At 40.1% G+C, this 144,179-nt stretch overlaps 2 protein-coding genes, 1 long non-coding RNA gene and 1 pseudogene across 5 annotated transcripts; 1 reads left to right on the forward strand and 3 right to left on the reverse strand.

Annotated features, from left to right (window-relative positions):
* Positions 1–14,092: 14,092 nt before the first annotated feature.
* Positions 14,093–120,516, reverse strand: vav3a (vav guanine nucleotide exchange factor 3a). Of its 3 annotated transcripts, XM_015002705.2 has the most exons (28): positions 119,545–120,516; positions 99,381–99,497; positions 65,138–65,196; positions 64,956–65,021; positions 61,616–61,724; positions 61,086–61,187; positions 59,152–59,220; positions 57,980–58,083; positions 57,266–57,365; positions 56,842–56,937; positions 53,895–53,963; positions 52,707–52,793; positions 52,525–52,610; positions 52,043–52,175; positions 47,590–47,699; positions 43,846–43,947; positions 39,891–39,982; positions 37,883–37,905; positions 37,135–37,153; positions 33,368–33,498; positions 30,282–30,347; positions 29,138–29,172; positions 28,135–28,251; positions 26,461–26,548; positions 26,086–26,215; positions 20,369–20,455; positions 18,794–18,945; positions 14,093–17,393 (listed from the first exon to the last, which is right to left on the reverse strand). In XM_015002705.2, the coding sequence occupies exons 1-28, from the start codon at positions 119,749–119,751 to the stop codon at positions 17,349–17,351; spliced, it is 2,601 nt and encodes an 866-aa protein (XP_014858191.2). In that variant the 5' UTR covers positions 119,752–120,516; the 3' UTR covers positions 14,093–17,348. The 3 variants fall into 3 exon arrangements, with proteins under 3 accessions (XP_014858191.2, XP_014858193.2, XP_087857378.1); XM_015002707.2 differs by lacking the exon at positions 20,369–20,455 and having other exon boundaries at positions 119,545–120,509; XM_088001252.1 differs by lacking the exons at positions 20,369–20,455; positions 99,381–99,497; positions 119,545–120,516 and adding an exon at positions 67,189–68,433.
* LOC148153327 (uncharacterized) lies at positions 76,030–77,173 on the forward strand. The gene is made up of 2 exons (XR_015761578.1): positions 76,030–76,402; positions 76,640–77,173. It is a non-coding gene; the product is annotated as an uncharacterized LOC148153327 (long non-coding RNA).
* Positions 120,517–121,728: 1,212 nt separating the features above from the next.
* On the reverse strand, positions 121,729–132,057 carry LOC148153328 (uncharacterized). The gene is made up of 2 exons (XM_088001625.1): positions 131,956–132,057; positions 121,729–123,938 (listed from the first exon to the last, which is right to left on the reverse strand). The coding sequence occupies exons 1-2, from the start codon at positions 132,055–132,057 to the stop codon at positions 122,832–122,834; spliced, it is 1,209 nt and encodes a 402-aa protein (XP_087857751.1). The 3' UTR covers positions 121,729–122,831.
* Positions 132,058–132,779: 722 nt separating this feature from the next.
* LOC148153329 (uncharacterized) lies at positions 132,780–135,754 on the reverse strand (annotated as a pseudogene).
* Between the last annotated feature and the right edge of the window lie 8,425 nt (positions 135,755–144,179).

The following is a 144,179-nucleotide window of genomic DNA, read 5'->3' on the forward strand; positions in this document are numbered from 1 at the left end:
AAAAAAAACAGGCTCTATCTACTGTTAATGTTAGGGATGCTCAAAAGGGGCATCCACCGTGTTGGTGTGTTACACTGCGTTTTACCCAGTGTCTCAAATAAACTTGTTTTCACTGCCTTACAATGAACACTAACTTTCTGTAAAATGCTTGTTCAGAAACTCAAACAATTAGCAAAGTGTTGGGCTTGTTACGAACTGTGTTGGGGTTTTGAACGGGCCCTCGGTGTACACACTGTCAGCTAATTACCTTCCTTTCCGGGCCTCTCTCCCACCCACTCTCCTTCCTCTCGGTTCCACCTTCTCGTCTCCGTCTTCTCTCCTCCCTCGCGTTTTCCATCTTTGGGTAATTTGGCCCGAGTTCGTCTCGACGCCTAACGGATTCGTGTGCAAAGTGAAAAATGACATTTTGGGTCGGGGACTTCAAGGATGGGCAAGTTAATGAATGGCCACCAGATGGCCCTTATTAGGCTAATGTGTTCCCCCTCTCTGCAGCCCCAGTTCTCGCCTGGGGACTTAACTTGCTGGCAGCATGTGCATAAAGTGTGTGTGTGTGTGTGTGTGTGTGTGCGTGCGTGTGTGTTTGTGTGTTTTCACTTGTGTGTTGTGCTAAATCAGGTTAACCTGAAAAGATGGAAAGATGCAGCTTCTGGTGTTAACCAAAACGCTTTGTTTTTAATGGACCCAACATCCTGGTCACTCCAGCGAGCCGCTGACCTTCAGCCCTCCCTCTTCAGCACTCCAACGCCAGCTGCAGCAGCTCTGAAGTTTCCTCGGCAAAAAAAAAGACAAAAAAAAAAACTGGATTCCGGAGAATGAGCGGCGAAGCCCTTTCCCCTCCAGCCTGACAGTGTGTTAATTGCCTAATTTATAATCCCTGCTCATCAAAGTGAATTATTGTTGCGAGGCATACATCCACCACAAAAGGCTCCCGCTAAACTCCAGAATGATGTTAAACATGGTAATTAATTGAGTCTAATTTATTAGATCAGCATCGACGTATCGTGCCGCTGGTCTTCTTGTGTTTCCGGAAGGTGAGTGGCGGCGGACGGAGGGCGGAGCTGTCAAGTGGGTTTCAGATGAGGGGCCGGCGGACTCCGCTCCACAACTTCGCAGAGCCCTAAACATCTTGTCTCGATCGCTACCGTAATTCATCAGGGAGAAAGAAAAAAACAGGCTTTTTTCCTGCTAATCGCTTCTTTTGTACCGAGAGCAGAATCTAATCTGGAAAACGTTTTAATGACGGCTGAAATACACCAATCAGGCGTTTTCTGACAAATTCCAACTTCCAATTTGATCTACCGATTTTAAGTTTTGGCAGCATGTGCATGCTTCTTTTGTCTTTGTTTTGGTTTTATAAAAAGTGAATGAGAATGAGAAATAATATAAATGAGTGAAATGAAGTAGTTAATTCAAAAATCAACATTTTATAATGTTATCCCCTCATCATAAACATACCTGGACTTGTTCATGCATGCTTGACATAGACTTCAATCTCCCTGGGTTGACCTAGGAACTGCTTTGAGGTGCAGCTTCTCCTCAGAGCTGCAGTTTCCAAGCTTCCACGTCCTCACTCAGCTCCTTCAGACTAGCCAGCAGCAATTAGCAAACACCTGGTGGAGCTGAGCATCAGATGAGCCATTTATAGGAGCTACTTCTCAGTGCATCACTGGTAAAAATGTTAAAGGGTTAATAGAGGAGCCATGTTGTGATGACTTCTTGAAGGAGGAGTTTCAGAAGTGCAGGAGTTTCTTAAAGAGACAGGGGCCCAATTTCAAGGAGTTAAACTAGGAAGTCAATTTTATTAGGTCATATTTTACATACGTAGCATTCCATAACAATTGAACATAGTTACTTGATTGTGCTATAAAATGGCACTGTGTGCCTGGTAAATATATAATACCGCCCCTTCAAATCCAAAATACAGTGGAGACATAAACAAATTTTGCTTCTATAAATTCACGTTTTCTTTTTCTTTTTTTGTTTTGTTTATTTTTTTTATGCATCTGTTCAGGTGTGTGGTATTTGAATTTGATCACAAAGAACAAAATACACACATATAAATTCAGATTCCATAAAATCAAAGCATATGGTGCCAACCTTTGTCCAAAAAGGTTGACTGAACGTGTTCATGCACTAGAATGGTCTGAGATCCTGCCTTTTTATTTCAACATTAGCTTTTTCCTTATTTGACCAATCAACAATCGCAGCCAGATCGATTAGTTCCGATCACTGGAACTGATTGGTGCATCTGTAGTTCCTCGTACCGTTTTCATTTTTCTGTTTTCTTTGCATCACGTTTAGTGCGACGTCTTTCTGTTCAGAGGCACATTTGATCATCTTAAGCACACACATATTATACAATGAAAAAATGTGCAAGCACTTGTATGAACGTTTAGATAAATATACTGTCTCCTCCTTATTTAAGCATCTTCACAGCGTTAAGTATTCCAGGCTGCAGATTCTCCCAGTTTAATATACTCTCCCTGTTTTGTTTGTGTTGTTTTCAGCAGCAGCAGAAGAAGAAGACATCTATTTTCAGAGACGAAAGCTTAAGCATTATCCAGTCGTTAAATTAATTTCTACTGAAATTACAATACTTTATCATTACTGCCTCTGGCCAAACCTAAAGCTTATTGGGAATGTGCATTCTGAGGCAGAGGTTGTACAAGTTTATTCTGAATTAAGCTAAATGCTTTATTTGGTAAAGAGTAACAACAAAAGGTGAAGCAAAGGTTTTCTTCCTTCTTGAACTCGCTCACGTTAATGTCTTCATATTTCAGTTGTAAAGCATGTTCAATGTTCCGCATTCAGTTCTAACAAAACTCACTGAAATGTGCAACTAAAACGTGAGAAAATGTGGGGAAAGTTCAAGGATTATGCCAGACATTGTGGAATAAATGTAAAATACTTGAAGGACTTTGTGATTCCTCATCCGCTAAACGGTTTGGACTTCCCTTTGTATTGACTGAAGCCAGCAGGTTGTGTCTCCTACCTCTTCATAACGGATGCGTCTTTTACAGTAGAAATGCACAGCGGCGGAAATGAACAGGTGTATTAATGATCGTTTCATTAAACATGCAGAGAAGTTCCTGCTGATTGCTCACGCTGGTTCATTTTCAAGGTTTGTAAAAGCACTGAAGGGAACTCGGCTTTTGTTAATATCAGTCATTACACTTCTGCTTTTCATGCCGTGACGAGTCAAAACGTCTGCAGCGGGGAAAAAAAGGCTGAAGAAGTAACGGAAATTATGCAGAGATCTCATTGAGTAATTAAACTCATTCTGTAATTGAGTTTGTTTCATTTGGGAAACGTAAAAATAACACTTTTTTTTTTTTTTTTACCTCATTTTACTTAATTAGTTGTCCACTGAAATAAGAGTTCCCATACTAACCACAAACCAGAACAGAGTAGTCCTGATGCTGTTGGAATTCACTCAGGCACATTCGCGGCCAAATCAAATTTACAGCCACAACACGACAACGAGATCAGAGTTTTAAAAGTTTTGCTGCATTTAAACAGGATGTGAAGCGATGCGCTGGCAGCTGCATTAAAGATGAACCTGCAAAACCCTCGGTAATTTTCTCTTCCAGCAGTTCAGGTACGGTATGCGCGTCGAATGTAGGTCAAAATGACCTCAACCCCCCTCAGCTCTGTTCCTCTGGGTTTTCTGTGACATTAATTACAGGTCATCTACCTACCACATGGTTGGGAGGTGAATCCCAGATCCTGCTGACGTCACTATTTTATAGTGACATGAGAAAAACGAGTGTTATAAACTAGACAAATACAAAAAACATGAATAGCTAAAACCTGCAAATACTTGAGATCCCCTCCTTAAGGTACTTTTTAAATGTCTATTTTAATATTTTGAACACCAAAAATACCTTAATATGCATTAATGCCATGTTAGCACCAGAAGCTAATGTCTACAATCTTACTCGTCTCTTTGCTTTTTGGGGACAGTCAGTCAGCACCAAGGAAAATTATTGGTGCTCCTCAATAAGCTGCTTTGGAAACAGCAACCAATAGCGTGTCAAGTAGAATTGCACCCAGGTATATTAGCTTCTCAAGTTGCATTTAATTTTTTTTTTTATTCATAAATACTCAAATATTCTGCAAATAATTTGGATTTATCGTCCACAGAGATACTGTTTAACTACAAACAGGCACGGATCATCTGTACATGGCCAAACAACTAAAATCCAAAGAAAAGGCCTTTTGGTACTACCCAACGCAAAAAAGAAAGAAAAAAAAAACTACTTTTATTGACAGATATATGAAGGCACCTCAACATTCTCTTACATTGGCTAAAATAATCTTTTAAAGGGAAATTTTAGCTCTAAGAAAAACATGGAAGTTCAGACTTTGAAAATTTGCCATAAACTTTACAAGTTTATGTCAAACATCGACAGACAGAATGCAGAAAAACACCAGGAGTTCTGGAGTAATGTTCTTTGGACCGATGAGCCTAAAAGAATTATTTTGACACCAAAGCAGAGAAAATGTCAAATACGTCCTTCCACCAAAATAAGCCACTGTGACACAAAATGGTGGAAGTGTCTTGGTGTGTCGATGCTTTTGGCCAACCATGTTAGGTTTTACCATGGATTCTGTTAATATGTGAGGAAAATGTGTGACTTTCTGCAAAAACAAAACTGAAAAAGGGCTGACGTCAGAAGTGGACCCTGTAACACGAAAAGGACTCCAAACAAACCAGTAAATTAAAAACTAGCTAAGAAACAGAAAGTCCTGGGCCGAGTCGAAGCTGGATCTTGATGAGATGCTGAACATGAACACAAAAAACCTCAAACATCACGGAGCTGAAAGTGAAGAGCGGGATAAACTTTCCTCAGATATTCAGATATCAGACTGATCGTGTCGAACTGAATGTATTTCAGCTGTTTATTGAGTAAAACAAGGTTAGGCATTATGTCCAATTAAACCACTTTCTTTAGATTAGTCATTGACATGTGAACATTTCTTAATAGGGAGCTAAATATTTAATGGGAGATCCTAATTTTTCCTCATTATTCTGTATAAAAAATGGACAGGAGTTATTTTTGCCCCTCTCTAATTCCTCATCAGTCTGTCTAAATGTTCTGCCTCCTGCGTTAAAAATTAAAGTTAGCTCCGTTAAAATCAGCTATCGATATCAAAAATAATATGACCTTGTTGTTTTAGGTTTTGGCTTAGTAATTTGAAGTAGCATTTTAAGATTTGACTTGGTTTTTCTGGAACTATAGTAATTTTCCTCATTAATATTTAATTATTTTTTCTCCAGACTCCCGTTAGGTTCAGTTCAAGTTTCTTTATTGCAAGAAACAGAAAAGAAACGCCCCTGAAATTCACTCTAAAACCTCAACTTACTGAATCACAGGTCCGTCTGACTTTTTTCTTCTTTTTTAAACCATTATATATCTGAACTGTAAGCATCTGAAAAAACCCTTCATTTCCACACACATATCCCTGAGTGATTATCAGAAATGCAGAATTAGTAGCAGGACAGAATCTCTGGTCATAAATCCAGCTCTTTAACGCGAACGGCGGTGAGTGGTACCGCAGCGAATAAGTAAAACCAACGGGCCCGGCCCGCTGCTGCCGAGTAAATAGGGCAACAACGTAATCATTATCCATCACGCTGCAGATATAAAACTGTAATAAGGGACTGGGGTGACCTCAGGCAGGGCTTGAAATTCCTCGCAGTGGCGGTGTGGCGCCCGTCGGTGGCGGTTTGAACATAACTGCTGACGCCACAACATTCCCAAGAATGACAAATGGGAGCTGAATACATCTGGAGGTGCTTCAGGGGACACTGGGGAATGGGCACATTGCGAATGGCACGATTGCCAGTTGAGGTTAGGAGGGAAACAGAGAGGCAAAGCAAAGAGTGAGTTAGACTCAAAAGAGCCTAAAATAGAAGCTCCGCTACCCACATCTCCATCATCCCTCTCCCACATGAGGCGGGGGAAGAGTCGGGGTCTGCATACCAAGTATCCTCCAGAACCTGGGAGCTGCTTGACGCCTGCTAACTCCACTCAGGGTTGAGCTACTGGATTAAATACGACGAATGCAGATTTAGACTCATCATAAATAAGTAATGTTCATAAACCGGAAAGGTGACCTGCTGTCTGGACCTTTAAGTGTGGCAAATGCACACCGATGGATCAATTGGGACAAAAAGAGATGAATCTATTCCCAGAAGTCCAGCCTGTTCTCCTCTAAAGGTGACAGATACTGTAGTTTCTTTTTTTTGTTGTTGGAATCCTGCGGCTTCCTCAGTGAAGAGCACGATCCCCCAAAGAACGCAGCATGCTGTTAACAAACCCGGCCTCAATTAGCAGCCAAGTGAGATGGAGTAAGTCATGGGAGTTTCACTCTGAAGACACGGTTTTAAATCAAATTTGAAACTGTTAATTTGTTGGTATTATTATCAACAGTCTCTCTTTAAGAGAGAGAAAGAAAAGTTAAATTTTCCCACAAAGTAAAAAGAAGAAAAAATCTAGACAGAAACAACAGAGGACTCAACAGAGTCCAAGAAATACATCACAAGGATTCAAGTGGTTAACCTTTCAAATCACCCTTGGTGGTCTGCTGCAATCATTTTATGTTACTGTAAAACCCGACCAGGGTCCAGAGTTTCCATCATCAAGAAGAACTGAAATGTAACTGAGACAGGAGTTCAGCTCGGTTCTGTTCAGCTTCGCTTCATTGAATCAGTGAGTTTCTACACACAAAGGCAAAGAGGGAATTTTCCCTCATGTAGAATTACCTCCGCTGTGATGAAATATGACTAAAACACCACTCACTATCTCCCTTTAACGTGTACGTCTGCAGAAGGTAAAAAGGTTTAAAATTTATTTCCTCCTTTGTTTGAAAATGATTCCCAGGTTGTGTGAGTGTTAGAGAGCGCCACAGAAACGTTGCGTATAGTTTGTGTCCTCGGGGCTCCCTGGGGCCAGATCAGATTTATAGTGAGGGGAACAATGTTTTCTAGCTCTCTGTGTGTTTCTTTGCTGCCTCTGGAACATAAGTGCAGGGATTCATTTGGAAACTTTAAAAATGCAAACAAATATAAAAGTTCTAGAGTTTTAGAGCAGCATGGACCCAAAAGTTAGCTTAATAGCGGATTAGCTTCCGCTCCATTTCTTGACTTTTTCCTCAAATGCTACACAGGTTTAGAAGGTTTCTGACGCATAAACTTTAAATAATGTCAAAGAGCCATTGATTTAGAAAAAATTATTTTGTTTCAACAGATATTTAACAGTTCTGTTAAATATCTGTTGACAAAAAAAAAACAAAAAAAACCCTACTGAATAAATAAATCAAGTTCCACATTTCTGCTATGAGGCAGTTCAAAGTGCTTTACATCATAAAAACACAAAAATAAAAAAATATTTAAAAAACACCAGTTGAGAGACCAGTAACAAACATTACATTTTATTGTGCATTAAAATCAATACACATCAAATATGTTGGTCAATGTTCCATTTATTATGGTTCAAAGGGGAAATCTAAACAATAAATAAGGTATATGACTCACATGTGGGTATAAGATCTGTTTCGCATCAATCCAAACTATTGTGATCTTCTCGTATATCCACCTTCTCTTCTCTTGAACATTGGGAGGATGACCTGAAGCCACGGGGGAAGGCCATACTTTTGTAAATTGCAGTATTATATTTTCAACCAAACTCCAGAATGAAGAATGGAGGCAAAAACAAAGTAATTTGGTACATAAAGTAATTTGGTACTAACTCGCTCTGCTGTCGCCCTCAGAACACTTACAAGTAAAACATAAGCTCTGTGACGATAACAGTGTGTAAACTGAAGTTGCATCGAGTCTCTTTAGAACAAATAAAGATGATAAATTCAGTTTTGTTTCTGTTCAGCTAAAGAAAGTTACGATACGTAATGATGTGCTCCAAGCATCTTTTCAAGGCGTGGGTGTGTTTGGAGTTACCTGGTAATGCAGAGTTGTATATCATCTGTGTCGCTATGGTAACTAATCTTACTTGTTGATGTTCTGAACAGGACGGTTCCTAAATTAAGTTCTGCTTATTTGGCCTTGGGTCAGGAGGGTTGCCTGTGTTACACTCAAAAAAAAAAAAAAAACTCGTTGGATTAACATTAAAAAAAAAAATCAAGGAAAGGATTTCCACCCAATTGCTTTGGTTTATTTCAGCATTTTGTAATTCTGTTACTCCAATTTAAAGCAAACTTAACTTTTAACTTTTAAGGTTGATTCAACTCATTTACTACTTTCACTCCGTTTTTAGTTGGATATTTCATGTTTGATGTACCCCCACCCAAACAAAATTACTCACAGGAGCATATCTGCTTTGAGCGTTTTTTCGTTTCTGTTTTTTTTCCCCTCCCGTTATTTTAAAATCCTGTTAATTTGATTGGTTGTACTGCAGCTACGCACATACAGAGTGTGGAAAAACAGAGGGACGGTCTGCGCCTGTTAATACGGAATGAGTGAAATTAATTAATGCGGCCACTTTATAAATAATGTGTTTTAAATTTTTGACTTGAGTGAAAAATCAAGTCTTTTCAAGTAAACAGCCTCAAGTCAAGTCCCAAGTAAATGGTGTGAAAGTCAAAGTGAAGTCCGAGTCTGAGCATTTTTTCAAGTCGAGTCTCAAGTCATGGGTGTGCTGTGGTGGCGCAGGGGTTAAGCACAACCCACATATGGCGGCATTAGTCCTCGGCGCAGCTGTCACAGGTTCGATCCCCGACCTTTGCAGCATATCTTCCTCATTACCCACTTTCCTGTCAATTAACTATCAAATAAAGGCCACTTGAGCTAAAAAAAGTCTCCAGTCTTGATTTTAATGACTTGGGTCCAAGTCATGTGACTCAAGTCCCCACCTCTGATGTCAGCAGTATCAGTCTGTTGAACATAACAATATATTTTGGGAGTTTTATTTATTTCTTTCAGACTCATTTGGATGGCCACACCTGGGTAATGTTTTGAATTTCCACCAGAAACAGCATATGCTGTAACATTTAAAAAAGGCTTTAAATTGTACTTTCTTATTATTTAATTGCTTGGTTATGTTTCTTGAACTTTTAAGTGTTGTTAGAATTGACATTAAGTATCCTTATACATAAATGTTCTAAATTTTCACATGTAAATGTTTATAAATTCAATAAAAACATAATAAGATTGCAGGTTTCGACCAAAAATATACATTCTTCCTTTTCCGACAGAATTTTTTTTAATAGCATTTCTGCTTTTTCCAATTGTAACATTTGGAGATGATTTGGATGTTCTCAAAACCTTATATTTTACACATCCAACATCGGGTCACTATTATTACCATATTGCCACAAATATTAACAGAGTTTCTGAATTACTGTCATATACATGCAGCTGATTTAAACAGCAGATTATATTTAGTTGATTTCGTTGAGGGAGTCAATGTATTATTACCTTATTATTACACATTTAATTATTTCCAGAAAAAAGTATCTTGCTTTAAAAAAAACAACAACAAAAAACAGCAAGATTAGGTCACAGGTGTAATACACGCACAAACTCCTACTTTTCCTGCATTTTTTTAAAATTATCTCTATTCTTGCACCGCATTATCCAAGGTGAGATCACACCTCGGGATTTATGTGCTGCATGTAAATCCTGTGAGCTTTAGCTTCATAGAGGCACAAAGAGGCTCGTGTTCAGCGCCGCGAGCTTCGCTGCGTTCGGACTCGCGCGCTTCCAGGACTTCAAACAACAACACCTTAACGTGCTTATTCTGTTGAACCCGACGTGTTAAGTACTGCAAATGTACTGTGGGATGTAAACGCCAGAGCCAGCCAATTTAAATAGTGCATTTTTTTAACTGCTTTCTAATGCTAATTATTATCATCGAAGGCGATGGCGGCGTGTCCATCTGCTGCCTGTGTGTGTGTGTGCGTGTGTGTGTATGTGTGTGTAGATGGAGGGCACGCGTTGTAGCCTCTGTTTTATTGCTTGTGTGTGTGAATGAAAAAGCAGGCTTTGGCAGAAAACTGCATTTAAAAAAAAAGATATAAGCAAGTCCATTTCTTGCCTTTTTGCCAGATGGGGTGATTCCGTCGACTTTTGTTTGCCGGCTTTTGCGGTGTCAGGGCCCGAACGGACGACTAGAATTAACGGACACAATGACTACAATGGCCTGGTGGCAAGATGTCTGCCTCAAAAACAGCAAAGTGAGAAAGAGTCTTTTCTTTTTTTTTCTCCTTTTCGATGAAAATTGTTAGCGGGCTCGGCAGGCACAACCCCGTTGTTTATGCGGTGCTGATTGTCTCCAGGAGAGGGCGCCGCTTGATATTTACACACAGCGGCTGTTCCGTCTGCCGACGACGACGCGGCTCCTTGGCGGCCAGCCGAAAAAGACAGGAATAAACCCGGCCGGCGAAAACACAAACGGGTGGAGGCGATGATGGATGGAGTGCAGAGCTGAAGGAGTAGAAACCTGACCGGTTTTTATGATGGATTCAGAAAAATAAACAGAAAGGAGAGATGAAAAAGAGGGCAACAACTGAAATAAGTTCAGGAAAAGCAAAGCAAAAGAGTTACACTGACGGTGAGTTTAAATATTTGAACGCATTGGCTTAATCTCACCCGAAAAATCTCGAAAACTCCAACCAAATGGGTTTAAGATTGATGCCCGTTTAGTAAGATTGTTAAGACTGGTGGGTCAGTTTCTATTCCAGTCAAGGACTCTTTGAAACAGCAGGACATATTTTAAACAGGAAGTTGGTGGGTTCTTCAGCAGCATACTGGTCCAGAACATGTGGGCAAATCAAGACAGAAATGAGCTAAATCCTTCTAAAAGTCTCAAGAGAGCTAAATATGACCTCTATAAATACAGTACCACCATACTGATTTTTAAACAGTAGTGACATCAATTATTATTATTTTTTCTTTGCTTTCAAAAGTGAATGAACATCATTTTGCTGAAAGGTTTAAGAAATCCCAGGATTCTCACTGATCTCCAGAAAATCCAACATGGCTGCCTTGCTTAAAACTTAATGAGAACTGCTACAAACACAGCCGAGCTGCACACACACACAGTACTGTACAACTGTCTTTAGTTGATGTTTGAGAAACAGAATGAGGAGACGTAAGCTGTTATTAGCTTCTTGTTAGCATGTGTTGCAGGTAGTAGTTAGAATGACCATTGTTCTGGTTTCCTGCCCACATCCATCACTATCTACAATAACTCTTTGAAGAGTTGAAATTTATATAAGTTACAAAAATATCTAATATCCCTTTGGGATCAATAAAGTATTTTTGATTAAAAAAAAAATTCAAATTGGAAACAATTGGAAAAGTAGGCAGCTGCTACTGTCTTTTAAAAAGTTCAGTCAGTTTACATGTCTAATAACAAACCTGATGACTACAGGTTTTTTTTAATACCACCATTTATGTACCAGGCATCTAAAAACGTCCGTTTTCAGCGTGGTAATCTAAGTTCCTGTTTTCTTGCCATTTCAATCGTGTGCCTTCATCCACCAAAAAAGACACAGGAGGACCCTCAATATGCCCATCCATCCTTTCAGGGTCGCAGGCCGAGAGGCGGCAACCCTGGACAGGTTGCTGGCACATTCATAGTCCAGTTGTCTTGTTAAAAAGACTAAGGCTCTTGCTTGCTTTGAGGGCAAGTCTGACATCTGCAGGACAAAATTGATCAAATTTAAGACAGTTGGTCTTTGAAACCATTAAGAACCTGCAACAGTACGTTGTAAAAGCATGACCGTCCAGTGCAATCCCCAATAAACTTCATTGGGATTTTCTGTCCTAGCAAGAATATGAGGGAAATTATGTATGGTTTATAACATGTTTTATAGAAAACATCTGAAATGTAATTCAGTGAATCTTAACTAATTAGGCAAGGAAGGCAGTAATCAGTAAAGCAGCAGGGAGGGGAAATTTTAACTCCAACTTCACCAAATGTCAGAAATTTTTGCATTTGGTGCAACCCAGAAATGTGGAAGAAACTGTGTTTTCACAATTATAGGCCACTTTGTGTTGGTTTATCACACAAAGTCTGAATAAAATACACAAAAATGTTTGACGCAACACAATAAACAGGTATGAAATATCCTGCAGCACCATGAAGGCAATTTGGTTTCGGACCTTCACTCAGGTTCTTGATGACTAAAATACCCGCTCGTGCATTTAAGGAATATGTTATTAGTTTATTTGACATCCTCACTAGGCTGAAATCACTCTCTGGATCTGAGTTTGAGCGTTTCTCATGAGCTGGCAAACTGTCATGGCTGCCAGTGGCGTTCATGAATCAGTTAAGTCCACACCACCAAATTTCCGTCGGCGGAAAAACGCGCACTCCGAGGAACCCGAAACACGAGCTTTGATTGTTGGAACCCGGGAGATCAGAGCCACAGCACCTTCCACACCTGCTTTCATATCATCAGAGCGTCTCCTTCTGTCGTCTGCAGCGAATCTCTGCTCGTCCGCAGAATCTCATATCAGAAGCGACTGAGTGGAGGCCAAGAAAAGTTGAGCCAAAAAAAAAAAAAAGTGAAGAAGGCTGATGTCATCCAGCCATCTGTCAGGCCGGCGGTCCGCGGCTCAGCTGGAGGCGCGCTGGTGTGATTCCCTCTGACCGCGCCGAGGCGAGGCACACCTGGTGGGCCCTTGGACCAGCACCCCACCTCGGCCTCGGTCGATCTCAGAGGCTCCGGCGGCAGGTAAGCTGGTTCAGCAGATGGCCGGGGGAGACGGCAACCCACACATGGGCACAAACGCAGCCGGACCTGACTCGGATCGGTTTTGCAGAGTAACACTGCAAGCAATATGTTCACCGCCTTGTGCCACCGACTGTGACTTCAACACGCGCTCTCCCTGCTTTTCCACCTTTACTTTAATTAACCCACTATTTTTAGAAGTCAGGTTTACTTGGCTCATTATCGACGAAGCCGCGGCAACAAGGCGCACAAGAGTACCCCCACATTCGTTCACACTTATTAGCCAATCAGCTGGTGAGAAACAGCCCCCCTGCTGGCTGGGGGTTATTTAAAGTCCTGTGGGGGGGGGAGGGAGCAGCCGCGCAACGCTGTCGCTTCAGTCCCAGTCCGGGTCCTAATGGGGTCGAGGCGCCCTGCAGCGATGGAGCGACCACAATGAAGCTGAGAGGCTTTTTGTTTCATTTCTTTATGACTTACCTGCATGTTTTGTGTGAAACTTAAGCTGCTTCCCATGAATGAACAGAAGCGTAATATGGATTAGCCTTGGAGTTTTCAGAGTCTCAAAGGTTTCTTTAAAAATGTTCGTTAATTAAAAATTATCCATGAACTTCTATTGCAGTTATGCCTAAAGAAATAATTTTTTCTTAAATCTATTTATTTAAGAAAAAAGATTTATTTAAAATATAACAAGAATTTCCTAATGACTGCAGACCTTACAGGGGATTTGCTTGTCCTGTAAAGGAAGATTTTGTTAATTAAATGCGGTTAATATTGTTGTACTCGGATTTTCTCATGTTTGCCACTGTGTCTCAGGAGAATTTGACATTTTGCTCTTTCAAAATAGATCTTAAGAAAGCTAATTTTCTAAACCTCCTATGGTGACTTTTCAGGCTCCCTTCACAGTTTTCGTCTCATCTTTTCTAAAAAAAAAAATTAAAGAATATTTAATATTTATTCAATATTTTTAATGATCTCATGGTGACAGAAAAATATTGGGATGACTTACAGCGGCGACTACAAGCCAGGCCTTCTCGTCCAACATGAGTGTCTGATCTCAGATATGCACTTTCGGAAGAATGGCTTAAAATTCCCACAAACCGACCACTAAACCCATTGGAACGTTTTCCAACTTTGTTACAGCTGAAAGTGGTGGATCAACATCACGTTAAAATACGGATTAAGAATGAAATGAAAGCTGGAGATTAAATGTAGAATATATTTCTGTCTGTTCTTGCAAGGTTTTTCTGAATGCACTTAAAAAAAAGAAGTTTTTCCCCATGAACTGTCTGTACACCTTCAACATACCACCAGGTCTAAAAGTCACTTCCGAACTAAATTAAACACACCGTTTCATCCAATTCACAACAAAGAAGAAAACCGATACATCAAGACATTAGAAGAAGCAGTGTATATCTTTATTCCGCTCTATGTACATCATTTACAGTATAATACAGCAACAATACAGGGTTCTGCTACAGTCAGGATTGCACCGTTTTAGAGTCAGGCCTCAGTGGTTGGGTACCGTGGTTACGAGAGACGGCAGATACAGCATACATCTTTGGCTTTACTGGCATAACAAAACACACACAACACACACACACGACACATCTGAATGCAAACGTCCATCACGACGGACCTGAAGGTGAAAAGAAATGACGGGAGTCTGCATGGTCACTCTGAAGTTCTTTCTGCACATGCAGAAATCATCTCCGATAAAATTGGCATAAAGTTCATCTGAGGTCAAATTAAAACCGGTCAACGCTTTGCGCAGGGAAGCATCTCCGCAAGAGATTGGACGAGAGGCGGGCGGGGAAACAAGGGAGGGGAAGACAGAGGGGTGACACGGAGAGACGGAGGCGGGAGCCGACGGAGAGATGAATGCGGCGGGGTCGCCGAGGTGAGGAGATGGTGTAATGATTAGATCACAGATACCCTTGAGCCTCCTACCAATCCCTCCTGCGCTCCAAAAAGAAAAAAAAGGAGAGGGGAGAGGAAGGCCTGCAGCTTTAAATGGCCCTGCTGTCAGAGGTCAAATAGGCCGAGGAAGAGGAGGAGGAAGAGCGGGAGTGGATTACTGGAGTCTGTGATTAGAGAACCGGCTCCATTTTTATTTATTTATTTTTTTCAAAAGGAAGGTGTGATCTATCTATATAAGGAAGGTCTCTGTTTTCCTGGCGATATTATTGGAGGAAGATTTTCAGGGTTAATATTCAACATAGCAGAAATTCATAAATTAAAATTTTAAGCCAAAACAGAAATATGATTTACTGAGAAATTCAAACCAGTTTCCTCCTCCTCCTAATCATATGACGTCATCTCCAGACTTTAAGAGCTGCGTTTAGGATGCTTCCATCTGGTGGTCAATTATTGACATTGTTGATTTGAAAGCCATTAAAAAAAGAAGAAGAAAAAAAAATAGGACTCATTAATGTGACTCGTTCTTGACGAACAAAAAAAAAAAAAGAAAAAAAAAAAGATAAAAGTGGCGAGTGTCAGATGTGGCAGGGTGTTATTCGTGACTTTCACACGTAATGGACCCATTAAGTCCACAAAACAGTCACAATGGAAACCATTAACCGACACCGTGGCACAATGCGAGTTGGCGTCGACACAATGAAGATGTGACAGTGGGGTGGGGGGATGGGTGGGAGATGAGGAGTGAAGGAATCGCCTCGGGGCTGATTTTCAAATGTGACAGCTGCCTTGATCTCGGTTAAATTTCAATCTCAGCTCCGCAACTTCATCTTCAAACGCACTTTCCTACGTCTACAAGTACAGCCTCTGGTGTGGTGGGCTGCTAGGGAGGCAGAACGCAAAGATCCAAATATGTCAGGAAAAGAAGTAGTAAAGCAGAGTAAAAACAATAACAAAAATTAAAAAATAAAAATTCAACATAGTGTTCTGGTTGCCTGAACAGAAATTAGACTGGCTCGTGATTGGTCGCCTAGCGCTTGACCTCCAGAGAGGATTATAAATGATATAAAAAAATGGAAGAAAAGTACAAGTTTTGCTTGGAAAAGGATTTCGTGTTGAAGATAAATCAGGACAACATAGGATAAATGTGCAAAGGTATTCACACCCATTCAACTATTCCACATGTGAAGTTGAACATAAAACTCTAAAACAGGATTTCCACGCATCCTTAAAAAGCCTCAGCGGTAAGACTTTTTGAAATTAAGGCCTTAAAATGTTTTAAACTCGTTGGAAAAAATGTAAGTTGGCTATACAATAAAACTATTTTTAAAAATGTGTATTGTATGCAGTTTATTTTTTGTCCAACTTTTCAGTTTGAGTCGCACTCAGACGTCTGCATTGTGTTCTGTGACTCCAAGCGGTTGAGGCTACAGCTACTAGCTGCTAATTTGGCTCAGCTAGCTAGCTAGATTTTTTATGTCTATCAGGTTCGAGTGTAAATTTATCGCCTACATCCATCTTTGCCACCGGCTCACTTCTGTTGGCCACACACACGTTGCTACATTCATTCTGTGCAAAAAAAAAAAAACCTCAGCAGTATTACTATATAAAATATGAATAATATAATGTGATTCACTGGTAATATAATGTAGAATTACTATTTTTTACATTTCTGTGAAGATACAGACCTTAAATTTGTATTTGGTCTTCAAAAGTCTTAAAATTGAGTTAGTGGAACCAACTCCAAGTTAGTGGACCTGCATTTTTATTGAGGAGTGTCAGAGAAACTGGGGCAAAACAAGTTTCTAACTTTGTCTGAGACGTCTCAAAAATGTGGAGCAGTTCAAGGGGTATGAAGACCTTTGGCAGCCAGCGAACAGCGAGTCAGCCATCGCCCCCGGCGAGGTCGAAGCTGAAGAAACCATTCGTAAGTGCGGGCTCGGCTGTCTCTTCCTGACAGGTAGCTAATGCCCACAATAAGATAAACCCCCGGCGGACGGGCTCCTGTTGACAGAAGCCGCCACCGATAGGAGCGGGAGGATCGTTCACGGCCGGGACGACGAACAACACGAGAGGCTCGGCTCGGAGATAAAGAGCGAGGAAAATGGGAACAATGGCGATCAATCGCTGGCAGCTGTGCGGCGACGCTATCCGACACCGTCGCCACCACCCCCGCCCGCTCCCCTCCATTCCTCCAGTAAGAGCTCGACGATGCTGCGATCGCAATCTGATGGAGGAAGGAGGGAGGTGCGAATGAATCCGAGTCGTCAATAACGGCCTGCGTTTGTAGTACAAACACACGAGCAAGGTCACAACCGGCTGGAATCCATCCAGAGTGAAATAAAATCCAAACAGAAAAAAGAAAAACTTCACATAGAGGGACTCCTTAGAGAGCCAGTAGTTGATGGCATCCGAGTCTTTGCTTGTGGGAGAAAGTGGGAGCTGAGATGGGCAGATGGCGGCAGGCCGGTGGGGAAGAAACGAAGCGACGGATGAAGGGTTGGAGAGAGGGAGCATCAGCCGAGCTCATTTCCCCTCGACGGTCAGGCTGCTCCGCTGCACCGAGTCGAGCAGAAATGATGGGGCTTGTTTGGGACCGCGGCCCACTGTAGCCCTTTCAGTCAGCCGAAGGCCGCTGGGGCAGTTTGAGGCAGCAGGGTGTCGTGTAGGAAAGTCGAGCGGCCGCGCTGCTTAGTCTTCTTTCTCTTTTTTTCCAATCCAGCTGGTCGGTCGGCTCACTCCTCGCCCTCCTCCACGTACGTAGACGGAAACCAACCGACCTGAGGGAGAAAGGAAGGAGAATAAGTGACGGATTGAGAACCCTCGTCCTTTCATTCGGCTTTTAACACGAACCAACAGGCTGATTACCGTCACCTCTCCGCCGGTGTTTTAATTTAAAACTCCAACTCGGCAGTAGTGAAGTGAAGCTGCTTAAGCTGCAGATGAATCACAACCGCAAAAATCCAAAGATCAAAAGTCGATTTTGGAGAGCAAGATTAGCAATGCCGCCACTGAAAGATACGGAATATCGTTCTGAAAATTGCTTTCCCAAGATGAGAAGCTACAATTTCATTCTGAGATCCTGTAATTTTTTCCCCGTCTCTCTTTTCTTGCTGTGAAATTCCTAGCGAGCTTCCTTAGTGCTGCGTGAGCTAAAAAAGGTAACACGGTTATTTAATGAAAACTTTTTTTTTTACATACAGTAGCTTCCAAAAGTAGTCATTTTTCTCACATTTAATGTCACATCTATAAACTCACACGCATTTTACAGAAATTTTCTTTGACGCAACACAACGTAGAGCTGCAATGACACCAAGTGTGAAAAGTATAGAGTATAAATAAGCATAAATTATTGCATTTACAGCAAGTTCTGCCTTAGTACTGTGAAATTAATTACAGGTCATATGCTGCACTATGAAAAAAATAAAGATTTCAGAAGGGCACTCTTTTGTCCAGAAGAAAAAGGGCAGGTGCTCTAGCACCACCTAGTGTCTATCTGTGCCTACAGGTGACATCAAGTAAAAACAACTAATTATCAACATATTGTTGTTTTTATCACATTCTAATCTTATAATTTACAGAAAAGCTTCTAAAATAGAGAGATGTTTGTCACAGCGAGTTACACCAGCTGGTTTCCACTGCCTTCCCTGGGACAAACAGCTCTCTTTAGCTTCCCTTCACTGTAAACACTCAACATCTGGCTGAGCAGAGGATCGAAACGCAAACACAGCAACACTTCCAGACTCTCCTTGCTGAAATGCAGAGAGTCGGCGCACACTGCGGGGGGTTTCCTGCATTCTGACCCCGACGTCTCTCGGTAATGTGTGTGGAGAGCTCTGCCGGGATTGGCTTTTACGGATTTAGGCGTAAACAACAACACACTGAAGAACGAGCCATGAAAAGTGGACAGGAATGTTTTCTGGGTCCTTGCGGAGTAAAATATTCACCAAAATATCTTCTCAAATCAATACAAGAGTAAAGAGTTCATTAACAGGGAACTCTACGGTGAATTTTAGAAACATTTAAACTTCTTTAAGGAATCCAATTCAAAGCTACAGTGTTAGCATTTGGGGGCTGGATCCAGAAAATTAAAAGAAAAATAAAAAGCATGAAGCTGCTCCCGCAGTCCAACTTTCTTCTCCTCTGATTTATCACTCAGCGTTGCCGGGGTGACACTCACCCGGCCGTTGACCTCGCCCCGCCACCAGCCGTTGGCTCCGGACTTGGTGTAGATCTTCACCACGTCGCCCTCCTGCAGCGACAGCTCCCGGGTGTCTCTGGAGCTGAAGTCGTACCGCGCTATGGCCACGCCGATCACTTTGGGCGTCAGCACTTGGGGCGAAAAACGGAAAAAAAAAAAAAAAAAAGAAAAACACATTTCAGAAGAAACGTTCAAACGTGGCGACATTTCCACAACAGGTATGAACAAACAAACACGTACAGACGGTCCGACTGATGTGGACGCAGGAGTGGAAACGAGCTTTAGATGAGTTCAAAGAACTGAAAAGGTTTAAGAAAAACTTTTCCCCCTTTAATGCCCACCCCTATAAAACGTGTTAATTGCTTTAAAATAAGTATTTTCATTAATGTTTCATTGCAGCAGCAGAACATCTCATGAAAATAGATGGAACAATCCAAGTACATTTGTGAAAAAAAGAGCTAATCAAATTATGTCACAACTTTTGACAATTGATGAAGATAACAGAAGCATTTCTATAATTTAGAATAAAAAAAAAAGAAAAGTGCCAAAAAGTGCCAAATGGTAGAACAAGCTTTAGGTGATCAGACACATTTATTTAGAATTTTAGTAAAATGTAGCATTTTGCCATTTTTATGTTTCTACTAATATTTTAGCTCCTTGCTTCATTTTTATCCCTGAATCAACAGAAAGCACTTTGCTGCAGGACTCACTGAAGAAAATTTGATTGACTAAATAAATACATTTGATCAGTATTTAGTTCTTTATACTAATCTGTTAGATATTATTCCTAGATACATACCAATACTTGATATCGGACTTGAAAACCTCTTTAAGAAAACACTATCTGAGTTCCAACTAGTTTTCACAGACGAAGACCAGCTCCGGTGTCTTGACGCATGTGTGTGTGTGTGTGTGTGTGTGTGTGAGAGATAGAGAATAAATGTGTCCTGTTGAGGAGAAAACAGTGCGAGACAGATGTGGAGCAGGTAGAGCCAGTTACCAAAGCTCCATCCCACCCTGCCGCCTCTCCTGTTGTCCAGACCGCCCGCTCTGCCCAGGCTAAGCTGACAGGTTGAAATGGGATGTCAGACCTCTACAACCTGGCCGTGGGGATAGAATATCTAATATAGAGAGGCTCTGCGAACTTGGACACTTCCACCTTTTCTTTGACGGACGGACCCACAGGCGCACACACACACACACATCAGACACAGCTACATAAAAGCTAAAAAAATAAATGAATAAAATGCCTCACATGCCAGGTCTTTTTCCTTTTTTTTTTCAAAAGCAGTATAACATGCAAAAACAAAACACATGAACCTCACATACTGTACATGCAGTAGTCAAACAAAACACGTAGGGCGACGGGTGTGCACGCGCGACGACGCGAGAGTCGAAGCGCTGCAACGGGAGGCCAGATGAAAGGGTGCAAAAGCCGAGGTTCGTGCGATGATGCGAAGGCGCCGGGCTGCGGGATAGCATGCTAAGCAGCCTTCGGCGGCGTTGAGAGGAGGAGAAGAGAGAGAGAGAGAGAGAAATGGAGTGAAGCTATACCTGTACCTGACCAGAAGGGAGCAGAGGAAGGAGGCACAAAGCTGTAGCCGGCAGGAGTTACGAGAGAGAGGCCGCAGAGCAATGGAGCTATGGCGGGGTGGGGCGGGGCCAGGCAGGAGGTGAGGAGGGGATGGGGGGGTCGCAGAGATGCGGGAAAGGGGGAAGTAAGAGGGTGGCAGAAGGAAAGAGAAGCAAAGGAGATAAATGAAACATGTTTTCAAAACACTCCAAACCTGGATTTTTCTATTTCAAATGCATGTTTGGTAGAAACTAGTGCATGCCCTTCGCCGTATTTACTCTCTTTTTATCCCATGCACAGACTTCAGCCAGTCATCGACTGTTCAACTCAAATAGGAACCCAAATGCTTAACGTTGTGCTGTTCTGTAAGTGTGCTGGTGATTCCTCGTCGTTTTGCCTGATTTCAGCCCTTAAGCCCATAAGCGGAGTGAAATCAAATTGTCCTCAACGCCCACCAGAAGACATCCAGAAGGTGTTATAATTGAAAACCTCAAGGAAAAGTAGTGCAGGTAGGTTTAGTTCCCGAATACACAGATCCAGAACATCGGGGGCTGAAGGGGTAAAATGAAGTTCAAAGGCTGATCCCCCCTGAGCCCTTGTTGCTGCAGTTCATCCGGCTTTTATACCCGATTTATTGTACAATGCCCGTCAATCTGTGGGCCCGCTTCTCTTTTAAAGGTCACGGGAACCATTGTTAGACTATAATCGTTCTTGAAATGCCACAGGATTACAAAATACCGGACTTGGAAGTCAGTTAGAAATGTTCAATCGGACCAATTTTGAGTCAAAGAAATACACCTGTATCTTGGTTAGGAACAACGTTTCTCATTTAAATCAAAGAATTTTAACGCATTTGTGATTGAAGTACTACACAATTGGTGAAAAAAAAATTGATAAAAACTTTGCTTTTCATCTATAGAAACTTCAAGTTGGTTAAAGACAAACTCATTAAATATAATTTCCATCGACAAAGGAGCTGATGGAGAGTAAAGTACATACAGGTAACCAATTTCAGGAGCATAATCTTCAACAACTTTATTGCCTTCCTGCATCATGTAGTCTTGTTACAGCAACTCAATTTTCTCTAGCAGAAAAACAAATTACAAACCACATGGACTTCCTGATAATTTGGGGTGGGATTTAACATGATAATTACAAATTATTATTATATTTTTATTTTTTATTTTTACATACAAAAGTTGTGAGCCAGAACTTTTGCATTGAGTCTCTGGTATGCCCTTGAATCTGACGCACAAGCGAGATCTGCTTCTCTTGACCCCCTCTGGGTTTATTTTTCCTTCAATAAAAGATCTGATGAGATGCTTGTTGTCAAAAACGAAGTTGGCCAATCACAGAAGTTATCCAAGACTACAATACAATCTCGAAACAAAAACTTTTGCCTCAGTACAGACGTGCCCCATGCTGATGTCAGCGTCTGCAGAAGTCACATAAACGATCAGGTGTTCATTTAACACTTGAAGGCTAACTGGGTACAAAACAACTTTGGCCTAATCTGATGGCTGTATAAAATTTAAAAAGCAAATTAAAAGCAGATATTATTTATTCAACAATTTAGCAGCAAAATAGAAACATCAGGCTACTGGTCACTAGTGATGAAACAACACAAATCCAAAGCAGTTCAGCACCACAGAGAGCGATCTGATCATTTTATCAAGAGTCTGGAGCAGCTAGCAAACTGCTGAAGGTAGATTTATTGTTGACGCGTTGAACCAGGTATGCAGCAAGTGGACAACACAGCGGCACGTTTGTAATTTGCTTGTAATTTTGTATGTCATAAAGTTAAATATAAGAGTGAAAATAAAGCCAATCATGTAGCACAACATTTTATACCTGTTACATCACTAAACTCAGTCGGTCTTGTAAAGTATTTAGCAACCATGAGGTCCATGGCCCTCCCACAAACCCCTGAAGCTCCGCCCATGTACCTAGCTAAAGTCTATACAGCCAAGCTTTGCCTACGTGAAACTGTAATTCCCAGTGCGGCAAGTAAATGCCCCAACTTTGTGAAAAATGTTCCACTTTGAACAATGCAATAGGAGAGTTAACCGGCCCAAGTTATTGATATGCTGTAAGGAGAGCAGGGCTCTAGTGGTTTTTAAAATGAATTCTAATCAAGGCGCTTAGAGACAGCTCAGCAAGCGCTGATGGTTTCGGGGTGCGAGCGATATGAAGAGGGATCGCACAGCCGCCGAGACGCCGGGTGAATTTCACATGCTTTATTTTTGAACAATCTGATTTGTGTGACTGCTGAGAATCAGTACACACACACACACACACACACACACGCAGCGCATCATTTCGTGGGAGAGAGAGAGGGAAAGTGAAGATGAGTGTAAGAATCCAATCATGAGCCAAGAGTGCCCACACAGACTGCGAGCTGAAGCCGCTCCATGGCGTCCTGTTTGTTTATGTTCTAAGTTAACACTGGCGGTGTCGCGTTATCAATCAGCTGTCACACGACGAAAGCCGTCCAAAGAGCGCGGGAGAAAGCACGAGCGTTAATTAGGAAGCACTCCAGCGGCGCTCTGGGAATGACGGCAATCATAAACAGAAGTCATTTAAATGTGAAAGCGAGGAAATGAATTCTGCGCTCCAGGAGTGGAGAAGGGAGGGGGAGGAAGGGCTCGCCTTGTAAAGACGGAGGACTTCGGCAGAACAAAACAAAACAAATTTGGACCGGAGCGGCCTCGACTTGAAGCTTTGAAGCCGAGATTGAACCGCGGGAACGGAGAAACCCAGCAGCCTCGCGCAATCTGTTCGCATTTCCGACGCGCCCCTGAACGCGACCGGCGGCGAGCGCGCAGCGGCACGTGGGCTTCAGATGGGATCTTATTTAATGCTCGTTGTGATGTCAGATTTTTCATTACCCACTGATGAGCGGCTCACACAACGGGTTTGATGGCGTTTCTCAGCTTGTGCGCCGTGAACATGGAAACAGCAGGCTTTGATAAGGCAAGCTGCTTCCTGTTCGTCGGTTAACTGGTAGCAATTCTTCCCTTTTTTTCCCAACCCAGAAACATTCAAACAAGCTAATGAGACAGAAAATAAAAGCGATTGAAACGGAAAAGTGTCCCGAAAACGTCGCTCCTCGTGTTTCCGCGTCACGAGAACCTCCTTTTTTATTTCGTCTCATAATCACTCCTGAGGTGAAAGTCTGAGGATGCATTCGCCTCTAAACATGATCTCATTAAAATGCTGCGTTCAAGCTCACACGCCAGCTACACCTGTAAACTTCCACATCAGCGACGGTGTCTCCTTTCATTCAGCTCGGATAAATAAAAGCCGGATGCTCAGAGAAAATCGGGGTTAGCCGCAGTAATGACACAGACGCAGAGTTGCGGCGGCTGAATGCATAAATAATCAACAGCATTTTTTTTGTGCGTCGGTACAGTTTGAAGCGTCTGAAGTGCTCGCTTTTGTTCGGAGGCGATGCTGGGTTCGTTCGCGAAAGGAACAAGCGTTTCTTTCTTGTGAAGGTGGAAAGGAAAAAGGAAATCCAGCTCCTGAAATCATCAGCTCAGCCGCTGACAGAACACAACAACCTTCAGTGATGCTGACAGTCTCTGTGCTGCTTGACGGAGTAAAACTGTGTTTGTAGAAACATCAGACGGTTCATGAACTTTACAAACACCCCTGTCAGTGCTTTATACAGAGTCTTGCAAAAAAAATAAAAAAATAAATAAATACCCAGGAGCTCAGAGCTTATTCACATTGTGTTACTTTGCGACGTTCAAACACTTCACTGTACTTTAACGGGATCAGCAGAAAGTAGTGGATGATTCAGCTATGCTAGTGGTGAAGTGGACAGTTAAAACTAAAAATATATTTTTTAAAAAAGAGGGGCGTCCACTGGTGCTCAGCTCGCTTTAGTTGGATGCCGTTAAATAAAATCCAGAGCACCCAGTGAGGGGTGAAAGTTTTACGGTGCATTCACACCAGCCATGTTTAGTCCAGTTTCAGCAAACTCCGGTTTGTCTGTTTAGAAAGTCCGGTTCGTTTGAAGAGGTGTGAATGCACAAACGAACTCTGAAGCCAACTCAGGTCTAAGTCTCGGTTCGGTTGAAGTGAACTCTGGCATGTTTCAAATGCATATATGAATGCCAAGTCACTCCAAAAGTCACTGTAGCGCAGGGCATTCTGGGTAAATAGAAGCACAATGTGTGTGCATGTCTAGCGCAAGCGGCAGAAATGGTTCGCAGTCTTTTGCTGAAGACAACAGAGAAATCTTGCAGTTGCTAATGTCTGATGCCCCTGCATTGTGTGAAGACGTTACGCTCAGTGTCTTCTTTTGTGGTTTTCTTGTCGTCTCCTTCAGTGGTTCTTGGTGTAGTGCCCCCACAGGCAACAAGGTGAACAGGTATTTCAATTAGTTTGGCTCATTTGAAACAACGTGTCATTGAACCGCAGCAGCTGAAAATGTAGCAGACGTTGCAATTGAACTGGAACTGATCAGATGTGAAAACATCGTTAGTTTATGGCTGACTAGAGCCGGGAGAGACTTGGCCCAACAGAGGAGCTATATACAAATATACACAACTCTACGCTGCATTGGTCTCTCACATCAACTTCTAATAAAATACACTGACGTCTGTGGCTGCAATGTGACAAAATGTGAAAAAGCTCAAGGGGTATAAATACCACTGCAAAGCACAGTCAAGATACACAAAGACTAAACAATATGATAGATTTAAGTAGTTGCACATATCAAATGATTATGGATTAGATATTAACACTTCGAGTCCGGTTATGAATGTTAATTTATTGAGATTATCCTGTTCCCATGGAACTCTAATTGATTTGATCTTCAGTAATCAGCCAGGGAGTGTTATCAAATCTAATACCATGCTCGGGGAATTCTCCCACCGCCGTCTGACAGCGAGTCAAAACCGATTAACATCACAGGAGGCTGAGCTGCCGGTAACGGCGAATCGCTGTGCAGCTCTTTAAAAGCCGCCAAGGCGTTCCCATCTGAATTAAGGCAGCACGTTTAGGAGGCAGCGCTTTCTGCAGACAACCTATCGCCTGGGTAAGTGTTTTAACTTCTTTTTTCCTCCCCTTCGTCACCTGGCTTTGGTGCCAGGCGATTAAAGGTATCCTTGGTGTTTATTCTTTCCCACAAGAAAATATATGAATATAAACATAACATGGTCCGTTCCAGTTTTAATGAGAATCACGATAAAGCGTCAAATGTCACAATGATCAGTGAAATAGTGTGTTTTTGTAATTTTCTAATCATAAGTTAAAGATGTGGAGATACGAAGACAAACCTATACATGAAACAAGTTTTTTAGGTATATCAGGTATATCTTGAGTAAAAATAAGCTGAAGATACACGAGTGCAATTTTCGGGTACTCTACCCACCTCTGCTGTTGGCACAACAAAACATCCTACCAAAAACCAGCAGGTTTTTGGTAGGATACCATTTCTGATAATGAGCTATTCTACTGTCTTAAAAAAGACGAATGAAAATAAAAAATAAAATAATATTCCCACACGTGAACCGTCAGTCAGCTGGGCGTTACGGCTGAACTGATGGTGAAACTAGTTTGTAGCAGCTGGATCTTGTTACACCCTTTTTTAAAATAACTTTCATGTTAACGTCATAACACTGTGAAACGGTGGTAGTAGGGTTAATGCAAAGAGTATCACACTGGGTCATTTGTGTGTTGTACTCACTGTTGCTGCCTGATCGGTTGAAGCGGTGCACAGCCGCGTTCTCCGGTTCGCGGTAGGGGAACTGCAGGGTGGTGTCCAGACTCTTGAAGCCTTCTCTAAGCGAGTGGTGTTTGTAGTACTCGATCAGCTCCTGTATGCAGAAGAAGCACACAGTCGCATTTACATCAGTGTAAACAGAAGTAATTTACCCTTTTACTTTAGAAAATCCAGAGTCTACCATTAAAAAAAGAAAAGGTCTGTTTCCACATCTCTAATTAGAGCTAACTTAGTGCACATTGTTAGACTAAAACCAGTCGTTGACACTTCATTACATGAACAGTATGGTAACATTAATAAGAAACAGAAAAACAAAGTGGACAGAAGGAAAAGACTCACTAATATGCTCCTGAACTTCTTGTTCTCTGCAATGTAGTAGCAGCCCTCCTTGGTCAGGATCTTTATGTGCTTCACGTCGTTGTTGTACCTGTGGGCCATTGAATAAGTTATGAGTGTAATTTCCCTCTCTGATCACTGCCATCGATCGGTGGCCGGCCTGTGGCCCCTGGTGGAGAGCCTGGGCCGTCCCTCTAATGCACCGGGGTCCCCGAAGTTTGTGACACTGTGAGAGTGATGGGTGTCGGGTAAATACTTCCCCGAGTCGCATGCTTGTGTTTGCATCAACAGTCCAGCGGAATAGAAAGCTTTGTGCGCAAATAAAGGACATTGGTCATTCGCTGTGCTGCTTCGTAAGCAACGATGTCGACGGTTTGACTTTGTCCAGCAATTTTGTTGAAAAATCCAGGTGATTTAATCGGTGGACTGTATTAGAGGTGTTCCACCACATACTGTACTCTGTTCTCTCTCATAAACAGGATTCAATCCAGCCTACTGAACTGGGCTGACGTCCAACGTCTTGCAAACTCGGATCGACTCGCACGCGGTCTCAAAGGAAACAAGATCGAATTCTCAGCAACGATGACCATCAACGATAATGTTGTGCGAAAACAGAACAAAAGCTCTGCCAGAAACAACCGGTTACAACCTCAGTTTCTTCACCGCTTCCTGTAAGCCAATGAAAAAACATGCATCCACATTCAGGCAACAAGAGCAGCTAAAGTCCGTCCAACTGACCAAATATATGGTTGGCATTTAAAGTGTGAGTGTGTGACACTTTCAAGCGTTTTTTGGTGGAGGCGTATAGTTTCTATGTTTCTCTAATATGGAAAAAAAATCTGTTGAAACACTGACTTCCTCTAAATCAAAGCTAAAAACACACCTGTTCAAATCTGCCTTTGATTAATAACAACTGGAACATTAGCCAATATATTTGATGTATTTGCTTGGTGATTTTGTAAAAGTAATGTTTATTGTTCGTTTCATAATTGCTTTTATGGTGTAAAAGGTGCCTTGCTGATAAAATGTGCTATGCAAATAAACCCGACTCTTTGCACACGCTGATATTACGATGGCAGTAAATCCAATTATAATGTGGCAGGACTTGAAGTTTTAGTTCAACATCAAATCAAATCTGAACTAATTTTGCAAATCTACACACCAAACAAGATTCATAGCTGGAATGGCACCAGAAGGTGGAAAGACGAAGCTCTAAAGATGGAGGTTCTACTATAAGATGACACGAGAACATCAGTACGCTTTTAATTAAAAACCACAGAGTCTGTTTCTGTGGCTGTTACGTCGAGCCATGATGATTACGTTGGAGCTGAGCGAGGTGTCGGCATGCTGCTCTAACCGCAGGCTTGGCCTGGAGAACGGCGATCGCCACATTGCCCGTCGGATAAGGTGCAAATTAGTCTGTCAAGTTCTGCGGCGTGGATGAAAGCTGCAGCTGGTCAATACTGTGGTTTGGCTAAGTAAAAATAACAGTGCAGCCACAGAGATGCGGTCAACTAGCAGCGGGTAAAAGAAAAAAAAAAGAAAAAGACAATAATCATCTTGGTCTTTGGAAAGACAGGTTGGCTCATCTGAACGTCGGCAGCGTTCCAGTTAACTCAGTGAAACGCAACAGAGATTAAACGGCGACAGACTCGTGTTATCTGACTGCAGACTTACTTTATGCTGATGGCGTACTCTGTGAACTCTTTGCTGCGGTGGCGGACCAGATAGGTGCTGTTGACCCTGTTGATGAGTTCTGCTTCTGCCTGAAATCTCTCTATTGGACCTGCAAACCTACAGCAGTAAAACAGAAAAAGACTTTAATCGTTTACCTTTAGCTCAGTGGAGCTTTTCGCTGTCATTATCCAACATTCAATGCCTTGTAAAACCATTCCTACTGTTTTTAGCTTTTTATAATTTGTCATGTGGCTAGTGTTGGTCATTCAGGATTTACGTACCAGCTTTGCACATTGTGTGTTTGGCAAAATAGCTCAAGCTTAGTCAGACTGAAAGCCGGGGCTAAAAAAAAGTCCAACTTGAAATTGTAATTGTGTTTTAAAGTCATAATTTCATATATTTAAGTCATCACTCTGAGTTTTCACGTCATAAGTAGGAGAATAAACATCATAATTATGATATTTAAAGTTATAAATGCAAGAAGAAAAGTCGTAGTTATAAGTTGAAGTCCATTACAAGTCTTTAAGTCATAAATAAGAAAAAATCGGAATTGCGGGTTTGAAAAGTTGTAATTTCAACTCTTTCTGACAAATGAACCGTTTTTTTTTACCTAAACCATTAAATTGTGTCACTGTGTGTCTTCTGTTGTAAATTCATTCTTCCATAAACAATAACTATTCTGTCAACAGATTCTCCAATCCACAATGCGAATGCATGCCACACTTTTCAGATTTTTACTTAAAAGGAAAAAAAAAAGGCTCTTCTTCATTACGATATGTCATGTAAAACCTTTTTAAAATGTGCTGAAGTTTTTGCCTATGTAACATAACCAAATGTGAACAAGTTCAATAGTTTTGAACGGCAAATTCACGAAAGCCAAAGGAATCCCTCGTACCTCTGCATTTAAAAACGATTTTGTTTTCGGTCGCATAACGTATGAAAAAAGACTTTACATTTGAGCCTTCTAACAAACCCAAAGGACGGCAGCCGTTTGTGAACTCACCATAGCTGCGAGGAGTAATCAACAGGCTTCGGCACCTGCAGCAAGAAGGGAACAGCAGAGACGTGAGCCTGTGGCAGGTCAACACACACACACGCATGCATGCATGCACACACACACACACCCCTTTGCTCCCATAAAACGACATAGCTTGACGTCAGTTCTGTTTTCAAGTTGACTTGGTGCTGCTCCACAAGTAAAACTGCTCAATGCTCTCCTTATCTTTACGGCACTGAGATACGGCGATAAGACTGTTATCTGCAGCGGACCTCATGTTTCTGATGCAGCCTGAACTTCAGCAAATGGAAAGTAACAGTCTGTCTGTCTGTGGCATGTATGCAAAACAAGCAACTGCGAAGAAAGGTATAAATCTGAGATAAGTAAATCTTTACATTCACCAAAACTGTGTCTGAAAACTTGGTTTTGGTTTTTACAGCAATGTGAAGAAAATGAAGATATATTCACAAATTGATGTCTACTCTTGTGTTTTTTGTCTCCTGGAAAGAAAGTGACTTATTTAATTAACCTTGTTTTACTCATTAAACAAAAAAACAGTCTCTAATGCACAAAAGCTAAACTTGTGCAGTCTCTTTCTTTTTCATGATTACAGTAGCAAAAGCCTATTGTGGGTCTCATATAAGCAAATCACAATAAGAAAATTTGCTGACCAATAAATTGTCTCAGAAATTATTGCGATAAACAATAGTATAGTTGTTATGAGACTATTTTCAAGTAATACTAATAATGGCATAATAATGCAAGTTTATTAGCCCTCTCATAGGCTAATAAGCTTAAAATGTGTACCTGAACTAAAAGACATTTTAAAATAACCAAAATAAAACAAACAAAACCAAAAATAAAATTGATCACGATGTCTCTCTAAACAAAGTCTCCCTTCAAAAAAGTGGAAGCTATCATTTTCATTTGTCATTAGTTTAACTACTTATTGTGGCATGACTAGCCGATACTTGCAGCGTTTCCCAATTGCTTCACATGACTGCATTTCATCACATAAAAGTAAAACATGCTAATCGTCCTCGAAACAGAAAAACCCAGTGGCCATCCCTCCCAGCAGCCCCTGGTATCTCCAGATTGTGGCCCGCTACGTGAATCGCTACTGGCAGGACTGGAAGTAAAAGCTGCTTACACACGGACACGGCCGCACGGCGTCGCTGGGAAAGAAGCCAGCCTCTTTCGTCGACAGGATCCTGCCCTGAAAGCACGCAGAGATAATTGTGTTACATACATCTGGCCGGGTTGTGTCTCCATAACTCAAGAACAATTAGGCGGCAGCACAAATGTACGGCAGCGGTTAGATGTTGCTGGAATAACTCCTGACAGGAAGAGAGGAAGAGGATGAGGTTTTTTTTTTTTTTTAATTCCTCCCTTGGTGATAAAACTCAGAGTTCATCAACATGAAATTGTAATTGTGTTTTGAAGTCATAATTTCTTATTTGTAAGTCAGAACTATGAGTTTTCAAGTCATAATTAGGAGAACAAACATCATAATGAGATTTAAAGTTATAAATACAAGAATAAAAGTCTTAGTTATAAGTTGAGGTTGATTACAAGTTTTTAAACCTTCAAAAAGCTACATTTCTGGAAGGTCCTGGAATATTTCTGACTGAATTTTTGGCCACTCTTCTTGGCAGAGTTCATTTAAATAAGCTCGTTTCATGTCATGGACTTTGTTTTAAGTAAAATCTGCTACTTTTTAATTAAATTTAAGCCATTGAAGAGTAACAATGAGACACTTTATCCCTTTCAAAACCAGCTTAAAGCCTTTTTGGGATCATTGTCCAGAAAGAACACCAAAGTTTTAAATAAAGATGTCAGACTCACATGAAAGGAAATTCATAAACAACCCAGAAATTTGCCAAGTGAGTGAAATAATAATAACTTGCTCCAAATTCTTCAACTATGCCACGTCTCAACATCTAGATGGTTTACATTTAGACACAAATGCTTTCAACAATGATGCCAAAGAATATCAAAAAGTGAAAAAGCTGCTCCTGCAGCTGCAAACACTGAAAAAAGAAAAACCAGCAGGGATTTTCTGTTTCACTGGATCACTGAAACTGCAGCCCAAGCAGGACCATTGGACCTGTGACCTGAAACTATTCATGCACGCTACTGAATAAAACCTACACATTTACTTTAGAGACCTTCCTCCCAGGAGTTCAGGAACGTTAAAGATTTTTCCTTTTCCTTTTAGACACACAAGCATGTGATCTTTGTCCTTTGCATATATTTTCCACACATCAGGTTTTCTTGAGTTATAAAGAGAGCCTTAGTGTGCTTTTCTGTAAAAGCTGCAAAGCAATAAGGATGTTGGCAGCTGGAGCAGCAGCACATTCGAGATCTCTTTTCCCAACTAGATTTAGACATTTTAGGGATTTCTAGGTTTAGATAAGGAGCCCGAGGCAGCTTATATTTTGCAATCCAGGAACAAGTGTGGTTTTTTTTTTTAAGGGACATTCCAGAAACATGCATGCTAAGCCCATTTGGTTGCCCTCCTTTTCCTATCTGTGCAACCTCAGGACATCTTATCAGCACAGCGGGAAGCTCTGCCGTCTTCTGCGCGCTTGCTCTGATAATGACTTCAGTCACAAGGCCTGTCAAAACAAACTCATAACTGCTGCTGAATAAAATCTAATTACACAAACCCTGGAAACAAAAACACCCAAAGTTTTTCCACATAATTAACTGATTTTTTTTTGTGCAAAATGTAGTGAGATTTGCCAAGACTTCACAATATGATGCAATCCAAACCCGTGACAAAAAAAAAAAAAAGCTACATTTTTAGCCATCAGGTAATGTAGTTATGACTCAGCCTGACTTCCATGTCCACGCGGGTTGGCGACTGCTGTGGTAGAAAATTCCCAGGAAGGAGCTTATCTTGCCAGTTCTAGAAAAGTTCAAACCTGATTCGCCTCCGCCTAACAGTAAGCGTGGGCAATAAACAAACATATCCAGCGTCTGGGAATCCGACTTCCTGCTGAGAAGTGTAGAGCAGTGTTTTTAATTGTCTGCTGGGGCAACAACTGTGCCTTGGAATGTCATTTGTATTTGCTGCTTGTTAGCAGAAAGTGTCAAAATGCTAGCGAGAAGAAGTGGAGCAATTCGTTCAGAGATGTCGTCACATTTATGAAAGGCTGAATTTATTTCAACCCAAGTGAACATATCTGTAACAGATTATATATGCAAGGTGCCCTGCGGGTTTCAAAAACTCAAATTTAAGGCTTTTTAAGATCTTTTTAATACCATTATGAATGGATTTTAAGGCCTGTAACATGACAGAAATCCACACGCACAAGAAAAACATTGCAAATAAATAAATTGTATGGGTTGGCAACAAAAGTGATCCAGTAACAAAGACGAATGTCTAACCAGCTAGCTAGCAAGAGTATAGGCGCTTTCGCACGGAACGGAACGGTTCCGAGCGTGTTCGCATTACAACTTGCGACCGGTTCCACCCGGCCCCATGGAACCACAAGAGCTGTGGTTCCAATCGTGCCGGCCAAGCGGTTCTGCTTAGAACCAGCAGCTGATTGGCCGCTGGTTGTTAGTCAGACGTTGTTTTCCGTTGACAGCTGGCTCTCACTACTATATAGTTTTAAAAATAATGACGTCCGGCACCGCTTCGATGGCGCCCTCAAAGTAATGTGAACACAACAGGGCTGGAACCGTTCCGTACCGTAACGTTCCGTGCCGTAACGTTCCGTACATTGCAAAAGCGCCTTATGTTAGCAGCTGGTTTTAGCTATGTAGACTGTAAATCAATCGGAACATTTTCTTTTCTACACTTGACAGTATTTCCTTTGTACTCATTATTATACCCTTGGTAGACAAATGTTGTGATTGTATAACTGATGGAAAAACAAATAATTTCTTTAAAAACAAAAAATTAGCAGCTAGCTATAGCTGCAACTACCGTATATCACAGAGTGCAGTGAAGATATCAGGACTCAAACCTTTGCGTACCAGTAAAGTCCAGAGAGGAAAAACAGTAAACTACATAGATTATGTAGCTCCTGTCAGAGCACAATTTGTAAGGCTTTCATTTTAAATATATGAGTTTAAGACTTTTTAAGGCTGTTTGGACTCCCTGGATGTAAAACACTGACAATTAAAGTCAAACTTTACAGAATGGTAAACACTATGTATTTTCAAATGAATTAGTATCTGGGGATGGTTAAAATGAGCAATCAGGAGATGAGAAACATGTCTAACCTGCCACCAGGCGCTGTGTAGGTCGGCACATATTAACTCGATGATGTCTCCGGTCTGGATGGAGAGCGCCGGACCAGAAGCAGGACTCGGCACGCCAAAGTAGTTCCTGATGACCAGCATCTTGGGCAGACCTGTGAGACGAAGACAATTAGCCACTGTGTGGGATCAGCAAGTAGCAAGAGAAACACAAACGCTTTGCTAAGTTTGACGCATGTAGATGGAAGAAATGTGCCTTGTTGGCTAATATTGCTTGTAAAACACTTTTGCTCATTTTTCTTTTAACAGAAAAAATGCTGGTGCTGACAGTTTAATGGTCTACACAAAGTTTATAGGTGAGCCCAAGCAGTCAAGTAATTATGAGCCAAGTTATTCATAAATCTGATCGGTTGGAGGAGCACTTCAAGCATTTGGCATGCTGAGGTGGGTAAAGATTTATCGACGCAAAGCATAAGATTAAGAAATGTAATTTTGTTTTTCCTACCTAAAGACAGGTGAACAAAACAAGTCAATTAATTTAATTGAACTGAAATGTTGGTAACTTAAGATGTAATATTTAGGGTTTGGCCAGTGAGTCACATGACCAACCTTAATGGCCAATTAGTGACTCCGCCAGTGAGATTGTTCTGAGTACAACTTATTAAGTCTGATGCTTCCAATCCATGTTCAAAACAGACACGTTTTAGAAAAGCAAAACACCTGTAAAAAAAAACAAGAGGAGTCCAGTTGCCTTCTGTTTAAGCACTAAACCACCATGCGATTTTTCAATGTTTTAATATTGTGTGGCAAAAAAGGGGATTTTGAAACGTGACACCGCATATTTTTGTACTCCATCGAAACTACGAGATAAACTACTTGTTTATGTTTATTGTTTGACGATTTCCCCAGATTTACTTTGCGTACATCTGACATATTTGCATACATATTATCTCCAGATAATTTTATTTGGGTTGAGGCTTTACATAAGCTCTTTAAGCTTTCTGTGCTACTTATTGCTAATTCTCTCCCCCCCCCCCTATTTCATTATGCCAACTAAAGCTAATCTAAAGTGGTGTGGCGGCGGTATCGGGGTATGTTTGCTTTGTTGAACTCTTCATGGCTTTTGAGGTAGATGTATACGACGGAAAGAAAGAACGAGTGTACCCGTGCACACACACACACAGATGGCAACGCTCTTGTTTTTCAGTCTGCTGGTCTTACAAGTCAGGTGGACCTATGATTCATTTGAATATTAAAGATAAGACACAGTGCACCGTGTTGTTCTGCTTTCAGACAAAAAGATAAGTGGGAGTGAGCTTTGCTTTCCCGCTAACATCATGTTCCTGACTCCTTGCTGTGCAGTCTGAAAGAAAGTCCAATAAAAGTAATAATACAGTTTGTTCTATTTGCGATAGTGATTTTTGTTCAATTAGAGTATTAGTGCCTCATGCATTGAGTTAAAAGATTTGAAATATTTAAAAAAGCTTTATTAAAATAGTTTTTCTTCACTTTGATTACATTAGTAAAGATTTTCAACCAAAAAGATCAAATTTGCCTTTGTGAAACATCCACTCATGCCAGCCTCACATCTTGCATACACAATGCAAAGACTTCTACATATCTTATTTTTGAATTCTGGAAAAAAAAATTGAGTTTGGCAATGCCAGAATATTGCAAAAAAAAAGAGAGAAAAAAAAAACGAGTGCTGGCATGACGAAAGCCAAATAAACGAGAAGTCAGCAGTGCTGCACTGTGAGCTAGCACAGCTATATCTGCCGTGCTTTTCTTTCAGCATCTGCTCTGTGGCTGGCAGCCTGACATGTGCCATCCTGCCTGAATGGGACTTCTAAAGACACGGGGGGCCATGGAGAATCGAGACTCGGGGCCACGAATTCCATTCCCCTCCACACAAAGACGAGCCACATGTTAGCGCACCGTTTGAAAATAGACAAAGAACAGAGGCGGCGAAGTATCATAAAACGCCGAGGTGTCGGGGCCAATCTAATGCCTATTGATTTTAATGCATCTTCAGCCAGAAATCATTTTCTGCAGCATAATGGATGGAGGGGTGGAAAAAATGAGTGCTGAGAGCCTGGTTTAGAAGCGATTAAAGGAACTGAGTGGAATGGAGGCATGCACACAAACACTGTGCACACACTGAGTGTTAGTCATGTCCTTTTGCAGAGAGACAGAAAGTGGGAACCAGACTTAAAAAAAACAAAACAAAAAAAAAAAAACTACACAATTTAGACATTCTGACAAAAGATTTACAGGTTTGGTTTCAACTAAAAACTGATTGATATCCAGTAGCAGAGGTGGTCTGGGGTTTTAGAAGAAAATGTGGTGATTGGTACATCGTTGCTACATTAGGTTTCTAAATCAGGGATTGTGCAGGTTTCACAAGCTCAAACTTATGACTTTTTAGACTTTTTAAAGACTATTATGATTGAAATTTAAGACCTGTCCCCTGACAGAAATTTACAGAAGAAAATCACATATTTTACCATACTCTCTAGGCTTTTAACCCCCATTGTGTCACGTATTGTTGCATCTAGTTTTGGCATCCAACTTGGAGATGCCAAGTCTTTTTGCCCATGCTAGCTACGTAGCATGGGCAAACCCCCCCCCCCAAAAACATGCTACCTACCTAGCAAGGATATATTAACAACTAGTTAGTAGTAGCCTTAGTCAGTCACAGAACGCAAAGAAGATGTTGATGAGCAACTCAAACTTTTGTTTGCAAGGAAAACAAACAAAAAAAAAAACACTACATAGAATATATGTCAGTAAAAAGTCCTGTAACGACAAAATTTAAGACCTGTGATTAATGTATTTAAGGTCAACTTACACATTTTTAAAATGAATTTAAGATACTTACAGGCCTTTATATTAGATACATCAATAAAGACTTTTTTTAGGATGCCAGTCACCCTGTCACATTTTGTATTTAGTTTCCAAGTTTAATTTTATTATTTATCAAAAAATGTCTGTATGTTAACGTAGCTAACTTTTTAACATTTTGAATCAGATTTATGCCTGCTGATTCCCATAAGAAATGCAACTGAGGAACACAGAAGAGCTGTGTTGACAGACTTAGTACAGTCGGTGGGGGAAGCCTTAATAAAACAGAAATAGCTCTAACGTAAATCCTTCCCATAACTCTTAGATATTTACCAGGCTGTCAAAAGGAGTTTGAGAGCTAAGTGGTGCCGATAACAGACCTTTGTTAAACTTTTGTTTGTTTGCCCCTTTTATAATCTGCTCAAAGTCTTGCTCTCTCTTGCGGCCTGAATGAACCACATAAATGTCTCAACATGTACAAAATACGTTGTTCTCTTAAACAATAACTGTAGCATGTTACATCTCTATGCTACAGTTGAGTTATTTCTTCATTTGAAATAACTCAAAACTGAAAATTGTTCCGTTTTAGTTGTTTTAAAGCCTGACAATGCATAGCTTGGTGCATCAATTTCTCTGTGCATGTGTAACTCTGTTTATTTGGTAGATATTTAATAACTAAATGGATTTATTTAATGGATCATAGCTACATTAGACGACACAGGCATTGAATCAGAGCCACAGCTACTGAGGATATGCTTTGAAGGCAAAGGGTTTGAATCCTTTTTCGTTGCGTGCTAATGAGTTCTTGTACAGTGCAAAGTTGCATGCTGACGTCTGATCATTTTTCTTATAGGGAACAGTCTGTGCTTATAAACATTCCCTCGTAAGGGAGGGAGCGTGCTAGAATGATGTGTGCAGAGTGGGAGGGTACCTCGCTTTAATTCGCTTACCTGGATCTCGATGTTTGCTCTGCGAAAACACAAGAACACAAACACAACTCAGAACAAAGCAGCCTCACATGTTGATTCTCATCTCAAGCACACAGCATAACGCACAACATCAGATCAATTTTTCATTTGCCCTAAAAACTGGGATCAAAATCTTTAGCTGGGGTGTACAAGTCGAACACAAGTTATTAATATTTAAAAAGCTGGCCTGCTCTTACCCACAGGCCAACGTAGCAATTCTGCAACATGAACTGCTGCAGAAAAAGAGTTGCAGAGAGCAAAGCATCTTTATTCATCCAGTAAAGCTCACACTTTTGCATACTTCTCGTGTGCACAGGTTTTTTTTTTTTTTTTTTTTTTTACTTTGTCTCCTTTCCAGTTTCATAGGAGTTAAAGTGAGAATCAAACGCTTCTCATTAGCGCAGCAGCTGACAGCAGGAAAGCCGAGTCTGATTTGCAGCACGGAGCAAGTTGAAAACGTTGTAAAGGTAAAAACATACAGCAGTTTCACAAGCAGCGACTCGGGTTAAAGCTACAGAAAACACTCAATTTCCTGGCATCGGGTATTGCTGCAGTAACTGAAGTCAATTGGAGTCTCCTTGGCAAATAGCTGCAGAGGAGAGCAGCCTTCAAAGCTTTGCAGACACACACACACACACACACACGCACACACAAAGCGCACATTCGCAGATCAGCATGGACACACACACACACACACACACACACACACACACACACACACAAAGCTCACCTGAGTTCTGACGGAGCCGGAATCTGAAAGAAGTTTGAGAACAGGCATAGTGAATGACGGGCTAGTGGGTGCACGCAAACACTTGCACACACTCATCGGTACAAGGCAACACTCCCTCATTAGTGGAAAAGGCGGACGCTCGCGTCTGACCGCGCTTCGCTTTGTTTTGCTGCGCTGCCGCTACCTGACAGCCGGGATAGAGGAGGTAACGAGGCAGAGGGAGGCGGGGAGGGGGGGGGGGGCAGACCTGTGGTTTTTGCTCCACCGCTTTCTTTCATTGGCTCCCTTAGGAACGGATTACCAACCTTCCTCCCCCGGACACACGCAACTGCGTTCAACACACACACACACACACACACGCACGCACGCACGCACGCACACCTGAGCCAACAGAGCAATTACACAAACACACACGCATACCTGCGCAGGAGACACACGCCAGCTGGCGGAGCGCCACAAATCTGAGCGCTACTTTTAGCGCCAGCGTGCACGCCTCCCTCGGCAGGCCTGTTGTTCCCTAAGCTTGAACCTTGACCTGCTGTGCAGACAAGCAGCACTGGAGCTAATAAGAAAGATAAAGGCAGCAAAAAAAAAAAAAAAAAAAAAAAAACCTTATCGTTCGGTGACACAAACAAGCCAATGTAGGCTTTTAACGCCGTGTTGTTTGGCTCTGCGTGACGCGACGCCCCGCTGTCTAATCTGTGCCACACGGTGAAATAATCCCGAGGCCAACAAGCAAAAAAGGCAACCAATCAAATCAAATTCTGGGCAAATTTGCAGGTACAGGAAAGTGTGCTGCAAATGCATTCATGCTTCTTGGACTTTTTTTGTTGTTGTTGCATTTTGTCACTTTACAGCCACATTACTGAAGAGTGTTTCATTGTGTTTTGATGTGGTAGAGAGCCTCTGTGAAAAGCAAAAAAAAAAAAAAAAAAAAAAAAAAAAAAAAAAAAAAACAAACAAAACAACAGCTGCCACATATATCAAATCGTAGCATTTTGCCTGCAGGCTAAATGTGGGGCGGATCAATCCAAAAAGACGATAACATCGATACCAAGTCGGTATCAGAATCGAATCGATACTAGAGTGGTAAGATCAATATTTTAGAAGGTAAATTCAAACAAGCGTCTCGGCGCCCTCTGACCGACGGCATCGCCCCAATCTCCTCCGTCCGGAAAACCGCGGCACCCAGGTGGACCTGAAAGCGCCAGTATTGCCTCTGCGCCCTGATGGATGCCAGGTCCAACAGGAGGTGGCGGTTTTCCACGGGGAACCCAAATGCACGGAGGTGAAGAGTGCAACGAGCTGCATCACCGTCGCACTACAAGGGTTCAGCCCAAGTGCAAAAAAAAAAAAGAAAAAGAAAAAGAAAAGAAAACATGTTGCAAAAACACAACTGGGCACTTTAAGGAGCTAAAAATAAATAAATAAATAAATAAAATAGTTTCAGTTTTCAGCTCTTCCTGTCACAGACACGCCGCCTCACGTAAAAACTGGCTCGGCGGACATGCTAAGCTGGTTTCTGAAGGCCTGTTTTTCTCTTTGGTTTTTCTCTGAAGTTGCCTCCACGTCGCACAAAGCTGTCATTGTGCCTGCACAGGGAGCTGAGTGACAGACACGCAGGGACGTAATGAAAAGTTTTAGAAAACTCCTCTGTAAAAGTATTGTTAGGCATCGGGAGCTATGCAGCGACAGAGAGTGACGTTCCCTTTAACAAACACACACACACACACACACACACTCAAAAACACCTAGGGAAGCAGAGAAGCTGCAGAATAAATATCTGTTACACACCAAAAAAAATAAAAGATAAAATATTTGGACCTTAGTTTCGGGAAAAAAAGAGAGGCAGGTATAAAGTTCTTAACTTTTTTTTATTTTCACACTACAGTTTTATGTGGAACGTGTTACTGCTCTCGTGTTCTGCAATAAAAGTGCACTTCAGGTTATAAAATTCAGTTTAAGGGGCTCCCCAGAAAGTAAGCGGGGATGTGAGAGGACAACTTACCTGTTTTTCCGCAGCAGCCAAAGCGTCCCAGGCATTCTTTATGGGCACCTAAGCCACACTTGGAGCACAGGTAGCCCTGGTAAAAGACCCCCCTGCAGAGACAGGAGAGCAGCAGCAGATGATCAAGCAGGAAGAGTAAACAGCTTTCAGCACACTTAGGCAGGAGGGTGGGTGTAAGATTTAGCACCGTGCCGCACTCTGTCAGGTTTAAGGAGACGGGCTGTGAAACAGCCTGGAAAGTTAATTCCTCTTGTTAGAGGTGCAGCACTGAGCTCGGTTAGCTCACCGCGCCGCTCCAGCCGGTGCCGTTCTTGGACTGCGATTGAGCCGTCAGGTAGATTTCCTTGGGATAAAGCTCAAATTCTCACGTTTATTTTATTTTTTTTTATTTTTTTGTTGTTTGTTTTCAGACAAATATGAATCTTGAGAGTGTGCAGATTCAGCTTCAATAATCCTTTAATAGTGATTTTAAAAGTACTAATTGTTAAAAAGCTGACATTTTTCCGATTTTAAAACTAAGAAAATTTGCGAGTGGAACAAGTATTTTATCAATAATAAGGAATTATTGACTTTACATAAGCTCCTCTTGCTCAAAAGTTGCTTGTAAGTTACTTTTGTTTTATTTCAAGTGGAATAAAACATTTACACTAGAAACAAGACCTAAAAAGATTTTATGTTTTTGCAGTGCAAACCCTGCTTTAAGGTTTGTTCACTAATCTTCCCCAACAAACCTCTGAAGCTTTCACGCATCAGTTAGCACCGTTAAACCTTCGGAGTAAAAACAGTGCAATGAACCCGTTTTGTTTTGCATAACTCCAGAAGCCCCCTAATAAATGACAAAAAGTAAGTCCTGCGCTCTGGCTAATTATCCATTTAATCTCTCTAAAGGAAAAGTTTAAATCGTTATCTTTGAGCTGCTGCTTTGGAACAAAAAAGAACATGGCTCATGTGTTAAATTACGATGTTTTGCTCCATCCGACCTTAATTAAGCACCGATTCTGGCCCCCGGTGATCCTCGGAAGCTTGCGAACACAAATATTTGTCGTTTTTACTTCCTATAGAAAGCATTAATGGCTCGATGGTTTCGTGAAATTGCTCCTAATATTGTGTGGAAGTCAAGTTTATTTGTATAGCACATCTCAACAACAAGGCAGTCTCCGATTGTGAAACAAGCAAACATTACATTTTGTCAAATGCCATCGTCAAGATCATCAATACACATTCCCTTATTTCATGAAATAAGAGAATGTGTATTGATCAGTTATAGAAATCACAGCCTGGAAAAGGTTCTCGAGTGTCAAATTGTGCTTCTGTTCTGGATGCAGCTGCTAACTAGTTATGCTGCCAACTTCCTCCATAAACTTCCCTATAAGAAGAACAAATTATTTTCCTTCTGTCTTCAGCTCCGTGTCTTTTCTGGAAGAAGGAACTGCTACTGCCAAAAAAAAAGAAAAAAAAAAGACTACTCTCTACATCAATTTATTTTTCATAAAAGAAACTTGGCAACACTTTATTTGAAGGGGTGTGCATAAGACTGACATGACACCGTCACAAACGTGACAAGGCCTGTTATGAACACGAAGGAGTCTTTATGAATGTCGTCATGAAGTGTCATTCGGTAAACAATGGCACTTTTAATGCAAAGTTGCTCAAACAGTTGCATTAAAAGTCCATTAAAAACGTCAGCTTTGCATTATTTGGTAAATCATTGCACTGTCAATGCAAAGTTGACACTTTTAATGGACTTTTAATGCAAGGTTTCAACGGAAAATTTGCATTGAAAGTGTCATTATTTACCGAGCCGTCATAAGCATTCATGAAGACTCCTTCATGGTCACACCAGGCGCTGTTATGACTGTCATGTCAGTCTTATGCACTGATCTGTTACCAGATGCTTCTAATTTGACTCTTCTGTGATTATTTGACCCACTGCTGCCATTAAGTAATTTCCCCGTTTCTCAGCGTACATAGATAAAGTAACCAGGCATAACTAGAAGAAGATAGCTGGGTTTATATTTGTCACAAATAGGTGATATTTCTACACTAACACAATGTCATTTTTTTCTTAATAAAATGGAATGCCAGTATAAATTTGACTAATTGGCACTTCATGGTGACAGTAACATCTTCTTGTAACTAAACTGAATTATTTGTATTGATATGAATTAAATCGATTTCAAATTGATTACTATACATTTTGATATGAGCTGGAGAGGCTCGACTTGCGTTGTGCCTTGAGGTGAGATTTGTGAATCGACACCATATATGAAATAATAATCTCATATAGAAACAGAATCAGAAGTACCGACTGCTATACTGACGAGGCACCGACGTTTCAAAAAGCCTCAAAATGTTACAATTCATGTCAACCCCGCAGCATTCTGGGAAAAGTTGCGTTAAAAGCCCCAGGGATTGTACACTCTAGAATCGTTGCAGATGGCGATGATGTGAACAGGAAGGATCTCTGGTAGCAGTCGGTCTCGCAACCAGTCTGAAGAGACCTCTGACTGAAGACTGTTGCTGTGTTTGTAGTCTGACATGCCAACAGCTGAATGTCCAGACAGCAGAGACAATATTTCGACAGTGACATCTCTCAATTATTGGGAAAACTCTGCTAATCCACCTCATTTGCTTTTGCTGTCCCTCCTTAAATCAGTGTCTGGGCATAGAGTTAGAAAGAAGGGCAACTTTGGAGTCTGAGATGTGATTCTTACCCATAATAATAAATGGAAAAGATGGTTTCTTCAGCTCTGCACCCTTTAAGTCTCTATTTTAACTCCTCTGGTATTTGGGGTCGTACTTTGCGTATCACTTCAGCTTTTAAGATGCTAATCAGCTGCTCCCAGTTGCAAAAACAACACTTTGTTGCCACGGGTTACACGCCATAACAGCTGCTCAAAAGTAAAAAAGTAAGAGCAAAAATCCTTCAAGTTGCCCAGCATCCGAAACGAGAGAGAAAATAACTGTCCGACATGCAACTTCTCCACCAAAACGATTATGAAAAAACCGTCTACAAAAAGAACAAATCAGGATTACATTTACGCAACAGAGCTACTACGACATGCTGCCACCATGAGCAACGTGTTGATGTGCAATGCTGGTAGTCTGACACACACAGCGTTTTGACTAAAGGTTAACAAGCTCAACTTCCTAAAATAATGGCCGAAGTCATCTGTTGCCAGAAAGGATTTTGGCAAAAAAAATAAAATAAAATAAAAAAATCACCACCCCCTTCTTGCTAGTAATTGATTTCAGCAAAACAAACAAACAAAAAAAACAACACACTTTTGGCCAACAAAAACTTAGGCCATTATTGATTTTGTATGGAACATTACATGTTGATATCTAATCTAAATATATTCAACCCAATTAAGTGACAAGTGAGAAGCTAAATGTCTTCAAACTGATCCAAGCAGCTTTTTCAGATTTTTTTTTTTTTTTTACCAGCTACTATGAAAAAAGAAATGGGAAAGAAAAGCTACAAGTACACTGAATAGAAAAGAAAAGAAAACAGCCTCTTTCCGTCGCCTCCCTCTCTGTTACAGAGCAATAATCTCGTACCCATTCTCCATCCGTCGCCTTGAAGAAGTGCCGGAGTGTGACAGACATTTTTTCTCGCTGCCTGTCTTCTGTAGGTGAAACCACTCAGTCGTCCCTGCTGTGGGGAGAGACCGCCAGGCGCAGTCCTCTGGGTCGCCGATAGCATTCAGCGAGCTCAAAAGGAGTTCTGTATAAGCGAAGCCGAGGAAGGAGAGGGAGAGAAAGGCGAAGCGGCGAATGGATTGTTGGGGTACACTGGAGAGGAACGGGGGGGGGGGAGAGAGTCGAGGCCTTTTTTTGAAGGTCTTGTGTGACGGCGGTTTTAAAGCGTCTTTGTGTCTGACGATGTTTTGTGCCGCCCCGGCTTCGTCTCTTTTTTGGTGTGCATGCGTGTGAAGAGTGACGAGCCTCTTACCTCAGCAGCATGTGGCAAGAGTTGCAGGAGGTGATTCTCTCAAAGGTGTGCATCCGGAACTCGTGGAAATTGTTGGTTGCGTTCTCAGGACGGATGTTTGATCTAAGAAATAAAAGGAGCACAGGCATAAACGTTAAACCTCTCATAAAACCAGCCCGCTTTAGGAAGGCTCAAATATATATATATATATATATATATATATATATATATATATAAAAATGTAACTGAATGAACAAAAATAACTGTGCTTGTTAAGTCGGTTTGTTTCAGTGCTGCAAACTGTCAGGCTGCTGGATAAAGATGTCAAATTTGAAAGCAGAGAGCAACACTTTGTTTTTGCTTTTTTTTCTCTCCCCCTTTTACTTCTAATTGCGGCAGACAAACTCTTCCGCAGCTGCAGCAGCATTTCAACCGATACGCTTCTTTGAAGTGGGAAGGGGAGGACCGCGAGTAGACAGGCGAGGTCTGCTCCCAAAATGAACACGAGAGGCTTCCTCCACCCCTGGGGACAAAGAAGCAAGTGTGTCTGTGCAGCGTGCAGAAAGGATGAAGACAAACAAAGGCAGGAGAAAGAGATAAAGAAAGAGAGAGAGAGTGAGTGAGTGAGTGAGTGAGTGAGTGAGTGAGTGAGTGAGTGAGTGAGTGAGAGAGAGAGAGAGAGAGGGGAAAGAAATGCCCAGGTTTTCACGAATAAGACTTTTTGCAGTTCAGGTATCCAGGTATGATCTGACCGTCTTACATTTGTGCAGCTGCTTTCCTGGAAGCTGGAAGAATTAGTCAAACTGACCTTTTCTGTGGAAAATAGGACGAATGTGGCCATGATGGAAAATGCTGTTGATCCACATAGTTGGCATTTTTACGACCAAATAAAGTTCTTTCAGCCGTCCTTTTTCTGTCAACTTGACTTTTATTGCTCTGTGTAATGACACAGGTGCAACTAAACTTCAGAAACCAGCTGCCCCTTAAAAATGACCAACTACATTAAGACTGTCTTTTATAAAATGGCAAGATGTATTTGCGAAGTGCCATCCAGCTGTGATAACCTCATATTACTGCATTCAGAAGATGTATAGTCCAACACAGACGACACACAGGTTTTAATAAATCTCTTGAGATAGAAAATATTAAATTTACAACTGGAAACACTTTAGCAGTGATGTCAGTAAATTAAAAACTCAAATTAAGTTGTTTTTTTTTTAAATACAGACTTAATATGAGTGTGATTTAATATGAAGATTAATTATTAAGATGGAAAGATTTTTTATTTTATTTTTTTTTTCTGTTTCTCCTGCCCACAATCCAGTTTAATAGGTGGTGGCAATGCACCACCACAGATGGGCTGCCAGCCACCATAAAACAACAAAGAAGAAATACAACATAACGCCTCCTGAAGCCAGGATTTCAACTGAATGCTGGCAAGTAGCTCTGTGTTTAGTATTCAACATGGCTTCTAACGCAGGTAAAAGTGACTGGTGTCATTCGTAAGCTAGCATTTTTGATGGTTTGCATCTTATTAAGTTATGTGCTGAAAAATGTATGCATGTGGACATGAGTTTGAACACACAGGATAGAGAGAAACATTGTTAGCTTGTGATGCTAATGGTAGTTAGCACCGACTTGGAACTAAAGATGCTCAACAGAGAAGTTTGATTCCAGTTCCTGAGTTCAATAATAAAGATTATTTCTCAACAACGTCCAGTTAAAAATTGTCGACAACATGAGAGAAATGTTACTACTAATGACAGCGAAGTTCGGTTTTTATTAGCACTGCGCTGAGTTTTTTTTTATTATTGAGTTTGGACTGCACAGTTAATTTGGATAATTTGTTCAAACTCTAAAATTGATTTAATATGAAATCACTCAGATGATGAGAATAAATCAAGAACAAACACTAGTAAAATCTGGTAATATTCTGCACAGATTACACATTTTTAAACACGGTCTAAGTCTTGTAAAACATTTAAATTGGTCATTTTTTTCAGTACTGATAAAATATCTTCTTGTCAAGACAACACTGTGTCTTCTTCAAAGAAGAAATGTTAAACCGGTGTGATTTCTCTTTTGGAGAAATCCACGTAAAATGTGACTAAAAGCTCCAAACGTCGACTGGTCTGAAAATGAAGAGCGTGAGCGAGAACATGTGATTGTTCTGCAACACCTCTCTGTTCCTGCAGCTTGTTAATTTAGCCTCACGAGCTAAATCATATAGCTCCCGTTTTCTCAGTCTCGCATCAACACTTCAGCTTCTTCATCCCCACTTCCTCTAAGAGCTCTTCTTGTTACTTATAAAATGTTATTTCGCTCATTTCGTTTTCCTGTAACTATTTTGAATGCCAGTAAAACTGTTTCATAACTAGAAGTAGCAACAAGATAAATTATTAATAACACGTACCTCAGTTATCAGCAAGCACTAGGATTTTACCTTTAATTTTTCTTTTTCTGTTATTCTGAGGTTTAACCTCAGTAACATTATCAGATGGGTTAGAAACATCAATTTTTCCCCTGGCACTTCTATTTCTCCCAACAACTGTGTCAAAAGGATAGTCTGCTTTGTTATTGAATACAATAGAAGTGAATGGAAGCAGCTAAAAATCTTGCCCTCCATAATAATTTTCAACAACTAATAAACCATCATGAACAGTTAGTTTTCTCACAACATGCAGGTAAAACAGTCACTTCAAAGTAAGTCTAAATGGCTAATTGCTGCTTTTAAAGGGAACGATTATTGATCTCATTAATTAGTGATGGGTGTCAGCAGACGTTAGGATTCCTTCATTTTTCTACAAACGTACAGCAGTGGAGCTGTTTCAAGTGCAAGCAAGGAAACTAATCAACACTTCTCAAAACCTTACTTTTAAACCCGTCTACTCTCCATTTAAAGTATGCAAGCAAATAATTAGCTACCCAAGCCTAAACAAGAGTTGGAGAGATAATGTTAATGACATCGGAAAAGAGCTAAACAAACACTGAAGGAAAGGAAGTTTGGATCAACACCCGACAATCCCTTAAGTATTCACACCGAACAGAGACAAAGGAACAGTGAATATATATCAACTGCATTAACATGCTGTTCACCCAGACACAAATAATACTCCTACTCCTTTCTGTACATTCTGTCACGGGGACAATAATAGCGAAGGGGGGGATTGCAGTGCTTGTCAACAACAGATGGTGTAATCCTGGGAAAGTTACCGGCAAGGTGCATGTCTGCGTGTGGAATAATAAACTGTTGCCTGCTAGTAGTGTCTGTCAGTAGTATGTACAGACAAGGTTCACCTGTGTTACCTGAACATATGCAAGTGCAGGCTAATTCTGCTGCATTCGATCTGTTCGAAGTTAATGCCGTCGCTCAGGTTGGATTCATTTTAGAAAGAAAGCCTAAAAAACCACGGATTGGGCTTTCCTTTGGAAAACGGAACAATGTGCTAAACTGGATCTGCCTCGGCTCTACAGCTGAACTGCAGATTATTGTTTCTTTCACCTATTGTTTACTTTTGGAATCAGCCACTTTCTGGACCCGGTCCAGGACAAGAACCGGTCGATGCAGTTCGACAACACGCGGCGAGAGATTCATCTGTCTGAATGCAATGTTCGGTATGAGCGTGTCTCCCGGCCGACTCCCCTCTGCGTCACTTTCATTTTTGTCATCCCTTAGTTACACGCGGACCAGAATAACAGGGTGAGCGACGTGTCGTGACGTGAGACCATCGCGTCGTTGCACTTGCACAGAAAAAGCACACTCACATGGCCATGCCGAACTGCTCCAGCCACTTCTTTTTCAGCTCTTTGGTCTTGAAGAAAAACTCAAAGCCGTTCTGGCCCTGGTTGTGAGTGAGGTAGAATCCGTAGGACCACTGCAACAGAAACAGACAAAAACAAACGTGTTTGAGACAGGAGATGAAACAATGGCAGGCAAAACACACTGAGGGAGAGGAGGCAGAAAAGACAGATGGGGACAAAGAGATGCAAAATGAAGGAGGGATGCCGTGGGGAGAGCAAGCACAAAGACGGAGAAGGAGGAGAGCAAATGAAGCGATGCAGAGGAAGAGGGGGGAAAAAATGAGTGCGAGTTAACTGTGGCGCATCGCTGCTGGGTTTCAGACGGCACGCAAAGACCCAAGCAGCGAGCGGGTCTGCAATTGGCTGCAATTATCCACTTTAAAGGCTAAATATCCCATTAGCTTCCGTGTCGACTCGGGCTGTTCTGCGTTTCTAGGTGGCGTGGCGAAGTGGATGCTTTTGCGGGACGCGCTTCTTACGACTGCTGGTCGTGGTTTCAAACTCCTCGCACTCGGCTGTGAAGGTTAAGCTGGTGCGGGTTCACCGCGCGGTTAGAAAAGAGCAGCGGCGCATTTCCTCGAGCGGATGAATAGAGGAAAGGAAAAAGCGGCGCTCCACGCTGGCGGTCCCAGTGGACGCCGTGGCCTGTGCTGAGGGGTGAGAGTGTCTTCCTGCCAATTTGTAAAAGGGGAGAAACAATGTTTTTTTTTTTTCTTTTTTATGAGAGCCGTTTTATCTTTTTTTGTTTTAAAGAGGTCTGCAGGCTGCTATTAAAATGCTATTAGCCTTCATTATGAAGTCATGGGAAGACTAAGTAAACACCAGGATTCAATAGCCCTTTTTTGCTGAGGAACACAGGATTGCTTCAGTTCCTTTCAAAGCTCTTCTGGTGCCACCACAGGATATCAATCAGGTTGAAGTGTGAACTTTGACTAGATCATCGCTACCTCGATTTGTTTCATAATCAGCCATTCTGTAATTTTCTGTACCGTGTGTGATCATCCTCTCATTTGTATGACAAAATATTGGACAAGCTTTAATGTAATGAGCAAATATATCACACTGTGCTGAAGGCCTCTGGCTATAAATTAAGCCCCGATAATCACTCCTCCACCACTGTGCTTGACAACTAGCATGAGGGATTTCAGGTGTGTGTGATTTTCTCCAACCGAAGCTTTAAATTACCTTATAATTTTCCCAGATTGATAAACAACGGCTGCTTGTATTATTAATGATGTTGTTTCTCCTTGCCATTTGTGTTATACCTTTATACTGGAGATCATTAAACTCCCCAAAACTCCTACACTGCCTAAAAATGTATTAAAATCTATGCAAGTGGCGATGGAAGATATTATTCTCAAATCTTATTCATAAATCTAGACCATTTATGTTTTACTTGCTAATTGCTAGCTTGCGGGACGGACCAGGATTCATCAAAATATTTAGTTTTGAATATTAAAGCCAGAATGATCGTCTTTACATGGCTTAAGTTAGCTTAGATACAAATTAGCAACAATTTGGAGTCCTTTGCTAGTTTTGCTGATAATGTTTAGCTAGTAGTTTTGCTAGATTGATGGCAACCTACCAAGCATTCAGGCAATTAGGATAAAGTTGCTTGTTTGTAGTTTTTGTAATGAAAGAAATAAAAAGTAGCAATAGCAAGGAGTTAATAAGAAAGGTTTTAGCTTGATGTTTAGCTAGCTAGCTGTTGAAGAAAGGTGTTCAGGATGTTCTGTGACCCTCGACTACAAGCTAATTTAAATACTTCAAGACTGATACCGAAAGAAGCTGATGCAGTAACTTTTAGGAAATTTTCAAATTCCTATCTTTATAAGTGAAAAATGTTCCGACACAAAGCATTTTTCTCTTTGCAATACTAAGTTGGGTTTCAAAACAGCCTCGGACACGTCCACTTGTTAAACTTGGACAATTAGAGCAAGAGTTTTCCAAGAAATGTCTCATTTATGCCGGCAAGTATGGACTAAAAACATTTTATAGACCAAACAAAACAGAAAATATTCCACCCAAAAAGTCAGGAAACTGAAAGCGTTTTTTAAGTCAAAAAAATCTAAGACTCCCAACCTACAATAATATATTTCTACTTTGTTTCATTTAAATATGTCTTACTAAAGTTATTGCTAAGCAAGAGAAATTACAATAAAATCATCTGTGTGGTTTTAATAGGAAAAAAAATATGACCTGATTACTTTTAACTTGGCATCTTTGGCTGAACTAATGCTTGATCTGAAAGCATTTAAACATAATTTATATATATAAAAAAAAGCTTATATTTTGTTGACGGTCCATGGCCTCTGAATACTTTATGCAAAACCGTTTTACCTCCAGATAATCTGCATACAAACACTGCTTTTATGATGGAGGTTCTCATTTTCGCTACCTTCAAGGAGACGTGTTCATTTCAATCACGGCTAGCGCAAATATAGCACCAAAGAAAAGGCGTTACATTCTTCATGTCAGAGGTGAACAACGCTGAAACAGCTGCAACCTTCATAAATATAATCCTGCGAGCCCATATGGGCCTAAGCCCACTAATGTCTGCTATTACTGCGTCATTATTACCCAAATCAATGTTTCCTGGCACGCCTTAGATATCATTCTTCATTATGATTGGCAATATTTTCCCCCAGTTGGCACTTTGTATTCACTGTGTGTACAAGAGTAGTCAGGCCCAAAGCGAGGTTTAATGATAGCACCATCTGGGAGGAGGCAGGCTGTTCCAGTCTGACACTGTTTCAGAAGGATGCGGAGGGAAGAAAAAAAAATTAATAAGGGAATGTAAAACAAGAGCAGGAACAAGCATGTAGCAAATTATTTAGGACTGCTTTCTGTTAATTATTTTGTTGTTCCTGTTATGAGCCTGAAAGGTTTTTGCGTGTAGCTCATTTTCGGAGCACGCCGGGGGATTTACGGCGCAGAAGGCGGCAGCGGGGTAGAGAGAGACTGTTACAGGTGCTTATAAGACCCTATAAAGGAGCATGCTAAGTTCATTTTCATTCAGTTTTATGAACCTGGGTGTATCTGACAAATGGTTATGGTTGTTCATTACGCAGAAATAGCTCCGCTAATTGGTTTGTCAGGACTCCAACATGGTCTCCGAGCTTTGCTGACTCGGTCATAAAGAGGCAATAATGGGCCTGACGTCGCAGATCTCGCCTTCGTTAGAGCGGACGACTCGTTAGGCGGGGATTGTTTAATCCTTGTCATTTTTACGGCATGTTAATAGAGCAATTTTGTTATTATTTTATCTATTTTAAAAGCTAAACACTACAGCAAAACCGTGAAACGGACTACGGTCCTGCTGGGACAGCCTACCCGGCGAGAAGCTGTTTGGGAAATTTAATACCATCCAAAGCTCTTCAGTAAATCACAGTTAAAGTGGGAGAGAGAGCCTTCGTCAAGTACTGCAGTATAAAATTTAAAGCAAAGTCTCCCAGACATACGGTATTTTATATTCAATAACTTTTCACCAATACATCCATACAGAAGCATTTTTCATGATAATTAGGAACAAATGTACACATGCAAGCTGCTCGTTTTCAAAAAAAGTTACGTTTTTACGGTTTTGAAAGCTATCCAAAGAGAAAGTCGCAGAAAGATTCGTCTTTCTGCCTTTGCCAAAGTGTAACTGATTTACTATCTTAGAGCTGGAATAAGTTTTCTCATCACCATGTTTTACTTTGGCAATAAGCAAAGAGAGAAAAACAACCTGCAATTGATTGACAGAAAGATTTCGAGCCAAATTGAAAAGTAGACTGACTTGTTTCAGAGCAGATTTATGACAATTGCCTACAGGCTCTTGGCAACGTGTTCACACCTCCTGAACCTTTTTCACATTTTGTCAACCACAAACTTTATTTGTAGGTTTTGGGCGCACTTATGTCAGTTTTGCACATCTAAAGTGACTTCCCCCCCCCCCCATTCTTTGCAAAATGCTCCAACTCAGTCAGATTGATTGGAATATGAACTTACTTTAAAGGTAATTAGTTGCACAGGATTTGATTTAGAGGTATTTCAGTATTTGGTGCTGAATACATATTAACAGCCCCACTTTTCTGATTTTATTAGTCATATTGAAAGACATGCATCACTTTCCTTATGTTTTCCAACTCTGAGTTGCATTGGGTTGGTCTACAGATCCCAGTAAAATTAACTAAACTTTATGGTTGTAATGGGACAAAATGCAAATATGCTAGGGGTGTGAATACTTTTAGTAGGCTCTGTTTGCAGGTTAGAGAGCTGCAAACCTTGCAGTGATGCAACATGCATTACATCTAATATGAGAGGCAAAACATAAACTCTCAATATGAATGCTGTGCAGCAAATCGGGTATCGTTTCTCGAACTTTCATGACGTTCTAAGACAGCAGTTTGAACTATTGCGTTTTCGGGACCCGGACCTTCCTGTTCTCCTTGTCGGATGTCGGGTTGTTGGTGATCTTGAAGAGGTGCAGGTCGATCACTTCTTTCATCTCGTAGTTGTCCCCTCGGCGCTTGCAAACGATCACGGCAGCGTCAAACAGGAAGATGTGCCTGCGGAGGGGATCGAAGCGACGGTCGAATGAAAATCTGTTTTCTCTTGAGTCAGACTTGCATAAACTCTGTGGTTACTTTACAAAAAAAAAAAAAAAAAAAAAAAAAAAATCACCCCCTACAGTTCGTCTTGCATAACACAGCCGATTGTATCCCTGGAGCTTACAGAGTGGGAGGAAGATTCCCTTAATGACATTCATTTGCTACGCTGCAGTTCACCCAATTACATCATTTAGCGGGGGAATAACAGGTTTGCTTTCATTGACACTTCGTCCTGAGCTTCTGCGTTCTCTGGAAGGCGTCCAGCAGCATCGCCGCTCCTTCTATCTGGATTCGCTCGACGTCCTACCTGTCCTGCTTGGCTCGTTTGTCCACTGAGGTCACTCGCACCTCCCCGTCGCCTTTGGGTCTCCCGTAGTTGCTCAGAGATTGGTTCTGGGGGAAGCAGATAAAGAGAGAGACGGATCACTTTTCGACTGGCGGTACAAACCCAGAGCACTAAATCACCGCCGTGGCTTTACGTGGACTTACCAGGTTTTCAATGGATCTCTGGTACTGCTCTATTTCTCGCAACGTCTCATTGTCCCGTTTGACTTCATTGACGTACTGTGCCAAATCCTGCACACACACATCAAAACGGCGATGAGTGTACTTCAACTTTAGTGCACAAGGAAAAGTTTGGAAAGTTGCGTGGAGCATTTAATGTTCGTACGTTTTTCCCCACAGTAAAAGTTTTCAAACTTTTCCAGCACCAAACTTTGGAGATAAAAACAATACAAGGAACAAAAGAAGAGTTTCAATTCACTGTCATATGACATCACTTTTTTTTTTCTTTTTTTTTGTTTTAGCAGAGTTGGGTAGTAACTAGTTACATTTTCTCATTTACACTTACATGAGTAACATTTTGGAAAAAGAGACTTCTAGGAGTATTTTTACTGTGCTGCACTTTTTACTCTTATTGAGTAAAATTTCTGGATACTGCACCCACTTTACCGAAAGAACAAGCTTGTTTTAACTAAAGAGTCACCAGTTTTTGGTGTAGTTTTGTATTGAAATAAACTTATCTTTTACTTTTATTTGAATAAAAATATGTAAAGTACTACTCTTACTTGGCTACTCTACCACTTCTGTTTATTACCGTTACTAATAATGTCTTGTATGAGTATTCTAACAAGACGGGACAACGTAAACTTAAAATATAATAAAATTTTATGTTTTGAAAATTTGTGTTAAGCTAAATTACCTTCCTGCTCAAATTACTTGATTAAACATCATATAAATGACCACTTGACTTTCTGCAGGAAGTCTTTTATAGTCCAACTTTCATATAAAACTGCAGATAGAATATCCAGCACTTTCAAGGCCTTTATACAGAAATCAAGCACTTTCCAAACCTTGAAAACGCATTATTGAAATCCATGCAGTTTCAAAGATACTCAATTAGTATTTCCCGCTCTTTCAGCTTGCATGTTCACATTTTGTCAGATTGCAGCCACAAAATCTTTATGCATTTTACTGGGATTTATGTGAACAGATCAACATCAGGTTGATGCATAAAGGCTCTAAATGTGTAAAGTTGGTGGGTAAAGTTTTTCACAGCTTCGAAGGTTGAATACTTTATCAACACTTAAAAAAACATTGTCCATTAATTCATTAAGTGGCTTTAGTAACAAAACTTCTATATTCTCAGTGAATGTTGGGACAGGACTGTAGGAATACCTTCATCGCATCCAGCGCTGTCCGTAGATTACTTTTTTCAGAGGCGTCATGGGTGTGTTTTACCAGTTCCTGTTGAACAAAGCAAAAAAAAAAAAAAGTAAAATAAAAAAAAAAATCACACACAGAAAAGAACAAAAAAAAAACATGAAGGTGAATAAAAGATAGTGTACACAAAAACATTGATAAAGAGTCGGTACATGAAAACTTAAGGTTTCTGCTCTGGAAAGAAAATGAAAAATGTCAGCCTGGTCCTAAAATAAATCAGATACAATGTGTCCGTGTGTGCGTGTGTGCACATATCTATAGGAGGCTGTGTGGATGCGCGTCACTTTATATCTGAAATTATTTGCCAGTGCGGCAGCGCTGCGTAAACAAGACATCTAGACCTCGGCGGTGAAGGATAAGGACAGATGTCATGCATGCATGAGGCCACACTGAGGGAGATACAGTGTGTGTGTGTGTGTGTGTGTGTGTGTGTGTGCGTGTGTGTGTGTGTGTTTGTCCTGTCCTGGCGTTTCTCAAATCCCCGGTGTCAGTCAAGCTCAACCTGGGCATTATTATCACGAGCAAGGCAACAGAGGCCTATTTATCAAGCCTGTGCTCCGACCTCCCCGCATCCACAGAGATACAGAGGCTGGGAGTGGCTCTGCTGATAGTGGGCGGCCAAACATGGTGGACTTATTGAGGGAATTCAAACAGGGGAGAGGAGAAAGGATGAGCGCGGGGCGAGCTAATCGCTGATGACAAAAAAAAAAAGTGAAGAAGAAAAAAAGACAAAGAAAGGAAGAGGCGGGTGCAAGCGAGAGGAAGTGACGAGGCATTAGTTGGAGAGATTGTAGATGTCACCGTGTGAGGAAGCAGCCCAGCAGAGGCTTTACTCAGCACAGCTAGCTGTTACTCAGATGTTCTACAGGTATTTCAACTCACATTGACACAAAACGATGTGCATTGTACCTACGCATATTTCTCCTTTTTTAAAATATCTTTTACTTTTTGGCAGGGGTGCTACTAAAAGGTGGATGAAAGGGGGCCCATGCCCACTTCTATAAATTTGCTGCCCCTTCTTCCATTGGTCTTCACTGCCCATGCGTAATATTTCAGATGAATACCGAGATACCAAATTTCAAATTATTTATGTATTCACTTTTATCCATCTTTAAATAATTTTTTTCCCTTTTTCTCTTTATTTGCATCCCTCCAGAGAACCTAATTTGGGAGTTTTCATTTAAATTCAACACATTCAAGATGGGAAAATTACAATATGGAACTTTTTTTCCCAAACCGTGCTGTAACCTCTTTTAGAACATACCTATAACCTACATAACACATCAATATTATTAGTGTACATTTTGATAAATGTCATCCTAACATAATTAATAAAAAGGCTCCATTTGTTCAGTTGAATTGCTGTTGATTATGTGGGACTTTAGTAATGTCCATTTGTATGCCACTTAACTTTTACCTGATCCACAACTCTAGTTTTGAAAATATTATTTCTACCTACACTGTTGGACATTCCTATTCCAGCATAATGCTTTTTTTGTTTTTTTTTTATCTTTCATGTAAATTTTTGGTTGTTTATCTTTGGTTCACACATTGAACTCTCAAAAACAATTGTGTTGGCCGGTTTGAAGGTGTTTTAATGAGTGACCAGACAGACAGGGCTGCCCCAACTCAACTTGTAGCACTGCTCGTCAGCTGGCTTTAAGTAAATCTGCAATTTTAAAAACATTGTTATCTAAAAACAAAGAATCCTGGGTGAAGCTCCACATGTTTCCATACCACAACTTCCTGGGTTTGTCCATCATCCTGAATTACTGCCAAACATTTGTAAGTGAGGGAAACTATAACTCAGGGTGATTAAATGACAAAGTTTTGGTGTGGCAAACGTGGGGAGCTCCACCCAGCGCACTATTGCGATAAAACTACAGCTGGCTAATTAGCATCTATGTTAACTGCTCGACTAAAGCAGTGGTTCTCTATCCTGGTCATCTGAGACAACTGGCCTTTATGTTTTATACCAGACTCTGCTCCAGCATGCCATCAAATTTACAGAATTCTGTATAAAAACATGCAATAAGTATTTTAAGATATATCGCAAAAATTAGTTCTTCAGCCAATGCTGAAAAACTCTGCAAGTTTAATTTATGATTTTTGGATCTAAAATCTACAGAGAGATCTCAAGCTCTCCTATTTGCTTATTTTCTTTGCAGATAATATTGAAGAAATCTCTATTGTTAATAACTTTCTTCATATCAAAGTATTACTAATGTACAAAATGTGCAGAGAGTGTCATTTTCTGAGAAAATGCTGAAAAGGGACTGCCAGTCTTCGTCCGTCTTTCAACTTGTTTGTCTCCGCTGTTGCTCAGCCCTCCTTTCATTGCCTTACTTTATTTATTTTCTTCTTTCTACTTCGTCCTCGATCGTCTGTATTGAATGAGAATTACACTGCGGTCATCCTCAACTTAGTCATAAAGTAGATACACAAACAGTCAGAATGAGGTGCAGAGCCTGAAGGACAAATGCAGGGAGGAGGATGGAAAAACGCAGTCAATGCTGCCTCTGGTGGACAAATGGTGTAATGACAGCTGTCTTGGAATGAATTCAGTGAGGTTTTGTTTTTAGATCAAAAACTTACTGATTTAGCTGAGAATGTCCTGTTGAAAGTCTGTTGAGACACTGTTGTTTACAGTGTGACCCTGACATCTTAAATATCTGACTAATGAGAGGTTTGTGGGAAACATAGAAGCTGATCTTTGAAGACAACTTAATTACACAGATGATTCGCAGAAGGCTCATGAAAAACCTTCATATTGCTTCCCAGTCTCACAGAAAATCCGAAGTAGTCCTTATTTTTTACTAACTCATCAGAAAAAAACATGCATGTGAAATCAACTGATGCGTAGCATGTAAATACATTTCTGTTTTTATTTTTTAAGCTGTACCTGCAAAAGGAGATGATACTTCAACACCCGCTGCATGGGAACCACAAGCAGGTCTCTCAACGTGAACTTGCCATAATTGGCTCTTTTAGAACATTCCTGCAGAAAGATTTAATAATAATAATAAAAAAAAATCAATCATTAATTGTACTATACATTAATCCCTTTGGTAATACTAGTTTGCATTTTTCCAGAAAGAAACTTGTTTATTTTCTAACTTACACACATGCACTGATCCATATGCTTCAAGTTTGATAGCAAAATGTAACGCTTCATGAATCATCACCATCTCCTGCAATGCCTAATTTGCTCACTTGAGGGCATCCTCTTTTCACTCTGTGCAGCTTAAAAACTGCAAACGTGTCATCCTGCACTGTGGGACATTTATTCATCTCTGTCGTCTGAAAGCAGCCATGTAGCCGTTTACCTCTAGCTTCATGCGCACGTCCTCTCTGTGTTTGCAGATGTCGTCCAGGGTGGTGATGGCCGTCTCCACGTGACTGCAGTATTTCCCATAGATCAACAACCTGCGTCCGATCAGAGCAGAAGGACCAACCGGTCAGTACCCAAAGGTTTACACAGATTTTCATACTTTTTTCCCTGTTAAACTAGGAAACAAACACAGTAGGGCTGCAACTAACAATTATTTTATTAATCATTTAATCTATCAATTATTATGATTAATCAGATTTTTAAAAATGGCACATTCTAGAGATTTTGCATTTGCCTCCGTTTTACAATACGAGAAATACATTTTTAAAAAGCAATTCAATTACTTAAATAAGAAAATAAAACAAAATAAATGACCTAAAATGCAATAATGGCAGTAATGTAAGACATTTCAATCAGATTAGACAAAATGTATAATTTTTTGAACAGTTTTCGGATTACTGCCCTGATTATATTTCTTATTTCAGCAAATGACTGTGTATTCCAGTTTATCAATTACCATATTAGTTGATAATTCAATAATTGATTAATCTGTTTAATTACAGCATAATAAAAATTAAATCTGAGCACGTTTTGTCATAAAATGAAGGAATGAAAGGCTGTAATATTGCATGATGTTGTCCTGCTTTCATGATGAAGCAAAAAAAAAAAAAAACAGTAAAAATTAGATGCTCCTGATGTTGCTTTGTACCTTTCTTTAAAACTTATGAAGATCTGGTAAAGGTTCTGGGAACCTCTCTGGTGGACCGACTCTTGGATTTCCAGCAATAAACCCTTGTGAACCTTTACCAGTTCCTAAAAAAAGCAGACGGAAAATTAAATAAATCAATGCTGACCGTAAAACATTTGTTACGATTATTTTTCCCTATCCTGAGCTCTAAAGGTTTTATAGCAGGTACATTTCATTAAAAATTAAGACCTTTTAGTCTCAACGGACATACCTGCAACCTGACAACAATACTCGACTGAGCTTTAAACGTGGCAAGAATTTTAGATGCACTTTGTTTCAACAGCAGAAAAATTCACAGAGCAAAACATGAAGGAATTTAAAAGCCCCAGATTCCACAGTTGGATTCGAAACAGCATCAATAAATTTTGTGGGGCAAAAAAAACTTGAGTGGATGTTTTGGTTGTCAGCAGAGAGATTCGCACAATCAGGTTTTGTTGCCATTTTGTGCACATTTGAAATTGTAAATCCAGCAACCAGAACATAAATTGGTATATTATATTTCTGCCCTTTTAAATAAAGATTGGTTCTCTCTGGGAGCTAACTTTAGAACCTAGCTAAACAAAATCTAACTTTTTAGCAGCTAGCCATTAGCTGCCTGTCTACCAGTAAGATTTTTATCATTTTATGTAACCTGTACTTGTTTGTACTACTAAAAAACAATTGCTTTGATGCTACTCTGCAAAGAAACAGAAAACACAGAAAATGTTTACCTGTTTTACCTCAGAAAAACTATCACTGTTAGCATGTTAGCATAGGGGATTTTAGCTTCTAGCATGACTGCTGCAAACCACAACACCAAAAAAGAAGTTATAATATATTTTTAAAAATAATGGCTGGTTTTCAGAGTAACATCGCAGAAATTGTTTACTCCTAATAAACAATTGCTACAACAGAAAAACCAGAAAACTAGCACCGTCACTGTTAGCATGGAGCATATTAGCTTCTAGCAGGACTGCTGCCAGTCAAGACCACTAAAAGAACAATATATTAAAAAAAAAAAAGACAGACAAATTAAAAATATATTACATACAAATAAAACTGAATAACAGAAAATCAGTTTGGAAATATATATTTATCAGTAGTTGATATGGTTCAAACTTTACTTAACGTCCAGTTGGCCGCATTTAACTCACCGGAATATTCACAAACACCTTCTCCATCTCAACCGTAGAAAAAAACATGGTGAGGGGCATCATAAAGTGCTGCGGGAGAAACAGAAAGAGAAAAGAACGCATGGGAATGAAAGCTCGTTCCTCCAGTGAACGTGGGGGGAGTCATTTTGAACGAGACGCTATTATATTATGGAGGCCAAGCTGCAAAGAGCTGCAGTAAGCAGAAACAACCAGGCCTGTCTGGGTCACGGCAATAATCTCATTTTCAGAGTGTGCAATTTAATGATTTTCCCTCTCCGAAAACTCCCACCACACAGTCAATTCTGCATCTCAATGGAGCAGGGGGAGCGCAAACGAAATTTCACCATAACAAAAGTCATCTACCGAGGCTCTCCGCTGGGAAATCAGGCAAGGGCCTTTTTTGTGGACGTGAACATACGCAAGGGGAAGAAGACAAGTGGTTTTGGCTGGGGGTCTGGAGCCGGTGGGTCTCCTACAGTCCTGGGAAAATGCAGAGTAAGATGGAAAAGATGTAGTTTTGACAAAAAAAAAAAAAGTAATTGTATTGTTCCAGACTCCTCTTTCCAAAGTTCATCTTCCTTTACGTCCATTTTAGAAAATAAAACACGGAGTGGAAAGATACACAATCTTGGTCCTTCTTAAACTCGTTCCACTGTTTGACAGCAAATGTATTATTTTTTTCCCCCCCTATTTGGAGTGAGTTTGTTTCAGAGTCACATTATACAGCAGAGAAGGAGATTCAATTGATTTTCAGTGCTCTTGAAAATGTTTGAAACTACCCATTAGGGGGTGCACTTTTATCTAACAAATGTCCATTTTTTTCATAAAAGCAGCTGAATGAGATCTCCATCACACTTTGATTAAACTTAAATTATTATATTATGCTAGAAGTGGCAAATAGCGATAATTTACCCCTTTTGTAAAGCTTATTTAGGTGCAAGTTGTTTTAATTACGATACCTTGCAGTTACTGTAATCATTCTTTTCGAAACAAAATGTATTTCAGTAGCTGTCATATATAAAGCAAGCTATGTTTTGCTTACATTCAGATCTTTACTTCAAATAATCTTGTATTTTAAATAGTTCTTATGGTTTTGTGCGATTTAATTATGACATGCGATGCGATAATGGGAACAACTTCATATTTTTTATGTACGTGTTTGGGGTGTTTAGCCTTGTCGCCTCGCAGCAAAAAGATTCTCGGAAGAGTCCTGAATCCAATATTTAGTGGGGAAAATGCTGATTTTCACGCTTTTTTTTCCCTGGTGTGCCTTACTCTCTACCAGTTGGGATACAAATAGATTTTATTGATCATTATAGATGCTTGGTGCAAGCCTTTGTTTCAGTTTTCTGATGGTGTGTTTTGGAGATTTTTTTTTTGTTTGTCTCTATTTCCATCGTCTTCATTAGAAACAGGCTAAACACCCCAAACACGTACATAGGTTCTTGTCAAACCTTGTGTTTCACAATTCTCATTTTAGTTTTTTCTCCTTTTTTCCAGTTTGTTTGCAGGTACAGGCAAATTTATTCATTTCATTAATTCTCTTTCCCATTAGAGAAAGGGGCCACAGTTATACTAAAGGGAAACAAGAAGACATAAACAACAAATTAAAAGTTCATGTTAATACTATAAATGACAAATTGTACATTCACTCTGTTCAAAATATAGGCTGTCAGTAAACAGCAGTACATATAACGATAGACCCCCCCCCCATCATTTGAAACTCTGACCACCTTCAGTTTGAACTTCCAACGCAGAAAGTGAGAAACTCAATACATCTTCCTTAACTACACGCATAAACACTTCCATGTGTTTCCAAGGAACATTACCGACGTTAACTCTTTGGGTCCAGGATGTGCAAAGTATATCACCAGTGTTGTGTTACGGTTCGTTCAGAGCAGCATAATGACTTCCATTTGTCGGTGTGAGCGTACCTTCTCTATGGACTCCAGGGTCTCGGTGTATTTCTCCTCTGTCTGCTTGATCTCTGTTAAGCAGCAACTCCTGATGTCGATCTCTGCCTGCTTCTGGAACGCCTGCACACACGCACGCACGCGCGCACGCACACACACACACACACACGCACACGCACACGCACACGCAGAGGCCAGTTACTATGTGTCGGCGCTGTGGGCTTACAAACCGTCCAACCAGATGTAGTTGATCCAAGCCCCAGAGTGAGGTCAGGGGTTACACATGCTCACTAAAGTGTCTGCCAAATATGAAAACTTTTTTTTTTTTTTTTTTTTTTTCTTAACCAGAGGGAGAAAATGTGGCAAATTAACTAAGCATGAAATTATATATCATGTTTCTGCCTGTTTACCCTTTGACGACTAATTAGGTGGAAAATTGAGATATTTAGCTTAAATTTGGTCTGATCTGCAAAAGCAGGAGTGTGTTTTTTGTTTTTTTAAACCGTTTCACCATCTGGACGTGAGATGGAGGTTACAGACGGAACACAAACCGGAGGAGGGATGGCCTCTGTCTTCATCAGGTCCTCGTAGATCTCGCCGCCTTCCTCGTCCTCGTACACGCAGGCATACAGGTCCTCCTCGTCCTCCACGCCGTTCTCACTGTGGACGCACACAGAGCGCGTGAGCGGGGCCGCACGGCGTCACGCTGCCGACGATCCACGCAACGTTGCGTGGAAAAATGGCTCCCGCCATCCACGCAAAAAGGCTCACGCAAAGTTCTGCTTTTTACAGCTGTGGCCTGTGATGCCGTGCCACAAAATCCTTTCAGAAGAGGATGCTGGGTAATTTGGGAGTGTGAAGGCTGTTACGGAGCAGCCTACATGTTTTATTTTCTTAATGCTCACATCTGAGTTCATGAGGGCAAGTCGGAGGGAAAGCTTAGACTTAAGCTTTGGTATAAAATAGTTCTTTCTTGAAGAACAAAAGGTCAGCGAGTACAGCGGGAGGCACATGTAGTGGGATCCTTATTAAAAATGAATAAAAAGCTTCAGAATCAATTCATCTTTTGTTGTTGTAACGCAATTTCAAATTCGAGTCATAATTTAAGTACAGAAGTTTACATATACTGAAAAAAAAGACTCATATGCCTCACTATCTGGAGCGGGATCAGACCAAACTTCTGCTGTTTGTCAGAATTACCTAAATTATTTCTAAATGCTAAATGTCACTATAATGAGAGAAAGAATATGTCAGATTTATGTTTTAATGTCTTCAAAATCAGAGGTTTACATACTGAATTATTACCATCTCTTTAAACTACAATGGATAGACCGGATCCGTCATTGGGCCTGGTCTATCCAACAATCCGGCAGTATGTAAACTTATGGTTTCAACTGCATCTAGATTTTCTGACAGATTTCTTACAGGTCTTTTGTATCCCTTTACCACAAACTGTGTGAAAGGGATTAAGAACATACTGAACAAAAATGATTAATTATTCCTCCAGTTTAATGTTTTAGCAATACCTCTGGCACTCTTAACTTTACCAACATGTTTCTTCTCACTGGAAATAATATTAATGTTTTATAGTGGTCCAGTCAAAGTCCAGACTTTAATCTGATAGAGAATCCATGGACACACCAGTGGAAACATGTAAAAGCTGGTAGGTATTCATAAGGAGTAAAAATCTGCCAGTAAAAATCAGTTGTTAAACGCAACTTTAATAAAACCGATTTTCCTTTCGTGTTCTGTTATCATCTTTTCACAAATTTTCCCCCCCATCAGGCTCAGCCTTCCTGAAATGAATTTTACACCCCAACATGGCAGTGGTTTAATAACGCTGGACTTAGCCACGGCTCTCCTTTCCAAAAAGATTTACAACATACATTATTATTATTAACCAACTGGTAATTTAAAACTGCACAGGAAATTTCGGGCCGGTCCAACTACGAGAAAGATGCTGTGTATAAAATGGATATTTTTCTGCTGCCTGTGCGAGTCGCATTCACGAGTAAATGGAGATTCTGATGAGAAAAGCAGAAGTTTATGGCTACATTTCGGGTTTTTAAAGATCTAGAAAGTTTCTCTTTGCAGATCAGATGGATTATTTCTGCAAAGTCAGGAGTCTTCATGCTTTTCTATTTCTTTTTTTTGCATGTAAATTTCTGGCTCTGGCTTATACGTTTGGAAAGCTTTAAATGTGTCCGACCTCATCCTGCAGCTGGCTGGCTGGTTTATCTCTGCCGCTGCTTCCTGTGCAAATGGAGCTGTCAGCGCTAAACATAGAGCAGATCACTGTGAGGCGTCCCGACATCTTTATTACCGAGGACTCATCTGCCCCCGCAGGCTTCAGTTACTATCCTAAAACGTCTTCATAGCGCGACTGAAGAATTAAACTGCACACAAAAGGTACCATTTCAACGTCTGGTGTATTTTATGGGGGATTTTATGTAATTAGACAAACACTAGTTCTGGAAAAAAATGAAGAGCCCACTTCACTGAACCCCATTGAAAACCTCCTGGTTGTTCCACCAAACATTAATTTCTGAACACTTCCTGAGTTAAAACATTAGTATTGTTGTTTCTAAATGAATAATTTGTTTTCTCTGAATTCTTCAAGGCCTGAAAGAACTACATCTTTTTCATTATTTTCATCACCATTTCTCATTTTCTGCAAATAAGTACACAATTTTTGCTTGGAATTTCAGAGACAAGTTGTCAGTACTTCATAGGATAAAAGAGCAATGTTCATTTTACTCCAACATACACCTATAAAAAGTAAAATCAGAGAACCTGATCATTTTAAGTGGCCTCTCAAATTTTTCCAGAGCTGTAATTGTGAAATAAAAAGCAAACGCTGAGTTTTCAAAACAGTTTACATCGAAGCGCGGCGTGCGTTTGGCTTCAGATCCTTTTACTCCAATGCTTCTAATAGATCGGGGAGAAATTTGTGGAGATGTTTATCCGAGGCTTCGAACGTCTCACGGAGGAAACGGAGCGCACAGATTTCAGTTTTCTGGCCAATGCAGAGTTTGTTTGTTTTTTTAAAGGTTTTATTGGCTCTAGTGGCCTTTCTTTGATAGTTAGTTGACAGGAAGGTGGGTAATGAGAGAAGGGGAAGACGTGCGGCAAAAAGTCGCCAGGCCAGGAATTGAACCAGCGACGGCCACGTTGAGGACTCCGTATGTGGACTGTGCTTAACCCCTGCGCCACCACAGCACACCCACCGATGCAGAAAAGTTGAATAGTTTTGGCAACGTTGCGACTGAAAATGGAACCGTGGACGAGCCGACGGCTCATATTCAGTCCAAAACGATTCTCAGACGAAAATCAATAACAAAAAGGCCAATGTGTTGTCTGGCTATGTTTAGATGAAGGCATAACTCTACCCGCTGACCTACTTGCAGTTAGAGTGGATTATATTGTACGACTATTTTTCTTTGACTTTTGAAAAGTTCAAAAGTCTCAAAATGTGCCAGCATGAAGCTAAAAAAGTTAATGATGTAATTATTTTAATCTCTTATTCTGTCTGATCCCGGGACATTAACCTCACGAGTAAAAATCATGCCGGTCTGATCTGGATAGCATGAGCTGTATCGTTTCAAATAATAATAATAAAAAAAATCTGTTATTCAACAAAAATCTGCAAAAGCTTGCACTAAATGGGGCGTGAATAACGAATGACGAAAGTCCAGTCCCACACAACTTGTGGAAAACTGAGAAAAGGCTGTGGGGCGGCGAGGGGAGACTGAGCGCACGCTGGGAGCAGCGGAGGAGGTGGCTGCCTTCCAGTCGACACCCAGGGAACAAATGCTGCCCTCGTCAGCAAAACGCTCTTTTGTTTTAAAACGGCAGGAAGCGGAGACATTTGTGTTCGAGGAGGAAACGTACTCGATCAGGTCCTCCAGGTGGTTGTAGATGTCCTCGTCTTCCACGCGCTCCTCTGTGGGAAAATGCCTGCGAGAGGAAACGCACATTTATTATTTGTGAAATAATCAGAAGATGTTTTACTGAGTGTTAGGTGCACAGTTTTCTTCTTTTTTTTTTTTTTTTTTTTAATAAAAACGACATACCTGATTCCCGTTTGCTGTGCGATGCTCGTGTGGGAAAGTTTGGACAGCGTGTCCATAACCTGGGACAGAAAGAGAGAGATTGTTTTAGTTTTTTAATCTAACTTTTTTTTTTTTTACATCACAGAAGACCAGAAACTGAATGTTATCCTACGTTTGGACACAAGAGGGCAGCATTTTCTAATACTTCTGAACAACCTGAGCTGTTGTTACAGTAGAATTTTATATTCAAACCTTTTTACAGTAAATCCAGTTAAATGGAGATTATTGGCCATATCCCTTCACCTCCACCATTTTAGCCACATAAACATATTTTTTTGAGAGATTTTAAAGGACAAAATCACTTCAAATGGTAAATAATTGTTGAAGGAGAAAAGCGGTGTGTGATTTTTATTTTTATATTATTTCCAGACAAATATCTGAAACTACACTGGATGGTTTTGTGTACAGCTCCTCTGCTGTTATATATTTGTAGAAAAACCTGCATGTCCTTTGAGACACGGCTAACTGCACAGCAGGTTTTCCTGCGGCTTTCTTCAACAACGTTTACATCTAAAGTTTTCCCGCCATGAAAAAAAAAATAAAAGTGATATTATCTAATTAAATTTGGTAGTCAGTTGGTATTCCCAGAGTGAGAAGGGATTCACACCACACACTTTTTAGATATTTTACTCCTTTGTGTTATTCTGTCTCATAAAATTCATGAACATTTCCAGAAGCAACAGGGCAAAATTCAGGTACTTCAAGCAGAAACAGTAGTCGGAGCTCTGCCAAACGCACACAAAAAGAAAACATTACCTAACCGCAAGAGTAATTGATCAGTAGGTTTGTATGATTACTGATATACGGCCCATACATTAACGCCGCTGTGCTCAGGCCTTCACCCTGTACTGTGCACATGTTTGAGCTAGCGATGAATCATCCCTGATCTCACCTCTTGAATAAAACTTTAATGTCGCTCATTCACGCCCGACGACCCCCTTCCACACCACGCTTCCCTTCCCAGGTCACGGCCGCACACTTTCATCCACACCAAACGCATCACATGTGTAACATGGATAAATCTGCCCCGCAGCCAGCTCTCCACGATCAATACCGGTCAGTCACACAGCCGGCCTGTCCCTCCCCCCCCTCCTCAACGTCCCCCGCTCCGTCCAGTAAATGGAGTAAACAGTGGCACGGTGAGGACAGACCCAGGGATCAAGTTGTCCCGGCCAACATCCTTCCCCCAGCTCCAAACTCACAGAGCTCTGGAAGCTGCTGCTTTTTAAATCAGCATCTGTGGCTTTTACTATCAGAAAAGCCCGTTTGGTGAGCTGGCTCCTGTGGGGTCGCGAGGTGAAAAAGAAAACGAGTGACACTTCCACGCTTCCGTCGTCGTCGCATCCGAAAACATTCCCGACCGCTGGGAACAAGTTGACGTTCGGCTGCGTGACGTCAGAGCAGAGTTTGTTTGTTTGCTTGTCGGCTGCAGCTTACGATCAAAGAGAAATATCAGCAGGGAGCAGATGAGTGGTGGGAGGTGGTGACTCCGTGTGGCTTCGCAGCAGTGGGCGGCTGCAGATCATCAGGAGAACATTAATTAACTTGTACGCACTGACTTTAAACAGTCATTAAAAAATTGAAAAATCAAAAAAAAAAAAAAAAAAAAAAAATCTGCAAAAGCTGAAAAGTGAGCTTTCCATAACTGCAACACATCAGTGTGCCGCTGTGCATTCTTTAAAATGTTTTATAAATATAAACATGACAGCTTCACGTCTGGTAGACAAAATCCAGGGGGAAACCCCCCCCCACAAAACTCATTGAACGTATCCTAATCCAATTGCTTTGGGTGCCAAGGTATCACAGTGTGTACAATCACTAAGCAGATTGTGTTCCTCAGCAGTAGTTTATCTGCTGAGTGAATACAACACACAAAGTCGCTTCAAAAATGAATTGAAGTGAATGATTTCAACCTGAGGGGAATCTGCTGAGACTGTATGGTGCTGTGCAAAATGACATAAAAATAAGCAAAACCTAAGTAAAGGTAGTGAACAAAAAGGACTGCCGTTTACCAGTAGCAATGCTAACCATGCTTGTGAGGTGGCATCGTCAAGGGGTCAAAAAATAAATAAATAAATAAAAGGTGAGAAGAAAGCAGAATCAGCAGCCAGTTCCAAGGCCTTCTCAAGTTGCCAAACACTCTTACTGGTTTTATGCAGGATTTGCAACACACCTGCACTTCGTTAGACTGCACCATGAGAGGACAGGTCACACCGAGCAAGAAAATCTCAACAAAGAATCAGGAATAAGGTTATTAATCTAATTTGCAAACTAAATGATCTGCAAACTAAAACATTTATGGCAGGGCAACTCGAAAGGGTCTCTTTAAAGAAAACAAAAAGAAAGAAACTCCTCCGTTTGGTTGTATCTGGTGATGCAAGCAGTGACATCATACAATTTGACCAGGAAGTGCTGGGCTGGCTCCTCCCACACATCTAAAGGGACAAACAATGGTGAGTACAAAAGATGCTAAGTGTCGACTCTTCAAGCATTTTGTCTCTGTAATATTACTAACACCATTTTTTTTTTTTTTGCACACAGACCACTTTCTCAAACACACGGTGTGACATCACCCCTGCTCCTAACGTAAATAATTACTGACAACTCGCTACGGGAAGACCGACATCTGTCAAAACTTTACAAGATCCAGAGACTGGAAACTATAATGGATGTAGCTCTTAAAGAGAGTAGTTATATAAAAGCTATTTGAGACGGACATCTTTTAAAAGTCATGCAAGCAAATATTGTGTTCCCAGTTGATTTCATTAGTCATCTAATGTTGATCACCAAACCTCATTTTAATATAACCTTGTAGCATAATAGCTTTAAAAAGACAAAAAACAAAAACAAATGTTATCTATGTACAGTGTGCGTACATAGATAATGTTTAGTCCTAATTTATCAATGCTCGTTCTTTTCAGTGCTGCAGCCTGAAACGTGTGAACGACCCATTTATGGGTCAGAGGTTCTCCCGTCTTCCGCTAACGCTTTGACGCACAGACGTTATGAATACTGATCTCTCCACTAATGAAGGTCGTGTACGACATCTGGATGCCGGTTTGAAGGTACAGCGTGTGCAGAAGCTGCTGAGGATATCTGGAGGTTTTCCAGTGGTGGCTTTCAGGAGACTCTCCAGGGTGAAGGGCGGGAGAAGCAAGCGAGGGGCTACAATATTTTGGCTTCGCTGACTTTATGAGTCACAGATTCACAAACTCAAATGACCATCTGTACAAAACTAGAGAACATGAATTAGATTTGTTAATACTCATAGGAGTGAGATCAGCTATATGGGAGTGTCAGACTCTAAGAGGATATTTGGGTGTTTACTCCTTAACAACCAGGAAAGGAAAAACATATGGCATCACCTATAGTGATGCCGTAATCTCACACACCTATAGTGTGTGAGATTTTTTTTTACAGGTCACTACACTTGTTTCAGGGCACTTTTTGTCCAGAGGAAAAGGGACAGGAACTCTAGCGCCACCTCGTGTCTATCTCTGCGTGTCTCTAAGCCAAAGATAGCAACGAAAGCAGCTCTCACACCATTTCTTGAAGAAAGTGTGTGATAGAAACCGTCATCAGGGATGGAAGCTGTTTGCTCAGTTCTCTTTCTGTATTTTCTCATCCGTAGAAAGTACTCCTCTTCTAGTAGTTATGCGTCTTACTGCGACTTACATCAGATTGTTGCTCGTTATCCACTGCAAAAACATGAAATGTTATAAAGTATTTTTGATCTAGTTTCTACTGCAACTATTTTTGTACTCTTGAAACAAGACAAGACTAACTTACAAGTAACTTGTTAGCAGGAAATAAGTTATAAGTGAAGTTATTTGGCAGTGGAGCTAGTAGTTTCTGATCAACATTAAAAAATTATCTAGTATCTTCTTGAAACAAGCTCTTATATCTTGCAGAAAAGTTATTTGTAAGTCAGTTCTGTCTTCTTTCAAGTGCACTAAGGTATTTGCACTAGAAACTAGACCAAAAACACTTGGTGAGGTTTTGTGTTTTAACAGTGTGACCTTGGTTTTGTTGAAAACTCAGAATAACGGGAGTGGAAAATCAACAACTCAATGCGATTGGTTGGACTCGTACAGCTGGATGAGATGGCTTGAATTGGTTGACATGTAATTTGACAATGTGATGGGATGACATTTGAAAGAATGTTTTAGAATTGAATAAAATGCTGCACTTTTCTCTATACAGAGCCAATAACGAGAACCAAAACTGACACGTACAGTCCGCAGTCTATTTTAAGACGGAAGTCATTCATTTCACACGCAGCTTCTGGGTATACACAGCAATAACGCTGCAGGTGTCACATGTATTTATATTGATAATTGAAAACCCTTCACGGTCTTATCCGATCACAACCTTTCGTGTTCAAAAATTTGAGTAAGTCATAAACCAGCTTGCATGGTCAGAAGCTGAGGAACCGCTGACATACTTCCCAGTTGTAGCTTCCAGGAGATTCTCAGGGAGAAGCAGTGAAGCGGATGCGTTTTTTTTTTTTCTTCTTCTTCTTTTTTTTTTTTTGCTTCACTGACGTTATTAGTCACACATGTACTAAATAAGGGAGACTTAATGTACTTTGCTAGTATCCATTTTCATTGAGCTTTTTACACATTTTGACGTATTACGACCACACACGTTAAAATATTTCATTAGAACAGAGCAACAGAAAGTAGGTCATTAATGTGAAGTGGAAGTGAATTACACAAAAGTAATGGTTTCAAGAAATAAAAATCTAAAGAGAGCAGCTTGTGTGTAATTTAATCTCACTAAAATATTACCTAAAACCAGCAACGGAGCTACAGTGCAGTGGTTTAGATTAAATAAACTAAATAAATTCGCCATGTTTTACAGGGTTCTAGTCAAAGTCCAGTTCCAAATCCAATTGAGTTTTTATTTGTAGAAAAAGGAAACTGAAAACCAGAGGAAAAACCTTCCTCTTCACAATTATGTGCTGATTTGCATACATTTATGCATCTATAGATGTATCTTTAATGGGATAAACTATGAATATAAAGTGATGTGAATAGGTCTGCCACAATAGATAAATTTGCTGGACGATAAATTGTCCTTTTAATTATTATAATAAATTATGATATTGTTGTCTTTAGACCATCTTCAGGTAATATATAAAACAAAGAAACTATAATTTTTGTAAAGAACATTTAGTATTGGAACTGGAAGATATTTTAAATATCCAACATAAAACACAACAACCAAAAACAGTAAATAAAACAAAAATTTAATCTGCTTATATCTAAAACCATGAATAAAATGAATTATGATGTCTCTCCAAACAAAAGTACCCTTCAAAAAGTCTTAAAATTCAGATTGGAAATTATCGAGCTTATTTTAACTTATCCCATAATTAATTGATACCATCGTCCACCATGAAAAAACACCTTGATTTCAGGCACAATTGGTTTAGGAAAGCAAAAGAACACAGACTGCAGCAAGACAGCACAGCAGCTCATGCAGGCCACGAAACGGTGTGCATGCTTCAAATGAGTTTAAGAATCAGAAATCATGTCTGAGGATGTAGCATCCCACCAGAGGTGAGACGCTCTGCAGGAGTCATGTACCGCCATGTAACCTCAGATGATCAAGGCTGACAGGGCCTCTTTGATGGAGGCTAATAAACCTGCCCCGGCTGGCCGCGGCCGCTCCTCTGGATCAACCAAATCACTATAGTCCAATTAAAGCCCGGAGAGGGATGTGTCTGTGCAGCAGAAACCGAGCCAAGAGCACAACATGTGGATGTGCGCTAACGTCTGTTTGAAGCCGCGCAGCTGCTCGGCACCAAAATGTAATTACATAATAGAAAGGTAACAAAAAAAAGATAAGAAAATCATGTATATACTGTATACTGTGAGCGTTCCTAATCACATCAGGCTGAGGGTGTTTGGAAAGAAGTGACATCAAAGATCAGCAGCAGCGGCTGCACACATCTACTGATCATCTATTCTTTATTTATCCTGACAAATCATTCACTCTTATCTAAATATAGAGGACACCTCCTTTTTCTTTTTGTTAAGTTGTGTAGTTCGCCAGCAGCCTTTATTGGTTTCAGATACAACCCAGCGTGCTGTCCCAGTTTTCTGCTCTCGGCTTTTATACAGCCTTTCTATGGTTCCTTTTATTTTTGTTCCTCTCGCCCCCCTCCCCCCCCCCTCCATCTAAATTAGTGATTACCAGCTAGAAATAGAGTCCAGTTAGGTATTCCACTAGAATACATAAACTGATTGTATTGAAGGTTTTACGGAAGGAATTGTTTTTATTTTCTTTTCTCAAATTTGTGACAAATATTTCTACAGTAAAAAAAATCTCAAAATAAAGATAAATGGACGGAGGGACCAACGTGTGGGATGATGGACTGATAAAACCTTTAGAAAATGTGATGAGGAAAAAAAGTCTAGAAACATTTTTCCAAATTTTTCTTCAACTCCAAGTAATGTTGACATGTAGGCTCACTCTCCTTATGTTCTTTGACATGAATATTAATCAGCATGACAGCTTTGAATAAGTTACTGTTGAACTGAATACACAGATCCAAGAAAAGTACCGACTTTTCTGCTGTCATCTTACATCTTGAATCTAAACGTACGTCAATGAATTTGTGGAATTATTGAACAGTGATACAGTCATATCTTTGAAGTCTATGTCCTGCTTTTCATTCACTCCTTAAATAGTGTATGTGAATCAGAATCAATGGTGTGGAATTCACAGTAAAGTGATTCAAGACAGAGTGCATAACTTGTTTATGACATTCCTGCCTTTTTTCTTTATTTTTTACTCTTAAAAATCTATTGAAGGTCTGTGAATTAAATCTCAAAGCTTAATGAGAGCCCTCAAGTGGTCAGACAATTATTCTCAGTCGATTTCGAGCGTTTAGTATGCCAGAGTGAGTGAAGCATCTGGTTAGCAAACAGTGAAATTAAGTAATGTAATGATTGGGTCCGTACTGTGATATCTGTGGCAAAGTAATGTCTGTGTATTATTCAGTAGTGATGCCCATTTCTAGATATAATGTTTAAGAGCCTCAGATGTTGTGACTGACCACGTATACATATACATGTATAAATATATACATGTCCCTTTTTCTTTTTTTTTTGGCAAGTATAATTTTATGGTTTTGTCACCTCACCCCATTCGAGAGAAAATATAGCTGAGTGAACCTCACCACACTAACCAGAAGGTGTTGGGACCTTCTGTTCACTGTGGTGTGTTGAACTGATTCCATGTTGGTGGTTATAGCAACAGCCGTATTTAGTCACAAAGCGTGTGAAATTTATAACATTAACTGGTGTGTCCCTGTGTGAAGAGAGCTTCTTTTTAATGTAAAAATAACAATAAAGGAAGATTGAATATTTAGATGAGCTAAACACAATTGAGCCTTCAAGCTGGATTTAGCAAAAAACAAACAAACACATTTTTGTTGAAATTACCCAAACCTTTTAAAGAAACATCATCCATAAAGTAGTTGTGTGTACTGTAACCACAGAAAGCATCCCACCTGACACTTTATTTATTTTTTTTTCTTAAAAGAATGCACAAGTACAGCTGGTGTTCAAACCAAAGCGCAGTTTCTTTGTTTAGTTACGGTGGTGCAGCAACGCTGTTGGGCTCTTTGAAACCAGACCTGGTCCCTGTATACATATTAACAGGTCATTTCGATTCCATTTGAAGTAAATGATCCCCCAAAAACCCCTCGCGCTGGAGCTGTGTGTCTCTCTCTCTCTGTTTGCCGTTGCCTGATAAAACATTCATGAAAAGCCGGAAGCTTCCGGTAAGTCACTACGATCCCCTTTTTACGTTGTCAGACAGCAAACCACAGGAGGTAATGGGGCAGCTTCCTGAGTTTTTCACCATGGTTTGCACATGAAATTGATTATTGCTACTTCTCCGTAAATGTTTGAGTGTGTTTGTTAAATTGCGTCGCGATTGCGAAGCACGGATTTCTTGCAGAAGCAGCCAGTGCATTAATTCCAACCCACAAAGAGCAAATGAAAAGTTGATTGGCTCAGAGGGAGATGAGTTAATGTTTGACAATCAGTGCCATCCCTCATTAAGGCCTATAATACATAATTAGTGTGTTTGGATACACACACACGCACGCACGCACGCACGCACGCACGCACACACACACACACACACACACACACACACGCGCGCGCGCGTACAGCTGATTAAAATGCTGAAGGAGTCACTGCCATTTGTCTTTTGACTTTGTTCGTCGCAATCCTAATCAAACATCTTTCTCGTAAACTTGTTTATGGGATAGAAGATATTTGTACAACATGCTTTTATTTGAAGGATTTCAGGCATGAGATTGAATTAAAATTAAAGTAATCTCAAACATTATTTGAGATTACAAAAAGAACCAATATCAGGTGTTGTTTGTGAACATAAAGTCTACCAAAATTCTCTACTGCAATTATTTTCTTCTTCTTCTTCTTCTTCTTCTTCTTCTTCTTCTTTTGTCCTCTACAAGTACAAAAGTTTTTACGGTTTTCAGATTTTGTTTTATTTGATCATAATCCATTCTCTGAAGAAATAATTTTAGGGAAATTGTTGTTGGCAACAGTGGCTTAATTTTTTCATAAATATATAAACAGAAGATGATTTATCTGCAGCTGTGCGGTGATATCACTGTCTTAACGTCTCCTAACAAACGATATTGCGAATCTTAGTTTACTGTGACATTTGGAGAGAAACATAATGTTGAGGAAAACATAGCTGTGGACAGACTGCTCACATATACAGTATGTGAGCAGTTTGACGACTGTCTCCTCAACCAACAAACTAATTTTGCTAATCTAATAAACACCTAAATTCATATTCGTTGTTTGCACGACGTGCAAGTCAACAATCTCTACTTAATATAGAATGTTCTTGATAGCAAAAACACAATTTATTTTTTATCTAACCATAAATAAAACTAACCCTAACGAGACTGAGTAGAACAATTTGACGTTCAGCTGTTTCTAATCACTGCTGCTACGTGTTAGCCATGAACAGCTAAAAGAAGCTACGAAGGTGGCATGTTCATGTTCATGTGAGTAAATCCTGTTTTAAAGGGTGTAAACTACAACAAAACATGACCTCAAAGCGTCTGTGGATTGCTTGCTAAGTTTTTTCATTTTTTTAAGGCATTACTTCGTACAACGAGCTTCTTCAAACATTCTACTCACACTACCAGCTTTCATGTCTAATAATACATCGCTCAGTCAGTCATAGCCAATAGGGAAAATTAGAAAACGAAGCTTTGAGTATTTTTTTTCTTATTTTTTCTAGACGTAATAACATCTCAACAGGAACAGGGTCAGAAGTGAGGTTATTCTCGCTGTCCAGGTAAATCACATCAACCTTGGACAGGGAGCCCCGCAGGACCCACACTCATCATCAGACATCCTCACACATGGATTCACGCCCTCGCTACCAGGTCTTCAAAAATCCTTCACCCTGACCTTTCCTGTGTGCTTTAAGTTCGCTTTATTAGGCCAGACTTTTGCTCGTACGATCGCACGTTCGCTCGGTTTTCTCCATGAACACACCGATGCTCCGACACACACATCCGATCCGTTAAATTTTTACTCCACAGCGTTTGATTCGGCAGGACACCCCTCAAGAGACACACACCAGCACACACACACATCCTGCTGTCACATAACTCTGTGTGACAGATGAGTGGAAAATAAAACTGCTCTAGGTGTTTTTAAAAAAAAATTGTTTCGGCTCTTTAAGCAGGTCTAACCTGTATGTTATTTATCAAAATGACATTTTAATAATTAATTTTCATACATCTTTTAATTACAGTTTCAATAAGAAAAAAATTAAGTTGAAGTTATGTCAAGAGTAACATGAAATATTCAAGCATTTTCCCGGTATAACATGGAAGTGATAGTGTATTTATAGAAAGTATTGGTAAAGTATTGATATTGGCAGGTATTCTCAAGACTTATCCTTATTGTTTCGGTAACACTTTATTTGAAGGGGGTGAATAAGACTGTCGTGATACTTTCATAAACATGACATAACACCTGTCATGAACATGAATAAGCCTTCATGAATATTTATGACTGTTGTCATAAAGTGTCATTTGGTAAATTATGACACTTTTAATACAAAGTTGACATTATTCAAAATGTCTTTGTTATGACAACTTGACATTAACCAAGAAATCATTACTGTTTAAACTTTACCTTTAATAACATAAAGTTACCTAATTTTTAAAGTGCAATCAGTAATTATTTTATAACAAATTCATATCAGTAATGATTTCTTGGTTAATGTCAAGTTGTCATAACAAAGACATTTTGAATAATGTCAACTTTGTATTAAAAGTGTCATAATTTACCGAATGACGCTTTATGACAACAGTCATAAATATTCATGAAGGCTTATTCATGTTCATGACAGGTGTTATGTCATGTTTATGACAGTGTCATGTCAGTCTTATACACCCCCTTCAAATAAAGTGTTACCATTGTTTCTTCATGTTGGCATGACAACACTGTTTAGTTAGACAAAATTTTAACAAAGACGATAAAAAACGCAAAATGCAGAGACAGAGTCCATTTAGAAAGTTTGAGAATAAATTTGAAACGCTTTTCTCAAGCACAACAAGCAGCTTTGTGATTGAATTAAACAATTCCCATTCATTTAAATAAGAAAATGATTACATATCTTCATGAGACTTATCAAACCAACGATTAACTAAACGAAACAAAACAGGTGATAATTTTGTGAAAAGTCGAAAAGTCAGGGGTATCCTGGCAACAACCGAGCTGATGACATCACATTTGACGAGTGGTAATACACACGAGCCTCGTCAATAGAGCTTTGGAGCGTGACGTCACTGCTCTAGTCGGAGGGGTATCAGCGCCATCTTAGGGGTCCATAGACAACAGTCTCGCAGTATAAAAAAAAACAGTCTCGCAGATTTTTTCTATCCAAGTTACTTAAAATAATTTAGCTATGGTACGAACTTGCTACGTTATTGTCTGTAATGTCCGATCACACGACTGAAACGGTAAAAGGATATAAGACGGACTTTGGTTTCACTATTATCCTGCTTGGAAACAACGTGAGGAGGCTAAGCTATCGGTGCTAACGAAAAGAAGACGAATGTCCTGGTATCAGCGGTGACACGTCTTGATATCACGTTCTCCAAAATCCCCAGATACCTACAAGTTTCCTCCAGACATTTCCTTTCTGGTGAGTGTCTAAATTTGCTTTGTTGGTTTTGTGTCATAATGTTGTTCTATGATTTTGTCCGAGTGTTCTTACGTTCAGTTTCTGTTGTTTAGCTCGGGCTAATATTGTTTATGTAGCAAAGTCCGAGTTTTGTCAGTGGACATCGAGGTTATTACATTATTGTGAAGTAAACTATTTTACTAATGTTATCAAATTTACAGCTTTAATAGCGATGTGTTCTGATATGTCCTCTTAAAGGCAAACCGACGTATGAAATGGATGAGCTCAATCCTGACTGGGGTCCAGTGCTGAATGTGGGTCACTGCGAGGTAAACGCCACAACATCGGACCGACATGGGCGTCAATTAAAGAGGCGATACAGCAAAACCATCAACAGGTTACTGAGACTGATTTCATTATTTACCCCAGAAGAGGTAAATAATGAAAACACAGTAGCAGAGGCAACAGAAGAGGAGCAAGTTGGAGAGGCTGAGGAGGAAGGAACCCCAGGAGAGGAGCTCAGCAAGACTGCAGACTCTGAAGAGGAACAGGAACCATTTGTGTTGAAATACAGTTGGAAGTGGCTGTTCTCTCATTTAATAATTTAATGTATTAAACATTCATGAATCGTTTGATTCAAGCACTTCAAGTTGCATGTAAACGTGAAGAAAAGAATCACATTTTAAGTAACAATTTGATATTTAAATATTCAGGTAATAAACATACATGTAATGAGATTATATTTTTAAATAAATATTTTATGTGATTAAAGTAAACAATTATATAATCAGACATCTGTCAAGACACTGGGTTTTTGGGTTTGTTTTGCTTTTCATTTTATTAACTTTGTGTTTCAATTCAAGTGGTTCATGGTATTTAGTGTAGTTAGAATAATATTATTGCTTTTCCTTGTTTGTCTGAGTCCATGTCAAGCCTTCTTTAATGACTATTCTATTTTATCCTTCTAGTTATTTCTTACTTCAGCCTCCCTGCAGGGTTTCTAGTAATGTTTATTTCTTAATTTGATCACCATAGGTTCAGTTATTGTTCCATGTCTGAGTCTGTATCTTTCTGTGTCATTCTAGTTGGGTTATTTCTTTGTTTAGATCTTCTAGTTTCTCTTGCTCTGTGTTCCTTAGTTCTTATTGTTAGATCAGCCTTGTTTCTACATCCACATAAAGTAAGTCCACTGCCTGCTGCATTTGTGTCCACCGCCACATCATGACACAAACCAGATGAAAGAGCCCATCTTTAAACATTTAATGTGCAATTAAACAATAAAGGTGACAAATTTTATGAAATAGACCACACTTTAATAAATATTTGTTGTATTTAACATATTTCAGGTAAGTGAACATGTAATGACATAGATCCTGGCCTAGAATTTTATGCAATTGAACATTACGGGTAACAAGTGATGATCATCTGAGGTAATACATTTTATGAATTTTCTTTTTTTTAAAAATATAATTCTGGTTAAAAAATAAAAAAAGGGGTCAAAATGGAATAAAAATATGCCTAATCTATATAGTTTAATAGAATAATTGTACACAGATTTTGAGTTAATAGGTTACATGACCTACAAGCTAAGAAAAATACAAAATTTTGACTGCAGAAATAGCTAAAAAATATATAAAAGGTATTCAAATGTAATAAAGGTGAGTGTGCCTCATCTATACAATCTAGTAGAACAATTTCAATCAGATTGAGTTAATGGGACACAATTTGGAAGCTACTGAAGAAAACATTTAATATTAAAATTATTGACTATGACTTAAAATTTTAATAGAGGATAGTGTGCCTCGTGTCCACTTTTTGGTATCAGTTGGTCACAAGACAAAGCATTTATGCACAGGAGTGTTCGGAAATTGACAGCAGCAATGTGAAACTCCGAGCGCTTGTGGAGAGACTTAAGAACAGCTGGCCGAAATTAGCGTTCATAAATCGGATCAACCTTGAGCTGAACGTCTCTTACTCCGTGGAGCTCGGTTTATCCAGTATCCAACTTGAAAACAACTTTACTGCGGTTGGTAACACAATGAAAACACCGGTGTTCTGAATAGTTTGTTTTGGTCTGTGGACCCCAGACATGGCGCCGAGCGACGAAAACGTCATATCCTGTGACGTCAACTCCAAAGCTCTATAGGCAAAATGGAAAAAGGCTCACAGCCAGAAGTTAAGTGTCTGCAGTGGAGGGGCTCTCAATCTTAGCAGCAGGCAGAAAACAACCTGAACTAATGAGCAATGAAATCTCCACTCTTACGGTTCTAATGTGCAGCCTCGGCCATTTAGTGGGGAAACCAGCATTAGAAGAGGCTGCAGTCCAAGAGCTGAAGTTTGACACCCAGGGGTTCCTCCAGAGCTACACTGTACTTTGCTCTATCCATTTTCCCATCAAGAGCACCTTTGGTTAGCTTGTGGCAATGTAAATAAAGGGCTACTGTTTTTTCTTTAAACAATTGCTTTACTCTTGCCCCAATTCTGTAAAACACAGAGCTACGTTTAGATCTGTTTACACAAGATAAATCTAGAAACTGACGGTTTTTCAGATTGGCAAAAAGTTCCCTGTTTAGACAGCGCCACCGAGACGCCTAGCGTCAAATGCAGTTGCTATGCCAAGCTACTAAACGGCACTGCGTTTTAGCATGTCGTAGAATGTGCATGAACAAAATGCTTATGTAACATATGTATTCCTTATCAGAAATAAACTAAACTGAACAGGCTAAGAAGCACAACACAGCACTATGCTATCTGCGATTGTTTTTGTTGTTATCTGCCCGTTCATGCCTACCATAAACCCTGAAGTCGTGCGTTTCTAGCATGTGTGCTTTCACACCGGTGGAGCAGTTCACACTTATTTGTGGTACTTTTTCTGCGGTGCCAGGTTTCAAAAAGTGCCGGTGTGAGAGTCTCTGGTGTTGCGAAAACGAACCACTGTTCACAACAAAATTGTTACGGTTTAACTGAAGAGCTGGGTGTAAATGTTAGAGTACATGAAGAACATCACAAAACGGCTCACTGCAGCTCCTCCAGAGTGACCACAGGTCTTTTGGGGTGCAGTCACACTGCAGCCTGAAGTGACTCTATTCCGATTTTTCTGACGTAATGCGACCTGTATCCGATCTTTTCATGGCAGTGTGAACAGCACAGGTCGGATTCTTTTTCGAATGTGACCCATATCCGATTCAAATGCGACCTAACGTTCAGGTCGCATTCATCCGAACTGAACGTCACTGATTCTCAACAAATCTCACTATTCTGCGTCCTGATATGCGCAAGAGGGAAGAAAAACAACAACCATGACGAATTATATGAGGATTAAGTTGTTAATATGCTGCTCCGGCCGGACAACAACTTCAAATATGTAAGCTAAGCTCCACCGTTAGCCTCCATGTTTACTTCCGCAAACACTGAGCACTTCTTCTTTTTATGGCTGTTGGCAGAACACTTAGAACGCTGACGCTATTGGGCCCTCTACTGCGCATGCGCGACACTTTCAGGTCGTTTGCCCGTTCACACTGCAGAACGCATACAGGTCGCATTTATTGGCAGTGTGAACGGCCCTGGCAAAAAAATCGGAATTGCCAGAAAATCGGTATGGGGTCACTTCAGGCTGTAGTGTGAACGCACCCTTGGTTGCCTCTCCAAATGAACGTCCTCATTGTCTGACAAAGTTAGTTTAAGTGGAAAGCCATGTGTTGGTAGGCTTGGAGTTGTCCCATATACTCTTTTCATTTTCAGATGGGGGACAGGACAACATTCAAAGTTTGGGAAATTATTTCATAACCTCACCCTGGTCTACACTATTCCCCAATTAAGTCTCTTGACTTGTCCTGAGTGTTATTTGGTCATTTTTTTTACATATATGCAGGCATTTTGTGGTGCAACTTCTTTTGTTTTTTACAGTACTTAGAGAGGTATCGGCTAGGCATACAGCAAACTTTTTAAGTTCGGGAATCGAACGCCATGCAGCTGTGTCTTGACAAACTACAAACACGACTTCTTATGGCATTTCATCTTCTTAATCGTTTTCTTACTGCCACTCGTCCTATTTGAAGAAATTGCCTACACAGTATGAAATCATCAGTGGGATCATAATTACAAAAGACTGTAAATGATTCACGGTCAACAATTACAACCTCAACAGCTTCCTCATAGGAACTGAGGTAGCGATGGGTGTAATCAAGTTCCTGGAAAGGCAGATAAGCCTGGATCTGTGGTGCTGGGGTCCAACTGACCACCAATCCGAGGAGAAAACCTGCATGTCATGCAAATGAAAGAATTATACTGGCAATCAAGCTGACTAATAAAGTGGATTCTGAATTAAAGTCTCCAGATCCTCAAATATAGAGGTTGAGTTTCCAATGAAGGATCTGGTACTTTTTTTTATTTTTTTAATTTACAGCCATTCTGGGTGTAAGCAAAAGCTCGAGCATGGGCTATCCATCTTGCTACACCTTGCAGCACAATTCATTGTGGTGCTATACATGTCAAGCATTTTACTGGCTCCTTCTGTCGTTGCTGGATTACAGTGCTGAGCAGAGCTATAAGACGAGAGCCTTGAATGAGATGGTCCCAATAAATCCAGATCTCAGTGGAATAAGGAATACATGATCAAACGTCAAGGCAGAAAATGCCTGGAAGGGAAATAATTTTTTTTTTTTAAAAATCCCATTTTCCATTCCAGTAAATAGAGGCAGTCTATCTAGTGTGCTGCTTTTGGATCCAACATTGACATCTTTATTGCCTGTTCTTCTCGTTCTGCTGGGAAGCGTGGACATTGGAGAACACGAGAGGCTGGATGTACGCCGAAATACTACAAAACTAACCAGCCCAAAGTCAAAACGCAGCGGAGACACTCGCCCACTCAGTGATGTTAAATTCTGATGTAAGTTATGGTAATGCGAGAGGTCTTCTTGATGTTGATAACGTGACACATCACACCGAGTGATGAAATCCCAATCTGGGTCTGAGTGTGCAGCAGAAAGGCGAAAAGACAAAACAAGTAGCAATAAACTCCTCCGTAAAGCAGCAAATGTGTCTTTTTCCACTTCTGGATCTGAGCTGGTAAAAAATCTCTCGCCTCAAATAGCCAGCTTGTCAAATCCATAATGGCGTAAGTGGGTTAGCATCAATTAGCATACCCTGAGGACTCCCCATTGTAATCGTGAGCACTTAAATACTCTCTGTTTCAATTCTGAAGGGTGGTTTCCACACATTAGTCATGCGTCGATGTGCAGCCGGAGTCGTTTCTCAGGGACCGACTTGAATAATTGAAAAACACAAAGTAAAATATGATTGCTTATTCAAAACAAAGCCTTGGATTAACTTAAAGATAAGACCAGCACATTATGTTTTTTTTTTAATTCCAATTAAATCACCTTGATTTTGTATCTAGTCTTTATTTTAATGACGTGAACCAGTTTTCATTTCCATGCAAAAGTAGTGATTTTTAATGGGACGTCGTTACTGACTTGATCCTTCATGTTCACAGTCAGTTATGAACCCAATCCTACCTGCACAGAAACTCTGAATATAATCTTTTTGGGGGACGGTAATTTCCAAAGATTACAAGTGGTTTTATAAGATACATTTTTAAACTAAAACTACAAGAATCTCTTCACATCCTGGCACTATGAAAACATATACAGAAACTTATGAAATCATTTGAAACTAAAATTAAATGGAAGTAAACAATAAAGGCTGGACGGTTTACCAAAATCCATGAAAACTAATATTCTTACTAAATTATTATTCTCATTTACATAACTCCTAATTGGCTTGTATTTTGTGATGACCTTAGACATAAACCCCGTAAAGAGTGAAGAATGTCTTATTTTTGACCTTACAAAAAGAAATACCTCTGCCACATTGTTTAAAAAATAATAATATTATACACAGGGATCATTTCAGAAAGGCTTCCATCCACCACCCACACAAACTCGAGCCTAAACGTTGTTTTAAACACACCAAACCTGCAGGGGGCAGTGTAGCGCAAAGCGATAATCTGCTTTGCCAACCACACTGCTTCAAACAAACCACGTCTTCCTGTTGGGAATTAAACAAAGCACTAGGACGTTTACTTGTATTGACAAATATATTGGTCGAACTACTTTTAAATAGCGTATCAGAATAATTATTAACACACGAGGCGGCGTTCATTGAGAATTGTGGTTATATTGGCGCGTTATGTGTCGCAGACTGGACCCCAAGTCTGTGTTTTCACATGTAAACACACAAACACAAAAATGTGAGTTTTCTCAATTCTCCACCTTGGTCGGAGATTTGCATAAATAATTAGTTTTAGTGATATTTAAATAGAGTTTTCATGTGGATGACAGACCAAAACACATAAAAACATATTCCTTTTCCAAGACATCCAACTACATGCAGATCAGGCCTCATAGGTCTCTTTTAATCAGAATTTTATTTTCATGAAATATTTCTCAGCTGTATGATACGTACAGATGCTGCCAAAGCTCATCTTATGGCAAATCAGAAATTCTCCCACTGCCAATGTTGCAGTCCTAAAGCTCCTCGTTTTGGCTCTTCCTCTTATTAGAATATTGAATAGTCACTTGTGGATAGTTCTCATTCACTAACTGCACAGTCATAAATACTGTATCACCCCGATTCCCTTCAGCATGCTTTCCTCCCTCTTCCAGAGAAACTAGAAACCAAACTTTGGCTTTTCATGTAAGATGGATTACAAGGCTGACTCCATGTATTATTTCATTGATTGAATTAATTTCTGCTCCCCTTCCCCCTCTGCAGTGGTGTGCTATTTCAAAACTGCTTTTTCCTGGGCATTACGTAACTCAGAGGAGCCGCTTTATTCTGAGGTGAGCATAGATTTTTTTTTGTGTGTGGAGGATGGAGATTAGCTTCTAAAACTGTCCCCCCACCCCCATTTTCAATAGCAGCGCAACCACCCACTACCTCCATCTTTAGAGAGCAACACGAACCCCTCCCCAAACCGCCTCGAGCATCTGGAAGAAGCGCTGTTGACTCGGATGTACGCGCGGTACTCCACGTGGCCTCGGCAGGAGGCTTGCATTACAGAAACAAAACTCGGGCAGATCAGAAGGACATTTACGTCCCTGTGAAATCCCACACGGCGCTGCTTAAAGCTCAGGGACCCCGGGCACCTCATCAAAAGAATTTACGAGAACGTTTTGCCTAAAAAGCATCAGACAGGAACTGCACTTGTTGAAAATAAAAACTCACTCATTAGCCCTTCTTCTGATCAAAACAGCAGGTGCCTTAGGGAAACCGAGGGGGGAGGGAGAGACAGGACTGAATACACACGCAGACGCTTACGCACAGCTCCATCTGAGCGGCACGGTTCGCCCATCTGGAAGAGGAAACTGACCACAGGCGATCCGCGATGTCGAAAGATTCACCTTACAAAGTCGTCCAAAAGCGGGATCAAAGCGCTGTGGCTTAGCTCTGATGTTTAAACCACAGAGAGGAACGCGGAGAACTTTTCTGAGCACTGTTTGTACGGCAAATTTTGATCTTTTTTTTTCATCCTGAGAAGAGAAAATAAAAAGTTGTCCAGAGAGAGAGATAGATCTAGACTAAAAGGCCCTATAAGGTTTGTGAAGCATAATTATTTTGCAACAAGATGTTACAAAACTGATTTTAAATTTCTCTATTTTCTTAAACACCTTTAAGTTTTTGTGAGGATGACATTTGTCATAAATGAAAGACCCACTAATCCATTATCACTGGGTTGTTTGGTAACTGAGGTAAGGCTGTTCTCCAAAGCAATAGCTTGCTGACTGCTTTCTGTTGGGTAAAACTAATCATTGTTTTTATCAATTTATTTGAGTGTTTTATCTAAATGTGTTCAGTTACCCAACTGGGTAAATAAAGAAAGGTTCTTTCTTTATTTATGATGTAATCTCCCACTCAAGGGGTCCATCTGTTCTGTTATCTCAGCATTGTTCCACTGAAGAAGGTCATCATAAAATTCCCAACCAGAGTTGAGCAGAGCTCACCAATCTTTGATCCCGAGCGGGTTAGAGGTTGTGGTTCTCTCCATTTGCAAAGGAAGGCATAAAAACCTCATTGGTCTTGTGTCTGGTTCTTAACAGGTCTTGAGCCAATTTTTTAAAAAAAACCCAACACTTTCCATGGTACAAAACAACTGAACTAGTCATTACAGCTTCACACAAGCCAGACCTTATTAAACAAATCCTATTTTTATCAAATAAGATAAGAAAATATGCTATAAATAAACTGAAGTGGATTTACTTTAATCTATTACAAGAGAAATAAAGAAAATACAAGAAAATGCCGTACAGTATGAGCTGGCCAGCAGCTGGCGCGGCAGACATAACATCTGTCCGTTTTGGAGAAGCGAAACCATGCAAAAAAGAAAAAGAAAAAAAGAAAAAGAAAAAAAAATCCTTGGAAAAAAAGCAGGGCCGAACCGCGCACAGGGTAAAAAAAAACTCGCAGAGTTCAGTTGTTCGGTTTGGTTCAGACAGATCCAACTGACAGATGAACCAGCGCGGATTTTTCTGCAGATGCGACCAGGAAGAATTTGTGAGCCTGTGAGTTCAGACCCCAGCGGGTTTAGTGCTGGTAATTTCATTTAATTTATTATACGTTATTGGAGCCACAGTCAGTGGTTTGTGTCACTACACAGAAGAAGTTAGGTACATTTATCTGCTTTATGTGTGATGGGATCTGGATTCAATTAGGTGAATATTAAGTAAATCGTGGCTAAATAGTCTATGTTAATATGTTTTGACAGGTAATTTGACAGGTAAAAATAGTTCGGGTCGGACCAGAATTATTTGCCTGATGCTGGCTCAGGCTTTTAATGAGTTTACAGCACACAGAGAAACACTTAAGAGAATGTGTGATCTAGTTGTGTTGATCAACTTATTGTAGTTTAAATAGAGGAATAGCAGCTGACTGGTCAGGAAGGACAGAAATGAAAGCGCTGAAGTCCGTTAGTCAGAAACAAGCGCAGTGCACAGGGCAATAAATGCGCATAAATGCTCCACCGTTACGCTCCAATTAATCACACATGAGATGACAAACGACAAATATACAATATATAGTTACGCTGCTTACGTTAATGGTGTTTTCAAAACAAAACCAGTAAAAACTTAACTGAATATGTCAGATTCCCTCCTCAGCCTCGTCTTGATAAGAACAGAGAGCAGTCCGCTGGTTTCGTGTCCAGACTGTAATAAAGTGCAGCTGACCACTTGGTGCGCAGGCAGTTTCAACTTTACGCACAGAGAACGTCGTGGAGCTCATTATTAACCATACTACGAACCATATCGATCAGAGTATCACCTCTGATCTGGACGCTTTAACGGACCAGAGGCTTTGGAGCGTCCAGCGCAGCTGATCCGCTTCTGCGGGGGTTTTCTCCCGCAGGCCGAGAGAAGTGATGCGGGATCAGGAAACGATCAGAGTTCTGCCGTCTTCTAATCACGTCATTTGGTGAAATGTTACCTGATTTCAAAAACGTTCTCGCAGAGAAATACTAAGTGCTTCGTTTGATGACTACAAATTGGAAATAAAATGATTTTTTTTCTTTGACGGACAACGATTTTTTTTTTTTTTAGAGGATCAGTAAATAACTTATTGATGTTTTACCATCACCACCAGGTATGAAAGTGTGAGTAGCAACACAGCGCAGCACAACTGAAACATCCAGGAGAACAATTTCAGCTTGTTTTTATGAGCACAAGTATCAAGGAGGCTGGTGTCGTGTCTGATATAAATCTATTTATATATGTCATCACATGGACTTATATAAAGTTATATACATTTTCTTTTCATATATTTATTATTTATTATTATTTTTCTTCTTTAGATATTAGGTTGGCTTAGAATGATTCCAAATAATGTACAGGAATGACCTGGTGCTGTTACATGTCAATCATCAGGTGGGGCCACTGGGGAGGCCAATCAGATGACAGGGGCAGGGGTCATCAATGGTAACAATGGTTACCATGGTAACAGCATCGACAAAAAATTGGTCCTGCAGTTAAAACTTTTCAGTGAAATTCTAGACATTGTCTTTGAGGAGCTGTTCTGAATTTTAAATCCTTCCAGCAATCAACAAAAAATATTTATTACTGCATCATGCAAAGCAGTGACTTTTGGTGAATAGCACTTTTAATTGTGTCTCATAACCTGCACAATTTCATATTTGACCTTTAACTATCTTCCATGCCTAGGACACGTTAAGTTGGTGTTTCGCTTTTTAAATTAAACCGTCTAAATCGTGTTACACAGTTTTACACTTTTACAAAGCAGCAAAAATGTTAGGTTTCTATGGCCTGCGCCTGAATTCTACCGCAACAGACGGGAAAAAAAACTGTCTGAAGATGAAGTACTGAGAACGCAAGAAGCTGCATCAACAGAAGACGAATCCCGACAAACCAAAAAGGATCCAACAATCTGTGTTGAACATTCCTGCAACAAATGTCAAAACACTTAGCACCAAATCTCCTGAACATTCGACAGGTCAGAGCTGTTCTGACCGCCATTTTAACAAACAATGATTCACGCGGTATGACATCTGCATATAAATCTTCATGCTGCATGAAAGTTGGATGGTTGGGTGAGGGTTCAATTTTATTAATCTAACGTTTAAGTACAACTATAACTTTCCCCATCAAGTAAGCCTCTCAACTCGCAGTGCTTAACATTCTTCAGTTGAACTACCAACTTAAGACTAAAATTAGGAACGTTTTGGATTGCTCCGCGATCGGAGTGACGCTCTGGACAAGCAGTCACCATCGGGAGCCAGAAGAAGGGAAGTCTTGGTTCCCTGCCAGAGGCGCTTTTCTCCCTCCTTCTGTTCTGCTTAGTCAGTACCAGACAGGAGAGAGGAGCCGCACAAAATGTGTTTGCACATGTCATTCATGAGGTTACCCAGACGGTAGCTGTGAGATGCGTGAGGGAAAGGAAAGAAGCAGAAAATGGAAAAAAAGAAATGCCCAAGCTGTTTTTACTTGTGATTTTTTCCCTTAATCTAGCAGCATTTACATTTCTGGCAAAGAAGCAACCCAGCACTTCAGGCGAGCATCGGCGTTCACACACACACACAAATGTTCCCTCTTTTAAATCAGCACAGGTGAACGGGCATCGAATCCACCAGCTCAGATAACTCACTGCCTTTTATCTAAATCAAACGGCATACGCTTTGGCTCGCTATGAAAGTTTTGGTTGAACCAGATCTTCTTTTTTTTTTTTTTTTTTAGAACGGAGAGCAACTGCGTCGCTGTGTTTCCGTGCATCTGCAAGGAGATGCGGGTCTTTGCCCATATAGTTCCACATTTATAGAAGCTGGAGGGGGGGTAAAGCTCTCAGAAAGTAGGACAGTGAATATTGAGATGGTTCGTTCGAAGGCTTGCACATCAGTCTTTCTGGTCTTTGATCTTAACGACGGTTGTTCATAAGCTCTCCAGTTCACACTCACTAGTGCCATTTAAATTCACAGAATTGATCTGAGCCAAGTCACTCAAACACCCTGCCTTTATATTTATATATCTAAAGGCTAATTGTTGATGGTTAACCGCTTCCCGGGTAAATACAGTTCTCTGGAATAGTTGGAATGATATTAGGAAAACCTGTGACTGCAGTATTGTAGTGCATATGTGTCAAATCCAGGCCAAATTTGGCCCTGCAGTGTAATTATATTTGGCTCACAAGATCATTCTGACTGTAGCCGGCCTGCTGCTAGGCAGCACACATGCATCACTAATAATACTGAAAAATCCCAGAGTGCTCTGCAGGTGTGTTGGCACCTCAATCGGGACCCTCAAACCATCCTTCCTCTGTCGACATTCAATGTCATTATGCCAAGTATCTGGTCCAAACCAGACATGTTTGAGTGTGGAAAAATGAGCCTTAGTGAATGTTTTCTTAATGCTACATTTTCGCTGAATTTAATTATTATTACTAGCCTCTGGGAAAAAAGGCTGACACCGAAATTCAACCTGTAATGCGACAAACAGGGGACGATGCACGATATTTCTTTTTAAATTAGCAAGAGGAGCAATGTGATGATTTCCTGGAGGCGGAGTTTCAGAGAGAGCAGGAGTTTTTAAAGAGACAGAGTTCGTTAAATTTCTAAATCAAATTTCTTTTAAGTCATATTTGATATACACAGCATTTTTAGAACAACTGAAGTTAACATAGTTACTTCAATGTGCTATAAAACGGCACTACATGCCTGGAAAACACATAATGCTGCCCCTTCAATATGTAGGAATATACACCTATTAAACCCACGTTGTACCATAGCAGAAGCTAATGTCTACATGCAGCTTCTGTGACTTGCAAATGCCAACCAATAGCATGTCAAATAACTTTGTGGCTATAGGGATTTCAGCTTCCCAAGCTGCATTTTTTTTCAAATATTTTATATTTTATACTGCAATAAAAAAAAATCTACCAAAGGATTTTTCAGGAATAATTTGGAGTCACTCTCCAAAAAATCTGCAACTAGAATAGTGAATCGTAGTGAAGTAGGAGTCCTCCGTACTTCAGATAATTCCAGTTATCTTATTGAGTGAAGGAAACGTGTTTCAGTCTTTTTATAGCCAGCAGGACAACAGGCCTGGAAAGGGAAACTTCATTACAGACACCCAAAACAAAAAACACCAGTCGTACTGGAGCTTTTGCTTAAGTTTTATTAAAAACATTTAAACCATGAGCTTTTTTAAAATATATGTATATATATATATCAAATTTTGGCCAGATTGAAAACTTCAGAAAACCTTGATAACAATCACGGGCCCATTTGTGGTTTGGTTGGTATGAAAAACTTCCCACCTTTCTATAGATGTGGTGTTTATTTGTTTGTTTATTTTCTAACTTTTTGAGAAACTGATTTTCAGCTGGTATGAAGTAAAGCTGGAACAAAAAAAAACTTCCTTTATAACAATTTCCCAGGCAGCACAGGATTCTTCTTTTTTTTTTTCCTGGGGTCTTAAACTTTGACACATTTACGCATTATACTTCAACTTCCCGATCCCCGTGACCAGTAACAGGAACCAAGAGGACGGCGTGGAAGTTCAATTGTTTTGGCCTTACATGCCCACAAAATATCTACACAGAACATAGGAAGAGCCAGGTTTTTTGGCCTCGTGTATAAAAGTTTAAGATCCACTGGGAATACAGTTTTTTTTTTCTTACAACATGAATGCACCTTTTATTCTCCCGTTACACATTAAATAATATTTTAATTTTCAGACAGAGAACAACCGGTGTGATGTTGATGTGACTGTTTCCTCTTCCTGTTTCCTGCTGCTGAATCTGGAGATGAGTCAGTCCCCATGAGAGTCCCTTCTACACACACTCGCGACAGAAAACAGCACAAACACATGGAGAAACCTCTTATATCCATGTTTTTGCTAAAGACATGAATGTGGCATTTTGAATGTTGCAAAATATGCTGTGAGAAGAGGTTTTTTCTTTTCTTTTCTTTTTTTTTTACCTTTGTGTGAGAACTGTATGAAGGAAAATGGAGGTTATTTTTGTTTTGTTTTTTCCAATTCCTACATGACTCCCTTCACACCGCTGCCTTTACACCAGTTGAGATCAGAACGCATTTATTTGAATGTTTATGAAATGTGAACACGGCAAAGACTTTGCAAGAAGTGACTTCAGTTAAACCGTTTTGCTAAGCGTGCAGTAGTTCGGCTGGTAGTGGGTCGTTAAGCTGGTTTTAGATGCAGTTCTTCCACAGGTTTCGAAAAAGAAAAATGCATTTGAGCACTGAAGAGAAAATAACTATGTGTTTATTGCAGAAAATTAAAAAGTGGTCAGTATTTGGATTGACTGGAGAATTGGGCAATCCTTGGGTATAGACCAGTGGTTCTTAACCTTTTTTGAGGTACCGAACCCACCAGTTTCATATGCGCATTCACTGAACCCTTCTGTAGTGATAAACAAAATATGATTTTTTTTCCCCCTCAAATTCAAAACATAGGGGTGACCCAACTAGACTTTAGTTGGGTCACCCCAAGATCACCAAGTCTTCTTAAAAGGTAGAGTCTCTGAGAACAGTTCTTCAAAATATAGTCAGTGTTTTCAGCAAAGTTGAGCTGACTGTCCAGGAACGACCCAAGGTATTTAAAATCTGCCACAGTTTCAACAGGTTGGCCTTCGAGAGAAACTGGAACCACTTTAATGTCTTGTTTAGATCATGTAATTAGCTCTACATTCTTAAGAGAATGAAAAATTAATAATAAATAATAAAGACTTTGCGGTATTCTGATTTAGTAATGCAATTATATTAGTTGTGTTACTGCCCCCTCGCCGCTAGAGGCAGTAAGTAGCAGGCCAGAAAAGATGCGACAAAGGAGCAGATTTAGAAGTACACTAAAAGCTACAGAATTTGGTAAAAACGTTGAGCTTTGCTGAAGTAATTAAAGACAGAAGTTCAAATCCATGCTGAGAGTGGAGCTCCTTCAATCAGTGCTCCTCCGCAGCACTGATTGGCTCAGCAATGTAACGTGATCCTCTGCAGCAAGTGATGACAAAGCGGCGCGTCATCACGACTTTACACAAGTGTCTTTACCTCCGCGGCAGAGGCTCCGCCGAACCCCTGAGACTGACTCATCGAACCCCTGGGGTTCAATTGAACCCAGGTTAAGAACCACTGGACTAGACAGATTACACAACACAGAAAAAAAACAACACTTTACAAGGGTCCATTTTGTTTTTTATACATTTTTTAATAGGATTATTATTTCAAAAAAATTTAAAACAAATGCTAAATCACTTTTGAGTTGTTTTGATGTATGGAGAATCCAGGGTACATTTTGTATCTTAAAGCTGTTGAAAATGTCATTCAGTAACTTTAGTTTTTAAGTCAAAATTAGCTAAATTGCTAATTCTAGCTTAAGATACTAATTTTAGTTTTGGTTCATTTTTAGCTACCTATAATCTACTCTATAGAAAACGATTACAACAGCAATAATCTGAATCTATTTCTTCCCTTTTCTGAAATGACTTGAGCGATAAAACCATTTCTGTGACCAGCAACCTCAGAGCCAGGAGGCCCAGAGCCCCGAGTGATTGTCAGCAAGCTGTGATTGTGCATGGTCAGTGCATTAATGCTCGTGTGTTTGCCTTCACACATGGGCAAACCTAAGTGTGTTTCCAGTGGGAGCAGCTGACACGTAGCCACTGGAAGCCCATGAATTATCCACAGAGCTTTCAGCACGGCGGCTTTGCAGCGAGTTCTGGCAAACAGTTTTGAGCCGAATTCAAAGCAAATTGGAGCCGAGGTTAAGTGAAGCGACACAGACGAGTCAGACAAAGACACGAAATAAAGAATTTCAAATGTATGACCATTGCTGTGCTCTTCTAGAAGAAGAAGAAAAAAATCAGGCAACGAGCAGGCTGTTGAGACTCCTTATTAGAGACATCTGAAATAACATCACAAATCAAAGCTGTTCTACGACAACAAAGACGCAGCACAGATTTAAAGCCGAGTCATTTTTTACAGGTTCTAGTCCGTCTATATTCTCTCTTTAAATCACCCTTTGGGCCCAATACACAGAATTGACGTTGGATAAAAATCTACACCCTGAAGCATAATTTAACACGTGCACATTTAACATATCAGAACAACCATTTCAACTATGTTAAACAAATTAACAGTTGAGCATTAATTTGAAAATGAACAAGGTACAATGTTTACTGACCTAAAATATAAACAGGCGTTGCTGATCAAAGTTCACCTGTCGAAAGAATCAAACAGGAAATGCTTATATTTTGAAGGATCTTCAGAGTCTCTGTTGTTGAAGAAAACTCCGGTTAGAAATGACGCATAAATGGTCAACACATTTTCTTTATAGTGGAATGTAAGTGGTTCAGGAATATGTTAGATTCTTAATTTAAGTCAGAGGATTTGCACAAGATGTCAAAGATATATATTTTTGTTGTTGTTGTATTTTATTAGTTATTAGTTATTAGATACTCGTTTTTGTTTGAGAAACATACCGGTGGTTGTTATCATGACGCTACAGAAAAGACTGAAAGATTATGATTTGTTTTTAGCGACACAGTCCACAAATATCCTTGGCAAACAAATCAAACTCACCCTTTAACATAAGAACATACGACTCTCTGGGTCAGAGCTCCAGTGAGCTTTTTACTCAATGGCAGCACTAATTAAAAAAAGAGACTTACTGCTGTTAACTCTTTCTACTAGAAAACACTGAAAATCCATCACAGGATCCCGATACATGCTGCAGATGTTACCACAAACATCTGTCATTTAGGCTATGGCAACTCTGAGTTTTGTGACTGGAGTCATAAATCTAACACTTTAGTCCACATGCGTCAAACTCAAGGCCCGGGGGCCAAATGTGGCCCGCTGTAGCTTTTTATGTGGCCCTCCAGACTCCAAATTGCATCAATAAGTGCCTCCAGTTTTTCACAACTCTGCAAAATTTACAAAAAATCAATAACACCCCACACTTCTTCTGATTTTACAGCAATTCTTTTCTCAAAATTGATCAAAAACAATTTGAAGCCTCTACTGTATCAAATTGACACAGGAATAACAGAGAGTTAGCCATTCTAAGGTAAAAACCCAGCGCAAACATCGTTCATGTTTTTTTGTTGTTTATTTTTTCATCCAGACGGCTTCCCCCGCACCCCCTGCAATGTCACGGTGCCCCCCCAGGGGGCGCGCCCCACAGTTTGGGAACCTCTGGTCTATACAATTGTACATTTCACTTGTTCTCCCACATACTGTCTATTCATTCACTTGCCCTTAATTAGAAAACACACTTTATTTTGCATGTATTTCTGCAACTAAAGCCTGATTGAAAGTAGGGAATCCATCACCAACATCTGATGTTGTGTTTGGCTAAAAAGCCATAAGATCCAAAAAGTAACGCTTCATAAAACTCATTCTAAGTAAGACAGCTGTAGGCGGGTTATGACTCCATAAGTCTGGCAATTTAATTGCAGGTTTAAGAGACAAAGACACCTTCAAAGTTAAATGGTGGAACCTCCCACACCAATCCGTAAAGGTTCCTCTGCTAATCTACTCCGTCGCTGTGATGATGACCTACTTCTGTAAATAAAAAGGCCAAGATCAGCCAATATGAACACGTAATACTGAATTCAGCTTTCTAAAGGGTTCCTTTTAATGTCCAGGGTGGGAGACTGTTCCTGCAGTTCAGCTCTACGGTGTGAAGATGAGCTCAGAGTATCCATTAGCAAATAGCAGACACATGATATCTGACCAAACAGATCTGCTGCAGAGAGCACAGCTGAAGGACAATGGAAAGAGACAGAGGGGTGGGGAGAGAAATAACAGGGTGGATAGGCAGCAGATGAATCAGCCTTTAGTGAGTTTCCACTTAAATTTATCACAGTCGACTGAGGAAGAAGGCACCTATCAATAACCTCTCACTTCTGCTTTCCTCTAAACACCATTTTTACCCCTCACTTTGAAAAGGAAAGAAAAGAGAAACTCATCTTAACATTTGACGCTGCACATATCTATCTAAATAAACTCCCACTTAACTATCCACATGTGTTGATCCAGATACAAGTACGTGAGTCGACTGACCCCCTGCCAAAACGACATGCCGCGCTAAATTCTTATCAGGAGATTGTTTACATTCTTCAAACATACGAGTGGAGCGGTTTTAAAGGAAGCTGCTGCGTGGTCTGGAACTACTCCTGTATCTATTGTTCACTTGATTTTACATGTTAGTTGGATTACTAATAAGCCAATAAAGATAGTAAGATAATAACTGTCAATATATGTCTAATTTATCTCATAAATAAACAGGCGACAGCATAATTTTGTCAAAAGGTGGTCAAAGCACTCCTTAAGCTCGAGTTGTTTGCTTCACCTTTAAATCTGACAATGACGAGTTATTTTCCTTAAGAACAGGAAAACTGTCCGTCATATGACAGTGAGGATGGACAGCTCATGTCAGCACTTTGGTTCTATTTTAAACCAAGCTGGACTTTGCAGGAAAAGGGAATGGAGACACTTAGTCACTCACTGTCAGAAAATGTGACTGCAGTGGATTTTTCACTGGATGTCACAACACATGGATGGATTTTACATTTGTGACACAATTCAAGCTTGCACACCAAGACACAATGAAGAAATGTTTACAGTTTACAATTTTAACACTGCCATGATAATATTTAACAATATTTAAAAACACATTTGCCCATTGTATTTTTTGAGCCAAATTTATTTTAAAGAATCTGAAAGTCAATATAGCGGTATCAATGCTGGTCGAAATCTAAGGTGGTCCTATTTTACTTTTCCTTAAAGTGCATTGAATACACTTCCTGTTAGTGTTTTCACAAATAGTATAAGAATAACCGTTGCTAGGGCAGAATTATGCATTTTGAATAGGAGGGAATTAACAGCAATATAAGCCTATGACCTAGCAGCTAGCACTTAGCTAGTCAGAACAAGCTACAAACTAGCAGTTAGCAGTTGGCTAGTCAGAACAAGCTACAAACTAGTGGCTAGCAGTTGCATAGTCAGAACAAGCTACAAACTAGCTGCTAGCAGTTGGCTAGTCAGAACAAGCTACAAACTAGTGGCTAGCAGTTGCATAGTCAGAACAAGCTACGAACTAGCGGCTAGCATCTGGCTAGTCAGAACAAGCTACGAACTAGAGGTTAGCAGTTGCTTATTGATTTGCCGAAGGTTTTTCCAGGGATTCTTTAACTTGAAATAGCTGAAGAAAAGCTATAACTGAGAACTGTTCCAGACATATATGATTACATTTTTTCATAAGCTTAATATTAGACCCTGTTTCCACTGATAATATTTCTGATAACTCTTTTCAACATTGTTCTAATGAACATTAATTTAAAACGTGGTTGCTCTGAAACATCCCCCTGATGGTTACAAACTGATTCATGATTGATCCTTCACAAGCAGCTGCAGACAGTGTCATTTTGTAACTGAAAGAGCAGGATGTGATCAAAGCAAAAAGGCTAAAGTACAAAACGGGAAAGAGGAACAATTTCCAGCACCATCCTCGTAACAGCGACGGTGTAGATGTAGAAACTCGGAGAGCAGATCACTTTTAATATGCAATATCTAAAGTGCTTCTGTCACCAAATACTTTCACAGGCTTAAGAAATGCATTGATAATAATACCATAATGTGGCTTTTCATTGGATCTAAATAGTCTGCACCACATGTATGATGTTCTCCCACACATCCTCTTTCTGCCAGGTGTGGATTAGCGTGGGTCTAAATCTGCATGGCTTCTGAAAGCCAATTCTCTCTTCTCCCTAAAGAACCCAGAACCCCTCACGTACCTACAAAACAGATGTCCAAACCAGATGTTTTGCACTGAGGCAACAGTTTAGACCTGCTCAGTTTGTTTTGATGTTCTCCAAAAGCAGAGTAATGCAGCCACAGTTTCCCTCAGAAACACTCTAAGGCTGCTACATTTGCCTAGGAGTGACTTTTTTTTTTTTGAGCCTAATTAATAATCGTGTTTTTTATTTTTTGTTGCTCCGTTCTAACGACTAAATTGAAAAAGTCATAACTCCAAGATTAAACAGTCGCAGTCACCACTCAAGCCAACAGAGCAGTTGTTTCCTCATATTGCATTTCCTCAAACCGACTCTATCAAGATCATAAAACAAACACTAAAAACAAACAGGGGCTGATTATGTTTTATTCAAGAGCAGTCCGGCAGCTATTTTTAAAACAAAAAGCCGAGGAAAAGGCGCTGAATGGCAGTAGGAGTGACGGCGAATGGCAGCTCCTCTCCTCTCTCCATTAGCCTGTGCAGAACCAGCCGAGCGAGCGTTGCCAACAAGCAGGCACTATGATTTCGGTATGTTACATTCACTTTGGGCAACGTGTTGACTTCAAATCATCAAAGTGCTCAGCAGCAGCTGAGTGAAATTGCCGTTCGGTGCAAAACTCAAAATTGATCGTTCAGAGTATAATGGCTCAGAGACACTGAAAACCACATTGTTAAAGAAAAATCTCACATAATTTAGTAAGAAGTGACATACAATTGTGTGGTGTGCATTTGTATTCATCCACCCTGAGTCAATAGCTGACTGTCACCACAGACTGAAAGTATTTTAGGTCTTTAACAGGCACTTCAAGGAACTGAAATGTTCAAGTATTTCCATAGATTTTCAATTGTATTTGGGTCAGAAGTTTGGGTCGTACACTTAATATTCTCCGTGTCATTTCATGTGGATGGCCATGTCTCGATGATGCTCTGCAAGATGTTTTTGATAGCAATGGGTTTTTTTATTTCCCGCTTCACAGTTATGTGCTAGCTTTCCTCAGCCTGTTAAAAATTCAGAAAAACACAATTCAGTTTGTAGCTGTAACATGAGCTAAATAAACACACTATTTACACAAAACCCTTCTGAAGATAGCTCACTCACTGAAAACCTCAACCTATTGTTTTTCCGGCTAGGCTAAGCTAGCAGGCTTGAATATTTCTGTTCAAATTAAGCATTAAAAAACATGAGACGAGCTAGTATCTTCTCGAAAACAAAGCAACCAAACTTGGAAAGGCATGTAAATGGAAAAACATAGAAAGACTAAAACATTACAAGGAGCAAAACACAGTAAAACAATAAAAAGCAACTTTCTGTTTGTTCTGTTCCCCGAGAGCGAGGATAAAGATCCGTATTTGCATATTCTCACTCAGCAACACAGCAAACGCAGAAAGAAACTTGCCAGAGGTCCAAAAAATGGTTTAATTATAAATGAATGAATTAAGAAAAAGACGCCTTAATTCTCTCAGCTGCCTATTCAGCCATGTGCGCCAACGGAGATAAAAAAATAAAAAATGTGCTGCTGTCTGTGTCTAAAGCCTTTCTCATTTCACATCTTTATTCCTTCCAGAATTGTATTTTTTTTTAACCGTCTATTCATTTTACATTATTAACCACTGATAAAAATAGCGCTTCGTTAATTACACCAACCACAGGTTTAGTGTTAGATATTGGCTAAAATGTGAGTCTTCCACACCGAGGAAACCTGGTTCTGCTCATCATGATCCAACTGATAAGCTGAAAAGTTGAAAGCAGACACAGTTTCACAATGTTGGCCAACGAGTGCTGTTGCCGACAACAAAAGGATGCAACGGTTTCACAGGCTTGCTTTACACAAGCTGCTGTCTTTCATAAACCTTTCGCTGGAACAGTGTTGCCACCTGACTTGCACATTTGCCCTAAAAAAGGGGAAGTTCAGCGACACAAAAGCAACTAACGCATGTGCAAGTCATGCAGCCGCTTTAGCTGAATTTGTTTCTTTTAACAGGAGAAATTAGTTGCTTCAGGCAAAATCACTTTGCCCAGGTGGAACTTGCTTAACTTACCCAGTATAGGCTGCATTTGAAGTAGCAAGCCTAGTCTTTTGATTCGCAAGTCAAACATGTTGGTTAGGTGGGGATAAACATGAGGAAGGAAAAGGGGATTTTTGTGACACATGAAGTCCTGTCACATCTTTGAGTGTGAATTTTTATAAGTGCAGGGAACATAGAGCGAGATAAAGTACATTTTTTATAAGTTCTTTGCTCTGATATTTGAGTTACATCAATTCTCTAGCAGTGCAGCTACATCTCTGCCTTTTTGTGCTTCACAAATAGACTGAAGGTTTCATAAATATCAAATCTCTCTTCACTACAGAATTAGCAGGTTCAGTTTAGGTCACTAAGCGTATTTTAGATTTTGAACAAACGGCACACAATTGCGGTCCATTAGCAGTGGACTGCTGACAATTATCTCCAAACTAAATGTTGGTGGCTAGCTAATGGTTAGCCAGCCACGACATTGCGATGTTTTTGTTTATTTCCACCAAAACCAGTACCCAAAGTGCTTCCATATAAAAAGCTTATTGAAAGTTTTGCAGTTGAATATCGTCTGTCAGGCTGACGGCGTCTTTTATTCGTCGCGTTCAACATCCAAACGGACAAGAACTACTTCCTGTCTTCCTTCAAACTATAGTCTCAAACGCAGACACAAGAAATCAGCATCGCTTTGATGAAAAATAACGCTACAAAACGAACCCAAAGCTCTTCAGCTCGGCATCGGAGAAGCCTTTAGCATGCTATCGTCAGCTAAAGGCTGCTATTTCTAATTAAACCTCTGGGGAACGTCTTGTGGCCAGCGCCAGGGCTGTCGGAGAGCCACAGACACTTTCTCAGCCCTGCAAATCAAGGATAAGAGCCTTTTACAAGTAATGCACCAGAGGCCCCACTTTTTAAACCCTTGTAAAGCCAGCAAGCTGGAGCATTTTCACTTTAATGAGAGGAAGCGATTGAACTGCTGGGTCACGCTGTTGCTTTTTCAGTTTTCGGATTAGATTTCAGGTGTGGGGAGAACGCTGCGACACGGCCTCTGCCGGTGTCTACCGGCAGAAGAAGGAAACACTGAATGCCACAACTGAATAGCTATGATATTATACCATTCTGGTGTTTGATAAACGAGCATATAAGGTGGTTCAGGGCGATGTGGCATCATGACTTTATTTTAGATTTCTAAAACAAGAATCTTAGCCTGACCCTTATATTTATTTCATTGTAATGCCGAGTTGACCTGAAATGAAAACCCAAATAAATAGAAGCCGTAAAAACAAGATGGTGGCATCACTCTGAACTGGACTGATGTCAGCAGTTCAGAGTGCATTGGTGGAAAAACAAAGTCCAGATTTTCCAAAAATGAAATCTTCAAAAACCAAAATTTTGATTAATTAATAAAATCAATAGTTGGCATGTTTTTACACATCAACGCTTTCGCTGTAAATTTAAATCTGGAATGACGTGGTGAAAAGAGAAGAGCTCTTTTACCTATTAGTAATGTTAAAGCTGCTTTTCTGCTTCCACACACTCATAAAGGCTCGCTTGTCTTATTCAGCGCATCTTTGGGGACAGCTGGCGTGCACGGCGGGGAAGGAGGCAGCCTTCATTTACCAAAAACCAAGCCAAAATGTCACCGTATGACTGCCGGCAAGTGCCTCCCTTACCTTGCCAAAGTTCCTGACATCGAAAAGGTCAAAGGCGTCGAACAGTTCGCTCTTCTTCATTCCGAATGAGTCGCTGCACGCCACCAGGAACGTCCGGATATTCTTCAGGCACAGGAACTGCATTTACAGGACAAAAAAAAAAAAAGAAAGAAAAAGAAAAACCGGTTAATCGCTGTGTGGCTCCCAATCAACAAAGGAGCTGCGTGGCATTAATAAATGATCCAGTCCGTTATTATTCTATTATATCTCACTTTCTTCTCTAAGGGGCATCCGCATGTGGTGGAGCTGCTCTGCTAGTTTAGCCTGTGAGCTTCAATGTGACTGTCTAATTAGACAATGTAAAAAGACGGTGCCTCTGAAAGCTCTTGGGTTAGTGTTTACAGCCAACATGAGAGCATTTTGTTTTATTAGAATAATAAAACAAAATGTCATACGAAGGCACTGCAGTGCTGTGGTACTATAAGAACAAGTCTAAATACATTCAAATGTTTGACGCCTAACCCCGATTTCAAGTTTTAAAGCATAAAACAATGGATCCAAATGAGCTTGATCTGTGTCTGTCATTAGAAATATTTCTAATGTTAAGAATGTTAAGTTCTCAAAATTCTCCTCAGTAAAAAAGCTTGTGAAAATAAAAAGCTGTTCTTGCAAATACTAGAAATACAAACATCTGACACTGATTGCAAAAGGTGAAACCCTAACCCTACGAAATCCAACATTTCCTCCTTTCAATCTGATTGGAGGTCTTACAAGGATATTATTGTTCCATTTTATTGAAAGGTAGCCAGATTTTTGAGGAAGAGACTGTAAATGTTTTATAATCAAACACAAAAGGACAGAACTTACAAAAGCTGGAGCTCAGAATCGACTGAGCTGATTCACTTTCAAGGCTTTTATTGCTTTGAGCTAAAAGCAATAAAAAACAATGCTGTGCTTATATCTAAATACACCTGCTAAGCTGTTAACATCTAAATAATGTCCACCTATAACATAAAGAGGGCAACTCGGCGAAGATGCTTCGCAACCCGAAACCTTGACTCTAAACACAGCCGAGGGCTGGCCACGTTAACCCAGAAGCATCAGCACTGAAGCCAAGCGCACACAAGGGCCTCAATCCATGCTCTCTGAGCCCGTTCACATTCTTCAGAGCTGCAGCCGGGGTTAACAGGAATGTAGCAACAGTGTGCAGTTGGCCAACGCGCCGCGCGTCTGCGACTTCCCGTAAAATAAAGGCCAGAAGCGCGTCTCTGCTGATAGACTGGTTTGAGGGGAATCGTGTTTTTTTTGTTTTTTTTTTGGCTCCACTTCGCTGCCTCTGCTGGATCGCCTTTGACGGATGACTTCATCCTTGGGTGTAACCGACCAACAATGTGTTTGTGGCGTTTTCCCCTCTCTGCTCGACGTCTCCCCGTTTTAAACTGTGTGCCCTAATAAAACGGAGTATTGTGGGGAGCAAAGGAGAGAGGACGTCGCTGCGAAGTCTTACAGCTTATCAGCTGCGGTTCAATGGCTGTGGCTCTGTGGGGAGCAGTTCATTCTTCTGGCTCTTCACTGTACCTAGAAGACATCTGAATAATAGAAAGGACTCGCAATTTTTGGCCAAATCGTGCTGTTTAAATGCAGATATTAGTTTAATTTAGTATCTTATTAAAGGCGGAAGCAGTTCAGCTACAAATTAGGTGCTTCAAAAATGACATTAGGGACTACTTTCAGACTACTTTCAGAGTCCGAGGAGAGAGTCGCACTGGAGGAAATATCCCCTCACCTCCTAAGCAGCTCCAGTTTTTTCTGTTCCTGCGCCATCACAACAATCCGGAGAGATCTCAGCCCGTATCGACTTTTTTTAGACATAATTTCTTTCACTAGGAACTCTCCAATTAGCCTCCTTCTGATGACAGTTCCTCGGGATTGTTCTTTAGCAAGAAAAAAAGAGAGAGAGAGAGAAAAAAGAAAAAAAAGGTCTTCCAGGAAATAGATTTTATTGCCAATTTCCTGTTTCTCAAGCGAAAGCTCATGCTGAGGTGTCCATATTTAGAGAACTGATTAGGTTTGACTGTTTAGGAGGAAAATAAGTCAGCAAGTGTCAAATCAGGAAGCAGCCACGCCTATTTTATTATACACTGGAGCAGAATTTGTTTCTTTTGGGGCGGTTGACTTTTTCATGACAAATGTAAAATACCTCCCAAAAACAATTGAACTGCGGTTTAGCAGACGGATGGGAACCCCCCTGCATCCCTTTTGAGACACCAAATAAGCGTGAATCAGCAAACAAAAAGTCAAGTGGATATCATTGAATGTTTAGACTTGTAAACATCACTTGCTTTTATCAGACAAGCACATCTTGCCTGCCCGGAGCCTCCGGAGTGTCCCAAAGGACGCCGGTGTATTATCTGAGGGAAGCAGCTTCTCGGAGCGCAACAAATATGAAAGACGGCGTGTCATCTGCACCGAGCCAAAGACTGAAGACTGGGGGAGATCGCATTAAAAAGGGATGTTGCAGAGCGTGAGGCAAACCTCTAACTGTTCCACATGCAGCTTTTCTTTGACGTGAGGGACTCTCTGGGGCTCACCAGCTGAACGGCTGAGTGGGTAGTGTGGACAAGCAGAGGCGCCGTCAGTACGAACCAAATCTGTCTGAAGTAGAATCTAATGCTGAAGGGATTTTTTGATTCCACTTTTTTTGTTCTTGGATAAATATTCATATACACAGCTGAAACCAGAAGTTTATACCGAATAAAAAGACACATGGACTTTTATTTTCTCACCATCTGCAGTTAAATCAGACCAAACATCTCTTGTTTTAGGTCAGTAAAGATGACCGAACTTATTTCGTCTTGCGAAATGCCACAATAATAAGAGGGAGAATATCTCAAACATTGTTCTAACTTTTCTGAGATCTGAAGTCTTGTAGATCATTTTCTATGAAACTGGTTGACAGCGGGCACTTTTGCAAAAACAAAAGAACAATTAATAGCAGTAATAGACATTATTTTAAAAGAAAATGATAATAATAAAATAGTGGAGGTGAAGATTAAGGAAGTTTCCCCTCTAATAGCTAGAATCTGAAAATGCTAAACGTACAGTGGAAACCATCTTGGCACTATATGGTTTCCACTAGTGCCAAAATGGCACTAGTGGAAACCATATTGACATGGAGAGCATGTCAAGTAGCATTGCGTCTAAGTATTTCAGCTTCCCAAGCTGCATTTTCTTTTGAATATTTTAGAAAAACATTTGCGAAAAACAAGAAATTTACGACATTACATCCAGTAGGTGATTCTGAAAATACTGAACTGCAAATAGACGGTGGTGCACGGGAATTTCTTTATGCTAGTGCTATGTTTAGCAGTAGCATTAATAATGTTTGAAATGTGTGTATAAATACTTTATAGTATTTTTACTCAAGGTTATGACAGCATGAGAATCTCACAGCAGTCCACGTTTATTAAGATAAGATCAATGAGGACTATAAAAACCTGATAACGATTTTAGTGAAGTCATAAAGGCAAAACAATGGGGAACTTTTCCATTTTAGGAACGAAAGTCTTTAACACTGTGTTGTGAACAGAAACAGAACCTCATCCAAAGCGAATGAACCCGTTTTTGTCTTCCGATGCAATCAGCCTTGCCACAAGGAGGATCAGAAGATTTGGATTTTATTTAGATAATAGCTTTAACGTCCCAGCTGGAGTCTGCAGAACACATACTGAGATGTACCCAATGAGAAGGAAGGGACCGCTTATGAAAGAACAACATGTGCAGGAACCCCCGCCCCCCCAAAAGAAATCTCACCTGCAGCACATTTCATTTTTCAAACCCAACCACGCGCGATAAGAGAACAGTCCGGTAAGCCGAGCTATCTCGCCCGCTTGCGTTGGCTACGAGGCCGTGCTCTGTTTCTATAATATCCATAATAAGCATCCCAGTTTCTGCTTATGTATTCTTTGACACAAGTCAAAGCTCCATAGCAACAAGCTGGGAGCTTTCATGCCCCCAGTGTGTGTTGCAGGGCATAATGAAATCCCGTCCTCTCGCGGATGTGCTCTTGTGAAAGACAGCAAAGACAGTTTGGCCGTCTCACCGCTCGAATGTCGTTGAGAATTAATTAATGAGCATAAATGGATGCGAAGGGATTTAAAGCCTTGAGACTTGAATTTGACTCCATGACGCTTTCAGACTCATTACAGATCCTGGTGACGTTGCGAGCCAGCTGTGATAAAAGTTGGATGTTTACGTTCTGCTCTTAAACGCCACGAGTGAACACCGCTCGGATTGGAGCTTTTTTTTTTATGATGACATATCGCAGGCCCGGCCGGTCACATCCATGTCATGTAGGAGCTTTTGTCGGCCGTGTAACCAGGAAACGGGAGGTGGAGGGTGAGAGAGGTTCTGCTGACTCCGGCAAAACGCTGCCCTCTCCCCCTCCCGCTGAAGACACTCGTCATCTCACTTATCTTAATAGAATAATGTCAACATAAAGCAGCAGTCAGCAGCTTTTTCACTCCAAAAATATACTATGGCATCTGATTTCACGCGTTATTCTGAGGACAAACCCACAGACTTGAGGCACGGCAGCAGCAGCAGTGGCACATGACAGGAAAGCACTCAACAGCTGCTTGTTTGAGTCACTTTTTCCATTCATTCACAACTGATTGTATGCACAGTTCCTGACACCTTTTTTTATTATTCTTTCTTCTTTCTTTCTTTTTTTTTTTTTGGCTTATCACAATTCCTGTAAGTGGCAATTTTCACGCTCTGGTTATCAGCCGCTTCAGGAATAGGAAATAATTGGCTCCCAAAGTCGATCTGTGTACGGTTAAGCTCAAAATTATTCATACCGTTGGGAGGATTTACACTTTAAGTTATTATAATTCAACCAAGGCGCTTGTGCGCGGGAGAAAGTGAAATCTCTCAAACGATAAATAATTTCTGTTTAGATGAGCATTTTTGCTTTAATTTGGAAAGTCAAAAATGATTTATGTCCTTTTTTAGCAAATAGCTGAAAAAAATATTTATTGGCAGTATATCCTCTTGCGTAGCCTAAGTTACTGTTTACAATACAAAAGATAGGTTGGGTTACACAGGTAAAGATCCAATTGTAAACTACTTTTTTTTATTACTTAAATTTTTTATATATTTTTTTACTGAAATAAATGATTTAGATCCTTAGCAGAAGTGAAATGTGCCTTCATCGAATATGTTTTGTAGAAACATTCCTTTATAAAATGAATAATATTAATATTAAGGATGTTAGAAACTTTCCAGAAACTCAGAGAGGAACAAAACATTGGTCACCACCAGAAAAAAAATAAAAATAAAATAAATAAATACAACTCTCTTTTGCTTTGTAATAATGAATTTTAAGTGTATTAGTTGACTATTAACACCTCCTTTCTTACTTCAAAATAAGAGTCTCAACCGTGCACGCAATAAACTATCAAGCTTCAACCCGTTGCCTTCATATTTTATTTATCTCTCTGGGCAAAGTCACATGCTGCCAGTAACTAAATAGTGATTTACAGGGCAGAAACACTGTGGTGTTTTACTTCTAAAAGATCTCAACATTTAGTCAAGGACAGCACAGTGAGCGATGTTACACGATAAAAGCAAAGCAGCCATTGTTTTGTACGAAGCGTTTCCAGCCACAGGCTAATTCCTCGTTTGGTTATTTAGTGTTATTTAGCTAAACGGAGAGATGGCTTCTGTCCTGCGGTGCCTACAGCTCTGAACAAGGATGAGGCAGTGAATAGCAAATTAGATCTGACAGCTGACCTAAATTGATAATTAATAAGATATTATCGATTTGTTTGTCGTAATAGCATGTCTACAGCTGGCCAGTGTTATCAGCAACGCTGAATCCTCTAATCAGCTAGTAGGGCACATCCTCAGTCAGATGTAGTCAACAAAGTACTTTATAATATGATTTAAAGTTGCTCGTACTTGTATGTGTTAGGTACGATGTCCTCTTAAATTTTCAAAAGCAAGTGTTATTATAAGAGATGCATTCATCAAATGACCAGATAGCGACAAAGTTTCTCTCATCAACTCTGATTTTTTTTTTTTCAAACTTACAAAATGCATCATAACTGCAAACTCACACTATTTTCCATCAAACCTAACTTGATGCACTTTTGTTAACTTTTATCAAATTTTGGGCATAGTTTAGCGACAAACGCTAAAGTGAAACTTAGAATTTCTTACATTTCTGTTAGATTCGTGCCTATTTTATCAGGAAACTGCAGCACATTTTCTTTCTTTTATGGAATTTAGTCCAAAGGGGGGGAAAAACTGGAATTGGCATGTCCGACCTAAAATAAATCCAGAAACAGATATCTACCAGAAGAAGATTTTTGCCTATGCTTAGACGATTTAATTTACATGTGGTTAATAATTCCCATACTGACACTTAAGAGAGCAATCGGAGGAAGAAGTGAGGATGACAGATTAGGTCCTGCTAGCATGTTTTGCTTTGGATTGTCCATCAACACTTTCTGTCCCTTAAGATGAAGGACAAAAACACACACTTGCTCCCTTTCCTTCATGTTCATTTCATGTTCTGACACTAAGGCAAAAAGGAAAAAAAAAATCCTGTACCTCCCCCATAACACCAATAAGTGTCCCAGGAGCCATTTTCCCATTAAATCTTGACTTTAACCTCAGTGACCCCCTATATACACAAACCGTACTCCCTCCCCCCTCCATATACAGGGTTTGCATTAGTATTACTGCCTGAGATGTGAATTCTCCCAGCAATGGCAACACAGGTCAAGCTGTCTGGCTGAACTGTGGGTTAGTACGTGGCTCAAAAGAAGGATTAGAGGAAATTAGTGTGGAGGGAAAGTGGGTAATTGAATATCACTGAAACCAACTCTGAGATCAGCACTAAACAGCATGTACATCAAGAGAGAGAAAGCCAGAATTGTGAGCAAACACCGTCCTTCTGCCTCTCCTCCCCCCTTCGGATCTCTTGGAAAAATTGTGCTAAAGGAGTGTGAATGATGTTTTTTGTGCTAAAATGACAGAGAGGGGTCAAGTGCCGTCTGACCTCTATAAGTGCATTTTGTGTGTGTGTGGACACACGGTGATGTTCACTGGGACAGATTGCGGATTCAGGAGGGTAAAAAAATACAGATAAGGGATGTGACTTTGTTTAGATTCATATTTAACGACACCATGACTTTTCTTTGTCCTCCACCTCTATAAAACTATGTTAGGCTCTGCAAAAATACGTGTGCACAATATATGTCACTGTACAAATGTAAGTTAAAGAGACACAATTAAGTTGTTTTTTACATACAACAAAACAACATCTTTCTGCAACAAGCTAATCTTTAAATGTTTTTCATTTTAAAGTGAATGAATCAGGACATGAATTTCGAGTTTCTGTATCCATCTTGTTACTACAGAACCCCTCAAAAGCAGGAGTTATTTGTTCTATTGTGGTTTTTCTGTGAGTGTTTATTTCCCATTAAAGCATTCGGCATTTATATTTGTTTCTTTTTGCTGTTTAACCGTACCCGTACCAAACTGTGACCCAAAAACTGAGGTACACACCAAACCATGGCTTAGGTATCCTGTTACACCTCTAAAAAACACATAGGCAAAAATAGGTATGTCCTTGTCCCCATTCCTCACACTGTACAATACATGTATCAGGTCAAGGCTATCCATGCTCATTGGAGGGATTTTTTTATTTTGACATTTTCTTATTACACACTGACGCGCCTTCTCGTTTCTAAACAGATAGCTGACTTGTTCAGAACAGGACACCTGACACAAAAATGACCCAGCTGGAAAAGTCATGAACTCCTTAATCTCCTGAACTGCACAGGGCCTTATCCGTGTCTATTCTGGGTCCAGGCACGGAGATATATGGGCCTCATTCACCCACAAGGTGCCGTCTAGGCAGCACAATTCATTTCTCCCCAGCCAGAGGAGGTTTAGTTTGTCATCACTCCATGGTCAGAGTTTATCGCTGCTGTGACTCTAACAGCAAAAGCTGCAGGCGAAGGCAGCTGGTTATGAATGTGAAATCTGTTTTTCTGCATTCTGTCTTCTGTTGTTTTAGCTAAATAGTAGTAAATTTGCTCACATTTACTATTTACTACAGACAGAACTGACTTAAAAAATACACCTTATAGGCCCAGTAATCTGTGAATTCTCATAAGCATAACATACGTTGAGGTTCTCCTCTGATGTCAGGAATAAGTTGCCAGCTTGTCACTTCTGATGAAGCTCGTTATCAGGAAAAAACAATCGCAATATTGACTGTTTTTAAGAGCCTGAAGAGCACTCAGCAGTGATTAACTAGAGCACCCAACAAAGCAACAAAATAAAAATAAAAAAATCAATTTAAAGGCACCAGCTCTGAATGTCTCCAAATAAAATCATCATATGCACAATCTATAATTTGATGCGCAGTGAAATTTACTTAGATGGCTCCGGTTCAGGGTTGTTACCTTAGTGACGGACTGAAAGGTCAGCTTGCCCTGAGCAAACGTGCATAAACAACTAAGATGCAATATGGCCACAAAAGCTGCTAGTGAATAAACTGTGGTGACATGGCGGAACGAAGCCGTGTCACTGCATTACGCCGCGCTGGAGTTGTAAAATTGGAGGGCTGCGGACCATGGCACTAGTGCTGGGGCATGCATGGTTGCGGTAACGTGGTGTTTACACGCGGACAGGTGCAATCCTTTCAACAAAGTGAATCAAGAGGGCAAGCGGCGCTACCGCAGCTCTGACAGGCTGCGCCCTGCGCGTGTCCACTGCATACCAATGCCCTGCCGCACATAGTCTGCATACGGCATACTGTAGTGGAAAATAATCGGTTCGTGGTTTGATAACCGAAGTCTGACTGTGAATGCTTAACAGGCCTTCTCGAACCAGCAGAAGCAAATCAGGAGATAAAGGAAGTAGCAGAGCAGAAACGTAAGCAGCTCGGAGAGGTTTTAAGGTTTTATGATGTCTCTGAAGTGAAATGGGTTAACTGGGAAGTTCCTACAGCGCTTTGTAAAGCACAATAACACATTGTGTCAAAAAGCCTGCCTGCATGAAGCTCCACAGCCTTCACTCAGTTGGGAGCCACACGGTCGTGAAAATTAGGCTTTAAATCTCAAATGCAGCCTCCTTCCAACCAGAGCTGGGTAATGATATGATAATATCGCATCAAGGAAAATTAAAATGTGGACGAAATGTGACCTAAGAAGAATGTACTTCTCCTATCAATCTTCTTCTCCTGCCATTTTCCAGCAGTATTAATTACACTAATGCCCATTGTTAAGGTAGGGGACTCCATTGCACAAGAAGATTCTTGCAAGCAAAGAAAGAAAACAGAAGAAGAAAGCTAAACCTCGATAAATTGGGTAGTCTCGTACATAGAAATCGACTGGTGACCATAATTAGCCAATTCATAGTTTGAGCAACGCTGTTTGGTGACGAACCAGAAACCTCAAAAGCAGATGTTTGTCCAATCAGCAAATGCAGCATACAACACTCCAACAGGCAACAAGCTTTAATGTGAAAGATGTTAACTAATTGGCTCAACACACGGGGAGTGACGAACCACAGCGGACAGTTTTCCACTACTCTGGGTGAACCCAAAACACGGGACGCGATAGCGATAGAAGCGACAAAGCTTAACGTTTCTTAACTTTCTTGTGTCTCATCGCTACCACTATAGACGTCAATGTGACACGAATTTTGCTGGTCGAAGGAGGGAAAAAGACAGAGTGATGTCGCTCCCCGTGTGTCAGGCCCATAAGAGAAGAAGACTCTATGTGAGCAAAGAGAGGCGCAAAACGGCTTTGAATGAAACTAAATTCAGTGATGTGTCCGGAGATAGAGAGAGAGCTAACACTATACTGACACTTTACGACAGTCACTGAGATTTATCCCAGTAGCTGCGTTTCCATTGACTGCATGATTGTGCAATTTGATATTTGGTAAATAAATTTGTTCAATGGAAATACAGTAATTAAGAAAAACAACTCATTTGTCGCCGGATCACAAAACTGATATGTGATCAGTTTTGTGATCATGTTGATCATGTGACCCCGCATCACACGAGTCACATGATCAACAACCGGATGTTGCCACTGGGGCAAACCAACGAAGAAGAATGACTCCTTCATTTATGATTTCAACTTCATGTCTTATCTAATGGAAACAAACAATTGCGAAATTGTGTTTCTTTGACGTTAGCAGAATATCGACAAAGATTTGCGCACATTTATAAAGAAAACACAGACACTGTCTGAAATAAAGTGACATTTTAACATTCCACATAATCTCCACGATCTCCACAACGATAGTGCTACCTTTGTAACGTTAGCCACGCTCACTGAGCTAATCACTAACATAAGGTGTTGAAGACAACTTAAGATATTGCGCTGTTATTATTTTTTGCTTTAAAACTTTTGTCATTTTTAAAAAAAAACAAAGATCAGAAACTGGAATTGGTTTCTCGAGCCTTTTCTTGCAGGAGAGTGACAGGACACACTAAGGAAGAAAGAACAGAAGCAGAACTGACTGGCTAAGCAGATCAACATAAGAATCTAATAATTGTAGTGCTATAAAAGTCCATACCTACTCCTTTTCCACTTAGCCCCATATTTCTAACAAAATAAATATTTAGGAGACCTAGGTTTGACCTTGTAAACTTTAGTTTATATAATTACTGTAACTTCACCTTTTTGCGACAAGTCAGCAACAAGAAATACTATGGCTATAACTTTGAAAAATAACTGAATCTTTAATGTAAGAAAAGAAGGTAAAATGATTAAACGATTCAAGGGAGATGGCAAATGTCACTATGAAAATGACAGAATCTCAGAATCCACATTTTTTTGAAGATTTGGGCTTTTAAATGTTGTGGTCAGTGGCTGCACTTAAACTTTTGATCAGCTCAACATGTTATTTGCAGTTTAGTTGTTTGCAATGAATTGCTTACTCAATTATTTTTTGTCTCCATCCCATTTCTCCTTTTTGCATTTTGACGCTGTACTCAGGACTTTCTCAATATCCCACAGTGCGAAATGTAAACTCTTGCCTTTTTCAGCTTGTCTTAAAATGTTGATCAGTATGCCAAACTAAATACTAAATCTAATGATAACATACCCTCAAAAAATCCTCTTTCTTCCACCAAAAGTGTATTTTAATACTTAATTAATACCCCAAATTTTATATTTCAAAACACAGACTCTTTTTAAAATAAAAAATAAAAAAAATAAACATGGTAATCAGAGTGTGTGGTGCAGAGCCCACTCTGGCTTGTAGAGCCTTATAAAACTTTCCTTCTTCTACTAAACCCAAAAAGCAAATTAAGTCATCTCCTCTTTGTCTTTCTCATCCTCCCACACTAACTTTGGTGTCTCTGCTGCAGGAGAATGACGAGCGAGTCTCGGAGGCTTTGAAGCTCGCTGTGCGGCGCGTTCGCTCTGTGAAACCAGCTTTTCTCTTCTCACTTTCACATCGCAAAATCCTTGTCTCAGTTCAATAAATTAAAGGCACGCGGCTGCACTATGCAGAGCGTTTGGAATACAGCTGCTTCGGCCTTCAAGAGTCAATTAGGGATCAGCTGAAATCAAACATTTGCAGCGACAAAGTTTGGCGGAAAACAAGCAAAAAATATATGTATGAGTTACGGATTAATTCACAGAGTAGAATCTGGAGGGCTAAAGGAAAGTTGCATCTGTAGTGCAGCTATGAAAGAGTTTGGTTTTGTTGAGGTTTTCAAGTCACATCTGTGTTGAAACTTGGAATACCGATGCTTGTGTCATTTGTTGGTATCCTAAACACGATGTGTTGCCAGGAGTTTATTTGACACCCGACTAACTCAGACGCTTTCTCTCACTTTCACTTTCCAAAAATGCAGAAATCGTCGAGGTTGACTCGGTAGAGCAAAGAACAAATTTTTTATTTTTTTTTTTTATCTGATGCCTGAGAATAATGAGGAGTGTTTTGTTTTCCTTTTTCTTTTCATTGTGCCTGACGTTTTTGGTCTTAATGTGATCGAGGGTATGTTTTAGTTTCACTTCCTTCCTGTATTCCATTTCCTGATTTCCTGCTCTTGTTGAACCTCGAGGCTGCACCGTTCGAGGGGCTTGGAGGAGAAGGAGGGGGGATTGCTGCTGCGCTGTCCCCCCTTTTTCCTGTGTCATGGAAAAACTAGGTAACAGTGAGGAGAAACAGGGCTCCAATTGAAAGATTTCAATTCCAAAGTTGCCCAAAGAGCTTCTTTGTAGCTCTACTTTTATGGCTGCCTTATAAGAATCGTTTTATTTGAAAAGAGACTTTGTACATTGTTATGACCTACACGCACGCAAATAACGTTTCCCTTTCTTGCAACAGCGAAAAAAGAAACCCAGCATATATGCCTTTTTCACCATGCGGTCTGCTAGTTGCACCATGACAAGCATTCCCCCAGTTCCTCTAAAAGCTAAACCTCTGTTTTCGACTCAGCTGAGACAGAAAGCAACTGCTGATTATGTGGCGCTTTTCGTTGCCAGCGAAGCAAGGGCCTGCGCATGCTGTGGTCGGGCTTTGTCTAGACTTTGTAATTGGGCTCATAATAGCGCCATAAACTTCTGATCAAAAGAGGCTGAATGAAGATTTTTTTGGGGGGGGTTTGTTGTTTTTTTGCTTACGCCCCTAAACTGGAACTTTGAGCAGCTCTGTCTTGCAAGCAACAAGCAACAAGTGTTGAAACAATGTCAGGAATTTGCATACGCAAAGCACGTGGAGTTCAGTCAGCAATTAAGCATGTTATGTATTTCTAATAAGAGGAAAAGCATGTTCAATACGTCCTACAGTATTCATTATTCAATTGATATGTGAGGAGGGAAACTAAATCAGTCTGCACATCGCTCTAAACACATGACAGTGGCTGCATTGTGCTGTGGGCATGCTTGTCTTTTGCAGGAAGCAGGAAGCTGGTCAGAGTTAATTGGTTAATTCCTACACTTAAAAAACAGAACAATGCTAGGGGAAACCATGTTCGAGGTTCAGCTGAAGTTCAGCTACCCTCACCGTACAGCCACATTTACAATGAAATGTATTAGCTCAAAGAAATGTGTGCCACACTCTCCACTTTTGTTTTGTATTTGTAAAAAAAAAAAAGCCATTCGTCATTTTCTTTCAGCTTCACTGTAGTAGCGTTTCCATTACAATCTTTGTCTGTTTTCTGCTAATGTCGAAAAGACACAATTTTGCAATGGCGGTTTCCTTTAAATAAGAAATTAAATGAAAATCACACGTGAGTAGGCTCGCTCACGTGACGAGTCATTAAAAATCCTGGCGGCGGCAGATGCAAACAGTTACATGAGGTCATATTGATAATTCAGCGATGACGCCAGCACTCGTCATCCATCAGCCAATCAGAGGATGTTGGCACCAAATTCAGGAGCTGGAGCAACAAACCTCTCATAGTTTGGGCAAACTGTAGTAGACGATTTTACAGAAGAGCTATGGATTCAACACGTTCAAGTGACACACAACTTTTTATGAACTGTGAGAGGCTGTGAGACCTCTGGTAAGAGTTATCTACAAAAATAAAAAATAAAAATGAAGATGAACTACAACTTCCTGTCGTCTTCTTCGTGGTTTTTGCGTGTAGTAACATCCGGATGTCGACCCTGTGAATTGTGCAATGCGAAAAGAAAAAAAAACTCTCCATTCCATTTTTGTGATTTCGATACAACTGAAAAACTACAGTATTGGTACTGTATCTGTAGCTTTTCAGCCAAAAAAGCGCAAAAATATTTTTGAACTAAAAATCTGAGTTTTTTTTAAATTGCAGTGTTTCCATCGATCCTTCCATCCATCTTCTGTACACCTTTGTCCCTTGTGGGGTCGGGAGGGTTGCTGGTGCCTATCTCCAGCGAACGTATTGGGCGAGAGGCGCGGTACACCCTGGACAGGTCGCCAGTCTATCACAGTGCAGCGTTTCCATTAAGCAAATTTATTTTCAAAAAAAGTCTATGGTCAATGAAAATGCACCTAATAATACACTCTGGCCTATTACAGATAATGACAAAAAGCGACATCATAGTTCAATGGTTTTTCCGTGACAAAAGCTTGAAAAAGTTCACCTCATTGGTAGACTTAAGTAATAACACCTACACCTTTCCCTACCAACACACAGGCCTTTTAAACCCAATCAACGCACCGCGAATGAGAAGCAGCGCATCCCGATTCCAGCACTCCACATGTGAAGTCTCCAGAGCTTCTGATGCATTGTACTTTAATTAAGCAGCTCACCCCAGCGAAGCACACAAACCCCCTCCAGGTCCCTTTATGTCCTCTGAGGTGCCTCAGTGGAGGGCCAGACACACTCTTCTTTTTTCTTTTTCTTTTTCTTTTTTTTTCACTGCCTTTGTCTTCTCCATCTCACGACTCCCACTGGTGAGGCCACGGTAGCGTCCCATGTGTTATTATCGGCCAATGATAAAGTAGCTGCCACAGCCCTCATGCATTATGCAGGAAGAAAAGGAAGGAACTCCTCCCCCAGTTATGTAAATCGAACTTATTTTGTAAAGGGGGGGTTGTGGATCTTGACATCAATTTCTCTCCCCCACCCCACAATGATCTCCTCACTGGAGGAGTTGGTATCACAAAGGCAGTGTGTCAGTATGTGAAAGAAGATAAAACAAAAGCAAATCCTAATTATGCTGCGCTACTGATACACATTTAACTTGAGGAAGGATATGAAATCTTATGAAAAATCCTCTAAAGTAAGCCTGGAATTTATAAATAAGGATTGTTATGACATACTGTCTGACAGTGATGTGGTACTCGAAATTGGTCTTGGTCTCGAGTCCGGTCTTAAGACCATTTTCTGATGGTCTCGGTCTTGTCTCGGTCTCGGGCGCTGAGGACTCGGCATTTTATTTCAAGACCAGTCGAGACCGCAACTGTGAAAATATCACTAAACCTGCAGCATACTGTCCAGTTTATTTGTTAACATCTTTGTTTTCAGTGGATGCAAAATGCACCAATTAAAATCCAAGCAACTACGTGTTTCTCGCCCTCTCCCCTCCCTCACCTTTCACTCACGCGCGGCGCTCTGAGACATGCGCAGTGGTTTCCTCTCAGCGGCAGAAAATGTTTGTCTAATCGTCAGTAATGGAATATCGCTGCATAAATAGTAAGAAATCCGATGGCCACAGCTAACTCAGCAGCGCTTCGCTTTCACAGACGGTGGGGACGTCTAACTTTTTTCGTCACTTAGAAAAGTAGCTCAAAGAAGGTAAGCTCCGTTAACGTGATGTTAGCAAAGCTAGCTGTTCACTGTACAGCTAGCTGTGTACAGAGACACATGCATTGTGATGAAAAATGTTATCACTCACTGCTCTGAATTATTGTGCGGAGGTGTAGACTGACTTGTCGCATATATGGGACAACGCTATGTCCAAAAGTCTGCAATATAGTGAGGTGACATTCAGAAACAGTTGATTCTTCTACACGGCTCTTTACTTATTAGATAGGACTGGAGTGTCACTTACTGAGAGCCGTTGTTCTATCAGATAGCCATACGCTGTCAGAATAGCATGTGCAGTGAGTACCATGCCTACACATGCGCATTAAGAAATCCGACCATCAGAGGAGTTGTCAGTTCACCATACGCAGCAAGTTATGACGAAAATAAGTCATTAAATTGTTTTCAATGATAACTATATAGATATACATGTGTTGTCATGGTTTCAAAGTGTATTTAAAGCAGGTCTGGCTGCAGCTGGAGTCAGCTACAACACACGCCCGTGTAAAACTCACTTAACCGCTAAGTCAGGATGCCATACAACTGTTAATAACAAAGTGTATGACGATCTACGTCATGATTCTATGTTGCTGATTAAATAAAATCATATGGTAATGATGTGTCTGACAGATATAGCCGTTGTTCTATCAGATAGCCATACGCTGTCAGAATAGCATACATGCAGTGAGTACCATGCCAGCGCATGCGCATTAAGAAATCCGACCGTTAGTTGAGTTGTCAGTTCAGCATATGCAACAAGTTATGACAAAAATAAGTCATTAAATTGTTTATAATATGACATAATATGATAACTAGATAGATATACATGCTTTGTCATGGTTTCAAAGTGTGTTTAAAGCAGGTCTGGCTGCAGCTGGATGCCATACAACTGTTAATAACTGTTAATAATGATCTATGTCATGATTCTATGTTGCTGATTAAATAAAATCATATGGTAATGACAGCGTATGCATGTCTGAGCTAAGCGTACGACTATCTGACAACGTATGCTGATCTGACAGAACACCGTGAGTTTGTGCTAAGCGTATGACGATCTGACCTGACAGAACACCCGTTCTTTGTTCTTGTAATGCTCTGTGTACACTGCATCATTATTTTATTTAATTATGTACGTTGATATTTAAATTAACAAATAACTAAATCACAAGAATGAAAGAGCACGCAGAGCATGCACATTGCTCTTTGATTGTTTTTGTTCAAAGTGGCAGCTGTAATGTCTGCCATGGTGTCAGACTACCTGGCTTCATGTACTGGGATAGAGTGAAAACAGGTTTGGTTTGGTGTTGTGTTTGGGCACGAGACCATCACACATTTTAGCACAGAAATGGAATATTTAATATTGGTAAAATGTATTAAGTATTTAATATCTAGGTGTTCTTATGGGAATATGGATCTTTCAGATTATTTTGAGAAGCAATTTCGATCATATTTTACATTTTATTGTGTCATGTAGCACGGCCGCTGGTCTTGGTCTTGACTCGGTCTCGACTTTCCTCGGTCTTGGTCTTGACTCGGTCTCGGACCCTAAAAGTCTTGGTCTTGTCTCGGTCTCGATACACTCTGGTCTTGGTCTTGTCTTGGTCTCGGGTTAGGTGGTCTTGAACACAACACTGCTGTCTGATCTGTATACTTCAGCGTGCAAAAGAAAAGTCAACCAGCAACACAAACAACAAAATCTTGTATATCCTATTTTTAAATCTTTTAAAAAGTTCTTGGGCCTTCTGCTCAAACTGTAGCTCCTTCTTTTTCTCAATAAAGGAATAACTTCATTGTTATTAGTGAACAATTAATATGTTTTACATAGAGTAGCTAACGCTCTATGGCTAACAGCTAGCATGGGGGTGCCCAAAATTCAAAACGGACTTCTACCCTCCAATCTTATACAAGTTTGTAAAAAAAATTTTTATTCCTCTACACTTTAAACCATTACAGAGTTTCCATTGAGAGGTTATTTATGCATAAAGCAAGGATTATTTGCACTGGAATTGGAAGTTAGAGGCAGTGCGCCACCAGTGAACTTCCTGAGTGAAACGTGTGCTGAGAGTGGAACATGTGAAGCGTTTCTGGTAAAAGCAAAGTCCGACATAAGAAGTATCGTGCAGAAATAAAAAATAAACTTTGGAAGTAGCAAGGAAAAATTGTGCTTGATTATTTCTTTATTGTAAAAATACTTTTTGTGAATTAATGTTATGACAATGGAAACTTGAAACTTTGTTAAATCATCTAAATGTCAAGGTCAGGCAACTTATTCTGCTATTGACTTTTGTTTGGTGTTGTTCATTAGTTTAGAAGATTAAAGTCTGAAGAAACAAAACTTTTTGATTAACAATTGTACACTGCTCCTCCTGGTTCTGGACACAGGCTTGGTCAAACATTTCTGTGGGATAGCAATACTTTCTTCAACCAGCCTTTGCTGCAAGTCGGTTAATGTGGTGGTGCCGGTCAGCACACTCCAGACTGATTCCCCAAGTGCTCACTAAGGTTGAGGTCAGGTTTTCAAAAAGGCTGTAGATGTAGTCACTGCTAAACATTGCTATAGAAGGATGCACATCAATATCCTGGGGAATAGAGTAATGCTCCCTAAGACTGGTGATTTGAGATTGCTACGAGTTGCAAAATTTCATTTTGATCAAATTTTGGGACTGCCTCCAGCAGAGACAGGTCTTGTTTTCCCAGTGAAGGAGAGACCGTGCCAAACCTTCACCTGTTTTCACCTACAGCTGTTTACCACTGTCAGACAGGATTTGGCAAGTTTTTCACGGATACAACCCACATACTCAACCCTGCTGCTGAATCCACAAATGAATCTCCATGGAAATGTGGCACGATTTCAAGGGAATTTAACAGGTTTTCCGGTGGTCTAAGATTAACTGACGGGAAGAAATAGTCCAGATCGGAAAAGCTACCTTATTATCTGTTTTTAAGATTGGAGTTGCTTTAAAAAGGTTGAAGTCCAGTTTGATTGACCACTTGTGGACTAGCTGCAACCTAATTTGAATTTATACCACATGAAGATACAAAGGACACTGTGTCTTCGGTCCCAGCGCATAGTTTGATACCTATGGCAGGTAAGAGATTATAATAAGTTTACCACCCAGCCATGACTGAAACAAACTCTGTCTATATCTATAAATAACCCATTCTGGGTCTTGATAGGCCTTGTTCATAAACCACGCCACCGATGAAAACTCTACTGCATTTCCTGATGTTGTGGTTGACACGAAACACTGTCTGCCTCTTTGCTGGCACAGACATGGTCTCTGCAATACCTTTTACATTACCACCCAATGGGCTTAATAGACTCCAATCTGGTTTTGACTGAAATCTCCGAGTAAACATTCTCAGATGGACACAGACATCCACGGCTCCCCAGTGACACTTAAAACCTCTGTGCAATCTTAAATTGCCCAGTCACCCCGCACGCTGCAGTCAAACAGCAGCCACCCAATTTGATTGTGAATGACCGTGCCGTTGTGCCATCGAGGTTAATGCCCTTCTTTCCAGGAAGGAAGCCAGATGCCCCGTTTGATCCAGCATGAGATACATCACAATACTGTATTCATGATTTGATTAGCTGTTTTGAATAAAATTTGAACCTTCCATGTTACAAGGCAACACACTGCGGTCAGAGTGTGTGGGGGGTGTATTCTGCCAGTACGTGGTAATACTCTTAGAGCAGGTCTGCAGGCTCAGTAGGTGAGTGTCTATGACACTGTGTGCTGTCACTGAGCCAAACGGACAGATTCACCGTTAGAAAGACGAATATTAATCAGGTCCTGGCTCAGGCTGTCCTGATATTGAGGCAGATGGTATCTGACAAACAGGAGCCACGTGGCCATGGCTCTATCTATCTATCTATCTATCTATCTATCTATCTATCTATCTATCTATCTATCTATCTATCTATCTATCTATCTATCTTTTTTTTCAATAATCAAAAATAGTTTTAAAATAACTTACTCTAGCTGATTTTATAAGGAGTGGTTAGACAACTTTGAGATGGCGCACCACAATCAAGTCAATTTCAAGAGTTTTATTATCCTCAGGTCATAATAAACTAATATTAATAATATTTGCAGCTCGCTATAGTTTGTCCACCTAGGTTTCATCATTCATGCTCATAAACTTTTTTCATCTTGGTTACAGCAAGAAATCTGTGGGGAGTCAGTAGGGGTGTTGTCCCTTGTTCCCTCTTCTCTTTGGAGGCACCGGTTCACTCAGTTTCTTACTGTTTCATAAAAGTATGTCAACTCTCTGCTAGTGATTTTAAACACATCAAGTTAAATAAATAAACAAGAAGGGAAATTTGAGTGTTTCACTTGTATGTTGTCTGTATGCTAACTTTGAGAATACGAGTTTGATAAAGTTCACACCGTACTCCATGCAATTTTTCTCAAGTTCATGGTTTTGCACTTACTGTAAGCAACAGGAAAGTGAAAAACAGATACTACTTGCTTGCAGTAATGTTTAAGCGACAGTTCTTCCTTCGGGAATGGATTTGCACGCCAAAACTATGTGGAATTAATCCGAAAAAACCCTTCTTGGTGGCTTAAAGGCAACTATTTTCAGACGTTTTCCGGCAACAGACCGCATTCTATAAGAATCTGTAAAAGTGTGAGTAAAAATAAAAACGTTTGTAAATTTGTAGGAATACGTGAGCCGAATTCTATAGACGAACCACTTAAACACCAATTAACTCGAACTGCAATGTTGTCTTGCGGGAAAAATTGGTAAAATCGGACAAAATGTATAAATGAGCATAATCCCTATGGAGTCTGGCCATGTTGCCTTCATAGTGGCTACAGCGGAGAAACGGGAGTCGGGGAGGTCGGCGGGTGGGGGGGGGGACGTGTCTATTTTTTCTTTTATTTTCTCTTTTTATTTTACCTGTGACATTTGCGGCCGGAGGTTGATCTCCTTCAGGTTGATGCACTGGGGCTTCAGGTTGTTGAGCAGATGGCACAGGAGGACTCCATCCCGGAGGGTCTGAGCCAAGTCAAATACCTGCGCTGACTCCCATGTCACCCTGTGGTTAGGAGGGAGCACCTTGCAGTTGATCAGCCACAGCGCGCACTGCCTCCAATACTCCATCATTATTCTGTCTTCAGCCGGAGCGAGTTCTCACGCGTCTCTCCGTGTGTGTCTGTGTGCGTGCCCGCGCGCGCGCGTGTGTGTATATAGACTCAAACTGCTAACGGTTCGGCAACACCTCTCTCGCGCCTTTCAGTAGACCGGACCCATGCCGGATCCGTCCCAGCGTAAAACCCGACGAGGAGAGTAAAGGGAACCGCGGCGGATAGCTCCTGGGAGATGCGTGGCGGGCGCTCCACGGATGACGAGGTCCGGCGTGGCGAGGCTGAAGCGAGACTGTAGATGGAGTGCGTCCTGCACCCTTCCTTTCTCGCTCTCTCTCTCTCTCTCTCTCTACCTCTCCCTCTCTGTTTGTTTCTCTTCCCTCCCCCTCACCCTGTTCACCTCTTCCGCTTGCCACACGGGCTCATTGAACAGTACTGTGACAGTACAGCACAAGAAATAGCATGACTTCACACCTCGTAAGCTTCAAAAGTGAGGTAAAGACAACATTGGTTTTTTTTTTTTTTGTTTGTTTGTTTTTATTTTTCTTTAAATTAGGTTGTATTGCTGCCAGTTCTATTACGGAATCATGAAAGAGCTTAAGTGCATGCAAATATTTCAGCAGCACAGTACAGTGCTGATCAATTCATCACTGAACAAGCCAAGCACAGAGCCACTTTCCTTTTCCTTAACACTATTCAAGTGCATCTTAATAGTAATTTCATTATGTCGTACAATTCAAAAAGTGAAAGACATATTTGATACACAAGATTATGGCAACTTGTATGTCTTGCAACTAACGAAAGGTCAAATTACGTTTCTTGGAAAATTAGAAATATTAGGGTATGTATTAAAAAAAAGATTTTTGATAAATAATTGTTCTTCTGTGTTCTTCTTCTGTGATTGCATGGTCGACATGATTTTGGAAAGAATACAAGACAGTCGCTGAGACCTTGTACAAGGAGGGTAAACCACAAAACGTCCTGACAAAGAAGCTGTCTTTATATAGTGCTGTATCCAAATACATAAAAGTTGAGTGGAAAGGAAAAATGTTGCTGAAAAAGACTTTCATTACATAAAAATGAGCTTACTAAAATGTATTTCCATGTACTATGCAGCGTATGGACTGCTTGGTTGAGACTCTTTTTTTATGTACTATTGCATCAAAGAATCATTAAGTCCTCTAAAATTATTATTTTTTCATTATTAGCATTAGCAAAGAAAGTGAAGGTACAAGTTTAAATCCCAAGTGATCCCAAGTGTTCACAAAAACCATTAGAGTTGATCTACATTCCTAAGGATTTCTAGAGAGATGGTTGTTAATATCCTTGTTTTTATGTCACAGATGTCAACGTGTGGAGTCAGTTGAGATTTGACAAAGTGGCTCAACTAAAGTGTTGCATTGGAAGAAAACAGATCAACTTTTTCCCACTGTCAAAATGCAGTTTTATTCAGATCAGCAAATGCATATCTACTGACCTGATGATTTTCAGGGGGAGTATAAACAGCAAACATCTGATTTTTTTATTATGTTTTTAACATTTAGTAACTCTTCCTCATTGGCTTCCTAATGAGTCTGCAACACCTTAATTGTTTCTCCTTTGTAGGGTATAAAAACAGTGACTTCTGCTTTTGTTGCCTCCACGTTTCACTCTCAATAGGCAACAGTTGCAAACATGGCGTTTGGATGTTTCTGCAACTCACCAGAAGTGGAAAAGACAGTCACGGTTTCTTTAGCAACAATGTCGACTTAGAATTTCACCAAAAAGTTCATTAACTTTAGTTTTTTTGATTCAAAAAGTGAAGCTCATATACAGATTCATCACATACAGAATCTGGACATGGCTTGGCTACTGTCAAGTCTAGCTTAGTGAATTTCTGTGGCTCACAGTGGCATACGAACAATCATCCTTTAGCATTTCTGAGATATTAAAGAGTTAAACTTAACCTAAAGGCGGCCTTCAACTCAACAGTTTGCTCATCAATCAAATATAGTCATTCAAATTCAAAAATACTTTATTGATCCCAATCGGAAATTAAATATATTGATCGTACTATGGTCAATAAAAATGGTAAGAGATGACTATGCACACACTCACACAAAAAAAACTTAACAAAAAATTACCTGACATAAACAACAGTCCCATTGTCCCATATTTACTAAAAACATGAGTAAAAACCATCTCAGCTATCTGGGATAATGCAGAGAGAAAACAATACTGTATCTAAAGAATAAATGGGAAACAAAACTTAAAATAACAGTTGAAGAATTATCCTAAACGTGAGAAATACAGCAAAGCATAATAAATTCATTCATTCATTCATTTTGCTAGAAGACTTGAACAAGATTTCTTAAATCAAAAGTAAACAGACTTCTGCATTGCAAGAATGCTGGGGGATCATGTGGAGAAGTAGAAGCCAATCAGTCACATATTTTTGGAGATGAACAAAAATAACTGGGCATTGGGAGCAAGTTGAATCAACATTGATTAAAATTCTGGGCGATACGATCCCAAATTCTTAAAATATGATGGATTCTGGAAATATGACAATGGTGAGTAAAAAAGATATGCTTCCGTCAAAGGTAATGATTAGTAAAAAAAAAAAGAAAAAAAAAAGGGTAAAATCAAGAAGTTGGTTGAAGCCAGATGATTGAATCAGGATTTTGGGAAGAATCTGAGTGATGGAAAAAAATGACAAATAATCTTTGACTGAAACAAAAAGTGAGGAAAATGGAGCCTCCTCCAAAGTGACACACACAAGACTGTAAATAAAGCTGAATGAATAATAAATATCATTATCAATATACAGACTGTTGAGCACTTTTTTGTTTCTGTTTTCTGTTTGGCTATTTGCACACAAAAAAATCTATATAAATTATGGTGTATATAAAATGAATAAAGGTTCTTACAGATTGACATGCTTTTATACCAAGGTCTTTCTTTTTGCTACAGAACAATAGACAATAAGACAGTTTTTTTGCATGCTTGTTATTATTATTGATATAAATGTTACAGACAGCATCGACTGTTACCGGCGTAGAGACAGAAGAGAGGAGGAGAGAAATAAATTCCCTCACAGTTGCAGATGTTCCTTCTTTTTTATGTGGATGAGGCTTTTTGTCCAGTGTGACTTCGCTGATGATACATTAGCCCAGAGGGACCTTTGAATCTCTTGTCACACTGATCACAACTATAAGGCTTTTCACCAGTGTGACTTTGCTGATGAATCTTTAGCCCAGAGGAATCTTTGAATCTCTTCTCACAATGACCGCAGCTGTAAGGCTTTTCACCAGTGTGGTTGCGCAGATGACTCTTTAGACAAGAGGAATCTTTGAATCTCTTCTCACACTGATCACAACTATAAGGCTTTTCACCAGTGTGACTTCGCTGATGACTCTTTAGCCCAGAGGAATGTTTGAATCTCTTCTCACACTGACCACAGCTATAAGGCTTTTCACCAGTGTGACTTCGTTGATGACTCTTTAGACTAGAGGAATCGTTGAATCTCTTCTCACACTGATCACAACTATAAGGCTTTTCACCAGTGTGACTTCGCTGATGAATCTTTAGACTAGAGGACTCTTTGAATCTCTTCTCACACTGATCACAACTATAAGGCTTTTCACCAGTGTGACTTCGCTGATGAATTTTTAAGCCAGAGGAATGTTTGAATCTCTTCTCACACTGACCACAGCTATAAGGCTTTTCACCAGTGTGACTTCGCTGATGAATCTTTAGCCCAGAGGAATCTTTGAATCTCTTCTCACAATGACTGCAGCTGTAAGGCTTTTCAGCAGTGTGACTTCGCTGATGACTCTTTAGCCAAGAGGAATATTTGAATCTCTTCTCACAATGACTGCAGCTGTAAGGCTTTTCACCACTGTGGCTGCGCCGATGATGCGTTAGCCCAGAGGAACCTTTTAACCTCTTCTCACATCGATTGCACTTATAAGGCTTTTCACCAGTGTGTCTTCGCAGATGAATATTAAAATAACCTTTCTCAATGAAACCCTTTCCACACAGGTCACAGAGATAGGGCTTTTCTCCAGTGTGAATGAGTTGATGAATTTTCAGATTCCCCTTCCATCTGAAATCTTTCAGACATTTGTCACAACGATGTTTCTTCTGCAGGCTCTGGGTGAGCTGAACCTGCTGTCCATTGCTGGGATCATCCGCAGCTTCACCTGGGGTCGTGCAGATTTGGTTCTACGAATAAAAGTAGAGTAATTATAACAGAGTGTAACTATGACGTACAAACACCCTGAAAGTCAACAGTTTAATTTTATGGCAAGCATAAAAAATCAGAACACATCTCCCAGTTTGGCTTATTCAAGTGCAAAACTATACATTCACTTTTCTCTCTGACAAGCCATGGATTTGAAAACTGTTTGAATATTTCATAATGGCTCTTAATTATATGGTTAAAAATGCTGAAGAACCAACTGATGGTCTTTTAATGTAGACATAAAACACAAAAGTACATTTTAATGAAATTTAATAGAACAATTACAACAGATTGACAAGAAAGGCACCAATCTAAAATCGGGCATATTCAACATGATGGGTTGTCTTGGTCCGATTGTGAGGTTTCCCCCCTCAACTAGGAGCGAGAAGGCAGCCTGTTTTTAAAGCCAATCAGAAAGTGTGATAACGTAAGCATCTAGCGCAATCCCAAACAAAGGACAGCTGACACTGTGCAACTGAGAGCTTGGTGGACCTTGGAGACGTAGGACTGTTTAGTGGATAATAATAAATAATAAAAACTGCAACCGCAGTTGATATACCTTGTAACTTTTCAACTATCCATCATTAACGTGACATAAGGTGATTATAATGATAAGTTTATTCATTCAACCGGAACTTGATGCTGACACTAGCAGCATGCATGACAGGTAGATTGTAGATGTGACTAGTAAAACATTTACTAATGCCTGGTTCACATGGCAAGATTTTGAAATTAGTGAACTTTTCTCGTACCCATTGTTTTCAATGTAAACATTAAAATAGCAAAAAATTAATCATATAAGTGACCGATGACACTAAAAGAAACTACAGAACACAGTGTAACAAATGTTATTGAGGAAAAAACAGAGTAATTCAACAGTCAGGGTTTCCCCCAGTGTATAATAGGTTTGGCGGCCCGCCCTGCTTTGCTAGCCCCACCGCCAGGCTAATCCTTCCTGTTTATGTTTTTAGAAAAATAATAATAATAAAAAAAAATTGCTTTTTTTTTTTTTTTTAAACCAGATTGCAAGCGTCTCTATTGCTCTGAGTGTTTCACTGGCGGAGCAGACTTATTACTAAAAGATATGTTTATAGAAGATAGGTTTATAGTTTATGCATTCAAAGCCAGACCAATCACACCGCTGGCGCCTCAGCTGGATTAAGCTAACTTCTTCACGGATTGCGTGTGCCTCCTTTCACTCAAACTGGACACAGGCTGACCAGTATGGATATTTACATCAACCCCTTGTGAGGAATTATGTTTCTTTCCAGAGTTTTTGATCAAGGCAGGAGTTTGAAACCCACCACGTTAGCTCTGGTTGCGCAGCTCTATGTGAACCACAGGAATAACTTGTAGTGGTGCTTTCAGAGGTCCATTTAGCGAGCGGTGAGAATGATTTATATTTGTGAACAAAGAATTTTGTGCGGCTTTTCCATCTCAACACGCTGCCCAGTGCCCGGCTCTGCCTGCGCTGGTGAAGTGTATCTATGTGTTCCCGGTTGGCCGGTGCATTAGTGATTAACGAACCAGCTCTAACCTGATCATGCAGGTTCAGCCCGGTGAGGAGCTTTAGCTCACCTCATAGCCACGCATCACGCTGGTTTAATATTATTTTATTATTATTATTAGCATTATTTTTCCAGTTACACAATGCAACAAACCCTATCAAATGCTTTGTCCACTTAGTCAGCCAGAGTTAATGCGTGCAAAGATCTGAGAAACATTATTGATAAACTGGACCAACCAAAATTGTTTCTGTGTCCCCTTGTTAAAAACTCAACAGATACAAAATGGAAGAGCGACTCAAGCCACATTAGCAGCTTTTAATTAAATCTCCCGTTTGTTCCTCATTTCTGCACAGTGCAGCGGGTTTAACTCATCATGCAGGGCCGGTCCAAGGCTGTATGAGGCCTTGAACAGAATTTGACTTTGGGGCCCCTTTTGTTGCTAAAAGCATCAGCGTCTCTAACAGCTTCTGGGTTACATTTTGTGAAATTTGGGAGAGGAGGAGTAATTTAAATAGCCAACCCAAAAAGCAATCAGTTATAATCGCAGTTTATTAATTTGTGAACAAATAGAACTCAAAGATTAAACTCATGGCTTCAGATTGTAGCTATGGTAACGAAACAATTTAACTATGAATATTATTCTTCGAACTTTTACAAAGTAAACTTCCCAGCTCCTTAAAATCTTACATATAAATGTTAAACAATTTAAAATGTTTTAATTTATGTATGCTTAAACCATGAAGTCAAATTTAGCAGCATTGATCATCTCAATAAACAAGTGTTACATTTATGTATCTGTGTTAAAATATCAGCATTTATGGGGCCCTGAAGCCCTGGGGGCCCTGATGGAGCCACTGACTTTATTTGGATTAAACAGAAGTGCAAATATTTGATATTCATTTTAATTGTATTTTTTTATTAGTTGTTTTTAAGACTAGTTGTGGGTTTAAATAACATTTCACAGGCGATGTTTTCCTGTAACATGTAATTTTACCCAGTAATATTTTTACATTTCCTGTCTATTTAACATCTTTTAATACAAGAACATGGTGGACCGCCTCGGTGCTCCAACCACCAGGCAAGTTTTCTGGGGGAAACCCTGGCCAGTTATACTTAAGATTTTTTATGGATTCCTGTATGGGTCTCTCAGGATTTGAGAATTGAGCTATGTGAACCAGGCTTAACATTTTGCAGTTCTACAATGGTGGTGTTGTTTATTTTGTTTTATCTAGACTTAAAGCAAAAAATGGTTCTTTGGACTGTAAAGGTTTCAGATCTTGGAAGGTCTGAAGCCTACAATATGAAAATAAATGTCATATTTTTGAAGTGTGGCATGAAGCCAGGGTACCCAGAGAAAGCCCATGCATACACAGCAAGAACATTCAAACCAAATGTAGAAAGACTATTAAAAACAAGAAAGTAACCGTCAATTTCCCACATGTTTTAATTACTAACCTCTTCCAGTGATGTCACACTGTTGCTAGCACCAGACTTCTCTTCCAGTTGGAGTTTCTCCATTTCCTTTCCTGCGTAAAACAAACACACATCGTTGATAATCGACGTAAGGGTACGGGTTTTTGATGAGGAAACTTAGCAGTGGAGGCCAGAGTGAGGTGAGAGTGCTTCTTTAACATGGACAAAAGCCCAAAAATACACTTGAAAATAACAGCCACCAACAGGGCACAACAGCAGCTCAGTGGAACACAAAAAGCAAACACTAAAGCACAAGTAGAAAAGCAATACAGGCACAGGTCAACTTAAATACACACAAGGGAAAAATCAAGGAACGAGGAACAGATGAACCTGATAAAACACACGGAGACTCACTTAACCAAAATACACAACGAAAAAAGGGTCAGGAAAATAATACGTAAAATAAATGTGAAATGACATTGTTTTCACAGCAATGGCAACAGTTTCCGGTATAGTTGAAACCAAATATTTATACACCATATAAGACACAACCTTATTTCTCACCATGCAACTTTAAAACAGTCTTAATTTCCTGCTTTAGGATAGCAGCAATTAGGTTCGTTCTAATTACCAAAATTAATTATATTCCTTAATTTTCTTAGCACATTTATGGTATAGTTCTACATATTTTGCCAAATGAATTATTAAACATCAGTATGAGTTATTACATATATATGTGACAAATAAATAAACCTTTACTTACAGTCTCTTTGAGGGACCTCCGCAGATTTATCTTTGTCCAAATATTTACTTTTGGCAGATGCTCTTATGGTTTCTATGGTAACATTATTCAAAAGATTATAGCTACATAAACATTCAACTCGGTATTATTTTTCAAAAAGTCATTCAGTCGTGTTATTAGGCCAATTACAGACTTTATATTTGTGTGCAGAAGTTAAACGTTACATTTCTTTCATTTTGACAGATCTGTCAAACCTGTGATGGTTCTCGTTTCCATGGAGATTGGTTGTTTTGATTCTTTAGGTCTGAGTGTAACCATCACAGTTGTAACAACATATATTACATTTTGTTTTGCAAATGTCACTGCTTTCGAAACAAATTGTATTTATAGAACTCAGCCAGTAAAGTCCATGAGAAAAACCGTCACAGATTCATCCCTTAAGCCGTTTTCGCACTGCAAGGAACGGAACGGAACGGTTCCACCCGTAGTGCAGCCCTGTTGTGTTTGCATATACACTGAGGGAGCCATCGAAGCGGTACCTAACGTCATTATTTTTGAAACTAAACAATGGTTTCGATGTAGCGGCCGAAGCCTTTTCCTCAGAGATGCGGCGAATAACTTTCTCTTTCCTCGTTGACCGATCTAGTTCATTCTGTACTCGTTGATCAGCGAGTAAGCTTAGGCCTCATCATTAGACCAGGTGATTGCACTATATTGGGAGGAATCCATTGCTAATTAAAACTAATAATAAAAATATTGAAAAGAGTGAAAAAATACAGTTTAGTGAGAGCCAGCTGTCAACGGAAAATCAACGTCTGACTCCATAACAACCAGTGGCCAATCAGCTGCTGATTCTAAGCAGAACTGCTTGGCCGCTGTGCTGTTCCTTGCAGTGCGAAAACAGCTTTAGATGTTCATCCATCCATTTTCTTTACACCCTTGTCCCTTGGTGGGGTTGGGAGGGGTGCTGGAGCCTATCTCCAGCTAACGTTCTGGGCGAAAGGTGGGGTCATCCTGGACAGGTCGCCAGTCTGTCGCAGGGCAACACACAGGACAAACAACCATGCGCATACACACACACACAGGCCAATTAACCTGACAGTCATGTTTTTGGATTGTGCATGCACAGGGAGAACATGAAAACTCCATGCAGAAAGACCAGGGTGGGAATTGAACCCAGAACCTTCTTGCTGCAGGGCAACAGCTCTACCAACTGCACCACTGTGCAGCCCACTTCAGATGTTAATTTACCTTTTTCCACAATAAACAATTCTTTTTAAATCATCATGCCACAATATGACAATTTTATATTTAGAGGGTATAAAAGCAGCCCAAACCAACCTACCATATATGAAAAAGGAACTGTGCCTGAAAATACAGTATCTGATCACTTTAAATGACCGAGCAATGAAGAGTGTAAAACCATGGGATGCAACACGGGATACATCTTATGTATTGTTAAATTATCAAAAAAGAATGCAGTGCAAAATGGTAGGAAAAAAATACTGTGTATGTATCCAAAAGCGGGAGAGGAAAGTACTGGTGCTAATCATATTAACAGTCACAGAGAGTAATTTTTACAGTGGCTTCTCATCAAAACCTCTGTACTCCACAAATAAACAGTTTAAAACAACTGGAACTATGGCTGCATTCACACTGCAGCCTGAAATGACCCAATTCCAATTTCTTGTCAAATCGGGGGTTTTTTGCCGGGGCTGTTCACACTTCCAAACATATGCAAACTGTTTGTGTTCTACAATCTGAAAGTGTCCCGCATGCGCAGTAGAGGGCGCAATAGCGTCAGCATTCTCACTGTTCTGCCAACCATAGATATGATTATGTAGACGCCTCATGGGGCGGGTCAGCCCGTTGCTGCGATACGACACAACGTCCGCCATATTGAATGTGGCTAATCTCCCAATAAGCTAATACAGGTAAATGGACTGAACTTCACAAAGTGCCGTTCTACAAAGTATTTTAAGTTAATACCCGTCATTGACACATTTTCTCACACACACTAAAATGTATTTGGTAATCAAAGAAAGCACTAAAGACAACGTTTCTAACTTTTGATGTGATTATTTAATTGTTTCGGGGGATTTGTGAATAGAGAGCACAATGTTTTTATTTGATAGAAATGATTCTGATGAATAGTTTTCATATTGATATTGATGAACAGACACACACTTTTACAGTGTTTTATTCAAGAACATATTTACATAATTTCATAATTTAATGTACATTTAGCTTTTCAAGACAAGAAAAAATATTAATTTCCTTTGGTATTTTATTGTAAAGACAATACATTTTGATAAGTCAGTCGTTATCAAACATTAGCTACATATTTTTTCTTACTTTAAAAAAAAAAAAATAATAATATTACAGGATGATAAGTCATCTCTGCTATGGACAGCAAAGGCAAAGAGTGAAAATATTCCAACAGAGTAAATTATTTTTATCTCATTACATAAGCTGTCTTAATACACTAATACTTCAGATTGAGTTATTTAAAAATACAAAAAGCGACAGAATAAAAGTGTGCAATAAAACACAAATTTATTTATTATACTGGGAACACTAGCCACAGGCAGGGCTTCAGTCTGCTGGTCAAACTGGGAGAACTCCAGTGACCTCTGAGACGTCCTAGCACACAGGCTAAAGCCAAAGACAAAAGAGAAATTATCCAAAAGTGTAATAGAAAATACATATCTGATTCCTTAACATTCAGGAAAAACATATTTTCAGCATGTTGGGCAGTAACTCGTAGCATCTTTAGTTAAATACCAACATTGTGAAGCTGAGCTGTGAAGTTGTCAGAACGCTGGTTTGTTAATAAAGTTTGACTGACCTATCTACCTACTGACTGTCTATAATCAGGTCGTCTGCAGGTTATTTAGCACCACGTTCTCCACGAACATGTTGTGCGCGAATGGAGAAGGGTGACCATCGTCCGGCCACGCCCCGGCCCAGTCGCGGAAGGCTCTCCTCCTCGACCGGAGTCGGCGGGGGAAGAGAGACAGAGACTACGTGGGCAGCTTGTCGGTTGGTCTGTGTTACCCAGAAAGCAGTTGGGCACAATATCGCAACACCAACACCGTGAGTGAAACAATGACTGGGGTAGCCTACTATATAAAGTACTCGGGAACTTCCTCTTTATTATCACAGATGCATATTTGTAGATGGGACGGGTGGCAACCCTAACTGAAGCGTCTAATCTATTCGCCTTTTATATGAAAAAAGTTTTAAAATACGCCATTCATTGAAGGTGCGCCTTATAGTGCGGAAAATACGGTACACAGGAGACACAGAACACAACAATTTGAAGTTGTCGTCTGACTGGAACAGCATATTAACAACTTATTCCTCATTAAAGTTCATCATGGTTGTTGTTTTTCTTCCCGCTTGCATGTATCAGGATGCAGAATAGTGAGATTTGTCGAGTATCAGTGAGGTTCAGTTCGGAAGAATGCGACCTGGACGTCGGGTATCTGATCGGATACATATAGGATATGGGTCGCATTCAAAAAGAATCCGACCTGTGCTGTTCAGACTATTACGAAAAGATCGGATGCAGGTCACATTACGTAAAAAAAAATCGGAATTGGGTCAATTCAGCCGCAGTGTGAATGCATCCTATGTCACAAAAAGGATGGTTTTTGAGTTTGTCTCACCACCATTTGGCAAGCAGGATTGTAAGAAAAAATAATCCAAACACACTGTTAAAGACGTGCAGCAAAGAGTTGCAATTTTAAGTGTTAAGTGTCCATTAAAACATTAAGGTCTATCTACTCCTAAGGATTTCTAAGGAGGAATGGCCATTTTTGATATTTTGTAACTCTTCCTCATTGTGTTGCTGATAAAGTCAGGTTTAGTCTGCCACCTTGATTGTTTCTCCTTTACCACAGTCACTTCTGCTTTTGTCGCCTCCACGTTTCTTTGGCAACAGTCTGTAATCTCACCAGAAGTGGAAAAGACAGTCTCGATTCATGTCAGTTCAATTTTAAAAAATGACTTTACAGATCCCAAAATGGGAAATTAAATGTTGTTGCAACTCATATTAATTCAGATACTTCAGACAGTTCTTGTGGTGCTGGCTGTTGGCAGGAAAGGTCTCTTGTAGCAGTCTGTATTACAGAAAATCTGACAAATCCTCTGACTGAAGACACTCTGTTGTCCCAAAACAGTCTCATGAAGAGGATGGTCAGGGTTGTCCATAATCTTATTGATTTTATGAAGAATCCTTTGCATCATCATCATCATCATCATCATCATCACCATCATCATCATCATCATCATCCCCAGAGGTTCGACTGTCGTCCCCAGAACACAACTAACCTTCCTGATCAGGTTGTCGAGCCTTTTTAGGTTCCTGGCTCCCCAACAGATGACGGCAGAAGAGATGACGTTCTCAACAAAAGACTTAAAGACCTGCAGCATTTTGCAACAAACCTTGAAAGGATCTTAGCTTCCTCAAGAAGTACAATTTGCTCTGTTCCTTCTTACTGAGGGCATCACCGCTGCATCTCCAGTCCAGTCTGTCACACACAGATGGCTTTCTTTGAAGCAATTTATTTGAGTAATTTTGTTGACTCTGGCTTAAAAGCTAGGGAAAATTAGAAGGCTTTATCAAAAAAGTTGAGTGAACGGAAAAACTAGCCTATTGAAGAGTACTCTAAGTAGATGTATTTTATGATATATGACACTCTGCGCATTGTGAGGGCTAGCTTAGTGAATGTTAGCGGTTCACTCTGGCATAGGGACTGTTACCCTTTAGCATAAACAGACTTCCACTTTACAAGAATGTTGGTAGATTATGTGGAGAAGTAGAAGTGTTCACATTTCTTTTGGAGCTGAACAAAAATATCTGAATATTGGGAACAAGTTGAATCAACATTGATTAATATTCAGGGCTATGTAATCCCAAATACTTGTCATATAACAATGGTGAGGAAAGAATATATGTTTCTGACAAAGGTAATCATGACAGTGAGCAAACAGGCAGTAACAAAAAAATGGTTAAAGGCAGATGATTAGAGCAGGATTGTGGAGAGAATCTGAATATTAAAAAAAAAAAAGATAAACAATCTTTGATTGAAAGGATTTTGTGATGACAAATGTGGCGTATACAAGACTGTAGATAAAACTGCATGAATAAGACATGCTTTTATACCAATTTATTTGCATGCTTGTTATTATTATTGATATAAATGTTACAGACAGCATCGACTGTTGTCGGCGTAGTGATGGAAGAGACGAGGAGAGACAGAAATTCCCTCACAGTTGCAAATGTTCCTTCTTTTTTATGTGGATGAGGCTTTTTGTCCAGTGTGACTTCGCTGATGATACATTAGCCCATAGGGACCTTTGAACCTCTTTTCACAATGATCACAACTATAAGGCTTTTCACCAGTGTGGCTTCGCTGATGAATCCTTAGACAGAGGAATCTTTGAATCTCTTCTCACGCTGATCACAGCTATAAGGCTTTTCACCAGTGTGACTTCGTTGATGACTCTTTAGACTAGAGGAATCTTTGAATCTCTTCTCACACTGATCACAACTATAAGGCTTTTCACCAGTGTGACTTCGCTGATGACTCTTTAGCCCAGAGGAATGTTTGAATCTCTTCTCACAATGACTGCAACTATAAGTCTTTTCACCAGTGTGACTTCGCTGATGAATCTTTAGACTAGAGGAATGTTTGAATCTCTTCTCACACTGATCACAACTATAAGGCTTTTCACCAGTGTGACTTCGCTGATGACTCTTTAGCCCAGAGGAATGTTTGAATCTCTTCTCACAATGACTGCAACTGTAAGGCTTTTCACCAGTGTGGCTTCGCTGATGAATCTTTAGACTAGAGGAATGTTTGAATCTCTTCTCACACTGACCACAGCTATAAGGCTTTTCACCAGTGTGACTTCGCTGATGACTCTTTAGCCCAGAGGAATGTTTGAATCTCTTCTCACAATGACTGCAACTGTAAGGCTTTTCACCAGTGTGGCTTCGCTGATGAATCCTTAGGCCAGAGGAATCTTTGAATCTCTTCTCACACTGATCACAGCTATAAGGCTTTTCACCAGTGTGACTTCGTTGATGACTCTTTAGACTAGAGGAATCTTTGAATCTCTTCTCACACTGATCACAACTATAAGGCTTTTCACCAGTGTGACTTCGCTGATGACTCTTTAGCCCAGAGGAATGTTTGAATCTCTTCTCACAATGACTGCAACTATAAGTCTTTTCACCAGTGTGACTTCGCTGATGAATCTTTAGACTAGAGGAATGTTTGAATCTCTTCTCACACTGATCACAACTATAAGGCTTTTCACCAGTGTGACTTCGCTGATGACTCTTTAGCCCAGAGGAATGTTTGAATCTCTTCTCACAATGACTGCAACTGTAAGGCTTTTCACCAGTGTGGCTTCGCTGATGAATCTTTAGACTAGAGGAATGTTTGAATCTCTTCTCACACTGACCACAGCTATAAGGCTTTTCACCAGTGTGACTTCGCTGATGAATCTTTAGCCCAGAGGAATCTTTGAATCTCTTCTCACAATGACTGCAGCTGTAAGGCTTTTCAGCAGTGTGATTTCGCTGATGAATCTTTAGCCCAGAGGAATCTTTGAATCTCTTCTCACACTGACCACAGCTGTAAGGCTTTTCAGCAGTGTGACTTCGCTGATGAATCTTTAGCCAAGAGGAATATTTGAATCTCTTCTCACAATGACTGCAGCTGTAAGGCTTTTCACCACTGTGGCTGCGCCGATGATGCGTTAGCCCAGAGGAACCTTTTAACCTCTTCTCACATCGATTGCACTTATAAGGCTTTTCACCAGTGTGTCTTCGCAGATGAATATTAAAATAACCTTTCTCAATGAAACCCTTTCCACACAGGTCACAGAGATAGGGCTTTTCTCCAGTGTGAATGAGTTGATGAATTTTCAGATTCCCCTTCCGGCTGAAATCTTTCAGACATTTGTCACAACGATGTTTCTTCTGCAGGCTCTGGGTGAGCTGAACCTGCTGTCCATTGCTGGGATCATCCGCAGCTTCACCTGGGGTCGTGCAAATTTGGTTCTACGAATAAAAGTAGAGTAATTATAACAGAGTGTAACTATGACGTACAAACACCCTGAAAGTCAACAGTTTAATTTTATGGCAAGCATAAAAAATCAGAACACATCTCCCAGTTTGGCTTATTCAAGTGCAAAACTATACATTCACTTTTCTCTCTGACAAGCCATGGATTTGAAAACTGTTTGAATATTTCATAATGGCTCTTAATTATATGGTTAAAAATGCTGAAGAACCAACTGATGGTCTTTTAATGTAGACATAAAACACAAAAGTACATTTTAATGAAATTTAATAGAACAATTACAACAGATTGACAAGAAAGGCACCAATCTAAAATCGGGCATATTCAACATGATGGGTTGTCTTGGTCCGATTGTGAGGTTTCCCCCCTCAACTAGGAGCGAGAAGGCAGCCTGTTTTTAAAGCCAATCAGAAAGTGTGATAACGTAAGCATCTAGCGCAATCCCAAACAAAGGACAGCTGACACTGTGCAACTGAGAGCTTGGTGGACCTTGGAGACGTAGGACTGTTTAGTGGATAATAATAAATAATAAAAACTGCAACCGCAGTTGATATACCTTGTAACTTTTCAACTATCCATCATTAACGTGACATAAGGTGATTATAATGATAAGTTTATTCATTCAACCGGAACTTGATGCTGACACTAGCAGGATGCTTGACAGGTAGATTGTAGATGTGACTAGTAAAACATTTACTAATGCCTGGTTCACATGGCAAGATTTTGAAATTAGTGAACTTTTCTTGTACCCATTGTTTTCAATGTAAACATTAAAATAGCAAAAAATTAATCATATACAGTGGGGAGAACAAGTATTTGATACACTGTTGATTTTTCAGGTTTTCCCACTTGCAAAGCTTGTAGAAGACTGTAATTTTTATCATAGGTACTCTTCAACTGTGAGTGATGGAATCTAAAACAACAATCCAGAAAAATACAATGTATGATTTTTAAATAATTAATTTCCATTTTATTGTGTGAAATAAGTATTTGATCATCTATCAACCAGTAAGAATTTTGGCTCTCACAGACATGCTAGTTCTTCTTTAAGAAGCCCTGTTCTCCACTCATTACCTGTATTAACTGCACCTGTTTGAACTTTTTACCTGTATAAAAGACACCTGTCCACACACTCAATCAATCAGACTCCAGCATCTCCACAATGCCCAAGACCAGAGAGCTGTGTAAGGACATCAGGGATAAAATTGTAGACCTGCACAAGGCTGGGATGGGCTACAGGACAATAGGCAAGCAGCTTGGTGAGAAGGCAACAACAGTTGGTGCAATTATTAGAAAATGGAAGAAATACAAAATAACGGAAAATCTCCCTCGGTCTGGGGCGCCATGCAAGATCTCACCTCGTGGAGCATCATTGATCTTGAGGAAGGTGAGGAATGAGCCCAGAACTACACGGCAGGACCTGGTCAATGACCTGAGTAGAGCTGGGACCACAGTCTCAAAGAAAACAATCAGTAACACTCTACGCCGTCAAGGATTAAAATCCTGCAGTGCACGCAAGGTGCCCTTCCTCAAGCCAACGCATGTCAAAGCCCGTCTGATGTTTGCAAATGACCATCTGAATGATCCAGAGGAGGAATGGGAGAAGGTCATTTGGTCTGATGAGACAAAAATAGAACTTTTCGGTTTAAACTCCACTCGTCATGTTTGGAGGAAGAAGAATGATGAGTACAACCCCAAGAACACCATCACAATCGTGAAGCATGGCGGTGGAAACATCATTCTTTGGGGATGCTTTTCTGCAAAGGGGACAGGACGACTGCACCATATTGTGGGAAGGATGGATGGGGCCATGTATCGTGAGATTTTGGCCAACAACCTCCTTCCCTAAGTAAGAGCACTGAAGATACTGGGCTGAGATCGTGGCTGGGTCTTCCAGCATGATAACGACCCAAAACACACAGCCAGGGCAACTAAAGAGTGGCTCCGTAGGAAACATCTTAAGGTCCTGGAGTGGCCTAGCCAGTCTCCAGACCTGAATCCAATAGAAAATCTTTGGAGGGAGCTTAAAGTCCGTGTGGCCCAGCGACAGCCCCGGAACCTGAAGGCTCTGGAGGAGATCTGTATGGAGGAGTGGGCCAAAATCCCTGCTGCAGTGTGTGCAAACCTGGTCAAGAACTACAGGAAACGTCTGATCTCTGTAATTGCAAACAAAGGTTTCTGTACCAAATATTAAGTTTCATTTTTCTGGTGTATCAAATACTTATTTCACACAATAAAATGGAAATTAATTATTTAAAAATCATACATTGTATTTTTCTGGATTTTTGTTTTAGATTCCATCACTCATAGTTGAAGAGTACCTATGATAAAAATTACAGTCTTCTACAAGCTTTGCAAGTGGGAAAACCTGAAAAATCAACAGTGTATCAAATACTTGTTCTCCCCACTGTAAGTGACCGATGACACTAAAAGAAACTACAGAACACAGTGTAACAAATGTTAATGAGGAAAAAACAGAGTAATTCAACAGTCAGGGTTTCCCCCAGTGTATAATAGGTTTGGCGGCCCGCCCTGCTTTGCTAGCCCCACCGCCAGGCTAATCCTTCTTGTTTATGTTTTTAGAAAAATAATAATAATAAAAAAAATTGCTTTTTTTTTTTTTTTAAACCAGATTGCAAGCGTCTCTATTGCTCTGAGTGTTTCACTGGCGGAGCAGACTTATTACTAAAAGATATGTTTATAGAAGATAGGTTCATAGTTTATGCATTCAAAGCCAGACCAATCACACCGCTGGCGCCTCAGCTGGATTAAGCTAACTTCTTCACGGATTGCGTGTGCCTCCTTTCACTCAAACTGGACACAGGCTGACCAGTATGGATATTTACATCAACCCCTTGTGAGGAATTATGTTTCTTTCCAGAGTTTTTGATCAAGGCAGGAGTTTAAAACCCACCACGTTAGCTCTGGTTGCGCAGCTCTATGTGAACCACAGGAATAACTTGTAGTGGTGCTTTCAGAGGTCCATTTAGCGAGCGGTGAGAATGATTTATATTTGTGAACAAAGAATTTTGTGCGGCTTTTCCATCTCAACACGCTGCCCAGTGCCCGGCTCTGCCTGCGCTGGTGAAGTGTATCTATGTGTTCCCGGTTGGCCGGTGCATTAGTGATTAACGAACCAGCTCTAACCTGATCATGCAGGTTCAGCCCGGTGAGGAGCTTTAGCTCACCTCATAGCCACGCATCACGCTGGTTTAATATTATTTTATTATTATTATTAGCATTATTTTTCCAGTTACACAATGCAACAAACCCTATCAAATGTTTTGTCCACTTAGTCAGCCAGAGTTAATGCGTGCAAAGATCTGAGAAACATTATTGATAAACTGGACCAACCAAAATTGTTTCTGTGTCCCCTTGTTAAAAACTCAACAGATACGAAATGGAAGAGCGACTCAAGCCACATTAGCAGCTTTTAATTAAATCTCCCGTTTGTTCCTCATTTCTGCACAGTGCAGCGGGTTTAACTCATCATGCAGGGCCGGTCCAAGGCTGTATGAGGCCTTGAACAGAATTTGACTTTGGGGCCCCTTTTGTTGCTAAAAGCATCAACGTCTCTAACAGCTTCTGGGTTACATTTTGTGAAATTTGGGAGAGGAGGAGTAATTTAAATAGCCAACCCAAAAAGCAATCAGTTATAATCACAGTTTATTAATTTGTGAACAAATAGAACTCAAAGATTAAACTCATGGCTTCAGATTGTAGCTATGGTAACAAAACAATTTAACTATGAATATTATTCTTCGAACTTTTACAAAGTAAACTTCCCAGCTCTTTAAAATCTTACATATAAATGTTAAACAATTTCAAATGTTTTAATTTATGTATGCTTAAACCATGAAGTCAAATTTAGCAGCATTGATCATCTCAATAAACAAGTGTTACATTTATGTATCTGTGTTAAAATATCAGCATTTATGGGGCCCTGAAGCCCTGGGGGCCCTGATGGAGCCATTGACTTTACTTGGATTAAACAGAAGTGCAAATATTTGATATTCATTTTAATTGTATTTTTTGAGTAGATGTTTTTAAGACTAGTTGTGGGTTTAAATAACATTTCACAGGCGATGTTTTCCTGTAACATGTAATTTTACTCAGTAATATTTTTACATTTCCTGTCTATTTAACATCTTTTAATACAAGAACATGGTGGACCGCCTCGGTGCTCCAACCACCAGGCAAGTTTTCTGGGGGAAACCCTGGCCAGTTATACTTAAGATTTTTTATGGACTCCTGTATGGGTCTCAGGATTTGAGAATTGAGCTATGTGAACCAGGCTTAACATTTTGCAGTTCTACAATGGTGGTGTTGTTTATAGACTTAAAGCAAAAAATGGTTCTTTGGACTGTCAAGGTTTCAGATCTTGGAAGGTCTGAAGCCTACAATATGAAAATAAATGTCATATTTTTGAAGTGTGGCATGAAGCCAGGGTACCCAGAGAAAGCCCATGCATACACAGCAAGAACATTCAAACCAAATGTAGAAAGACTATTAAAAACAAGAAAGTAACCGTCAATTTCCCACATGTTTTAATTACTAACCTCTTCCAGTGATGTCACACTGTTGCTAGCACCATACTTCTCTTCCAGTTGGAGTTGTTCCATTTCCTTTCCTGCGTAAAACAAACACACATCGTTGATAATCGACGTAAGGGTACGGGTTTTTGATGAGGAAACTTAGCAGTGGAGGCCAGAGTGAGGTGAGAGTGCTTCTTTAACATGGACAAAAGCCCAAAAATACACTTGAAAATAACAGCCACCAACAGGGCACAACAGCAGCTCAGTGGAACACAAAAAGCAAACACTAAAGCACAAGTAGAAAAGCAATGCAGGCACAGGTCAACTTAAATACACACAAGGGAAAAATCAAGGAACGAGGAACAGATGAACCTGATAAAACACACGGAGACTCACTTAACCAAAATACACAACGAAAAAAGGGTCAGGAAAATAATACGTAAAATAAATGTGAAATGACATTGTTTTCACAGCAATGGCAACAGTTTCCGGTATAGTTGAAACCAGATATTTATACACCATATAAGACACAACCTTATTTCTCACCATGCAACTTTAAAACAGTCTTAATTTCCTGCTTTAGGTTAGCAGCTATTAGGTTCGTTCTAATTACCAAAATTAATTATATTCCTTAATTTTCTTAGCACATTTATGGTATAGTTCTACATATTTTGCCAAATGAATTATTAAACATCAGTATGAGTTATTACATATATATGTGACAAATAAATAAACCTTTACTTACAGTCTCTTTGAGGGACCTCCGCAGATTTATCTTTGTCCAAATATTTACTTTTGGCAGATGCTCTTATGGTTTCTATGGTAACATTATTCAAAAGATTATAGCTACATAAACATTCAACTCGGTATTATTTTTCAAAAGTCATTCAGTCGTGTTATTAGGCCAATTACAGACTTTATATTTGTGTGCAGAAGTTAAACGTTACATTTCTTTCATTTTGACAGATCTGTCAAACCTGTGATGGTTCTCGTTTCCATGGAGATTGGTTGTTTTGATTCTTTAGGTCTGAGTGTAACCATCACAGTTGTAACAACATATATTACATTTTGTTTTGCAAATGTCACTGCTTTCGAAACAAATTGTATTTATAGAACTCAGCCAGTAAAGTCCATGAGAAAAACCGTCACAGATTCATCCCTTAAGCCGTTTTCGCACTGCAAGGAACGGAACGGAACGGTTCCACCCGTAGTGCAGCCCTGTTGTGTTTGCATATACACTGAGGGAGCCATCGAAGCGGTACCTAACGTCATTATTTTTGAAACTAAACAATAGTTTCGATGTAGCGGCCGAAGCCTTTTCCTCAGAGATGCGGCGAATAACTTTCTCTTTCCTCGTTGACCGATCTAGTTCATTCTGTACTCGTTGATCAGCGAGTAAGCTTAGGCCTCATCATTAGACCAGGTGATTGCACTATATTGAGAGGAATCCATTGCTAATTAAAACTAATAATAAAAATATTGAAAAGAGTGAAAAAATACAGTTTAGTGAGAGCCAGCTGTCAACGGAAAATCAACGTCTGACTCCATAACAACCAGTGGCCAATCAGCTGCTGATTCTAAGCAGAACTGCTTGGCCGCTGTGCTGTTCCTTGCAGTGCGAAAACAGCTTTAGATGTTCATTCATCCATTTTCTTTACACCCTTGTCCCTTGGTGGGGTTGGGAGGGGTGCTGGAGCCTATCTCCAGCTAACGTTCTGGGCGAAAGGTGGGGTCATCCTGGACAGGTCGCCAGTCTGTCGCAGGGCAACACACAGGACAAACAACCATGCGCATACACACACACACACACACACACACACACACACAGGCCAATTAACCTGACAGTCATGTTTTTGGATTGTGCATGCACAGGGAGAACATGAAAACTCCATGCAGAAAGACCAGGGTGGGAATTGAACCCCGAACCTTCTTGCTGCAGGGCAACAGCTCTACCAACTGTGCCACTGTGCAGCCCACTTCAGATGTTAATTTACCTTTTTCTACAATAAACAATTTTTTTTAAATCATCATGCCACAATATGACAATTTTATATTTAGAGGGTATAAAAGCAGCCCAAACCAACCTACCATATATGAAAAAGGAACTGTGCCTGAAAATACAGTATCTGATCACTTTAAATGACCGAGCAATGAAGAGTGTAAAACCATGGGATGCAACACGGGATACATCTTATGTATTGTTAAATTATCAAAAAAGAATGCAGTGCAAAATGGTAGGAAAAAAATACTGTGTATGTATCCAAAAGCGGGAGAGGAAAGTACTGGTGCTAATCATATTAACAGTCACAGAGAGTAATTTTTACAGTGGCTTCTCATCAAAACCTCTGTACTCCACAAATAAACAGTTTAAAACAACTGGAACTATGGCTGCATTCACACTGCAGCCTGAAATGACCCAATTCCAATTTCTTGTCAAATCGGGGGTTTTTTGCCGGGGCTGTTCACACTTCCAAACATATGCAAACTGTTTGTGTTCTACAATCTGAAAGTGTCCCGCATGCGCAGTAGAGGGCGCAATAGCGTCAGCATTCTCACTGTTCTGCCAACCATAGATATGATTATGTAGACGCCTCATGGGGCGGGTCAGCCCGTTGCTGCGATACGACACAACGTCCGCCATATTGAATGTGGCTAATCTCCCAATAAGCTAATACAGGTAAATGGACTGAACTTCACAAAGTGCCGTTCTACAAAGTATTTTAAGTTAATACCCGTCATTGACACATTTTCTCACACACACTAAAATGTATTTGGTAATCAAAGAAAGCACTAAAGACAACGTTTCTAACTTTTGATGTGATTATTTAATTGTTTCGGGGGATTTGTGAATAGAGAGCACAATGTTTTTATTTGATAGAAATGATTCTGATGAATAGTTTTCATATTGATATTGATGAACAGACACACACTTTTACAGTGTTTTATTCAAGAACATATTTACATAATTTCATAATTTAATGTACATTTAGCTTTTCAAGACAAGAAAAAATATTAATTTCCTTTGGTATTTTATTGTAAAGACAATACATTTTGATAAGTCAGTCGTTATCAAACATTAGCTACATATTTTTTCTTACTTTAAAAAAAATAATAATAATATTACAGGATGATAAGTCATCTCTGCTATGGACAGCAAAGGCAAAGAGTCAAAATATTCCAACAGAGTAAATTATTTTTATTTCATTACATAAGCTGTCTTAATACACTAATACTTCAGATTGAGATATTTAAAAAATACAAAAAGCGACAGAACAAAAGTGTGCAATAAAACACAAATTTATTTATTATACTGGGAACACTAGCCACAGGCAGGGCTTCAGTCTGCTGGTCAAACTGGGAGAACTCCAGTGACCTCTGAGACGTCCTGGCACACAGGCTAAAGCCAAAGACAAAAGAGAAATTATCCAAAAGTGTAATAGAAAATACATATCTGATTCCTTAACATTCAGGAAAAACATATTTTCAGCATGTTGGGCAGTAACTCGTAGCATCTTTAGTTAAATACCGACACTGTGAGGCTGAGCTGTGAAGTTGTCAGAACGCTGGTTTGTTAATAAAGTTTGACTGACCTATCTACCTACCGACTGTCTATAATCAGGTCGTCTGCAGGTCATTTAGCACCACGTTCTCCACGAACATGTTGTGCGCGAATGGAGAAGGGTGACCATCGTCCGGCCACGCCCCGGCCCAGTCGCGGAAGGCTCTCCTCCTCGACCGGAGTCGGCGGGGGAAGAGAGACAGAGACTACGTGGGCAGCTTGTCGGTTGGTCTGTGTTACCCAGAAAGCAGTTGGGCACAATATCGCAACACCAACACCGTGAGTGAAACAATGACTGGGGTAGCCTACTATATAAAGTACTCGGGAACTTCCTCTTTATTATTACATATGCACATTTGTAGACGGGACGGGTGGCAACCCTAACTGAAGCGTCTAATCTATTCGCCTTTTATATGAAAAAAGTTTTAAAATACGCCATTCATTGAAGGTGCGCCTTATAGTGCGGAAAATACGGTACACAGGAGACACAGAACACAAGAATTTGAAGTTGTCGTCTGACTGGAACAGCATATTAACAACTTATTCCTCATTGAAGTTCATCATGGTTGTTGTTTTTCTTCCCGCTTGCATGTATCAGGATGCAGAATAGTGAGATTTGTCGAGTATCAGTGAGGTTCAGTTCGAAAGAATGCGACCTGGACGTCGGGTATCTGATCGGATACATATAGGATATGGGTCGCATTCAAAAAGAATCCGACCTGTGCTGTTCAGACTATTACGAAAAGATCGGATGCAGGTCACATTACGTAAAAAAAAATCGGAATTGGGTCACTTCAGCCGGAGTGTGAATGCATCCTGTCACAAAAAGGATGGTTTTTGAGTTTATCTCACCACCATTTGGCAAGCAGGATTGTAAGAAAAAATAATCCAAACACACTGTTAAAGACGTGCAGCAAAGAGTTGCAATTTTAAGTGTTAAGTGTCCATTAAAACATTAAGGTCTATCTACTCCTAAGGATTTCTAAGGAGGAATGGCCATTTTTGATATTTTGTAACTCTTCCTCATTGTGATGCTGTCAGGTTTAGTCTGCCACCTTAATTGTTTCTCCTTTACGGCAGTCACTTCTGCTTTTGTCGCCTCCACGTTTCTTTGGCAACAGTCTGTAATCTCACCAGAAGTGGAAAAGACAGTCTCGATTCATGTCAGTTCAATTTTAAAAAATGACTTTACAGATCCCAAAATGGGAAATTAAATGTTGTTGCAGCTCATATTAATTCAGATACTTCAGACAGTTCTTGTAGTGCTGGCTGTTGGCAGGAAAGGTCTCTTGTAGCAGTCTGTATTACAGAAAATCTGACAAATCCTCTGACTGAAGACACTCTGTTGTCCCAAAACAGTCTCAT

Source organism: Poecilia mexicana, unplaced genomic scaffold (genome assembly GCF_051168715.1).
Source record: "Poecilia mexicana isolate PSO_F unplaced genomic scaffold, ASM5116871v1 scaffold_20, whole genome shotgun sequence".
NCBI lineage: Eukaryota > Metazoa > Chordata > Actinopteri > Cyprinodontiformes > Poeciliidae > Poecilia > Poecilia mexicana.

What these genes read in the sequence shown, in the direction of transcription:
- vav3a (XM_015002705.2), bottom strand. Translation starts at nt 119,751, where the DNA reads ATGATGGAGTATTGGAGGCAGTGCGCGCTGTGGCTGATCAACTGCAAG. An exon ending in TACACAGCGCCTGGTGGCAG is followed by an intron (nt 30,348 to 33,367) that starts GTTAGACATGTT and finishes GCGTGCTTTCAG; the next exon opens with GGCAGGATCCTGTCGACGAA. An exon ending in GAGTACGCCATCAGCATAAA is followed by an intron (nt 26,549 to 28,134) that starts GTAAGTCTGCAG and finishes AATGGCCCACAG; the next exon opens with GTACAACAACGACGTGAAGC.
- LOC148153328 (XM_088001625.1), bottom strand. Translation starts at nt 132,057, where the DNA reads ATGCTGCAGGTCTTTAAGTCTTTTGTTGAGAACGTCATCTCTTCTGCC. An exon ending in TCGACAACCTGATCAGGAAG is followed by an intron (nt 123,939 to 131,955) that starts GTTAGTTGTGTT and finishes TTTTATTCGTAG; the next exon opens with AACCAAATCTGCACGACCCC.